Here is a 144,179-nt window from a genome sequence, read left to right as displayed (position 1 = left end):
CCCACATTCACCCACGTATGAATACACAGTGTTGGAAGTGATAATCTGGATGCCTTGGCATTAGTAATGCATAAATCTGATGTCTGCAGTGGTGAACATGTGGCACGTGGTGCCATTTTAATCTATATGTACACACATGTGCATCTTTTCTCCACCTGTCTAGTTACAAACATGCCAGTATATAGGTGTACTTAACACCACTATGTTCTTAAATGGGGGTGTGAATGAATTGGGTGAGCACAGGGCACTGGTTATCAAGGCCAGAGGAAAGTTCAGCAGAACCATCTAAAAATCATGTGCCTGTTTGTATTGGACTGAATGAGAATGAATCCAACGCACGCATCAGTGTCCTGATGATCCTGATGTAACTATCAAGAGAAGAATGAGATGTCCTTGTATGACTAAAGAGGAAAAGTTCCTGGTTGACCCTGGGAGCACTAAAACACTTCCTCCACTGATAGACTGAATTGAGCTGCAGGTAAAATGTGGAGGTGTGGCACCTGGGAGAAAAACTTTCTGTGCTGGTGACCACACACAGCACGTGATAAACTACCCTTTGATCTGTCCCAGCTTTATAGATATAGGGGAAATGTCTTTAGGGTAAGTGGGTTGGATACATTGACCATGGTGATTAGATAAGGGTGTTTAGTGAGAAGCTTCATTTCCTGCCTAAAATGGTCATGATGATCTGTGATGTGATGACAGGGGTGCTAGAGGTCATGGAATGGGCCCCAGAGGAAAGGTTTTTTCAATGAATTCAAGGGTGTAAAAGGGAGGGGATTTCTCAGCTAATCTGAGTGTTTTATGGAGCTGGGATTTAATCCAGAAGGGATAATAAGGTGATTCTTCATTGTCCTGGTGAGAATTTGAACTGCTAATTCAGAGAAGCCTTAAAGGCTACATGGAGATTCTTGTTCTGGCCCCAGTCTGGCTGCCCCTATACTCACAGGTGATTAGGGACATGTTTTATCCTTATCAGTGACAATCTACTTTTATAGTGTATATGACAGCCATTTGCTAAGAAGACCTGACTTTACTGAGCTGTCCCACTGCAGCACCTGCAACATGCTTCAGTGCCCACATTGTAGTATAACTTCAAGAGAAGGGTGGGTGATGTCCAGGTCCTGGTGAAAGCAGGAGGTGTGATGCCCAGTTTAGATGCAGGTGACAAATTGTCCATGAGCTCTTGACTCCATGGACCTGACAGGAGCTGGGCTCAGGCAGGAGATCTTCTCTGCTCTCTGTGTTTTTAAGATGGGTAGAAGGCACGACTCAGTCACACCAGAAAGTGGTTCAGTATGACACATGCTCCACCTGAAGTCATCCTTCCTTTGCTCATTGCTGTGGGTGCCTGTAAATGTGCTTTTCTTCCAGTGGCCTACCTACCCACCAGAGGAACAGATCAGAGGAATTTGGATATTCCAGCTAAGAAACCTTTGTGGTCCCAGAGCAAAGCTACCACAGGGTAACAACCCTCCCCCAGCCATACCATGTGTATATCACCTGTTCCATAGCAGGCCAAAGGAGTACCTTCCTCTACTTTTTTTTCCTGAAACAGTCAGAAGAGCAGACAGGGAAGCCTAGGAGTTCAAGGGAGTTTTTTCAGTCAGATGTGCAAAGTTCTATTTCAGATATGGCATGTTCTATTAGATAAGAGGAAGTATGATGGCTCCTGACCTCACAAGCTGTCTCAGGTTCCCAGCAGTCCCCTGGTAACAGTGGCAGACAGTGGCTTGGAGCTGACTTGCAGCACTTCTATAATTAGAGACACCTCTGAAGCTATAAATGTAATTGCATCTCAAGAGATTGTTGAGATTAGAGGAAGAAGGCCCTCAGCTGCTTTGTGACCACGCTGAACCTCCAAATACAGCAGGAGTGAATTCTGTTGAGAAGGCTTCATACGTGGCTGCTGTCTAGAAACAGGGCTCCTCTGTGGTCCATGGCTGGCTGCCATACTCCCAGACCCTCTAACCATCAGTTAGAACCTCTAACCATCATCTACACTGTGTGACCCCGTTTTGGTAACAGTTTGTCTGAATTTAACCTGAGTCAACTCCTGCTCTGTACTGAACACAAAGTGGCCCAAATTTCAGTGACGGGGTCTCCCTGTGTTCCTCTGTCGTGTTTTCACTGCAGAAGGGGAAGAGAGGAGGAGATGGCTTTTTGGAAGGCCCTACAAGGTGGGTATGGGTTGACCAAGGCTTCTCGGTAGGCTTCAAGGTCTTCAGCGCCATCTACTGCCACGCTAAGTCTTGGCTCCCTTGTCATTCCTCCAGGAAATGGGTTTAGTGGATCCTTTCAGGCTCATAGGATGGGAGTATCAGTAGCTACATATATTGCCCTTCTGTTCCTGTGGGCTGAGTACAATTTAAAAAACACGACAGTGTCTGGATACAAAAACCTGGTGCTATTTACCTTACAAATTCATACAGAAGGCCAGAAAAAGCAAATACTTGAGGACTGCCATCTGACAAGAGAAAAAGCCAGGCAGAAGATAATAACTAGAATCTATGGTGCTGTTCTTCCTGATCGTCTTCTGCCTGTAGGATGTTCTCCACTGTAGGCATAAAATTGCCAAGTGAAGGCTGAGTAGACCATTCAGTGAAAGTCAGAGGGAAACATAGAGCTGATTATCACTTAAATTTAATTGGCTTGTCTGTGATTGGTTACAAAACATCCGTCACATCAAGCAGCAAAGAAAGGTTAGATGAACATGTGATAGCAAAGGTGTGCCTGAAGTAATGTATCTGTCTCTATGTCATGTTCTAATATCAAACAATTTGAAGGAAATCAGGTGAAAGTGAAGCTGCACTGAATTTACAGCCCCTGTTCTGAGCACAGAGATCGGTTCTTGGTGCTCTTCCCAGGCAGAACAACACAGAGGTTCAACAGCTCTGTCAGGCCTAGGAGAAGTCTGACTGAAGGAGCAGGACAGCAAGTCATCCCTAATGTGTCTCAGGATTTCATCCATGTGAGAAAAGCTTTGACAGCAGCTGCAAAAAAAAAAAAAAAAAAAAGATTTCTTCAGCCACTTGGGAGCTGGTGTCATTCTAAGGCATTTTGTTGGGCATGTTCCCCTCCTCCACTCAGGTGGCAGCAGTGGTTGGAAGTACACGTGCTCCTCTCTACCTGCCTGAAAGCCTGGTTATTCATTTTATAAAGTGAAGACCCAAAATCGAGTCTGTTCAACTTTGCTTCTTCTGTAGATGAAGCCAAAAGCCATGCAGGAGCTGCAGCACCTACCAGTCCTCCATGCTCCAGGCAAGGGGGAAGATGAAACATGACATGTAAGTTTTTTACATCACCTGTAAAGTGCTCCTAGGGCATTATAAGGATTTAAAGATAATGGAAATGAGCAAGGCTTGGGCAACTTCTGGATGGCCTCTGGTGTGAGTAAAGGTGTCTGGGACTCCAGAAAAATAATCTTTTAAAAGAATTTGCCCTTATTTAGGGAGTACAAAGCTTTGCAGATACATAAATGACTGATCCCAGCTCAGCAACATTTTTGCTCCTGTGTTTGCCAATGGCCAAGAAGCTAATGTATATTTTTTTACATTTGATTACTCTGGGTAGTGAAACCATTATTAGGAACTGGGAACAGTCTGAGCTAATGAAAGGGGCTGTGGGATGGCTCCAAGGCATAATTTTTGACAACATGCACATTCAACTTTAAATGTCTCTCCTGTGATCCTAGACCAGGGCAGTGAATCCTACTTGGATTTCATTTAACATCTTGGCAGAGATGTATGATCTCTCAGTTGGCCTCAGCATGCTCTCACACCAAACACTTTTCCTTCCCCAGGGTCTGATATGCTGTCAGACACCCTGGGACCTGGAAAAATAGAAGGGAACAGCTTTTGAAGAACTTGTAACCCAAAAGCAGGGGAGATTTTGGAGGAGACTGAAAAAGTGGAGATTCAGCTCTCTAAAAACAGTTTGCTTAGTGTCACCAACAGTCATCTAGGAGTGTTTGTGATCTACAAGTTAAATACAACCTCAGGACCTCTTCCATGCTCTTCTGTAAGGAACTGATGTGCCTGACTCAGTCTTGTTGAAAGGAAAGCAACTGATAACAGAAACAATTGGGAGGTTCCCGTTAAGGAAGGTTCAGAACAGAGCCTGGCATGATTGCAGTCTAAATGCTTCTGCTAAGCTCCAGCTGGTATTGATTCATCACCAGCCTTCTGCTGCAGATGGTTGGGTAAATAAGGAATCCTCTGTATAGCAACCTGTAGGGTTTTTCCAAGAAAAACAAACAAAAAATCTCAGTGTGGTTTCTGCAGGAATGAAAGTCCAGTTGAAACATTGGCTTTGCCCCTCTTTGCTGAAGAGCTGTCCCATTGACTGCTCCTACCAAGGGCACGAGTAAAAAAGACTTCTCTCAACCAGAGACAGCCTCCTGAAACACTATGATTTTCACCAAATTCATAGCAGCATTTCTTCTAGCTGACATGTTTGTGTTGCTCCTCCTGGCATGCTTGAATGGTAGGAGAAGGGCAGGTTTGTGCAAACACACCCAGATTCCTAGTGAGCATAGCCCAGGTCTCCAGCTGGGGAATTTGACATGCAAAAGGTGACCCTGATCACCTGCTGAATGCTCCAGGGATGACGTGTTACTATCAGCCTTCCTGGGACAGCTAGTAGGCACGTGATAAGACCAACACGTGTTCTCACTCACCTTTGGTGTCCTGCTGTTGCCAAACACTACGTCTCTCTTTGACAGTCCTGCACCTTGGCATGCAGGGAGCTGGGTTTCAGGAGCTCATGGTGACCTTACAGAGCCCCTCTGATCCTGGACATACCCATGTCTAGAAAGGACAGGCCTGGGGTTGAATGACTTCACTTTCCAGTGCTTCAGTTTACCTAGATGCAAAATAGTGATAAGGACTTCTTGGAAATCTTTGCAAACTGCATCATGTCATGCTTATCTAGGAGTTAATTTTCTAATTATTATATCCTTTTTGCTGCCAGTGATTTAGCACAAAGGAATCTGCCTGAGATTGTGGGACAAGAAATATTTTATGGTGCTCAGGATTTGGAGAGGAGACATCTGAGCTCTGTTCCTGAATCTGTGACTGTAACTCCTTCAAGACCTTGGCCAGGACATTGAAGCATCGCTGTGGCTCACATAACTTATATCTAAAACTGTGAGAATAATACTGTGCACTCTGCAGAGAGGTTGAATTCCTTACTTTCTGTAAGATGACTAGAGAAAACTTGAGTGCCAGGGAATGCAAAGATGCTTAGAAATTTCCTCCTCACGGCTTCAGTTTGTGGTCTCAGCATCCCTGCTTGACTCTGGAGGGTCCTGTGATAGAAAGTTTGCATTTGGCTAATGACAACCAACATGAGCAAAAGAGATACGTGCCTCTGGTAGAACATAAAGATAGGGAAAAGTTAAAACAAAGAAACAAAAAAACAAAACCCCACAAAAGCTTGGAGCACTCTGCCCTTTTCTAAACAGCATGGTAATGGAGATTTTTAAACATACATATATTAATAGGCACTAACTTGCTGAACTAACTTGCTCTTTCTTCATGAATAGTCATGACAAGCAAGTTCAGCTGACGTGGTCTCCAGGTCTCAGCTATGAGTGCCTGTCATTTTGACTCTACCCACTGGTCATTTCCAGGGGGTATTTCTCCACATAGAAGTTCCTTCTGTATTACTCTAAACATGGCTTGAATTAGTCAGACTGCAGCTTCTGACCATCTTCCCAGAGACAATGCCATTTTCAGGCATCTGGAGATAAACATTTCCAAGCAATGAGTTAAGAGCAGCTAAAATTTCCCCTGTGAGGCAAAAGGGACATGTTTAATTCATTCTCATCCACCACCTCTTACACCTGCCCTTCATCTTTGGCTGCCAGTAGTGCTTTGGCAATGATATATATTTTTTCTTTCCCTTTTTAAAATTTCATTTTTCTTTTGTTCAGGTTCTTGTCCACTCTTAGTTGTGTGGAAGAACTGTAAAAGTAACAAAAGAGCCTGACAGACAGGACTTTAACTCAGTTTGCCAAGTGTCTTTCACCCTGTCTTCAACAAAGCATCGAGGCAGAATTGCCTTTTCAGGGGGTCCTACACATGGGTCCTACAAAGACATGGTCATTTGCTGCTTTGTGAGGAAACACATCCAAATCACAAGAAATAAAAAGGAGTCACATGCATGGCACAAAGTCATCCAGAACATAGAATTTCCATTTTCCTCACCCATCACTGGTTTTTAGAGAGTGCTAATGTGATGCTTGAAACAATAGAGCATAAAAACGATTCAGGGAGAGGTGTGATGTTTAACTTGGCCAGGGTTTGTAAAGCACATAAAGATTCTTGGATGAAAGACAGATTGTAAGGGCAATAATTTCATTATTATCAGTTTAAATTCTTCCTTCCAGCCACATGAAGTAGCAAGATCCCAAGGTCAGGGCAAAAGAGAGACACACCCCACAGGCAGAGGTGGAATTTGATCCTCACTGCAGGGTGAGCTGCTAATGAGAGGGGGAACTTTGTTCTCCCTCTGTCAACGTTTCCTGTCACAAGTTGCTTACAATAATTTAAAATGGGGTTTCAAACCAAGCCTGGGATGAGAACCTTGAGATTTAATTTCAATAAGTTCTTGAAGACACAAGGCAGATTTAAAAAACCTGATCTCTTGGTGTGGGAGCTGGCCTGGATTGAGGCAACTTCTGGAATATTACACATTCTTATTCTCACCTTTCAGGCATTAATATCAAAATACTGTGGTTTTATCGATAATTTTTGTGTGTGTGTTTGTATTTTTTTGTTTTTACTTTCTTTTCCTTCCATGCTGGAAATGTAAAGAAATAAGACCAGAAGTAAAAAGGCATTTGAGAAATGATTAGCTAAATGTGCTCAGTCGTGACTCATGGTCATGAAGGAAGGGTTCTCTCTGAGCTGCATGTGAGAGCTCACTGCATGGGCTCAAGGATTCCTGGATCACTGATTTCGGGATGTACTTAAGACTCTCAGTAAGAGATATCAAGTTAGGCAGAAATGTTGATCTGCCTGAGGGTGGGAAGGATCTGCAGAGGGACCTGGACAGGCTGTATTGATGGGCCAAGGGCCAATTATATGAGGTACTATGAGGCCAAGTGTCAGGTCCTGCTCCTGGGTCACAACAACCCCAGGCAATGCTGCAGGCTTGGGGCAGAGTGGCTGGAAAGCTGCCCAGAGGAAAAGGACCTGGGGTGCTGGTTGACAGCAGCTGAATATGAGCCAGCGTGTGCCCAGGTGGCCAAGCAGGCCAACAGCACCTTGGCTTGTATCTCAGCCAGTGTGGCCAGCAGGAGTAGGGCAGGGATCATCCCCCTGTGCTTGGCACTGGTGAGGCCACACCTTGAACTCTGTGTTCAGTTCTGGGCCCCTCAATGCAAGAAGGACATTGAGGGGCTGGAGAGAGTCCAGAGAAGGGCAACAGAGCTGGTGAAGTGTCTGGAGCACAAGTCTTAGGAGGAGCAGCTGAGTGAACCAGGGTTGTTCAGTCTGGAGAACAGGAGGCTGAAGGGAGACCTTATTGCTCTACAGCTGCCTGAAAGGAGGTTGTAGTGAGGGGAGCATCTGTCTCTTCTCCCGAGTAACAAGTGTTAGAACAAGAGGAAATGGCCTCAGGTAGCACCAAGGGAGGTTTAAACTGGATATTAAGAAAAATGTCTTAGTCAAAAGAGTTGTCAGGAACTGGAACAGGCTACCATGGAGTCACCATCCCTGGAGGTATTTAAAAGCTGTGTAGATGTGGTGCTGAGGGACATGGCTTGGCAGTGCTGGGCTAACAGTTAGACCTATTGATCTTTAAGGTCTTTTCCAACCAAACCAATTCTATGAAGTGCTCCAGTTCCACACTGCAGCTTCCTTTGTCTGCAGCATCAAGTAATAAAAGAGAAAAAAGCTGCCTTATTCTGGCAAGGAGTATCACAGAGTCCTTCCCAGCAGGTGTGCAAATGTCTGAAATTCACCAGCCCAGAATTTCCTCATGTGTGTTCACCTGCTAAGTGAGGTCCAGGGTTCCCAGGTGCTGGTCACTGCCCCAGACCAGTTCTGCACACGGAGCACCGTGGAGAGCACTGGGAGGAGCTGGTGTGAGTGGTTATTGCAAAATGCTGTGTCTTGTGGTAAAATGGTCAGTGTGACATGCCCAGGAGACACAGAAAGGGAAAGAGGAAAGGCAGCTCCTGCTTACAGAAGGACTTGATTGAACCCTTGATCACAAGACTCGTCAGACTCACTGACTAGAAATGCTCGACCTGCAGTGGGAGTGGTGATGTGAAACGAAACGTCAGTTTGCCTCTGTCACTTCTCTTCAAGCACCAGACCCTACAGGTCATAATCAGTTTGTTTGGTCCCAGGCTCCTCTGTGGTGAATGTGCCGTCAACATGAGCTGCAAAATGAACATTTGCAAAGCCCAAACATCTTTTTTCTTCTGTGTTGTCCCTCATCGGTGCTCTGGAGTTGGTCCAGCTCTTCAGTCTCTGTGAAATCTCCTGGGGCTAAAGTTCAAGGTGGCAGTCAGAGACAGCTCCTCCCCTGGAGATAACCAACATGTAGAAGGATGATGCCTTTGCCTGGACCTTGCGTACCTTGTGTCTGCTACAGGAAGCCTTCTGTGAACTCCTGAGAGATAAAATCCCAGTGTGACTGTACAGCAAGATGCTCCTCCTATGGGCCTGCCGTTCCCTTGTTCCCAGCAGAGCTCAAGAAGGCAGCTTTACCAAAAGTTGCCTTCACCTTGATGAGATCAACACTGGGAGCAGAGCAGAACATGCTCTTGTTAAACCACTCAGCGAGTCCCCCATAGGAGCCCCACCAGGCAGGCACATTGATGGGTGACACCCATGTTCCTTCTGAGGAGGAGCAAACCTGCCATCTAGAACAGTTCAGTTCTAGTAGGAGACCTCTTCAAGGGTCAAGCATGCTGGGTCACTGGGACTTCCAGCCCTGCAAAGTAGGGGGAAGACTGGAGAAGGCAGGTGAGACATGTACCTGATGGTCTTAAGTGGCTGTTTTCATCCAAGGACAGTTGCCACTAAGCAGCTGAAAAGGAAACAGGATGCAAGGACAACCAATGATATAATTTTATCATATAATTCTATGTGTTTCCACCCAACAGGAGGGGAAGATGATAACATTACTTGCTCTAGTTTCCAGCCTTAATGGGGCCTGGAAGGAGGAGCTGATAATTAGGCTCATGATTCCTGCCTTGGGTGTGAGTTTCTGTTCGAATGCTCTGCCAATTAGTGCACACTTCCTGATCAGTAGCAGGGTAATTATGAGATTAGGGTCAATAGGCCAGACTCACTGAGGTGTTCTTATTCTGTGTTAATGTCAGATTAACTGATTTCCGCTGTCCTTAGTTTTACCTTTCCAGGTAAAAGCTTTTCTCTTTCCTTTTTGGCTACAAACAAAGGGCAGAAATGGCTTGTAATTATCGCTGTGAGAGGAGTGTCTGAGTTCCCATCAGCTGAGATCTAACCAATGGAGCCAATGGTGTCCACAGAGAGATTCATCCTGCCCTGAAGGGGAGAGCTGGGGTGGGATTCATTTGCCTAAAAAACAGCTGCCAGGTGCAAGGGTTGCCCTGGACATCACAGAATCATAGAATATTAGGGGTTGGAAGGGACCTCCGAAGATCATGGAGTCCAACTTCCCTGCCAGAGCAGGACCAAACAGGGTACCAAGCAGAAACATCGTCCAACTGATGATGCCAATCCCTGCTCCCCTGGAGAGAAGCACCTCCCAATGCCAGGAAAGAAGCTTCTCAGTATTTACAAGCCAGTTTTGCTGGCTCCAGAAAGAGGGAAGCAGCCACAGGGACAATGATGAACCTCCAGGGACAGAGACACTGCCAAGACAATTTTACTTTCATGGCTTTGCCTTGGCCTAAACTTTTAGCCTACTAAGATCTTCCAAGTGACTCTTTTCTGACAGTCATCAAATCCTTTGCATCTCTGCCACATGGCAGGAGAAAAGTGGTTCTTCTGCAGAATTGTCCCAGTGAGGTGAAGGGATCTATTTTGCTGCAGCAAGCTCTGTCCAAGTAGCAGCTTGGCTGAGAACAAGCTATTTATTACACAGGTTTGCAGTGCTCATGTTTCCCTTGCAGAAGGACCTAAACCAAATCTTGACATTGCTGTTCAGACAGTGCCCTGACAGTTTCAGTCATTTAAAGATATTTTTTCCTGCAGTTTTTAAGGTTTAAAGAAGGGTTATTTGATCATGTTACGTTATGCATGTTCTTTTTTCACATTTCCTCATTAATTTTTTCAGCCCTTTAAATTCCAGCAGGATTCAGTTTTCTTTAAAGGCTCAGACTTTTTTTCCAAGAGACACAGCTGTGTTGCAGCCTTTCTCCTGGGATATTTACAGGCAAATACTAAAATAAACAACACACCTAGCAGTAAAATCTAACATCTGTCCATGAGGAGATACAACACAGATGTGACTCCTTTTGGGGATACAAAGAGTTTCTTTTCCAGCACATCAAACAGCTGGATTCATCTTACACTGCTCATGCTTCAGTACAACAGGACTGGCTTTAACAGAGTTACTCCAGATAGCAAAGCTCAGGCAAAATCCTATTTATTTGGCAGTGGTGGTCTCATTAGTCATCGTGAAATAACCCAAATTTGACCACAGAAAAGGTAGTTTTAACATCCAAGGCTTTCCTGTGTCCTCCTATTTCCGTGGACCTTCACCCTTGCCCTTGGAGAGTGTTGCTGCTGGGGGTGCAGCAACTTTGACTCTTAAAGCTCAGGGGAGGAAGAGCAAAGCTGTGCATACCCACAGTTATTCTCCATTGCCAGGGACATTTTTTCCATCACCTAATATGCCACGGACAGAGTCATGTTGCTTTCAGGGTTTTGAAAGTTATTTGGATAAATCCACTGGGAGAGCATTCAGGAAATATGTGGCTGTGTGTTTACCTTGTCATGTTTTCCCTTAGGTCATTGCTGTCAACCACAATACTGGACTAGGTGGCCAATAGTGTTATAATTTTTACCTTGTTCTGTACAAATCAATCCAACATTTTTGTTTGCACTCGCTGGTTCCAGCCTAGAGTGCACAAGGTGAACACAAGAGTGGGATGAGGAAGGGTTAGTCCAATGACATAGCTGAAATTATGGGAGACAGAATCATAGAATCATAAAATTGTTTTGGTTGGAAAAGACTTTGAAGATCATTGAGTCCAACTATTTGCCCAGCACTGCCAAGCCCACCACTAAACCATGTCCCTCAGCACCACATCTACACAGCTTTTAAATACCTCCAGGGATGGTGACTCCCACCACTGCCCTGGGCAGCCCGTGCCAGGACCTGACAACCCTTTCAGTGAATAATTTTTTCCTAAGATCCAATCTAAACCTTCCCTGGCACAACTTGAGGCCATTTCCTCTCATAACATCACTTTCTATTTGGGAGAAGAGACCAATCCCCACCTCACTACAACCTCCTTTCAGGCAGCTGTAGAGCAATAAGGTCTCCCTTCAGCCTCCTGTTCTCCAGACTGAACAACCCTGGTTCACTCAGCTGCTCCTCCTAAGACTTGTGCTCCAGACACTTCACCAGCTCTGTTGCCCTTCTCTGGATTCTCTCCAGCCCCTCAATGTCCTTCTTGTATTGAGGGGCCCAGAACTGAACACAGAGTTCAAGGTGTGGCCTCACCAGTGCCAAGCACAGGGGGATGATCCCTGCCCTACTCCTGCTGGCCACACTGGCTGAGATACAAGCCAAGGTGCTGTTGGCCTGCTTGGCCACCTGGGCACACGCTGGCTCATATTCAGCTGCTGTCAACCAGCACCCCAGGTCCTTTTCCTCTGGGCAGCTTTCCAGCCACTCTGCCCCAAGCCTGCAGCATTGCCTGGGGTTGTTGTGACCCAGGAGCAGGACCTGACACTTGGCCTCATTGAATCTCATATAATTGGCCTTGGCCCATCCATACAGCCTGTCCAGGTCCCTCTGCAGATCCTTCCTACCCTCAGGCAGATCAACATTCCTGCCCAACTTGGTGTCACCTGCAAACCTATGGAGGGTGCCCTCCATCCCCTCACCCAGATAATTGATGAAGATATTAAAGAGATATGAAGATGTTAAAGATGCGTAAGAACATGATGAGCATGAAAGTAGATTTACAGGATTAGACCTACAGTCCACATAGATCATTGTCACTAGTGACTGTCCAGAATGTGGGAACCTTCTCCCAGGATACCTTTCCAGTGATCTGTGGCTCTGAGTTTGGTTGTCATAGACAAGCATTGCCAATGACATGATCAGTGAGAGTCCACTCTGGGTCCTGGTATTTGCTAGCTCATGCTGAAGTCTGCTTGGAACATCCTTGTTGTGTTATCATGCAAACTAGGTAAGTCCAGAGCCTTGGATACCTCAGTTGCTGTTTCAGCCTCCACTCTTCACAATGGAGATAGAGGTGGTGACACCAAGACACACAAACACACAGAGTAAGGGCTGAGGTTGGTGGGAAAGTGGGTTTTTCCTTGCATGCTTCTTGGTCTTGTTCTGAGGTGCTTGGAAAGTGGGGTTGGAACAGTCCTTGATGTTGCTGTTGGCTGTTTGGAATAAATTTGATAAATAAATAAAGATAAATTGGGAGAACCAAGAGGACTCAGGTCTGAGGGCAGGTTTACCTTTGTATGCACTGAAGAGGTGCTTTTATCACCCTCAAGTCCAGGCCCAGAAATGTGAGGAGCATCAGGGAGAAGTTCTCCAACCTAAATCCAGGAGCAGAACATCATCACCTTAGCAGGGACAGAAGGGCAGCAAGTGCCACCAGCCCATGGCCAGACCTGGCTGAGAAACCTGCCCCAAGCAGCACAAGCCCTGGAGGAAAAGCCACCAAACTCCCTGCCCTGAAAGTTCAACATCAGCAAAGTCTCTCCTCCAAACACTGGGCAAGATCTCCCCACCTGGGCCTGACTGCTTTGATCTCACAATCCCAAAGCCTCCTTTATTAAAAGAATATTTAATATTTTAGAAGTGCCACTTTGCTTTTGCATAAGAACAATATTTCTGCCTTTCATGAGCAGGGTGACAGTTTTCACACAGGAGTAGCCTTGGACAGGGTTATTAAAAGATTAAAAAAAACACCTCCCAAAAAAAATTTGAAATCCAGGCTGAAAAAACAAATGCCCTTACCAGAACTCAGGGGTGTTTCTCATAACATCTTGCTTATGTTATGAAATCTGATTTTATTATATTTTGGTTTTTATTTTTTTAAAGGATGAGGTAGACTACTTTGCTGACATTCATATGACCTGCTGATAAACCAGATTAAAATCTGCCATGGTCTGGTACAGTGCTGCAAGAATCCCTCCTGCTCTATAATCCTAAAGGTTTCTGTACTGATGGGAATGGCATGGCTTGGTTTTTTGGACAGGCTGAAGCATTATTCTTGTGACAGCTCATAATTCACCTTCCATGTGGGTGTGAGCACTGCAGGTCCCCAGGGCTTGTGAGTCCTGGCCATGGCCCTGGGTAGCACTTGCAATATGGGGGTGATCACCTGGTCCTGGAAAGAAAAGGTGATGTGGTTCCAACTGGCTCTATTGAAATCAGATCCAAGAATGGAGATTTCTGGACAGTGAACCCAAAAACCATGGGAATAAAAAAATGTTAGAATAAAATAATCTTAAAGACTATAGAAAAGATCTTTAAAACTGTATTTAAAAAGTCTTAAAAATTATAGCAAGAATCCTAAAACTTCTAGAAAAAAAATCTTTAAAACTATAGAAAAAAAATCTTAAAGACTTTAAAAAGGCTGTGATTTCAAGTCAATCTCAGGGGAGACTGAAAGTCTGTGAAAGGATTGAAGGGTTTTAGGTGGCTTGTGTTTATGCTGGTGCAAAATTTGCTGGGTTGAGATGCGCCAGGAACAGCTTGGGTGGCAACACTCTGCATCGTGTGGCTTCACTTGGCTTGTGTAGGATGAAAGAAATGCTTCTTTTTAAAGGAAAAAGTGAATGTACAACACCAGGCAGGGCAAACAGGTGTATTTATAAAGTTACTAATGTTTGCTTGAACTGGCAAATACTAAGCATGGCTCAAGTACCTTCAGTGTTTCTTTTTTCTTCCTTCTTTTTTTTTTGTTTTTCAAGTCACTGAGTCTCATGGAGATGAAGTCACTCTCAGAGGTGACTTCAGGACACACGAATCACCTCAAAGCTGCCCTGGACTTTTGCCTTATGTCTATACCAGGTGTTTCACAGCACAGTTTGCTTTAGACATACTTCTTGTCTCTTTAATAGCAGGGACAAAAATAAAGCCGAGTGTTTCACTTTCTCTCCTTCTGTCATTAAAGTCATGTAGATTCCTTATACCAGGCGTGCTGTAGCTTGGGTCCAAATATGGATTTAGAGGAAACTCAACGTCCTTGCTCTAAAAAAAGCCAAACAACACTTCCCACCTCCCCCATAATTACAGTTTGACAGAATGAGTGAGTGGTGTTTATTAATTTCAGCTCTCGGAGCTGATGTCACAGCAGAGTCGTGGTTTGGGAAATCTCTGAGTCATGGGGGAGATGCAGAGCCAGGAAATACCAGCAGAAGATAAAGAAGTAAATATTGAGGTGAGAGAGCTGGTGGCAACTTCCTGAAAGAAGCCCTGAGAAGCTGGTGGGTGCACAGAGCGGAGCGTGGCCTTGGGTTAAACGTCAGTGCTCAGTTTGGTTAACAAATGAAGGCAGAAAGGCTCAATTGCCTGACAAGGGAAAGTAGGAGGGAGGAAACATGCTCCAATATGACCCAGGGTCCTGGAATGTAAACTGTCCTTTCTCTTCTGCTAATTGAAAAAGCAATCAGTGCCTCCATGGGGGGATGGAAGGGAGTGCGACCCCTTTCCATCTCGGCTAATTTTCCTACCAGATCAAATATTGCAATTTATGGATTAGGAATGGATGATGCTTTGGTCTCCCAGTGACTTCAGGGATTTAGGACTTGGGCTGAGAAGGTGCTCTTGGTATAAAGCACATCTATGGATGGGTAGAAGCTCCCTGTGGATCCTGCCTGAACTCAGCAAATGATTGCAGATAAAAAAAAAACATTTGGAAACAGATTTTTTTTACCAGCTAGGATTCAGGCATCTTTTAGTAGTCACTGCCTGCTAGAATTCCTGCAGTTTTAATTTGTATTCCTTGTTTTTACCCACTTTATTGCTGGGAGGTTTTTTGTCACCGGGTAAGTAAAATAAAGGGGAAAACCTTGGGCAGAGAAGAGAAACCAAGGATGCATGAGGCCTTGCTGCTCTGCACTGACTATAAGTTCAGGCTGAGCTGCTGGTGTTCCAGGTGGCTTGGTGGGGTGTCTGAAACTGCATGGGGATAAGGCAGACCATGACTTCTGAAGAAGTAGAAAACAAACCCCCAAAACTAAACACACAACAAAACCCTAAGGATGATTTCTTTTTTCTTTTTCTTTTTTTTAATTGTATATTTTGTTCTGTTTTAAATTGCAGGTTTTCCTCATGAGATCATCTTAGTTACAGTGATGCAGGGCTTTGTATAGACAAGCAGAAGACCAGAGAGAAGATTTCTCCTCTCCTGTGTCAGTGAAGGGAACATGTCTGCCTGATGACTTCAAGTGAAGCTGGTGTGGCTTTGCCTGATCTGCTGAAGACATTGAAGTTTCACTTCACTGTGGGAACTTCGCCTGTGGCCCCAGTTTGCTGTCACTTGCAACATCACATAGCTTTGATACAAAGCTTTCCCTTGCCTCTGCTGAAGCATAACTACATTTAATTTGTTTTTTTTCTTCTGCAATTACAGCCCTGGCTGGGGAAATGGAAGGCATGAGCACTGGGGGAGTGCAGGGCCCTGATTTCAACACTGGATGTGCCTGGTTGTGGAACAGAAAGGACACATTTTCACTTTTCTCTCTCAACTCCTTGTATGTGGTGGCACCTTTGCAGCCTGCAGCAAGGAGGAAGCTGCTGGTTTATGTTTCCTTTCAGGTGTGTCCTCTTGCAGCATGACTCATTTTGTGTTCATCTTTGCCAAGTGATTTTTTTTTTCCCCTTAACTTCTCTTCAGTCTGAAATAAAAAACTCTTCAGCCTTGGAGAACAACTTTAGCCTCTGAGGGATGTCTTGGTGAAACAAAAAGAGAGATGGTGGAGAAGTGTGTGAACAAATTTAAGAGGAATGTCCCAATGAGATGGTCCTTTGCCTTTTCTAATCATGCACCTTTTCTCCAATTGCCCACAAGTATTGAAATAAGCTTTTAATCATCTTCAGCCTCTCAGAAATTCCAAACTTGATGTTGTGGTTTGGTGCAAATCTTGGTTACATTCCTTCTGAACTGAACTTTCTAGTGGGTAGAGTACAGCTTTATTGAGATGCTTGATGAGGAACATTTTTCCTATTGCAAGTATTAGTGTTATTTTACAGAGCCCAAAGGGAAGCAGTTCATTCCAAAGACTGGGATGGCCCTGAGATAGATGAGGTGCCAATGCCAAAGATGCAGAGACCACGTCCATGGGTGCATCTAGACCCTGGTGGTGCTCTGGGCACATGCTCCTCTCTCAAGGAAGCCAGCAAAGAGGTCATGCTGAGAACAGTGCTCCATCCTCTCTTGCTCTTGGCTTCAGACCCCCCCAGCACTTCATGAAATTAGGTGTTTATGTTGTTCCTTGAGTGAAGCTGCCAAACATTCTTTGCCTTCCAGAAACAGAGGCGCCCTGAGTGATTTGGTTGTTGGTTTTTTTAGCAGTTCAGGGCTTGGAGAAATGAGAGATCTTCAGCTTGAGGGCTACAGATTTACCTCTACCCTCTCCTCCCCTGTCTCATTGAAGAAAGCATATCCAGTGGACTCAGGCTGTGGGATCCTCTCTGACCTTCTTAGTGAAGCTGTGGGACCTGTTGTAAATTGGAAAACCTGCCCAAGAAGCTGAAGAAATGCTGGGTTAATGTGCTGTGAACTCCACAGAGCCACAGCTGCCCTGAGCCAGGGGTGCCTGAGCCATGCATTCAGTCCTTATCTCCAATTACTATGGTCATGCCTAAGCTGTATGTCACCTGGACTGAAGGCCTGATGGATGCTGCAGATGCCAGACAGAGTCACTGAAAGATCTGGCAATGAATTACAGGATTACAGAATGCAGACAGTGGGGTTTTGGTGCATCCATAGCATGGTACCTTCTGTGTCCACTGGTAGTCACAGGACTGGGAACCTCGTGGCACTGGGACCACTTCACTGCTTAACAACCACTGGGCGGATGAAGAACAAACCTTCATCCCAGAGCATTCACAGTCCCAAGGTCAAGAGGTAAAGATGCTCCCAAAGATGTAGAGGGGCCCGGAAGCCTGATGTAAATGGATTTAGGCAGCCAGGAACTGCAGTCACTAGTTATAAAACCATGCTGTTCTCTCTTCTCCTCCTGCCCTGCCTCTTCTGATGTGTGGTTTCTTCTGTTGACTCCTACAGCTGCACTGTCTAGACAACCTGCCCTTCCACAAGTCCAAAGTGAGCAGATACAGCTGCATCTCACATGTGCTGCATCTCATGTGCCTTCCTGTTCAGTCTCACACATTTGCATTTTGCTATCGTAAGTCCTTCTTGCCTCTTGTCCTGGTTTTGCTCTTTTGAACTCTTTCTGACCTCTTATGAGGCTTATCTCTGCCTCCTGCCAACTTCTGATGTGCCCTGGGAAGTCTGTTTCTGTAGTGACTGATGCTGGATTATGCAGTGAAGATTGGTTTAATATCTTTTGAACATGTGTGGAAATCAAAACTTTGAATAAAATCAGGGTAATTCAGGTGTTTGTCGTTTCCTTTTTTTGACTAACTCTAAAGAAATCTTTGGCCTGTTTTGAACCACTGTGAAAATAAGGGGAAGTGCTGCTTCTCTTAGATTCATCCAATCTGATATATTGAAAGTGATTTTAAGATCACTCCCTAAGGGCTTTGCTCCCCAAAGGCTGGGATCAAAGCCTTTTGCAGAAAAATTCCTTCAAGGCTCAGATTAAAGCCATTTACAAGATGGTTAATGATTAAAGGGCAAGTTTAGCATTAAGCTCACTATTTCATTAATGCCACATGACTTCAGATTGCTCCAATAGCTTGGCCAGCCTGCAGTCTCAGTCTTATTTTTTCATGACTGTAGCCCAAATGAAAGAAAAAAGAGAAAAAGAAAAGCCATGGGAGAGAGCAGCAGCATTTCTGATGGGTCTCTCAGAGCCAAAACACGTGGCCTACCATGTTTTGCTGCATAGATCAAAGCTGGTCATCTGCCCTTCTAAAAAGACCAGTCACTCACAAGGGGCTTTGGAGAGTTTTTATTTAGCCCAGAGAAGGTGTCTAACTCTCACCATGTGATCTTTAGAGTAAAATCAGCACCCAAAATTTGTGCTCTGTGCAAAAGTAGGGAAAAAAGCACTGATGGCTGGACACTTCTCCAGCTCCACCAGGTCTTCAGGTCTTCAAGTGACTGTACATTATGCCCTGAGCTTCTGCACTGATCCAAATTTAATTTCTGTTGAGCTTTTCCCCCATGTTTCCTTCCATTATGGGATGTGTCAGCTACCCCCTTCCAGTGTCTGTTTTAAGGAGGTGTTTGAGTGAAGACATGCCAGGCAAGGGACAAGGTGTCCTGAGGGAGGAACCAGGATGAGGATGGAGGTATGTAGTAGCTTTATTCTTGAAGCAAAAGCTCTGTGGATGGGAAAAGGTAAGAAACGAAAACAGATGTGTAATCCTGCCATGGCTGGAAGGGAAGGATGAGAAATGTGAAATTGATGCAGAAGCTTAGGGGTGGATCTGCTGGAAAGCGGTTTGGAGGAGAAGGATCTTGGAGTCCTGATAGACAGTAAAAGATCCATGAGCCAGCAATGTGCCCTTGCTGCCAAGAAGGCCAATGGAATCCTGGGTTGCACAAAGAGGAGTGTGACCAGTAGGTTGAGGGAGGTCATTCTTCCTCTCTACTATGCCCTGGTGAGGCCACAGCTGGAGAGCTGCATCCAGTTCTGGGCTCCCCGGTTCAAGAGAGACAGGGAACTGCTGGAGAGAGTCCAGTGGAGAGTGATGAAGATGACTGGGGGATTGGAGCATCTCCCTTATGAGGAAAGGCTGAGAGACCTGGGACTCTTTAGCCTGGAAATGAGAAGGCTGAGGGGAGACTTTATTAATGCCTTCAAGTATCTAAAGGGTGGGTGTCAGGAGGATGGAGACAGGCTCTTCTGAGTAGCTCCTGGTGTTAGAAGGAGGGGCAATGGGTACAAGTTGGTACAGAGGAAGTTCCATTTAAATATGAGGAAAAACTTCTTTACAGTGAGGGTGACAGAGCCCTGGGACAGGCTGCCCAGGGAGGGTGTGTAGTCTCCATCTCTGGAGTTATTTAAGACCCACCTGGATGCAGCCCTGAGTAATGTGCTCTGGGTGATCCTACTTCAGTGGGAGATTGGATTTGATGATTTCTAGAGGTCCCTTCCAACTCCAGCAATTTTGTGATTCTGTGATTCTGTAAGTGGGAGCCAAAGAGTCAGAAGAAAATCTACACTATCTGCTGTGTTTTGTGTGGAGAAGTATAGAGGGACAAGCAGGAAGGGTGGTGGTGGCTCACACCATTTTTGTTAAGATGTCTAGAACTTATGTGTCTGCTATAGATCTATTTATATATTTTAGGGTATGATTCTGTACTTTCATAGATATTTGTTCCACAGTGGGCTGAATTATCTCCTGAAAGAGCCCTTCTTCTCTGCATTTCAAAGGGTTGTAGGCAGCATCTCAGGTATGCACGTTTACACCCTGTGGTGTTATTCTGCTCTAGAGTCAGACACTTCCCTTTGCATACAGTGTTGGTGTCTTACTTTTGCACCTACCAACTCCAGGTGAATTGCCCAAAGATGTTTGGGGTTGGAGGTGGTGACCATCTCACTCCACTTCAGGACCTTTATTCATGTGCTCAAACTTGCCCCAGGTACAAGACATCTAGGTGGAACTGGTAGATAGGACCCAAGATCTACTGCCTTTAGGATTGGCAGCTGAAGGCCAGACAGGTCGTGTTAATTGACACTGGTTACCCCCTTCTTCAAGGGATTTCCATACCCTAGGGGCAGTAGAGTGGAAGTCTAAAGGCTGGATCCACAGAGATAAGAGTTGTGGGACCTCCATTAGAACTCAGCCACCCACAGGTCTTTAAGGAGGCTTTATCTGACTCATCTTCATCCAGAGAGAAGTGACTGCTCCAGCAAAAGCTGAGAGACTTCATCAGAAAACGATTATGAACCTACCCTGTAAATGCCTGGGAACTGTAGCAGATTAAAAAAGGTGTGAAAAGGCAACTTCTGCTCTGAATTGCTGTGCATGGGGCTTGAAAAGCAGCTTTGAAGATTGAGGATCCTGACCTCCCTCTCGAGTAATCCATGAATTTTAAAAAGAGAAAGAAACCCACAGCTGGAATTTAATAAAATAAAGCTTCTCTTCCACCTCCTCCCTTTTCCTCCCCCCCCCTCCCCCCCTCCTAGCTATCTTGATTTCCTAACTTTCCCCCAGATTTTCAGTGGAGCAGCTGAGAGTAACGTTTATATTGACCTGTTTCCACTGGCAGTATCTTGCTTCCAGTAAAATCCCAGCACGTTCCCTTTGTTTTCAGACTCATGGACAATCACATTTATCTGTTGACTGCCCTTCAATAGCAGGCAGCTTCTAATGGATTTCTGTAGGAGGACCATACCCCCTACCCACTAATTGAAATGCAGTGCACAAAGTCACATCAGTGCAGTGTGGTGGTGGAGAATATCAATGCACCAAGCCAGGAGGGGGAAAGGGGAGAGAGAAGGTTCAGATTTTCAGATCCCTGCAGCCAATGTGTCTGGGATGTCCTTGAGCATTAAAGCAGTGTAATGTAGTCACAGAATCACAGAATGGTTTGGGATGGAAGGGACCTTAAAGATCATCCAGTTCCAACCTTCCTGCATGGACATCTTCCACTAGATCAAGTTGCTCCAAGCCCCATCCAACCTGGTCTTGAACACATGGATGTGGGATATCCACCATTTCTTTGAGCAGCCTGTGCCAGTGTCTCACTACTCTCACAGTCAGAAATCTTTTCCTGATATCCAATCCAAATCTCCCCTCTTTCAGCTTGAAATTGTTCCTCATCATCCTATCACTCCATGCCCTTGTAAAAAGTCCCTCTCCAGCTTTCCTGGAGTCCCCTTTCAGGTACTGGAAGGTGCTCTAAGCTTTCCTCAGAGCCTTCTCTGCTCCAGGCTGAACACCCCAGCTCTCTCAGCCTGTCTTCATAGCAGAGCTGCTCCAGCCCTCTGATCAGCTTTGTGACCTGCTCTGGACTTGCTCCAACATGTGGTCTGACAGTCCCAAAATGTTAATGAGATAGACATCACATCTGCCCTCCAATAGGTTCAAGGGTAGGCTGAGAGGCTTAGAAACATGGGATGCTGGATGTGTCAGTATTTTCAACCCATGGCTGTGGGATAAAGGGCAGCCTTCAGCCACCAGCTGGACTCCATTAGCTCCTGTGCTGGATCTGAGGACCAGAGGCTGGGATGCAGCTTCACCTCCTGGTTAGAGGCCTGGATTGATGGTCAAGAGGCTTGGGCTTTGTTCCCAGATATGCCTTCTGGCTGACCACAGGCATCTTCAACTCACCTCTCTGTGCCACGCTTTCCTCATCCATGAAATAACTCATTTTCCTTTGAAAAGTCACTTGGGATGCTGCTGAAAAACAGTCACAAGAGCAAATGAGCTCATTTTTTATTATGTGTTTTTTTTTTAATAGCAAGGCCCAATATAAGAAAGAACATGAAATATTTTTAAGGCCCAACAAGGAAGAGTACACTGAATGGTTGGGATTTAGCTGAGAGGTTATAGGCATGACTCAGGTTCCCCACAGAGGTGGCCAGTGCCATACTTGAAGCTCTACAGTACCTCCCAGCTTCCAGCTGCCATTGCAGAAGGGAGTAAGTTTCCTGAAGACCTTATATCTATTTATGCTGCTTAGATGTTTCAGGAAATCTCTAGGCACCTTCAAGTGGGCACGTTGACAGAGCCTTAGGTCTCCATTGACTGTAACAGGAAGTCAAATGTCCACCTCACAGGGAGACATGTGCACATGGAGACCTAGGGCTGTTTAGTCTAGAGAAGACTGAGAGGGCATCTTATTAATGTACACAAATATCTAAAAGGTGGGTGTCAAGGAGGAGGGGCCAGTCTCTTTTCAGTCATGCCCTGTGATAGGACAAGGGGCAACGGATGCAAACTAGAACACAGGAAGTTCCACCTCAACATGAGGAAAAACTTCTTTATTGTCAGGGTGACAGAGCACTGGAACTGGCTGCCCAGAGAAGTTGTGGAGTTTCCTTCTCTGGAGACTTTCCAGACCTGTCTGGATGCATTTCTGTATGTCCTGCTCTAGGTGGTCGTGCTCTGGCAGGGGAGTTGGACTGAATGCTCTCCAGAGGTCTCTTCCAACCCCTAACATTCTATGATTCTGTGATGGTAAGGATCTGTTGCTTAAACAGAGGTGTCTATTATCACTTGAGATGTTCCCACATGGGGCAGGCAGATATGACAGAGGTCTGTGAGAGATCCATGCACTTGGGGAGCAGCAGCTGGAGATGTGCTGGAAAACCGAGTTGAAAAAAAAAGACACATGATGCTTATATTTAGTCAACTGAGTTCAGTCTCTGTCAGGGTGTCCCTAGTACTCTGGTGTCCTAGAAAACAGGTGCCTATTTTAAAATCCCCTCTGATAGCATAAATTTGTATGAAGTTTAGGGGCTGTGGTTGGCGTGGACTCACGACCCTACTGTGCTATGGGCATCCCTTAGGAGACCAGGCCAACCTTAGTGGGTCTTGCCTTGAAAGCTTGATTTTAAGAGATGGGGTTCTTTTAGTTCAGGTGGCTCAGGCTTCTGTAATCAAACCCCCCTGTCACTAAACTCCAGTATAGAAGAAACTGGGCTTCTGCTGTTTTGAATTCAGAAGGCTGAGCTTAGGACACATTGTAGATTTGGGGGCAAGTTTCTTCATCTCATTGTGCTTGTGAAGGGGATGGATCTCTTCACTCTTTCCATCTCTTGTCTACTAGGACATAAAACTCCTTGACAAGAGGAGCTGTCTCAGATAGATGTCTGGGCTGCACTTAGTACAGCTTTCTTGCATACCCTGAGGTCAACTCTGCTTGTACACACCAGGCAACCTTGCTGCTACTAAAAAGGAATATTTTTTAACAACGTTGTTTATTTTTGCCCTGAGAGAAGGGAGTGTCTCTTCCAGTATTTGCAGACAGCCCTTGCTAAAAAGAGATCTGATCTCAGGCATGATCTCCAACCAGAACTTTAATTCCAGTGGTGATAACAATAATAAACATGGCAATAACCATGCCCAAATATAGCACTTGGCACTGGTTTTCCTGTTCAAATATCAGTTCCTGTGACTGTCATTCTTTGCACGCTTCCAAATGCTGGCATTTGGAAATGGCAGTTGCTTCCAACAACGCCTTTTGTCCAGAAGAGATTATTTCCAGTAGACTGCACTGCAAACTGTGATGCTGCACTTCATCCCTCCAAGGTAGAGATGGGGACAGCATGTGGCTCATGACTCTCATATGATCCTGGAAAGAGATCATGTCATTGGTGCAGGCTTCAGCTCTGCACACTGATCTCACCTTAACCTTTCCCCTTTGCTACAAAAAGAGAAATCCACTCTCCTGATTTCTTCTTTTGCCTTTAGAAGCTCTTCAGAGATCTTCTTTCCCCATTTTTCTTAAAGTCCTTTCCTCAAATGGCTTCTTTGCTCCATCTCTTGCACCTACCAGGATAGGAGCCAGCCTCCAAAAAGCCTGGGCATGGGGGAAATGCACTTCCCATGAAAGATGTGGCTTGCTCAGTTCCCAGAAGGTGTTGAGACTTCTGGATGTGGGTCTGCATTGCAGCTACTTGAAGCAAGAAATGTGGGCCCAGAGGAATGCCATTGCTTCTTCACAAACAAGTCTAAACCAGACTGAAATATTAGCATTTTCCAGAATAGCTGTCCATCTCCTAGAGCATGCCTCTTTAAAGACATGATTTGGGTGTTTCTAATCCAAAAGAAATATTTTTAAATTCCTGAATTTAAGACATTTTCTGGTTGCTGTTTTGTTTGGGTTTTATTTTTTGGTGTGTGTTTGTTTTGGGGTTTGTTGTTTGCTTATTTTTGTTTGGTTTTTTTTGTTTGTTTGTTTTTTGATATGTTTTGTTTTATTTTTTATTTGTTTTGTTTTGGGGTTTTGAGGTTGTTTGAGGAGGTGGTGGGGTCATTGCTTAAGAGTGAACCTGAATCTTCTTAAGCTGTCACCATGTATGTTCTGGTTAATTGTATCAGTCTTCTCTCTCCCTGGCCATCATGGGCATGATGGGAATCAAGGTCCAGGGTATACTATGGAAAATGTTGTCCATACTGGGAGGTTGTCTCACAGCTGAAGAAAAAGGTCCAAGAAGCTGGAAAGCACTTTTATGAAGTCCCTGTGTAACGAAAATAGGCAGAGCATGAGGTCAGCATGACCCAAGCAAAATGCTTTCTTTCTGCTTAACAAAACAAATGGATTCGAGTGAGTTTAAGCAGAAATGAAGTTGTTTGCTTTCATTTTGCCCAAAGGAAAAAAGTACAACTATGTGTATGTGTGACCTCTTCAATTCACAACAAAATTATATAAAACTTTGGTTACACTGAAACTGCATTTTCCATGAACCTGATGCACAGGAGTGGGTACACAATCCTCAAGCCAGTGGAGTGATGGGATTGCTCAGATGTGTTTGGCTTCATGATCATTCAAGAGAAGTTCATGAAAATTACAGAGAAAATTCAGGAAAAGCCTCTGAATCCAGCAAGAAAAGCAGATTCTCAGCTTCTCTTGCAACCTGGAAGTCAACAGGGAAAAATAAAACAGCATCAACAGCCTCTTAGATGGACAGGAACATGGTGGGCTGAGAACAGCAGTGAAAAGGGAGAAGAGAGTCTAAGAGATTGAAGGAAGAAATGGGAGAAGATGAACACAAATGCAACACTTCTCTACCTGAATTGGTTACACTACAATTTACTGGAAAGATAAGGGAGAGTAGAGACTACTAAGGTTGCTTTAATTCCTTCCCCTTCACGCCATGGCTGTCTCATGCTGACAGCATGGTGTGGTCACACAAACCTTGGAGACAAACTTGCACAGCCCTCTGATAAACCTGCCAGGCCTTCCTAAAATGTGCAGCAACAACCTTCTTCAGCCCCGTGTCAACTGCTCGCCAGCACCATCCAGCCCTGGTGCCTGAAGTTTCTCACCTGCCCAGATGTCCTCAGCAGCTGTTTGCTGGGATTTATGCCTGGACATGCTGCCATGGAGAGAATCCTACATCTCAGACTAGACCCATAAATCCCATACCTAAGACAGACTCAAGACAGGAGCTGCCTTAGCCAGACTCAAAGAAGTACCCAGAAGAAGTTGTGCCTGGAAAAGCCCTCCCACAGCCTGGAGCCACCTACTCTGGGATGGGTTGAGGTGACTTGTGTCCTCCCAGGAGTCACAGCCATGAATTCCCCTTGGTTTTATGGCACTGGGCTGCCTTGGCCTTGCTGTGAGGCAAAAGGAAAGATCAGTGCTTTCTCAGCCACATTCAATACACTTGTGACTGCCAGGAGACTGCTCTGTCAGGGGGATTGGACTAGGTGATCTTCCAAGGTCCCTTCCAACCCCTAAGATTCTGTGAGTTATAGCTTCCATTATCAATCTGACAATTCCCCAGTGCTTGAAAACAAGGGACAGATTCTGGGCACAATGTTGTGATTACAATCACCTTGTTTAGGGAAAGGCAGGGATTTATTCTTTTTTTATTATGCCTGATATCCTGGATGACAGGTAGATTGTATCAGGCTTGGACATTTCTTTGCACATCAGCAGTGAGACAGACCAGTCAATTAACAGGTGAGAGTGGAAGGTGTGGGCTTACTGGTCCCCTTTGGAGTGTTGTTTTTTAAATAATCACCAACAGCTTTGCAGGCCAGAGAGGAGCATCATGATAATCTAATCTGACCTTCATGCCTATCAGAAGTCAAGTGATTTCACCCTGTGTTTTCAGTACATCAAGGTCTTTGGGTCAGCTCTCCCTGGAGCTGCAGCTGAACCTATGCCCTAGAAGAGGAAAACTTTCTTCCCAACCATGGAGCAATCAGGGAAGAGATTTGGAGATATATCCTTGCTCCTAACCTGGTATGTTCCCCTTCCCAGGAGGCAAAAAGTCATTCTGGACTACAACCACTGCTTTGAAAAAAGAAGTAAAGGGACAGAGATTTGCTTTTACTTCTCTAGTAGTCCCACTGCCTCCAAGCTGTTCACATCCCTACCCAAGAGAAGGGATCTCCACTGAAAAGACTGTGCTGACCTCATCTGCTCTGTTGGTTGGATTGTTGGTTTCCCTACATGCTGTCCTTGGGGAGGAAGGCCAAGGGAGGTGGGGGGGTGGGGGGGCTGTCTGGAGGCAAGGACAAAGTTGGACCTGATTTCTGAAATGCAAAGAGCTGTGGGAATCCACCAGGACAGTGCAGGAAACCCAGCAGTCCAGCTCTCAGCCTGTTTCCTTCCAGCAGCCCAGTGTTCCCAGTGAACACTTGGCCCTCCTAAAACCCCCAGGGAACCACATAATTTTGGGAAATGATGTGTGACACTGGGGGGACAACATTTAGGTGCTTTCTCTTCCTTAGATGTCAGTGTTCAGGCAGTTAAATTACGTTCTTGGTGTTTAGTGTTCAGACATCACCTCCAAGTTAACCACTGACATTTCCCCTCTTAATCCCTGGAAAATGTCAGGCACTAGAAAGTGTGATTAATTTGCCCCATTTAGGTTAAATAACCCACAGTCAGGACAGGTTGTTTCTCTGCATTGACAATGAAAACAACTAGCTCAAATGCTGATAAGAGGCATCTGTGTTTGATCTGCTGAGTCCCATCCCCACCCCTTAAATCAAACGGGATGTTTTCCTACAAAGTGGTCCAGCTCAATCAGGACAGCAAGGCTGAGTCACTCCCAAGCTGATGAGAAGGTCATGATGACCCCCTTGGGCTCCAACCTTTGCATCTGTGAATAATAACCACAGAGTGGCAAACCCATGGTCTCGATGAGCTTCAGGGAGGTTTGCTTGTCCCAGATCCCAAAGGCCAGCTGTCATCATGTGTTACATCCATCCTGAGTTGAAGTTACACTTGGTAGTGTCTAAGCTGAGTGATACACAGCAGCAGCTGCAAGATCTCCTCCTTATTTGTACCTGCCAGTTCAAAGAGTAACTGCAGAGGAAGGAGGGAAACCTCAAATTCCAAGATTTTTACCTCTTTTCTGTATGTGTTTGTATATGTGGTTACTTTATTCCTGATGTAAACTTGTCTACAAAAGGAAAATCCTTCAAAAAGTCTCTTCCTCTCATCTTGTAGGTTCTGAGGGGTGTTTGATGATGCTGTGTCCAGCATCATGATCCAGGCTCCAACAAAGGCTGCTGGATTTATCTGCCCCTTTCAATACCTGAAGGACCCTATAAGAAGGCTGGAGAAGAGCTGTTCACTGGTGCATGTAACAGTAGGACAAGGGGTAATGTTTTCAAGACAGAGAAGGGTAGATTTAGGTTGGTCATTAGGGAAAAAGTTCTTTAATATGAAGGTGGTGGATCACTGGAACAGGTTGCCTAGAGAAGTGGTGGAGGCCCCATCCCTGGAGACATCCAAGTTCAAGCTTGATGGGGCTCTGAGCAGTCTGTTCTAGTTGGAGATGCCCTTGCTTATTGTAGGGGGGTTGGACTAGGTGATCTTTAGTGGTCCCTTCCAGCCCAATACATTCAATGATTCTATGATTCTATGATATCCTGGATCTGACAGCACCTGTAAGACCACATCTGGAGTGTTTTGTCCAGTTCTGGGCTCCCCAGTTCAAGAGTGATAAGGATACGCTAGAAAGAATCCAATGGAGAGCTACAAGGAACATCTGTCATACGAGGAAAGACTAAGAGACCTGAGGCTCTTTAGCCTTGAGAAGAGAAGACCAAGAGGAGACCTTATTGAAGTCTAAATATCTGAAGGGTGGATGTCAAGATGGGCCAGTCTCTTTTCAGTGGTGCCCTGTGGTAGGACAAGGGGAAACAGCACCAAGGTACAACACAGGAAATTCCACTTCAACATGAGGAGAAACCTCTTTACTGTGAGGGTGACGGGGCCCTGGAGCTGGTTGTGGAGTCTCCTTCTCTGGAGACCTTCAAGACCCATCTGGACACATTCCTATGTGATCTGCCCTGGGTGTTCCTGCTGCAGCAGGGGGGTTGGACTTGATGATCTTCAGAGGTACCTTCCAAGCTCTAAGATTCTATGATTCCATGTTATACACTTTAGTTTAAGATAAAACAAAACCCTGTCACCTCCTTTCCCCACTTATCCCCTTCTGCCCTCTTCTCCTGACCCCTCTGGATATGTTCAGGTCCCATGTTCTGCCATGGGTGGGACTCTGTGCAAGCAAATAAACTGTGTTGCCTTTCATTCCCAGTAAAATAAAAGAATTTAAATTATCTCACCTCCAAACTTGTTTATCACCACTGCAGGGATGTTTCCAGTTCCCACAGGCTACAATTCCCACACATTTTGTGTTTGTTTTTTTTTTGGTTGGTTGGTTGGTTTGGTTTTTTGCTTGTTTGGTTTCTTTTAAAATTTATTTTTTAATTATCATTCTTATTTTTTTCACAACAGCCTTATGAGGTGGGAACAGTTATTTGTCTGCACAAGAAGCCAGTGTCAGGAGAAGCAAAATCTGAAAGCTCAAGAGGTATCCAGGTGAATTGCTTTCCTGGATTTTAGTGAAGAAAACCAAAAGATCATCCTGGTAGCTTGAAGCACTGGATGACTGGTTTGCTGAGACTCAAGAAAAATCTCTGTTAAAGCAAGAGCTGTTAAAATGACAGGAGGGAAGAGAATGACAGAAAAAAATTATATTTGAAGAGACATAAAAGAGAAGCAAAGTGTGTTTGTTGTTTGTTTTTTTTTTTTCTTTTCCCTCGTGATTTTATTTTTAAGACTGCTAAAACTCCACTTTAAATTAAGTTTAGCCTTTGCTTGGAGAGGCAGCTGAGGAAATACATTTTCAGTTGAAAAACAGGCAGCTGCTCTCTGAGACAGACTTCCCCTTTGGGGCTGCCAAATCTCAATGCAGCTCTCAGCACTGTCCTCACTTAACCTCTCCTGGAGCCAACAAATATCCAAATAACTGGCTGCTTGATGCACTGGCCATTGACTTGGCTAACACTGAACAGGCAAATTAATTCCAGTGAATTTCAATGAAACCCTCCTGTGGCTTTCAGACAGCTGGTCAAGTCTTCCAGATTACTGGAAAGAAAGTGAGGAAGGTAAATAAGTCAAAGCAAAAGCCCTCTCTAAGGGGGTGCAGCTTTCCTGGTAGTCCTTCACAGTGTGGAGGTCTCACCAGCAGAAGGGACCTTGTTGCCCTTGAGGAATACAACTCAGCAGTGTGTTCCTATCACTCTAAACTTACAGATGTCCCAGGAAACATCTGGACTTCTGTGCTATGCCCAAGAGCTGTCTTCTGAGTGCTGTAGCCACGCGTTGAATTAGCACAGTGAGGAAGGGTTTTTTTCTCTTCATGACATCAAGGATGGTGAGGAAAGGAGCTATAGATTTACACCTGATGTAAAGTGGCTCCTTCTTGGGAAAAGAAGGGCTGGCTTATCCATGATGTTTTAACAGGACTGCAAAATACCTCTTGGGACACAGGACCTTATGGAACAAATATACCAACTGCCAGTTGACAGGGCAAGGGTCTGTCTTACAGTGGGGAGACTTGGTTTCTGGTGATTCATTGTCTTTGGAGATAAAGCATGAAAGGGAGGCAGCTTGGCTGCTTGTCCCCACACTGAGACCCCAGAATCAGGCAGAAATATGTTGGCTCCCTGATTTCAGGTACACTGATTGCAGATTCAGACTAGATATAAGAAAGAATTTTTTAGAACGAGGATGGTGAAACACTGGCACAGGTTGCCCAGAGAGGTGGTAGGAGCCCCATCCCTGGAAACATTCAACATCTAGTTGGGCAGGGCTCTGAGCAACATGTTCTAGATGACAATGTCCCTGCTCACTGCAGGGAGCTGGACTAGATGACCTTTAATGGTCCCTTCCAACTCAAACTATTCTATGATTTTATGATTCTGCTAAAAACACATAGAGATACATGGACTCATCTATTATATAGATATGAAAGTATATGGGTAAATATGGTAATATATTCAACTTTTATTCTATCTCCAAACTCTGACTCATCTTCTAAGCCCTAATGCAATAGATTTAGCTTCAGTACACTGGATTCCTAATGAAGTTCACAGTTTTTGTAAGTGCCTCCTGCAGACTGAGATGTTTCCAGGCAGCATCCAGCACACACACCTCATTGAGGAAGAGGCATTGCACTGAGACTTCAAATGAGGACCTGCTGCAGAGAAGCATTGGTTCTACAGTTTCAGCAGATGCTGCAACATTGACAGCTTCCTCAGTAGAAGGTGGACAATGAGTGCAGGATGGCATCACTGTGCCCTTAGTGGTCCCAAGGAAGAAAGATCTATTCTAGACATATTCAAATGGAGAAGGTATGGTGGGACAACACTCCCAGGCTTTTGGCACTGCTGCAGCAAAAAATCAATGGGCAGCTTGGGTTTGGAATCCTTCACAAATACTGCAACTATCACCACATCTGAGGACAACAGGCACTGGTGTCACCAAAGAGCATGGATATGGTGGTGGTCCAGCTCCTCCAACACCTCACCTCAGGCTGCAATTGTAATGGTCAGCTCCACCACACTATGCCCTTGGTTTTGCTCAGTTTGCTGTGTGCTCAGAGGTGACCACCTGCACCTACTGCAGAAGGCCTGGGAGGGTTGTACAAGTTGCAACACCAATCCAACATCCCTTATTGTAATGAAGCTGTGAGATGGTGTGGTGCCATCTGCAACAGATGGGCACAAACATGTTATTGCTCCTTATGCAGCCCCAGCTCCCTCCCAGAGATGCACTGTGGGGGTGTCAAGCTTTGTTTGAGATGTCACCTTCTGTCCGTCCATCTCCTGGTCTAACATTGCATTACCCCAGTTCAGAGAAAAATATGTTGTGTTTTTTCCTTTTGGGAGCAAATATTTTCACCCACAGCACTGTGATAGGAGTTAAAGCTCCAAGGAGATGGTCTTCAAGCCTAAAGGTAGCTCTGCTTCTTCCCTCAGTTTTGCTCTGATTTAATTTCCTGCTGTTTTCTCCAGTCCCTCTGGCTCGTTGATGGCATCACCTACAATTGGACCCACCCTGGCTCACAGTTTCTGGAGCTACCACGGCTTGAAGAAGCAACACTGGATCTTTTTCTCCATATTCTCCAAGTTGCTGTGTGCCCTGGTTAAGCCATAAGATTTTAGGGCAAAGGACATGTCCCAGTCATCAGAGCTGGGAAGTTTGGGACAGCTTCTCAGCAAGCTTGAGGAGTGGCAAATTGTCCCCTGTCCAGCCCAGCTTTTAAAATGAAGATATATAAACCCAAGGTGGGGATCAGGTTATGGGGTGACTGTGGAATGGGCCCAGGAAGTCCTTTCTACCCCCTGTTCCTGCAGATGTTGAATTTAGGGATTTAATCAAGTGAAGGAGGGAGCTGTAAAAAGGGAAACCTGGTTGTTTGGGAACACTGGGCCGAAACTGTAGCTTGAACGAGTTAAATTTGTCCAGCAGGAACTGGCAGTTACTGGATGTCTTTGCTTCTCTTTCCCAGCTGCTTTCATAAAAGGTTTGTTGCTGTCTGAGTCTGCCTCAGCCCGACTGTCTGCAGCAAAGTCAACAATCCTGAGTGGGCTCCAGCCCCAGCATCTCTGCCTAGAGGAGTGAGAGGCTCTTCAATACCTGCCCTGGGCAAGACAGGATTAAATCCTCTTTTGCCCTCACACTGTGACTCTGGACTCAGACACGTAACCCACAGTGCCTGTCACTTAGTTGTGCCAAGGCCCACTGACAGGGTCAGGCTGTGATGATACATTTTTTAATGCATGAGGGTGCTTTGAGTGGTGTCACCGTGTTTTGTTAATTTTATTCTGCTGCTCACAAGTTAATAACACACACAAAAAAAAAGGGGTGAATTGTGTATTGTTGCCTAATTCTATATAAAACCACTGCAAATTTCACAAGATGCCCCTAACGTAATCAGACTCAGGAGTCCGGCAGATTTCTGGCAGATGCCTGAAGCCAAAGGCAGATCAACATTTTAACAGGGTCTAATTTATGGCGTGGCATGACAGATATTCATATGGGTGTGAAAAAGCTCCTGAAGATGTGCCACAGAGCATTGCAACCCCTGTCGTCTTCCTCACTGCTTGCTCTCTCTCAAATTAGATTTGGTATTTCAACTGATTTCAGCTTCAGGCTGATTTTTCTTGCCTCAGTTACATCTCAGGTTTCAAGCTGAAGATGTTTCACGCATGGCAGACTGGCACCTGTTATCTAAAGGTCCAGCAATACAGAGTGTGGACCAAACTAGACTCTAAAACAAATCCGTGTGATTAATTGAAGGGATTGTTGCTGAGCTGTTTTACGCCAGACCAGTTTTACCCCCAGCAGGATCAATAACATGCAATTTTCTAATGAGCCCATAAAGTTCAGCCTTGGTGTAATGTGAGATCTTTGCCCTTTGCTTCCTTTAAATCTGCAGTACATTTCTGTGGCTCCAAATGCCAGGGGTGACAGGAGACAATCTCACTTGCCTGTTATGCAGGGAGAAGCCTGGATGCTGAGCACAGGCCACCAAGGACAGGGGCAGAGGACAAGGCAGAGGAAATGTGTGGATATATAGTGATGTGGAAGAAAGGGATGCAAAGACAAACGTTTCATGCACACACAAGGCATCTTTGCTGCAGCAGTTAATATCCAAAAGGACGTCAATAATTTCTGAGTATTTCCTGGGGTGTTTTTATTTTGCTTGAAACAATGAGCACTGCACGATTTCATTACGTTTTGAAACAAATATGGAACAAGGCAGAGTTCACAGTGTCCCCTGCAGTCATAATTCTCCTGTGTTTCTCTAACAGCAGCAATAATTTGGTAGCTGAACATGTTTGCCTTAGAGAAACACATGAAACTCGAGTAGCAGGTGGAGATAAAAGACCAAGGAAAACTCTTGTCTGACAGCTTCTTTTCCTTGTATGCTTAACACCATATCTGTGCATAGACCATTTTCCTACAGAGATGGGGAATGACTTGAAGCCAAATGTTGTCTTTGCGAGACCCAGTTCCCTTGTTTGTGTAGGTAAATAACGAAGTTGCCAAGGTTTTATACAGAGTTTTCAGCCTTTGATCTTTACAAAGCAAAGGGAGGCCAGGGTAAGGAGCCAGATCCTCATTTTATAGATGGAGAAACAGGCATATAGAAGTAAAACATCTTCAGAAGTTCACCCTGAAGGTCCCCTGCAGGTGATGAAACCTCAGCCTTGCTCCCTTGCTACCTGCTCTGTCTGTGTTGCTTCCAGCAAAGACTTGGGCACTGGGCAAAGACTTCAAGCACTGGAACAGGCTGCTCAGGGAAGTGGTGGAGTCACCTTCCCTAGAGGTGGTCAAAAAATGTGTAGACATGGCACTTCTGGGCATGGTTTGGTTGGCATGGTGGTGTTGGTTTGACAGTTGTACTTGATGATCTTAGAGGTCTTTTTCAACCTTAATGATTCTATTTTGTCAAAGCACCTGAAGAGAGAGAGTTATCTAAATCCTTCTGACCTGTTTGAACTCCTGATGATTTGAATCTTCCCAGGGAGGTGGCTGAGTCACCATCCCTGGATGTGTTGAAGGGTGATTTGGATGTGGTGTTGGTGGGTGTGGTTTAGGGGAGAACTTCGTAGAGTAGGGATGATGGTTGGACTCAGTGATCCTAAGGGGCTTTTCCAACCTGAATGGTTCTATGATTCTATGAATCTCACTTCCAGCCTAAATATCTGAGTTTGTTTAGAGGAGAAGAAATATTATGCCTGCTCTAGACAGGTGTGCCTGAAGGAGAACTGACTCAATGAAAGCTGCATTTGAAAGTTTCATCTTAAAGCCAGTTAGTGACAAACACATTTTTCCAGAAATGTCTAATGAAGATTTTCAGATGGCCAATTGCCATGAGCTTGTGACAGCTCCCACAAAGTTGTTTTTGGAAACTGATACAAGCAACAAGCCAAGACAGACTGTCTGCAAGAAAGAGGGCCAAGAGTGGGTCACTGGGACACCGGGTGCTAGAGCTGGAGCAATAAATGGATTGATGAATGGCATCTCAAAGCTTGCAGGAGGACCATGTGGATACAGCCACTCTCTCTCACTGCACTCCATGTCCTACAGGGAAGACCAAGAGAAAATGAAAAAAAAGTAGCCTCTGAGCATAAGAAAACTTCAGAGAAGCCATTGCCACCTATTTTTGGCTCTGTTTCATTGCATTTTGACATGGCCTGCATTTCCTGAGAAGTACTAGCTTTGTTTGAGTTTGTTTGCAGGCAGAACTTCCAATCTTCTTTGTAGTTTGGGATAGGAAGTGTTTAAAAGGGACAAAGTAAAATCACTGTGGAGCATCCACTAGCTTTGGAAATCTGGCTTTCTCAAATGCACCTGTTGGGTGCAACAAGGAAATCAGGAAGAAAAAGAGAAATAAAGAGCAGAAGTGCAGCCAGCACATGCATTGTGCATTTCCCCCTGTTGGTTTTTTTACTCCCATGCCTGCTGAATCAGCTTCCCTCCCCCTGCCCTGCCTCTGTATAAAGAAGCAACTAAAGAGGCTGGTGAGATTGGTCAAATAAGCTCATTCCACTCTCTTCTGTGGCTGCTGACCTGGAACTCTTTGGATCAAGTAGAAAGTCTCTGTTGATCTTACAGCACAAAGCCCAGACAGTTGTCCTGGAGAGCCTGGCTCTCGGTAAAATACTTTCCAGGCATCCAGAGCTAAACCCTCTAAGCCCCTTAAGAAGGGGAGCTGAGCCAGAGTTTCAACAGAAGCTGCCATCCTCAGCTGTCCTGACCATCATGGCAGTAAAGGTTGTACCTCAAGACAAAAAGAGAGAAGATGAAAGAGAAAAGGGCGTTTCTAGGCAAGAGGAGGTCTCAGAGGAAAAAATGCTTCTAACTTCACCCTCAAATAAAATGTACCAGCTTGCACAAATGAGACTTCTTGGTCCTCTGCCAGCGAGGGCTGGAAACAACTTGTTTTATCTGAATTCAGATGCTAAGTAGACCTGGACCTGCTCGATGCTTGCACATGAAGACTCCACAAGTATAACTGAAGAAGCCAGAAGTGGGCATGAGACTGCAGAAAAAGCTGAGCTGAATAAACAAAACCCACCCAAAACCAGCAACAACAACATCTTTTCAGCAGCTTTGGGCTGGCAGAGGGGAAATGAGGAGAACTTTGCCGTGCTGACTCACGGGTCACAGGCTGAGTGTTGTTGAATTTACTCTCTGCTTGCAGGGATTTCCCTTCTATCAGAGGAGGAGCAGCTGAGCCTTAACAAAAAGGAGAAACAGATATTTCTGTCACATGCTGGTGGCAAAGACAGGCTTCACAATGAGCTACTTTCTTCTTGCACTGAACAAGGAGCTTCAGTCACAAAGAGAAATCCATTTTGTCTGAAGAACTCTCTGTTTCATCGGCCATCAGAGGCTACCACGGGTCAGGCAGGCTGGGAAATGCTTGGACAGAGTTATTTGCAACTCCAAAGTCCCAGATCAAATAAATGCTGCCAGACTGTGGTGACCACGAGATGCCAGAGGATGGAAAGGGACGTGGATTTATTATAACCTCCCTGTGACATATAGTGTTGCCATATACCACTAAATTCCCAGAGGTTTTCAAAGTGCATGGCATCGATTCATGAGGCTCAGGGCAGAGGGAAAACAGGCTGGAATGCTGGTGCTCATCAGGCACACAAGCAATGGTGGGGAGCTTTCTATTTCAGGGGTGAGAAAAGTGATTTCAGGAGACCGGTTGGCTGTGTGAGCTCCCCTCCAAAGGCTCCTGGGAAAGCTGACTTTGTGCAGAACATAAGAGGAGCTTTGGGCACACATGGAGGGAAGCTGCTCTCTGCCCTTGTGGGGCCTGTCTTGGCCCCCACAATGAAGTCAGGGAACCAAGTGGCCCCAAACATAGTTTTAGTGGCTCCTTTGTACCCCTCAGGATAGGTATGAAGGAGCTTTTCCATGGATATGTCATCAGGAATGTGCAAATTGTTTGCTTGTAAAACTTTTGCTTCTGTGTAACTGGCAACATGTTGTTAGCTGAACCTGTTTGACCTTTTTATGTTTCTGCAAGACCAGTGACACTAAACAGGGCTTAGCATTCCCAGTAAGAGATCAATTCCCCTCCTTCCCTGGTTCCTTTAGGAGCAGGGAATATATCTGTGCATGTCTAGAATGCAGCTTGACAGATTCGCAGAGCTGATTCAGCCCATTGCTCAGGCTTCAGGGCTGATGTGTTTGGCAGCCTCTTGAACTTGCTGCCTCCCCTGGAGAGCACATAGGATGTGTCAAGGTCAGGGGGAGCTTTCACAAGCTCTGGTCCCTTTGGGCTCCATGGAAGCAGCACTGTGTTCAGTCAGAGCCAATCTGGGAGACCCCTAGTCAAGAGGAAGCGAGCAGAGAGCACTCCAAAGGCTGTTTCCAGTGATAGTTTTGAAGAACTGAGTTCTCAAGAGAACTGGGCAGACACATTTTTATCCTCTGAGATATAATTGCCTGTCTGGAAGTATTGAGCAGATCAGGCTTTTGGAGCAGATATCAATAGCAAAGTTCTGTGGCTCAGTAATGATCTCAAGACATAACCATGTGGGGTCTCCTACTGATGTTCATGGACCAGCCTAAGCCCCACCCAAAACCATAACACAGTCAAGCCTTATCCCAGTGGAGAGATTTTGAGTGCCCTGTATCTTAGTTATGGATTCATGCATGGCTGAGCTCTGATGAACTTGACAGATGGTTGGCAAACCCATTCCCCTGGGGAGGCCTGGGCAATGCCAAGGGGCAGAGTAGGCTGGTGAGGTGTCACCTCCTGCTGTTCATGCTCCTGGGGTCCAGTTGGGGCCCTATGAACATGTGTTCTCTTGCCCCCACCTAGTGGCTGTCCCCAGGTCTGCAACAGGTCCCCTCTTCCTCAGCTGCCGTTCATAGAATGGTTTCCGTTGGGAAAGACCTTTAAGATCATCAATTCCAACCATTAACCCAGAACTGCCATGTCTGCCACTAAATCATGTCCCTGTGCACCACATTTACACAGCTTTTAAATCCCTCCAGGGATGGTGACTCCACCACTGCCCTGGGCAGCTTTTTCCAGGGCCTGACAACCTTTTCACTGAAGACATTTCTCCTAATATCCAATCTAAACCTCCCTTGGCACAACTTGAGGCCATTTTCTCTCATCCCATCACTTGTTCCTTGGGAGAAGAGACCAACCCCCACCTCGTTCCAGCTTCCTTTCAGGTGGTTGTAGAGAGTGATAAAGTCTCCCCTCAGCCTCCTTTTCTCCACGCTAAACAACCCCAGTTCCCTCAGCTGCTCCTCATAAGACTTGTTCTCAGTCAGCTCAGTGGGGCGTACTTTGTGCTGCTGATGGTCTTGGGGTGCTGCTCTGCTTGGGACTGTGCCCTTTTGGGCTTTGTGGTACATTCCCCCATGGTAAATTAGTCATAGACAGAATTCTTGGAGGGCAGACAATCAAAGCAGTCATGCAAGGGTGACAGGACTAGGTCTCTTACTCCTGTCTAAGTTGCCAGCACATCATCTGGCACTGTGGGATGTGTCCTTGCATGGATCCCATCACCTGAGCTAAAGCTGCAAAGAGGGGGAAGAACATTTTGGTGATGATAAATCAGATTTTCCTTCAACCTTATGCTCACGGCTTGCTTTTGTGCAAGCAAAATCTGGTTTGCAATGTGATTAAAAGAAAAAAAAGTCCCCTAAACCCACCAACTGCAACAAAAAAGAGATGATGGGTTCAGATTTTAGCTGCTTCCCCAGGCCCAAGATGAGTTTTCAGGCAGAGAGGACCTTGTCTGAAGTGAAACTGGAAGCTGTGGGTAAACATTGTGTTGCTCTGTCAGGGGCTGGGAAACATGAGGACATGATTTTGGTGCCTCATGTAACTGGAAAACCCTCGTGAACCTGAGACACTCCAACAGCCTTTTACACACACATGCATCACTCATCAACTCCAGTGGTGGGATAAAAGACACTTTATTTTCTGTAGGTATTTTTGCAGCTCCTGTTACAGCATTATCTTGACTCTTTGCAACCTTTATTGTATCTCCCCCACAACTCTTCAGGCAAGATACTGGAGTTATTCCTGTTAGACTACCGGGAAAATTGTAGGGCACAGAGAGAGGTACTGAAGATCCCAGAGGAATAACCAGCAAAGTAAGTAGGAAACTGAACTTAGATCTCTGCTTGCCACTGAGGTGCCTTGTCTCAGATAAATCCTAAACAAAAGCCACAGTATCTCTTCAATTCAGTAAAACACAAATGTCACCACGGGACTCAAGGAACCATCCCCAGCACTGCTCACATGCTTCCTTGCTGTTGAAGGTAACTGTGAGAGCAAAGCATTGCCACTGGTGCTCCACTCACTTGGCACTTCAAAGATGTCCATTGCACTGGCTGGAAGTCACCTCCCCAAAAGATGGTGGCAGCCACTAGGAAGGGGAAGCAAAAAGTCCCCTTTGAACATTACCCAAACCGAGCTGCTCCAGGCAGGTTTCCTCAAACAATTACAGAAATTACAAAGACATAAACGAAAGGGAAAACCTTAGTCTGCTCTCTGCCCTTTTCTCCTTTGCTTGCCATCCCAATCTGGTTGAGCTGGACTTCCAAGCAAGATGCTAAATATTGCCTAGTTAATAGATGCCTATTAGGTGTCCCTTGGGCTTTCTGGTAGTTTTTACATGGCGAGCCTTGGCTACTCTTGCAGGCATAGAATGGTTTTCAACAGAAGAGTCATTGTTTTTCTGCTGTAGGCCTGGTTGTGTTAATGGTTGGACTTGATGATCTGAAAGGTGTTTTCCAACAAAAAATATTCCATGATTCTATGATTCTAAACATAATCAGTATACTCTGATGTGAGAATGACAGCTTTCTCAGTCAAATATGCAATCCTGGCCAAGGCTCAGGAGCTGAAGGTAGGGTTCATGTTACCCCTGAATTTTGATCTAACAGCTGAGGGTAAAACAAATTATCAATGAACAGTGATCATCTGTGTTTCCCCAAAGCATTGATTTTAGCTCCTTGGTGTATTCTTTCAGGATGGTTTGAGGAAACCTGCTGGGCTCTCCAGGAATTTCTCCTACAACTCCTCTGATTGCTCTCTGTAGAAGGCAGTGGTCTTCTGCATCCAGATTTCTCCAAGAAATGCCTAGAACACACCCCAGCATAGTAAAGATTGGTTGTGCTATGGAGGGCCAAAAGTGCCTCATCCTTTATCCATGCAATTAATTTCTATTCATGTCTTTCAGGCCACTCATGATCTTCTAGACAACTCCTTTACTCCACTTGCAACATTTTGTTTATAGATAAAATGCCTAATTTCTTGTTGTGCTGGGTCAGACCCATATCTCAGCCCTCCCTGCTGCTCTTCTTTGTACCTCTTCCAGTTTTGCTAGTCTTTCTTTGAGTACAAGAACTGTGCTTCATATTGAAGATGTGGAGAATGACTTGGATGTCTGTGTTACTGTTACCTCACACAGTCAGTATGGGACAGATTTCTGTGATCTAGCTCATATATATGGAAATTTGATCTCAAAACCTGAATCTCCCTTCACAGTCATTTAGGGAAAACAATCCTCTCTGGAGGTGATTAATCTCAGGTCTAGTTAGAGGTTCTAGATAGAACAGACAAATCAGTCTCTGGAGCAGTGTATTTTTCTCCTCAGATTGTCAGCTTCAGCCTAGATGAGGTTTAAACATTCTGGTCATAGATGCCTTTTGCTGTCAAATTATAACCTGCTGAAGAAAGTCTACCTGAAATGAATTTTCCCTTTCTTTTTGACACTTTCTGATACTTTCCAGCGTAGAAGGATGGGTTTCAAACAATCTCCATCATCCTACAACCCTCCTTCAACCACCTGACCAGCCTCTCATCTCAGCTCTTGTTGGCAGACTCCACTTTTGTATTTCAGCAGTTTCAGAGATAGATTTTCCTCCCAGATCAGCTCTTTTTCCCTTTTTTGTTGCTCCTTCTTTCCCAGAATTTCCCACAAATCTGCCTTTCTTTCCTGTTCTGATATCCTTCTTCACCCCTCACCTTGTTTTCTCTCCAGGGTCTCACAAGGAGAAAAGGAGAGATGGACAGTTTCTGGTATAGACCCTTCTCAGGTCTTTTTCTCCCAGAAAAAGCAACAACACTGAGTAAAGTCTTCCTGAGTTAAATAGAATCAGAGAGCCACAGAATCATAAAATGGTTTGGGTTGGAAGGGACTTTTGAAGGTCATCTAGTCCAATGCCCTTGCAGTGAGCAATGATATTTTCAACTAGATCAGGTTGCTCAGAGCTCCATCCAACCTGACCTGGACTGTTTCCAGGGATGGGTCATCTATCACCTCCCTGGGCAACCTGTGCCAGTGTCTCATGGCAAAATACTTCTTATATCTCATCTGAATCAACCCTCTTTTAGTTTAAGAAAGTAAAATTTGGTAAATCATCCAGTCAACACCTTTCTGGGAGCATGGTGTAGAGCAGGATGACTCTGAAAAGGACAGTTCTTGCCAAGACAGCTTCCCAGTCAGTGACCTTCCGTGAAGAGGATGATGAAACAGATTCACAAAGACCAACAAACAAGTTCTCTTTGGATGCAGGCTGGTTTACAGTTGGGCTGGAAGAGAGAAGAAGAAAGATTGCTTTCCAAGCCCTGCAGAGATCTCAGATTTGATAAACCCACTTTTTTCCTTTCCTCTCCTTCCCTCACCTCCCAGGGGTACAGCTCAAGTATTTATGAATGCAAATGCTTCTTGGGTCAAAAGCAGGTCATAAAATGCTGTGCAGGCAGGATAACACAGCCTCTGTTCTACCAGGGCACATACTGCAATGCAAAAAAATGCTGCCCAAGCCCGTTAAGTGCTCTGTTCTCACCCTTTCTCCTCCTCCAGCTTCAACCCCATCTTGGCCTGTGGAGAGTTTGGCTTTGTGAAGTCACGAAATCTGCTGAGCAGACCTGGGTCTGTGTTTCTAAAAACAGATGGGGTCATACAGGGTGTTTTGGGGGGGAAGTAAAGGATGAAAAAACACCATTGAAAGCTAAGGCTGTGCTCACTGGCTGTGGCTGGCAGCAAAGGCAGAGAGATTTCTCAGGAAATGCACAAACTTGAGTCCTTTATGATGACATACACTTGGTGTCAATGGGTTTTGGGAGAGAAAATGTGTTCCTCGGTTTCCCAAGTCACAGTACCTCATGCTGACTCTGGGCCAGGATAAGACCCTGCTTTGGTTGTTCCTTCATCTGTCTAAAAGCCTTTTGAAGTCAGTGGGAATAATTTTGACCCTTATTCCTTGCCTCTCTTAACTGTGTGCAGAGAGCCAAGGTCTGCCCGTCCTGGGCGAGGAGCAGCCTGATCTTCCCCTTTCCATCTCTTTTGGTGGTCACAGCAGTCTCAGTGATTTAATGAGGTCCCTTTGCATTGTGAATGGTGCCGTGGGCTCTGGAGGACACTGGCATGGCTTTCACTGAAATGTGAAGCTAGAGAAAGTCCTCCAGACCCATGCCAGCACCCCTGCCTTCACAGCACAGCCCAAGCACATCCCTGCATCATTCCGTGTCCCTGCCTGCCTGGGGGATGACAGTATCTTATTAACTAATCTGTCCTCATGACAGTCTTGTGCTTCGTCTGTTCCAGGTCAAGGCGAGGGAAAAGCTGATTTCCATCATGGCCTGGGGAGTCAGTGGCAAGCGGGGAGCATAGAACCATCCTCCTCAGCTGGCAGGCAGGCAGCCCTCTCCTGTCTGCCCACGGTGCCCTCAGAGATCCCTTGATGCTCACAACAAGGTTGTTTCTGAATGCTCTGCACAGATTCTCCAGGAAATACCAGCGGGTGGTGAGCACGGTTGTTGTATATTTATACATCAGTAATTCTTTTAACCGTGGTCCTAATCTGCTAGTACTGCTCCTATTTATATACTGGCTGTCGTGCTGAGCAGTGCTGTACTGACCCAGCTGCCCTCCTTACTGGAGATAATGATGAGATAATATAACTTATCTTCTTGCTTCCTGCTTTTAAGATTCCGAAACCTATTTAAACACCGGCAGCTGGAAGGGCAGGGTTAGTTGTCACCCCCACTGCTGCTTTAAGGCTTGATTGTAGGTAACCCAAGAAATCAAAATTCTTCCTTCCCTGTTAGCTTTCTGCTGAGCAATAGCTGACACATGTCATGCTGGTTTGTGAACAAAGGAGGCTTCACTCAGTGGTGAAGAGAGATGACTCCTGAGATTGTAAAGTCACCTCTGGACCAGTTTCAACTCTTGATGTCAGTGGAAAAACATTTCAATCCTGGACTGCACATGACACAGCCCTGCACTGAAATGACCAATGTATGAATGAGCCTGGAATTGCACTGGTTGCTTAGAAAAAGGTGGCATGTAAATAATAAGGAAAACCTGATGGAACTTTTCAAAATTATCCTCTTCAGAGGTGAGACTAGCAGGGGAAAGTCACTTTCCACAGCAAGTAGTTGCTCCTATAACTGTTGCTTCTTTCATGGTTCTGCTGTCTTCCCCAGCAAAACATTGACCCTTATTTGAAGAGTTGCTCACCCTTTGCATGGAGAATGAAGATGTTTCAGGATAAGAGAATCTGCAGATCTAGTCCTGGTGTGTGAGGAGGCCAAGTTGCAGTTCCCCCAAACATCAGTCATCTGTCGGCTTCCAACACTTTATCATCACAACCTGAAAATTCACTTATCCCATGAAAAACAGAAGCATGGATTAACTGTACTTAGAGCACTCATGGCCTTTATACAGAAAATGAGAGCTAAATGCAATTTAGTGGATGTATTTCTGTTAAAACTCCCATGCCTGCAGTTGTCTGGGTTAGAACGTGCACAGGCTGACTGTAATTCCACTCCAAATTAAGTAATTTGAAATGGAACAACAAACATTACTAGTGCTGTTGCATCATGCTGGGCTGTCAGATCAATCCCAGGGCTTTAATACAACACTATATATATATATATTTATATATTTGTACAGTTGCATATTGTTCTTTAATTAGGAGATGCAAATGTTAGTCAAAGACAAAGCAGAAAATGCCAACAAAGGCAGATCATGCTTCTGTTCACATCAAGGCATTCACTGCTGTATCAGCTCTTTCTTTTGGGGTTGTATTTGGCTCTGTTAACTCCTGTTGATTAACAGCAAAATGTCTCGAGTGATGTCATTTTGCAGGAGAGGCAGAGGGGTAAGGTTGGAGGCTTGAGGCTGTACCTACCTGCTGGCTCTGTGGGGGGCTCTACTCCAGGCATGGACTGGAAAATCTCATTATATTAGACAGAGGTTTGGGAAAGCTGCCTGGCATGGGACAAGCTGGAGGTGGCTGTCCCTGCTTGCTCTGAGTTAAAAATTCCTGATCCTGCAGCTACTGGGAGATGAGGGCATGAGGGAGATGAATGGAGTGTCCTTTCCAAAACAGCATGGATGTGAGAGATGGGGCTGCAATAAATAGTTTGGATGAAATGTGCTTCAGAGCAGGTGACCCCAATCTCCCTACCTTCTCCTGACTGGGTATGCACAGTCATCTGCAGCACTTAGTGGTGGAAAGTGTCCAAGACTGGGATAGGGAAAGGTTAGTATTTTTTCTGCTTGCTGTCAAAAGGGAAAAGAGTGGAAAAACTGAACTGCAACACCTTGGCAGGACACCCAGACACCAACCTGTAGGCAGGCTCAACCCTGATCATGATGTTGAGCATCTCTGAACTTGAAGACAATTTGGAGCCACCATAGCTCTCCTGGCAAAATCCCTGGTGCAGAAGCAATTAGGTTAGCAGTGCTTATGTTGGCCTCACTTATATCATTGTAAAGAGGAGGCAGAATTACCTCAGCAGCTAAAAAGCCTGGGTCAGCACACTCTGCCTCTACAGGTCTGGTTTCCTGGGTGGGTGGGAGGTGAAGGGGGGTTGATGAGTGGGCAGCAACCCTTGCTCCTGTTCCTCCACTGCAGAGTGGCCATCTGGGTCCCTCTCTGTGCCCCTTGCTGTGTCTCAGACCACCACACATCATGGCCCTGGCCACAGCAGGTTGTGTCTGTCCCAGTGGTGTCATCTGATGTAGAGGGAACCTGCAGGTGCAGTGCTCGGATGTTCAACAGTGGCTTGATGGACAAGATGGAAGTTGATGTAAGATGACCTGATTAATTTTTATGACATTTCCAGTGCTCCCTTTTACTATAGCTTTCCCCAGAAAACTGCCCTCATGCCGTTAGGAGCAGAGTGGCAGAGGGCAGGGATTGATTGCAAGGCTCTGTACATGATTCAGACCATGGAAGTACACTGCAGGGAAAAAAAAAACCAATAACATGGAAGCATCCTGAAAGCTCAGCTGAGTCTAGTTGCAAGGTGAACAACAAATAAAACCATTGCCTCCTCATTAGGCTCAGAAGTAGGATCTGGAGTGAGACCTTCACTATTAAAAATACCATCCCTCCACCTCTTGGCCTAGAAAGTTAACCTATCCCACAGGTAGTATGGTCATTTTCTTCTGTATGGCACAGTTCAAAACCAAAAGACTAAATAGTCATCCTCCTACTTTCTCAGGGCAGTGTCTTCATGGTAGTTAAAATTAAAGTTACTGATTAGCTACAGAAGTGTTTCTTCTACCAAAGCTAAAGTGCAAAGTGTGGCAGCAGAAGAATGATGTTTTAACCAGAAGTCTAGTGTAGACAAGCCCTTGGTGTGGAGGCTTAAACTAAGATTCAACCTTGGTTGAAATTCCAGCCAGGCTGAGATTTTTCACTCCTTTATTTTTCTTGTCAAATGTATAAACCCTGAAGTTTATGAAGTTGCTTCTCCAGTCTCAGAGAGCTTGATGTTATTCTCTTGAAATACAATCAGATTCTGTAGTGTTCAATTGAACAAAATCTCCAGTGAGTTTTGCTTTGAAGCAAGTGCAGGGATAACATTTGGTAGCCATGAGGAGATGAGGAGAAGAGACATTCTTCTGCCAAACTTAAAGTTTATCAGAATTAGCATGATATGGATTTAGAAAGGAACAAAACTTTAGCAAGATTTTGTTATACTTAGTTTTGGCAAACCAGCCTGTTTTGAGCTGCCTCCTCTTCCCCAGAGAATCCCTGAAGTAAAAGAGAAAATTGTTTCCAAATAAGAATAATTATAGCTTGCATAACACAGCCTTGCATTCAGTTACAAAGTCAAAGAAACTAATCAGGGCATCTCACTTGTACAAACAATGTCTTAAATTGCAGGGAGGAATGTTTCATGATACCCTGAGTTTCACAAAAATATCCGGCTTCGTTTTGTTCTGAGTTTGAAAGTTCAGAAGATTCACAAAACCGAGACATTCAGCATACTTTTCCCCACACCCTCTTGCCAAGGATCTACCCTGAAACTGGATTCTGGAAGTTTTGGTTAGAGAGAATACAGGTAAAAATATTACAGTTTTGTCCTTGCATTTATCTGTGCTTGCTCCAAAGTCTTTAATAGGTAAATAATCATGCACCTTTTCTGCAGTTGTTCTCTCCTCTCTTTATTTAGCTCATTTTTTTCCCCTTATTTTTGGCTGCACATGCTTTTTGGGCCACGGATGCCCATGTTTCAAGCTTTTTTTATTTTCCCTGAATAGCATCTAAAGAGATGGGGATCTCCAACTCTCTTTGTGCAACTGCAATACCCTCGATGAACGAATAATAACCAATTCAGTGGTGTTTAGTTTAGGGCAGGACACCATAATAGAGCCCATCCTAAATAACTCTGTCTAGACATGTTTTGGGATTAGGGCCCAATATGATAATTCTGGGGCATTTTCTTTCTCAAAGCAAAGGCTTGGGGAGCAATGCCCTCCTACACCCGAGCCTATCTGCCAACACTCCGGGATGCTGTGCTGTGGTGGCAGTTGTTGAAAAGACAGAATAGACTTGCAGTAGTGCCAGCAAATTCCATCCCATTGAGAAGGAAGGGTGGCAGTCTTGCTAAGAGCTGGATCCAGATAAGCAGAATGACTGCTTTTCAATAGCTGGCGCCCATGGACTGGGGCTGTTACGCTACCGCTTGCACATATTAATACTCAGCTGCCTGCAAAGGTTTTTCTTTCTAATGATGGAGGTGGCTGAAGGTTGCCTGGAGTTTTGCAGCCAGACAGGCCAGGACCCTGGGGCAGTGGGTGAAGTTAGGGGTGAAATGCACTGTAGGTTCTTCTTCTTCAGACCCAAGTGTGTAAGTAAGTAAGAGGAGCGTCTCCAGCAGATCAAGGGAGGTTCTCCTCCCCCTCTACTCTGCCCTGGTGAGACCTCACTTGGAGTGTTGTGTCCAGTTCTGGGCTCCACAGTTGAAGAAGAACAGGGATCTACTTGAGAAAGTCCAATGGAGGCTACAAGGATGATGAAGGGACTGGAACTCTTGCCTTATGAGTAAAGGCTGAGATACCTGGGGCTGTTTAGGCTAGAGAGGAGAAGACTGCAGGGGGATCTAATTAATGTCTATAAATACATGAGGACAACAAGAAGGCAGGGACAAGCTCTTGTTGCTTGTGGCTTGTCTTAGGACAAGGGGCAGTGAATTCAAACTTGAGCACAGGAAGTTCCACCTCAACATGAGAAAGAACTTTCCTGTGAGGGTGATAGAGCCCTGGAACAGGCTGCGGAGAGAGGTTGTGGAGTCTCCTTCTCTGGAGACTTTCAAGACCCGTCTGGATGCCTTTCTGAGTGACCTGCCCTAGCTGTGTGTGGTTTTTTGGTCCTGCTCTGGCAGGGTGGTTGGACTCGATGTTCTTTGGAGGTCCCTTCCAACCCCTAATATTCTGTGATTCTGGTGTGATGTGAGGACAGATCTGAAGCCTGTTTCCCCAGTCTTCCACAATGTGGGATACCTGGAGGACCTGCCTTTTCCTCATTGCCTATTTAGAAACCAAGTCACCTTTTCTAAATAAATGAACAGTAGTTTCTAAATAAGTGAAACAGTAGTTTCACCTCTCCAGAATTCACCTCCACTTATTTTCAGGTAGGAAAATATCAAGCTATTTTCTCAGCTGCTGCCTTTCAAGGAAGGAGAAATTCTGGGGTTTTGCGTAGTCATGTTGGAATCCTTTAATACAACCTACCATAATGATAATCTAATCTGATTTAAAAACAATGTCTATTTTTGCAGTGGTGATGAACCCACACGTTGTATTCATGGAACAAGCACTGAGCAATCTGCAAATCCCAGGGCCATTTTCAAGGCAGGAGAAATTCCCATTTACCTTTCTTACTTCCTTTCTGTGAGTGCCAGAGAGTACATGGGTCAGAACCAAACTATTCCTTCTATCTTGGGAAGCCAACGTGGGGATCAGATTAATCTCACTGATACAGACACCTGGTGTCTAGATGTGTAGCAAACTGTGCTAGAAGTGTTTGCTTCCCTAGCTTTGGAGGAAATCTAACCCTGGTGTTTCTTATGCAGAAGACATCTACAGGTGGTTGGTTTGATGAGCTCCATCACTGTGAGAAAGGAGACAGCTCGGTCTCTATAGAACATGCAGTTTCTAATGCATTTCTTTGACAAATGTACAGAAGGCCAGCCAGTCAGATACTTGTCCCACTCTTCAGATTATGATAGCAAGAGGTTCTTCTTCATTCTGGGTTGCTCCCTGCCAGACCTGTGTTTCTATGTGTTTCGTAGATAATAAGCGATTAGTGCCTCCAGTTTTCTCACCTGGTCCCTCTTCCTCCAAATCCCAGGAAAAAATGGGTTGTGTGTATCCCCAGGGAATATTTTCAAGAGCCAAAATGAGTTTGAGCAAGGAACTCTTCCCTCACAGTGCTGTCATTTTCAGTCTTATGAATTCTTCTAGTTTGTGTTTATTTCTTGAGGAAGATGTTGAGGCAATGACCTATTTCAACATGAGCAAGACCCAGGTCCTGTAGACACAGAGGACACAGTACACTTCATGATTTGCCCTGGTCACTGCCAAGGTCCTTTTGCTGTCTGCTGGGAAATGGGGCTCCCATGTTTCCTGGCACCTTCAGTGTGACACCAAGAGCACGAGTCTGTGGCTTGGACAGCTGGAGGACCAGAACTGGGGAGCACACAGCCCATCCCTGCAGCAACAACACAGCCAGATCCTTCCCGACCTTCTCATGACCATCTTAAGCAACCCACAGTCCTTCCCAGCCAGAGGGAGCTCTGTGGGCAGAAGCTAAATAGTTGGGGAAACCCAAAAGGGAGACTGACTGCTTGGAAGGGAACGCCTTGCTGGCCCATCAGCCACATTTTTGGTTTTTATATTTACAGTCTGTCTTACAACTGAAGTCAAGCCAACAGTGTGAACCCTACAGAAACCCCTCCTAACAGGGAGTGTATTGGTGAAGACTACCTAAGGGTAGGAGAAAGCCTCAGCTGCAGCCAGGAGTACAAGTAAAGGAGAATGTGGGACAAGCCCTTCTCAATCATTTTCCATTAACTTTTTCTGCGTTGGAAGCATTTTACCCAGGAGGTTTCCTTAGTTGCAGCATGTTCTGCCTTGGGAGCTGAACACGGGAATTTATTTTGCTTTGGGGCCAAGGCTTAGCTGAAGAATTAATTACCTTTGAGTGGACACAGGAAGGGAGCAGGGTACATCATGTCCTCCTGAGTTATCCCTTGGGTTCCAGATCAGAGTTGGGCAAGAACAATAAACAAGACCAAGCCTAAATTCCCATGGCACGTGATGCTCTCACGTGGCTCCTACCTGAGACCAGAGAGCTTCGGAGTGAGTTAAAATAGCTTTAGTCAGTGCCTCCCTTCTGCCCTGTGCTGCTTGATCTTATCTGACTGCAAGAACAAGGATGGAAATTTTTTTTCTTGTGCAGGGGAAAACATCAGAGACATTATGAAATGCTTTCCTGGTGCTTCTGCTCCTCTGAGGTGGGTGGAATGATTTAAAAACGCAAGCGCTTTCTCTCTCTTACCTCCTCTCTTCATGAGGATCCTAAAACATGCTGAAGGGGGTTGAAAAGTCTCTGAGTTGGAAATGCCTGAGTGTCTGGAAGACTCGAGGCTCTTTCAGAATTGTCTCATTGCTTGGCCCTTGGCCCTACTCATCTGTCAACAGGGCAAAACACTTCTGCCAGCTTTTCCCATGAGCGCGGTGAAGCTCACTTCCCTCTGCCTGGCCCCAACTTGTTTCAGGTCAGATGAAAAGCTACACAAGCCAATGTTGCCTTTTTAATGCTTAGATGTGGGGTGATTATTAGGGAGCAATCACTTTGCCTCTCTTTTCTTGGCAAGGGGTAAGAAAAGAGAGGGAGGAAGACACTGGAGAGGGACAATCAGCTCTGTAAGCTTCTCTCTATCCATGAATTAGGAACATCTCAGACAGAAAGGGTGTATCAGAGACTAAGGCAACAATTGCAATCAATGTCATAGGAAATTTAAGATTTTCCTGGACTTTGTGAGGCTTGGGACAACGGCACATTCATGGGAGCAGCCTTGTTTTTGAAGCATGCCAAAATCCCAGTTCCATCCCTAGTTTCTGTCTGTCAGGATGCTGGACAGCTGAGGTGAGTCCTTCCATCCTGATAGCTTTGGGATGCTGCAGAAGGTTTAAACTGAACTTGGCAGAGGGGTAAAGCTGCAAAAATATTCATCCTGAAGAGTTTAATGAAGACAGGTAGCCAACATGAATACAGAGAACATAATAAAGTTCTCTCTGAGAGAAGGACTGTGCTGTGAACTCAATTCTTCCAAGGCACTAAAGAATTTAAATTAAAACCTGAGGTAGAGGAAAAGCCCCACTGGACCTCACAGACACTCAAAGTCCAACCACAAACTTCAACTCAACAAATCCAGGCAGGTTCTGTCATCCAGGAACACCTTGTTTAGCCCTGATTAGAATAAAATGGATTTAGAAATAATAAATAAACTTTCCCTCCTACCCCACCCAGCTTTGGATCTGACACAGGCTGAGATGGTCTTACATTTTCATAGATGCCTTTTGAATAATCTATGGGCTTCAGGCTGCAGCTGCTCAGTCTTGTGGAAACGTTGCTGGTGCATTTGTGATGGTAAACATGGTGTTATTAAAATAGCTTTCTGTGATTTGCCTGCCCTTGAACAGTGAGAAGGGGTTGTGTTTACACAATGATTCATTTTTAGACCACTTCAAGCAAGCAATATTCAAAATGATGCCTTTTGCCAGTGTGAGGAGATGAGTGAGTCTCTCTGTTCTTCTTTCGGAGCGAGTGGATGAAATCTTGCACTAGTTGCAGGACTGGGAGGGTATGCTGAAGGGATTTATGGGGACCTGAAGATGAAGTAAGATCGTACTCCAGAGAAAGGTTTAGCCCATATAAACTAAAAGCATCTGCAGGACTTCAACAGGTGCATGGGAAAGGAGAAGCTAAACAGCTCGGTGAACATGGCAGGAGGAAGGATGTTCTTCCAGACCTGGAGTCTGAAGCTGCAGGCTAGTGAAGTCATTTACCAGGCAATTATACAAGGAATGCCTGGAATTTAATGAAAAGCCTCGGCTCTTCTATTGAGCTGGAGAGAGTAAAACAACTCTTGGGGAAGAGTTGTGGTCTCAGAGCTGGATGCAGACATGTTACGGAGAGGTGCAAACATTTCCATGTGCAGCTACAAGTGCCCACGTTGTATCAGATGGTGTGAAAGGGGATTAGAGCTCCCTTAGTAAATGTCGGCTAAATAAAATCTTTGGAGAAGTGGGCAGTGCTTCCAGTCCTGGCATTTATTTCCTTCTTTCCACCCCTGCTTATTCATCTCCTTTGTCCACCAAGTCCCCTTCTGGATGAGGCTGCTGTGAGAAGTGACCAGCACAACCATCAAACGTCCTCTCTGCGTGTGCGTGTTTGGAAAGGGACATTGCTGAGGATGTAGCTCCATCTGCTGTCACCAAAAGAAATGTCAGTCCTTTATTAATACCTGTCTTGGGCCCTTTTTCTGATGTGTTATCAAATTGAACTCAGCATGTAATAAGGAGCCAATTTTAATTTCTGGACATTCAGAACTGCAGTGAAGTATTTCTAGGAAAGTAGAAAATAAAAATACACATTTTTTTGCCAGTAATTTGACTGAGTCAGGCTGCTCAGTTAAATAACATGTGAGAAGGAAAGAACATAGTACCCCAGTGTCTCAGATCTGCTGGGACATGTCCCAGGTACCATGATGCTGCCCTACAATCTTGGTCCAAAGTCTCCATCACTTGAAGTCCCCCAGGAAAGGACCAGCAGATATGGACAGGCTGCAGGACTTGCAGGGTAAACATCTTTGACATTGCTTTTGGTGGTGTTTGGTTTTTTTCTTTGACTTTTTTTTTTTTTTTTGCTTGTTTGTTTGTTTACTTGCTTTTTTGTGGTTGTTTTTTTGTTTGTTTCTTTTGTTTTATTATTGTTTTTTTCTTTCCCAGACCTGAGAATCATTCCAATCTTTATCAAGGACTATGTAATATCAGTGAAGTAATTAATAACACACAAAGCCAGCAAGAGCAGAGAAGTTTCCAACAGTCCAGGAGAAAAATCTTGCTCAAGGATGTAACTCAGAGGATTTTGCTTCTAATGTTAAAACAGGTTCTTGGCTGGTTTAAAAGTCTGTTTGCTTGACACCTCATTTCCTAGCTCTTTTTTTTGCACTAGAAATGGTGTTGCTATACCCCAACAGTGGTTTCACATCACACCTGGAGCAGCTCCCAGAAGACACAAAGGAAGCTTTCAAAAAAGTTTATGCTGGGAGTAGGACAAGGAGTGTATGATCCAGGTGTGGTTGCAAGAAAGTCCTTCTTCTGAGAGTAAAAGGCATCTAGAAAACATTAAAGACATGCTGGAATTCTAAGCCTTTAGATAATATGTAGAAAAAGGTGGCCACAGATTTCAGCATCACTGGGACTCCTGAGAGAGACACATTACAGACCCATTTGGGTTTAGCAGTGGTCACTGGTTATACTTGTATTGATGGTAACAAAAGCAGAAGCCAATCTAATTTTGCAGAATCCAGGGACAGTGCATTGGTCACCACAGACAATGACAGCCTTTCTATTGACTTGACTGGGCTCAGGGTACAGCTATGAAAGCTGGTCTTGTGTTGCACAGAAAGGGAAGGGCTTTGGGACTACATAACTCCAGGGATTAGTAACAAAGAGCCTTTAACTTCTAGGTCAGTGCTCCGAACCCCTGCCAAGCTTCTGGGGAATGAATGCTATTCCCATTTGTAGAGGCAGCTGATGAATGAGTTTGACAGTTCTCTGCATGGTCCTGGACAGAAAATGTTCCTATCATTGCAGAGTCAGTCTTCTGTGCCTTCCTTTAAGAATCAAAGGGACTTGTGAGATAGATCATTTTGCTGCTGGCAGGAAGCACAGCAGTGCTTGACCTTTGAGAAAAGATCCATCACCACATTCATCTGCCCATTGATGTGGCTGAAACAACAAATTCCTGCTTAGCACCTGGCCCAAAGGTTTTGACTTGTGATAAACTAGTTGAATTCAAGTAAGGGCCTGAATTTCTGACCAATCCATGGTGAGAGCTGTGTCTCCTCCTGGAAAATCCCTGCTGCTGGCTGTCTCCATCCCAACAGGTCTTGTTCAAGCTGAGCTGTACGTACAGTCTGCAGGGCTAGGTGAGTCCTGGCTCAGATGAGGATGCTAGGGAGCAGGCCAGCTTTGCAGCTGATGGTCTTTGAGCTGGTATTCACTTTTCCTTCCTCAGAGGCATTGCTAACTTCCATGCTTCATCTCTGTTTCATAGGAACATCAGATAATTCCTACAGGCCTGTTGCCCAATCATCCTTTTCACTGGGAAGGCCTGGACATAATGGTAGGACGCAAAGTGTGATAATGCTATCAAGAGGATTCACTGCCAGGCAATTGGCTTCATAGTGAACTATTTTTTGGCAACTGAAAGTCCAGATGTGTACTTGTGTCACCTCTTTTCCACTGGTTTGAATCCCATCCAGGATTTGCCTTTGCTGGTGTTATCTGATCTGTGGCACTAATAAGAAAATGAGATGGGGCACGTGTAGAAAGATGCTTGACTGTCCCAGGCTGGAGATCTGACATGCAGTGTCTTATCTGCATCACTCTATAGCTTGAGGATCTTACCCTTCAGCACCATTTTTCCTGTAATGCCAGGACCTCGCCCAAGATGCCACGATATGGGAGATTTCCAGGCATGTTATGATGATCCCCTCCACCTGTCCCTGGCAGGCCAAAGCCACCAGTAGGAAACCCAGAAAAGTAGCCATTTTCTCAGCCACCAGAAGATCTTAGACTTGGTGTGACCTGTATCCCAGCAGCTTTCCTTGGTCTAGTTTTTACTTTACAAAATCTGGTCACCTGCTTAACAATTTTTTAAAAAATCCAGAGCTTAGGACCAGTGAGCTGTGTAGGGCTGCCTGTGAAGGGCTTTTCTCACTACATGCCCACTCATGCTATATTTATTTTAAAAGTATAGGATATCAAGGAAATAAGGAGAAATAAGACAGAAAGGAGAATGCTTGAGTGACAGTGGAAAAGCATCAGGTAATTGCAAACAGCCTTTCAGGAGGGGCAGGTCTCTCCATGCAAATAACATGAAGACAAACCAGCACAAAAAAGTAGGTTGGCTATTGCAGGGACAAGGCAGCTAAGAAGAGATGTAAAGAAAGCTGAGGATTTGACCATAATATTCAAGGTCTACCCAACGAACTGGTGCATATCTGAGTCATACTGTAATTTTCTACAGCTTTTCCTTTTTTAGCTCCAACCACTCAGATATTAACTTGATAATCCTGATACCTTATTGGACTGCAATTCAGATGCTACCAGCAACACAATGCACTTCCAGTGCTCCACATGCACAGCTGTGTGAGGGGGGGAAACATTCAGGTTTTGGTGGAAAAAAAAGAAACATCTGAGAGAATGTCAGTCTCATGTCTGCAAACCACAGTCCCCAGTCCTGCCACAGCAAAGCCTCTGTAAGGGTGGGAAAGACACGTGGAAATTAGCTGCTCTGCACTTGGAAGCAAAGAAATTAGGAGTGGGAAAGGGCTAATCAAAGAATCATTTCAATTGGAAGGGACCTTAAAGACCATAGACCATCTAGTTCCAACCCCCCTGCATGGGCAGGGATACCTCCCACTAGACCAAGTTGCTCCAAGCCCCATCCAACCTGGCCTTGAACACTCTTTCAGTTTGAAACCATTTCCCCTTGTCCTGTTGCTACCATTCTTATAAAAAGTCCATCCCTAGCTTTCCTGGAGCCCCCTCAGGTTCTGGAAGGTGCTCTAAGGTCTCCCTGCAGCCTTCTCTTCTTCAGGCTGAGCAACCCCAACTCTCCCAGCCTGTCTTCATAGGAGACATGCTCCAGGTCTCTGATAATTTTTGTGGCCTTCCTCTGGATTCATTCCAACAGCTCCACATGCTTCTTATGATGAAGGAGGGCTGTACATTGTGAGCCTCAAAGTCCAAAATTACAAAGCAGCCCTCTCCCTCCTTATGAAATGGGTGTCTGCTATGCTTTTTAAGCTTGTGTCCCCAAAGAGGAGAGAAATCCCCCTTGAGCCTAATTTCCTTCAGAAAGAGACTTGCACAATGCTATACGTCCCACCAAGAACCATTGAACCAGTTGGCTGGTTTTCAATCACACTCAGCAGAGAGAGGGATGTCTCCCAGGAACATGCATTCCCATGGATTTTGCAAGCAAGTGGCTGGGTAGAAAGAAGAGTCTCTAAGGGCTCGTACGAGCCTCTAGTGAGGAGAAGGCAAATTCACTGGGCACAAAGAAGCCCCATGCAAACAGACATGGTAGTGGGGTTCATAAATGTTTCCATCACCTGCCCACGGGGTTTAGCCATGGAAGCCAGTTGAAGAAAGTTTTTTGAGTCTGTGTGGAACTGAGTCCCTACAATTCTCATTAAGATTTGTTAGCCTGGCACATATTTTTCCTAGTGAGTCTCATGGAATCACACAACTGTGGGAGCAGCAAATTGCTGTCCGCTCCATCTCCTTGGTAGGTCACATCTCTTTTCCTTGTGCTCTTTTTGATGTTGGCTCAACTTTATCCAGTCACTCAAGTCTCACCTACATCAGTCATTAGCTTTCCTTCAAGAGGGGCAAAGAGCAGGCCTGGGAATTTGCATTGTACCCACAGTGGATTGAGAAGTCTTTCCCAAACGCTGACTGCGGTGAGAACTCTGCAGACACAGCAGATCTGAATTTGGTTACAGTATAATCCTGGACAGTGCATTTTTTTGTTGCTAGTTTTTGCTCAGCTTGTATTGCATTTGCCATCTGGCACTTTCTGCCTGGACTAATGAGGATTTTGCTGGGCATCATGACATTAACCCAGCTCATCTAGGCATGGGCTGGTAGGTATAATCTCCTACAGAGACTCCTGTGGTCTCATCACAAGATAAGGAGCTGTTGTTCTCTGGGAAGTTTTTTCCCCTGGATGAGAGTTAAGCTGAGTCCTTGAGAGATATCACAGCATTTTTACTTGCAACTCTTGTGCAATATGGGTTTAACCCTGCTTGCTTGAGCCAGGCTACCAGAGAGATGTTTTAGCTTGTTCTTGGCACCCCAGAGACTTCTTGGCAAGCTGCATTGACTGAGGATCCAAAGAGGGGGTTGTTTTAAACACCCTGAGATGTAGAAGCAGTGCAGAGCTATATGCAAGGCTGGCTGTCACTGGATGGCAGCACCATCTTGTGTTCACTTCTGGAGAAGAGACAAGTGACTATTTTCATCACTGAGCAGGCTACAGGTTCTCGATCCTTTTGGCATCTCTCCTGAGAAAAATAGTAACTATTGCCAAAACCTGGATCAACACAAGGCAGAGACATAAATCTATGCTCCAAGCCTCCATTGCACCCAGGGTCTCCAGCCAGTGCTTTTCTTTTGCTTGCACATCAGAATTGATCAAAAGTGTGTGCCAGTCATAACCCTGGATGTGCTTCAGCTTCGTGGCCATTCCTGCCACATGTGGTCCAGCAGGTCACTAGATCCAGCCTTTAAAAGTCAGGTATCTGAGAATTTTTCCCACCCTGTAAAGTTTCAATGCACAGAAATTTTGCATTCTCCAATCTGATGGGTTACATCTGGACTTGATTATCACGTTATTAAATCCAGCCAGCAATTCCCTCCCAGAAAAAGGTCTCAGAGCAATTAAAGACAGTTTTGCATGTTTTAAAAGACACTTTGTACTCAAAAACTTTAACCCTAGGGTACTGGGGTACAACGAAGTTAATTAACAACTGCTATTATTTCACATTTGCATATTTGAACAGATCTCCCAAGTCTTCTGTCGCAAATAGCAGCCTTAGTTTTACTTTGCATTTGCAGAGATAATTTCAGGCTCTCTAACCTGTCTCACTCTTTGTCCAGAAATCTTCTCCTATGGGAAACCTGTGACAAACTGATCCATTTTCCTAATCAACCTTTTCTGGTGCAAACTGGCTTCACCACTAGATCTGCAGGCAGCTTTGCTCATTGCAACCAGGCAGAGTTTGTCCCTGCCTGCAGGCACCTTGTGCTGCAGGATGGTGATGGGAAACTGTGCTCAACTCTGCAGAGCTTGCCCAGCAAGCCATGAGGCAAAACCCCCCTCTGATGAGTAGGAAGGAGCTTTTGCACTGATCTTACAGCCCTGGTGCCCACCAGGCCGTGCCAGTCGGGGGGAGGGAAGGTAAGGCAACTGGAGGGTATTTGTAAAAGCTTCCCCTTTCACTTCCAGGGGCGTGATTTGGGCATTGCATTGGAATGACCCTCAATTATTCCTAATCTAGGGACAGGGTGGGTTGCAATAACACCTCTTTAAAGAAAAGTTAATCTCTCTAATGGTTTTGCTTCAGCTGAGTTGTTTAAACCAGGTTTGCTGAAGAGCTGTCACCAAATGTGTAGAATGATAGATTTGGGTTGGACGGAACCTTAAAGACCATCTAGTTCCAACTCCCCTGCCATGGGCAGGGACACCTCCTGCTAGATCAGGTTGCTCCAAACCCCATCCAACCTGCCCTTCAACACTGCCAGGGATGGGGCAGCCACAGCTTCCTTGGGCAGCCTGGGCCAGTGTCTCACCATGCTCACAGCGAAGCATTTCTTCCTGATATCTAACCTAAATCTACCTTCTTCCAGTTTAAAGCCTTTCACCCTCATAGTAGTGATGCAATTCCTTGTGAAAAGTCCTTCCTCAGCTTTTCTGTAGCCCCTTCATCCACTGAAGGCTGCTATAAGGTCTTTCTGGAGCCCAGGACAGAGTTAACAACTGTTACTGAATGGGTTTAGGTTTTATGAGGGAACTCAGGGGAGAGAGAGGAAGGCTCCAAACCCGTCATCAGCTTCATCGCACTTCTCTGGAAATGCTCCAGCACCTCAGCATCCTTGCAATGGCTCCCAAAGTGAGCACAGGATTTGAGGTGTAGAAGACAAGGATGCATCCAACCACCTCATGCTGATAGGAGCTGGGACCCCTCCTAGGGCAGCACAGCAAAACTTTAAGATTTTGCTTCCATCCTGCCCAGTATTCCTCATGGATCATGAGTCCTACCACTGGCATTTTACTTCTGCAGGGCAGAGACAACAGCCTTTTCCAGTGCTATGACCCCTGATGTCATGCTCACCTGTGATATTAGCAGGTAGGGAAGAGAAAGAGGCAGTGTTTTATTGTCTGGGAATATATGGTGTTACATATAAATAAAATGTAGTGAAATGGATGTATAGAACAGACTCAGACATCTTCAGTACTCAGGAATCATGGTTGCAGGTGTAAAACTACCCCTGATTTACCACATCATGGCAATTACTATCAAATAAGTACCATGAATATTCACTCTAATTTCAAGACACACTCACAATTGATTTTCTTTTGTGTTTACCTTCCATGTATATTCTAGCAAATGAGTTTGCTGACAAGAAAATTCCATTCAAATAGCTAATTAAAGAAACTAGTTAGGAAAGCAGGCTTCAAATTTGCAGACACAAAATACAACATGCTGGGAGTATGTTCTGAGTGTAGCAGACACCCAGGTGGGCACCATAAAAAATGCTGTGGCCTCCCTCAGTTGGGCTCACAGTCTCACAAAGATTGCCAGGCAGCAATCTCAGGCCAGCAGGGTTGGTCACCTGGAGGAACAAAATATCCTGTTATCTTCCTCGTTTTCTCACTAAAAAGCTTGGCTAAAAAGCTTTACTGGAAGGTCATGAAGTTAGAGGTATTTCCAACCAAATGGCATCAGACCACATTTATGACAGTGGAAAGTGTTGGCTGTAGAAGAACTAGAAATTATTTAAGGGAATGAGGCAGTAACTGACCAACAGCTGGATTCAGGCTTGAAGAAAAATCACCATCTGCTGCTTCCAAGAACACGGATAAATGGAAAGAAGCCATTGGAGAAGATCATTGGTCACATGTTCTCTGAGCAGCTAGTGCTGCCATCCATGTTAGAGCAGTTTGGTAAGGATCAGCTTCTTTCAGGAAAGCTCTCCTCCTCCCTCTACAGTGTTCTGTGAACCTTTGAGGCTCTTGTTGGCCAAAAGCAGAGATATGGAGTAACCTGGCAATACAAATGGACTCATTGACTTGCCAGCCCATATTTGTAAACCATCCAGTTGGTTTCTGCAAAGCAAAACCTGCAGCAGCTGAGCTCTTACTGCCTTTGTCACGAGTGGGCACATCTTGTCATGCTGTGTCCACACTAAGAAACTAAACAGGAAAAGACCTTTCTGGGAACCGGACTGCAATGATTCACTTGCTAGAATGATTTTTTAAAACATTTTTAAAACCCTTGCTGGCTGGCATTCTTACAAGTTGTCATCGTTCAAAGCTTGGCATGGGTCAATGGGCAATTCAAAAGTCAGTTTTGGTAAGATGTTTTTTGAGGGTTGAGCTTGATGGCCAGATTCTTGCATGAGACCTCAGGACTGTAGGAAGGGCCTTTACCATGGTGGCTTTTCTTGTAGGAGAATAACTTCAGGAGCAACAAAATCCATAGGCCAAAGGACATCTGTACCAAGTCTCAAGCCACTGTCCATCAGAACACTAGGGGGAAGCTGAGAGTTGACATGAATCTTGGATTTATTTTTACCTCTGTGCTCAGGTAGGGCTGTAAGTGAAACCAAGTTTTTAATATCTGAACACTGGGAATTCATAATATGGAGATATAGTACATAGTTATTCCTGTAAATGAAGTCTTCTCTTTAACCAGAACAGTTGTTAGTTCAAGTCGTTGGACAAATAGGGATGCCTAGAAGTGAAGTGTGTTATGGACTCAGAACTAGTGAATGAAGGGAAGATTTCCAGTGAGATCATCACCCAGCCAGGCTAATGAGATGCAAATGAAGACAGCTGTTGCAGAAGATTAGGCTGCAAAGACAAACAATGACCTGGCTGCACAAAGTACTCCTCAAATAACTGTGACTGACAAATGAGTTGATGACAATTAAAAGTCTGTGTGCAAACAATTCTGGAATAGAAGATGCTGTAGTTTTTTGGAGGGGTTGCTTGTTTTTTGTTTGTTTGGGTTTTATTGGTTTTTTTGGTGTTTTTGGTTTGTTTTGGTTGTGTTTTTTGGTGTTTTTGTTTGTTTGTTTGTTGTTGTTGTTGTTGTTGTTGTTGTTGCTTGTGGTTATTTTGTTTAGTTTTTCTGTTGGTTTGTTTGGTTTTGTTTTTCCTTCCCAGTATTTTGACATTTTAGCTGGCTCCAGAGGTCCAACAACCAGATGCTGGACATGCAGATTTGGAGCTTCTGTCCTTGCATGTATTACTTACCATGTGGAGAAAAGTAAAAAATAAGTATTTCTTAAGTCCAAATTGTGCCTAGAAAGTCCATGCAAGACTGTCCAAGTTTTGCTAGAAGGACAGATCTAGAGAGCCTAGATCTGTGCCAGAGGGCTTAAGGTGATCACATTTTGCCATATTATCTGAGGTGTATCTGTGTTTCCTGATTCTACTTAAAGGAAGGCAAGCATCCCAACATCCTGAAAAAGCAAGACACTGAGTTACAGTCTGGTACCTAAATTCTACCTCATTTCATGAAAGTAGTTTTTATTACAAGATATCATGTCTGAAGGCTTTGAAATACCTCTGGGAAACACTAGACACAGGCTTTGGGAGGACATTAGGCTCAATGTTGTTTGAGCGACTTCCATCCTGTTTTTTACTGGGGGCCTGGGTATCTAGAGGATTCAGTGATGAACTCTATGGGTCACAGGCTCTTTCATTGTCTAAGCACTGCTGGAAACACAACTGCAACAAGCCAACCATGCACGGGGAAGGCAAGAGACACACGAGAGGGGACACGGTTCACAGGAAGTCAGATGGCATTTTGAGCCTTCGTGCACATTTCCTCGGTTGGGTTAAATTCTGGCTGTGCTCTTTTATTCATCCCTAAGGTGTCTGTCTTGCTGCTTTTCCATTACTGCACGTTTGCTTTGCTAGTCTTTGATTTTCTCTGCATCTTCAGGATTTGTTCACAGACATCCACATTTAACGAGATTAAAAGAAAATACTGAATAATTCATTTGAACGAATAATTGAACTGCAGTGACCTTTATGTTAATAAAAGTGCCTCTTTCCTCTGTGCAAACACTTTAGCCTTTGCAAAGCAGGGAATTCACTGCATCTGTTGAATTCACAAGTGGCTTTTTTTTTGTTTCTGTTTGTTTTGTTTTAAAGAACTGCCTAATAGCTGGAACCAGCATTGTGTTTCTCCTGCTGACTCACTGGTTTCCAAAAGCTCTGAAATGAGTGTGACATCTTTAAACACCACAGAATATACTGTTTCCTTTCAACTGGACATAATCTGCAATGATTCAATTCACAGAAAAGGACCATGTGGGTAGAAGTATCCCAACTGGAAATGTCAGCCTCCATACCTCCAGCCTCTGTGTCTTGCACCTGATGGGCTATGCCATTCAAATACTATTTACTGTGGTAACCCAGAAAAAGTCTTTGCCTTTGTTTCAAAACCTGGAATTTGGCTGAGACAAAATAGTCCGTGCTTATTAAACTGAGTAACTCCAATTTTTGTCTCTATTATAACAAGAAGTGTATTGACACCAACTATAAAGTAGTTACATAGTAGTTACTGTACAAGGCAGCACTTTCCTTGGAGATATGAAGGAGTGTAAAGCCAAAAATTTGTTCATTATAGAGTCATAGAAATATTTTGGTTAGATCATCAAGATCATATTTAAGATCATCAAGTCCGAATGTTAGCCCAGCACGGCCAAGTGCACCACTAAAGCACGTCCTTCAGCACCACATCTACATGGCTTTTAAATACCCCCAGGGGATGGTGTCTCCAACACTGCCCTGGGCAGCCTGCTTCAGTGCCTGACAACCCTTTCAGTGAAGACATTTCTCTTAATATGCAATCTAAACCTCTCCTGGCACAACTTGAGGCCATTTGCCCCTGTCCTATCACTCGTTCCTCAGGAGAAGAGACCAGCACCTACCTCAGTACAACCTCTTTTCACGTAGTTGTAGAGAGCAGGAAGGTCTCTCCTCAGCATCCTTTTCTCCAGGCTAAACAACCCCAGTTCCCTCAGACACTTGTGTTCCAGGCCTTTTCACCAACCCTTCTCTGTCCTTCTTGTAGTGAGGGGCCCAAAACTGAACACAGGGTTTGAGGTGCAGCCTCACCAGTGCCAAGCACAGGGTGACAGTCACTTCCCTTGTCCTGCTGGCTGTGCTATTGCTGATACAAACCAGGATGTTTCTTGGCCACTTGGCCACACGCTGACTCATATTCAGCCACTGTTGACCAACACCCCCAGGTCCTTTTCCTCTGGGCAACTTTCTAGCTGCTCTTCCCTACACCTGATGTGGTGCATGGGGTCATTGTGACTGAAGTGCGTGACCCTGCCCTTGGTCTCGTTGAACCTGGAGTTCCTAAATCACTGTCTGTGTAAGTGTCTAGATCTGAACATTGTGCAGGAATGGGAATTCTGAGAGATCAGGGGTTAATTCTGTGATTCTGCCATTTGCTATGCAATTTAGGGCAACCCTCTCCATTGAGGACAATATTTCTCCTCTATAAAATGAGGACAGAATCACATCATTTTTTTTGGGCACTTCGACCAAGCTCTTCAAGAAGAAGGTTATTTTTCATCTGTGCATCTCAAGAGTTGAACACAAGAGGGCTTTTCTTCTCGTTAGATTTCCAGATAGTGCTGCAAAATAAATAATCTGTGAGCATTCATGTGTTTATGTGCAAAAACCTTTTTATTTGCTTTTTTTGAGACTATTTGAATGTTTGCTTGTAAGGATGTCTGTGGGAAGTTAAGTCGTCAGGAGAACTGGTGAGAATAAATATTCATGAGAATGCTAACACTTTTGTGGCCATCTGTAAAAGCTTTTTTATTATTCAAACAATGCTGAGCTTTTTGCAGATAATTTGCCAACAACAAAAAAATACAAAGGAAAGAGTTTTTTTCCTTTTTTTTTGACAGCTGATGCTCTAGTGGCACAATCATCATCACTAGTGTGTAGATCAATATCCCACAAGTGGCACAAATAGCCAGGAAGGACTAATGAGAACACTACTGCCCTGCTACCAGAGAGACAAAAATATGTTTACACCAACTATTTTGAATAAAGAACCAACTAGTAAAACCAACACCTCTTCGTGAATAATTAAGATAAACAAACAAAAAAGTCTCAATTTATCAAATAACTTGTTTCTAGCAGCAATTGCCTGTAATGTTGGTGTGATGCCTTGGTGTCGTTCCACAGCATCCTTCTGCTCAAGAGGGAAATTCTTCATTGTGGGAATTTCCTTCTTTTTTTTTTCTTTTAAGTGAATCAGGAATAACATGAATTGAACAACTTTTCCTTTGCTGGTCTTTTCAATGAATCAGAGTATCATAGAATACTAGAATAGTTTGGGTTGGAAGGGACCTTAAAGATCATCTAGTTCCAACCCCCCTGCATGGGCAGGGACAGCTCCCACCAGACCATGTTGCTCCAAATCCCATCCAGCCTGACCTCCAGAAAGGGGGCAGCCACAACCTCCCTGGCAACCTATTCCAGCATGCCACCACCCTCACAGGAAATAACTTTTTCCTAATGTCCAACCTGAATCTCCCCTCTTTAATCTTCAGCCCATTGCCTCTTGTCCTCTCACTACACACCTGTGTAAAAAGCCCTACCCCAGCTTTCTTGTAGGCCAATATCTTCAGATATTGGAAAGTTGCTATAAGGTCACCATGGAGCCTCCTCGTTTCTAGGCTGAACAACCCCAACTTCCTCAGCCTGTCTTCATAGGGAAGGTGCTCCAGCCTTCTGATCATCTTCACGGCTCTATGAATGTCTGTATTTTTCATCACCTGCCAGTGTGTTCTCACAGCCCAGAGAGCCAACCACATCCTGGGCTGCATCCAAAGAAGTGTGGCCCAAGAAGCAGGGCCAAGGAGGTGATTCTTCCCCTCTGCTCTGGTCTGGTCAGACCTCTCCTGGAATACTGTGAACAGTTCTGGTGCCCTCAGCACATGAAAGACATGGAGCTGTTGGAGAGGGTCCAGAGAGGGGCCACAAAGATGATCAAAGGAGCAGCTCTGCTGTGAAGACAGGCTGAAGTAGCTGGGGCTGTTCAGCCTGGAGAACAGAAGAATTCAGAGAGACCTTAAAGCAGCCTTCCAGTACATGAAGGGGCTACAGGAAAGCTGGGGAGGGGCTTCTCATCAGAGAGGGCAGTGATGGGACAAGGGGTAATGATTTTAAACTCGAAGAAGGTAGATTTAGGTTAGACATCAGGAAGAAATTCTTCACCATGAGGGTAGGAAGGCACTGGAGTAGGTTGCCCAGGGAGGTTGTGGAAGCCCCATTCCTGGAGGTGTTTAAGGCCAGGCTGGATGAGGCTTGTACAGCCTGGTCTGGTGGGAGGTGGCCCGTCTCATAACAGGGAGGTTGGAACCTGATGATCTTTAAGGTCCCTTCCAACCCTCACCATTCAATGATTCGATGATTCTATGATTAGCACAGAAACTTCGAAGTAGGATGTCTCTACATGTACCACACCTCCTTTTTCAAGAAGATTTGCCATCTCTTTTTTATAGGAATGGAAATGTGCAGAGGTAGTATTTGCCCTTTGCTAAGATCACCCTGGAAATCTCTGGCAAATCTGAGAAATGGAATTTTACCCAAATCCCTTCTGTATTGCCATTGTCACAAAAACTGTTGATTTCTCTATTCTATCTTTATTTTATGCTTTGGAGCTGAAAGGTGGGGGCATGTGAAACTGGGAGGATCACTCTCTTCTTAGACTTTTTTCCTGTCCAGGGACTTCTCACCGTGGCTGGAGAGATATTTGTGCACCACAAGGACTATCAGACTGACCCAGCTATGAGTTTCTCATTATTTTTTTCTTGTCCCACAAGAGTTTCATGAAATATGACTCAAACGTTCAGTTTGCTGTTCACCTCCTTACTGTTTTTCAACTGTAAGTTCCACCATTTATTTATTCATTGCATGCAAAGATATTTCAATTTTTTTCCTGCTTATAAGAGTGTACAGGAATGTTTTGCTTCACTGCATTGATCTGTATTCAAGCCTGTCCATGTCTCAGATTCCTAGGTTGTGGCTTCTGCTGAAAGTTCTGTGCCCAGATATTTACCTCTGCATTGGAAGGGTAAATCTGCTTAAAAAGAGTCCTTGGGATAACTTACTTTTCTTTAAATGGGGACTTTTCCAAAGTACCTTGATTCTGTAAGAATTTTCAACTGAAAACATCAAACAGAATCTGTTTATGGTGTTTCAGCTTCTCTAAAACCAGTTGTTGGACACTTTCAAAATGTGAAGGAAAGAGTCTCCTTCTAGTTCATTGTATCATGGTGCCCAACCCTATATCATGGAAAAAAATGAGGGTTCAGGACAAGCAGCTTAGGTCATTCAGATCATTGGGTAGATTATTGAATCCCTGCTCTGTTCAGGCAGTTGTCTCTGGGGAGGTGAAGGCTGTGTGATCCCAATGCAATTCCTTCTGCAGCAGCAGTACTTGAGGGAAGCAAAGTCCTTCTGGAGGAGGCATCTCCAGCATTTCAGGGGAAAGGACCACACCTGCCATCAGTGTGGGTGCGTGGGTGCATGTCCTTGTGCACCTGCTTGAGTGTCTATGGATGTGGCTGAGCTGCTGAAACATCTCTTGGCTGTTGGAGCTGAAATAGGTTAATGTGAAAACAACGGGGAACTGATCCAAGGAAAACTCTGTCTTCTCCCAGATGAATAGTTTGCAATGTCTCTTTTTAATAAAAATATCTTGCTTCCCACCTTGAGTGATCATCATATTTTGACCACTCCTCATGACTGACCCAGTTGAAGTCTCTGTTGAAGACTTTATCTTGATTCTGACTGATTGGCACAGACATAAATGAGGAAATCATTGCATTTACACCACTGGTGATAGTAGCCCAAGCTCAAAATAATGTTCCTTTCTCAAAATCTTCTCTTTGTTGCCTAATCTTAACACTTCAGTCTATCTTTCTACCTAACACAACCATTCAGAGTTATGACCATTTGGAGCAGCTGGGTACTCTATGGTTAATGGATGGGGGGACAGATGAGTTTTGAGCATTTTGAGCATACACATCAAAGTTGAACCAAAATCAATAAGGATACATTTCATCCATGGCTTTATTCCATGCCCTGCCTTAGACCCCAATTTGAATGTCACACACCACAGAGTGAGTTTGGGCCCAGACTCTGAATTTATGACAAAAAATAAATCTTCCTCTCCACTCTGAACAAAACTGGCTTGCACTCTGCAGCTCCTGTCCCCCTGCTTCTCTTCCTCATCAATTCCCTTTTCCCTTTCACACATCAGCTGAAGACATCTCATTTGGCTGGGATGTTGAAGGCAGGCTCATCTCTAGCAGTTCCAGACTGTTAATTCAATCAGATCTTCTATCAGCACTAACAGAAGTAAGTGAAAAAGGCTCTTGAATTTCAACACCTTGTTAAAAACTTGGATACATTTCCAGAAGGATGATCTGATTTGCTTCACTAGGTTTTATAAAGGTTTGTACACAACGTTTAAACTATTATTATTTACTTTTAACAAGCTATTTATGTCCTGCTTTCAACTGCATAATCAATACTGCTCTCCCATCTGTTCAGAAATCCTGACATCAGCAAATCTCAATTCTCTGCTGAGTAAAAAGGAAGGAATAATTTAAACACAGTGAGTGAATGAGAAAAACAGAGTGCAAGAGAGACAGATATGAACTAAATCTCCATGTCCCAAAGACAGCCAGGCATTCAGGAACTGTGGATCCAAGTCCTGAACTTGCTGAGGACATTGCTGAGGGCATTGAAGTAAGACACTATGCCTGGGAGTAGATTAAAGTGCCTCTTATCCCTGCCAGGAAGAATATTTTGTTAGCCATTAAAGCTGCTCGAATGAGTTTTCTTTTGAATTAGTTTACTGAGACTTCTGGAGGTTTCTTGACTTTGCCCTGGAGCAGACCAAGGGGCTTCACCTGGGCATTTCTTGCCCCTCCACTGCATGGCTGGCACAAAGTAACTTCTGAAATGGTCCTGGTCAGGTGAAATCACCCCTGTGTATGGTGAAAGGTGAGAGGGTGATAAACATCTGCATGTGAAGAGGGATGCAGAAGCACAGATGGATGATACAGAGGAAAGCGATCCCAGTCCATTGTCAACGCCTCAGGAGAGACCCAAAATGACAGGAACCAAATGATTCTGGCTTAATTTACAGTGGTGTAAATCTGGAATAAAAACAAAGAAATTTTTGGATGTGGTCACCTCAGGATGGGCTAATTTCTCATTATTCAGAGATTGCAGGCCTAGAAAGTGAGGGGTTGGGGTAATTTAGCCTGGGGTAATTTACCTCCCCTAAATTAGGGGGGACCTTCTCACTCTCTTCAAATACCTGAAGGGAGGATGCAGTCAGGTGGGGTCGGGCTCTTTTTCCAGGCAACCAGGAACAAGACAAGAGGGCCTGGCCTGAAGCTACTCCAGGGGAGGTTTGGGTTGGATATCAGGAAGCACTTCCTCGTGGAAAGGGTGATTAGACATTGGAAGGGACTGCCCAGGGAAGTGGTGGAGAGACCATCCCTGGATGTATTCAAGGAAAGGGTGGATGTGGCACTTAGTGCCCTGGTCTGGAGATGTGGTGGTGTCAGGTCATAGGCTGGACTTGATCTTAAAGGTCTTTTCCAGCCTTGGTGATTCAGTGATTCTGTGATCTTCAGCCTCTTGTCATCATCACCATATTGATGGTTGCTATCAGCTAGATCTGCTGTGGTCTTCTGTGGAGAGTATTTACTCCTTTCCTTCCAGTCCAACCAAAGAAAGAGAAGCTGTGTGATTTGGTGTGGAGATGGCCCAGTGCAAAGAAACAGCTAATATTTCTCTTCCCATCTGAATTCCAGCTCCTGCAGAACTACAATACATTATTAAGTTTTACCACCATCTTTTTTCAAGAAAGCTCACTTTGTGTCACTGCTGGTTCCTGCCTCACTATCTCAAAAATGCCACTGTGGTCTGGGATTTATTATCCTTATGATAAGACCATGTTCAGTTTTCCCCATTTTGTCTTTTATTTTTTTAATTTATTTTATTCTTTTCATTATACCAGCATGACCAGATCTGAGTTGATTTGCAGGGGGGATTATTGTTGCTTCTGAATGAGAGTTTCTATTTTGTCCCTTTTTCTCCACTATTTTGGCCCCATGACACTTTGGGGAGGATGGAGGGAGACAGTGCGAGGTTTTATCTTGAAGAATTTCACCCTGGTGGAAAATACCAATGTTTTAAAATAAATATACTCCCTGAGATATCACATTACCCTGCTGAGTTCGTGCATAGCAGAGATAAAATGGCTTTTTTAGAACTGATTTTGCTTTCCCCACCAGCTGAATGGAATACCAAAGTACACAATTTAAAGTAACTGTTAGAAAAAAGGTTATACACAATGTTATCAACAGAAAGGAGCTGAAAATTAAATTGAAATTATTACTGGAGAACTCATTTCCTTTGCTACAGGGAGGTTAACAACAATCATAAAAAATAATTTAGAAGTGAAAGCTGAGATTCTTCCTGTGATGTCTGAATATTGTCAGTTTATGTTCCTTTAAAATAAAGGGCCACATCATACATTAAATGTGATGCTTAATTTTTATTTTCTCTCCACTCAAACAGCATGTTTTCCTTTAGGTGGTTATTAAAATAATGATCAAGCTCTCCAGCTGCTGTATACTGGCAGGTTTTGGTTTAGGTAGTTGGAGCAGCATGGGTTGAGTGAGACCTGGGTCCCAGACAGACAAACAGAATCCAGTTGCTTCTTGGAACCAAGATTAAGGGTTTTTTTAATTTAACATGAGAAAATGTAGAATGAGAAAGAGGCTGTGCCCTTCAGCATTCATGCTGGTTTGTCTTAACTGAGCATCTCCTGTGATACTCAATTTGCTTAGCCAAGCTTTCAACCCACTTGAGCTTTGGATTCAACATCATTGGTTTGATAAGAAATCTCAGGCTAAGTGATTGACCCTACTCTGGGGTGCTACACATTGGTTACACTGGGGTCCTGCATGGTTTTAAGGACTAGTGCATCACCCACTACCCACAGTCACCCTTGGGTGCAGTTGCAAGTTGAGCTTCACTGAAGATGGAGAGCCCAAGTACCCTCCCCATGTTAGCAAGTGTGGGTAGCAAAGATCATGGTGGGGTGCAGGATGGAGCTTGGTCTTCCCTAGAATTACACAATCACATAATCATAGAATTACAGAATCACAGAATCATAGAATTGTAGAATCACAGAATCCTAGAATCATAGAATAGTAAGGATTGGAAGGGACCTCTTGAGGTCATCTAGGCAGCCATACCACTGGGCTACATGCAAGAAGCTGTGAGACCAACCAAGCTCCTCTGGAAGAGCCTTGGACATCTTTGCAGCAGAGCTGAAACCCAGACAGTCACTCACTCTGAATTGCACTCTTCCTGATGTGCTTATCAGCCTGAGGTTTGGTTTTGTGACTGCCAACAAGTAGGAATTTGTGCATCTGTCAAGTGAAGCAGCAAGACTAGGGAAGGAGCAGTTGGGTGCTGAGGACTCCGAAAACCTAGGCAAATGCAGGTGGTTCTGATGAGGTTCTGAGGTCAGACCCTGATGTTTGCAGGTGCCATGGTCTTTCAGCAGTGCTGGGATCTGATGGGGCTCCTGAACAGGACTGGGCCTTCAGTGAATGAAAAACCAAACCTGGCAAACCCCAGCTACTGTGCCATAAAATGAACATATACTGGAGGAGGGGAAATTAAAAAAAAAAAAAAAACAAACAAAAATGAGAGACGAGATGGGTATGGAGGTGCTGGGTTTGGCCAAAGCAAAGGTGTATCTCTGTGAGTACCTGGGCTTCTGCTCATTTCCGTGTGGGTGTTTGGCTTGCAGCCCTCAGCAGCTCCTCTCTCTGATGGCTGCCACCACAGGAGCAGTGAGCTTGTTGCTCACCACCTTGCTCTTCACACACCACAGGCACAGCTGGGACGGTTTGCAGGCTGTGGCACTATTGAGACACCCTGCATGCATCTTTGTGGTGGCTGGTACCTCCCCATCTCTCCCCAGCCTCAATGGGTTTATTTGGTTTTTAAGCTGAAGACGCCTTGCAGTGAGAAACAGACACTTCTTCCTGTGGTTTGCATCAAAAGCCCTGCAGTAAACCTGACACTGTGTCTGCTCTAGCAGACATGATCCTCTAAAGTCACTCATGTTTGGCTGCTTTAGCTACGCAGGACCACAGCTGGAGTGCAGAGCCCTGCTTATGGTCAGAGAACCCTGTTGTTCTCCAACCACAAGAGGTGATTCAGCACCCTCCTTCCTTAGTTTACATTCTTGGGGTGTCCCTGCACAAACCACTGTGCCTTGGCAAAGAAAAATAAAATCAGAGTCTGGTTTGGATTGGAAGGGACCTTAAAGATCATCTAGATCCAACTCCACTGCCACGGGCAGGGACACCTCCCGCTAGATCAGGTTGCTCCAAGCCCCATCCCTGGCCTTGAACACTTCCAGGGATGGGGCATCCATAGCTTCTCTGGGCAACCTGGGCCAGGGTCTCATCACGCTCATGCTAAATAATTTCTTTCTAATAACTAATCTCAATCTCCCCTCTTCCAATTTGAAACCCCTACCCCTTGTCATGCCCTTGTAAAAAGTCCTTCCACAGCTTTCCTGGAGCCCACAGGGAAAGACCACAACCCTAATAGTCATTTGGACTGGGATACTGACAATCTCCAAATGCTTAGAACTGTAATCTCTAGTCTGGATTGGGCCATCTAGACTACATCTGTAGCATGTGGACAAAGTCAAGACCCTGAGGACTTTGCTGATCCAGCCTCATTCAGGTGTCAAAGGAAAATGGCCTGAGTTATTCTCTAATAGCAATGACTTCTGCTCATCTGTCTCTGCAACCCCTTTGAGATACCAGACCACATTTACAGGTGTGTCACCATCTGGCAGTGAAAAGGAGTATTTTCCTCTCTTGGCTACCTCTGCACAGCTCCAAATCCTTGTTTTAGTTACTCATCTGTGGAGTAGATACAGTTGTTGAAATGCTTGCTGATCCTGTCTGTTTATGGGTTGAAACTCCCCTGAGGAACATCCCCCAGAAAGCACAGAGCCATTTTAATGGCTTTTCTACAGGCACCTCTGTTCTTTGTCCCTGTTTAATCACTTCAATGTCCATTTTTCCCATTGTACACAATATTTTATTAAACTGTACAAACAGCTCTGGCATTAAAAAAAATCACATTAACTCTTCTAGTTAAACATGATGACCAGCTGTACAAACTGTGAGCACAGATGCCTCTTGTGTTTCATACAGCACAAACAAGGATTTGGTGAGAGTCACTGGACTGAAACCTCTCTCAGGGCATTTTGCTCTTCTTGTCAACATTAAGTGCTTCTGCTCTTGGTCTGTCAGGATTTGGTGCTGGCAGTCACTGCCAGCAGGATCCCAGCACTGCCTGCAAGACTGCATTCATCCTGTTGGGAGGTCCAAGTTGACAGCCTGGTCCAGCAGAGCCAGAAAGGCACCTCTGAAAGGAATCTGATTTTGGGATGACTCACCCTCCAGAGCTTCCCTTCTCCGTGGATTGGAGAGGTTGCTACAGTGAAGCTCAACTAAATTAGAGCCTAACACCAACTTGGGTGACTGCCTAAGTCACAGAACCCACTCTTTGGGCTTTGACTTAATTTTTGATCATAGAATTACAGAGCACAAGGTTGGAAGGAACCTCAAGGTTCATCTGGTCCAACCGTTCTTTGCAAAAGCAATTTTGACCCAGTATTTAACTGGTGTTTCAGTGACAACAGTAACTAGGTGGTTCTTCATCTCTGCAACCTCAGAAAAGCGTGCATCATTGTTTAGAATCACAGAACGGTTTGGATTAGGAGGGAACTTAAAGATCATCTAGTTCCAACTCCCCTGCTATGGGCACGGACACCTCCCACTAGACCAGGTTGTTCAAAGCCCCATCCAACCTGGCCTTGAAAATTTCCAGGGAGGGGACATTTTTCCCCTAGAAGTTTAAAAGGATCCCATAATGAAAGGATGACAGAAAAGATGTTTTTATAACCCATCTACATTTCCACAGACTACAAAGGGATAGTACACACAGCAAAATGTCAGGAGGTAAAGGAGAATACCACCCTCACCTCATGTCCTGTCCTGCTCTGTGACCTCTGGAAACAGCTTGTTGACCTATGTCTGCCAAAGAGTTGGGACACCATCTACAGCAATACAAAGTATATCAGCCTTTGCAAAGACTGATTACTACCTTTTAAGTAATATATGCCAATGCTGTGACTGAAAGGCCAGTTTGACAATGCTTAAACAATGGTTTGAGGAAACCTCTTCCATCTTTCTCATGCAGAAAAACTCCAGAAAGCCCAGTCCAGATTTTGCTCTGAGTCGGGTGTGCAAGGACAGTTAAAGCTTTAGAACAGGGATTCTTAAGGTTTCTTCAGGACTGCAACTTCCCATCCTTCCTGGTCAGGTACTAAATGTAAACCACTGGTTTTCTTGACACTTGCCATGGCAACATTCCTCCTTCAGGGTTCAGTCCTTATCTCCAGGGTCTCAGGATTGAGGTGTACAGATGCTGGGATGGGCACCTGCAAAGCCTTTTTGTCCCAGTGGAGCAAAATTGAATCCAAACACCTGTGAACGTTATTTTTAATGTGTGTAGGGAGTGAAATTGCTTCTTTGAAACTCCTGTGCACACATTCACAACTCTGCACATGTACAAGTGGAGGTTATAACAGCACCCAGCCTGAAGTCTTCCCAGGCACCCTCAGGCCTTGAGAAAACAACTTGTCCACTTGAAGGAGGTGGGTCTAGGTGAGAGTTGCAGAAGTGGACACTGGCATCACCAGAAGCTCAAATACACTTCTTTTTTTCTTCTTCTTTTCTTTTTTCTTCTTACAGAGAAACCCCTTGTCTGTGTGCACAAGTAGTGGGGAACAGGTTTTGGCACCTCCTCATTTTTAGATGCTCTCAACTTCAAGAACATTGGGAAAAGAAAGAAGAGAGACCAAAGATAACATAAAGAAACTTCATCATCAAGAGTGGCTGGCACCTGCTACAGACCTGGACAAGGCAAAAAACTTTCACTGAGGTGTTTTTCTGGTGGGTTCTTGATAAAAATAAACATGCACAGTTGTCAGTTGACAAAGTGTTACTCAAACCATTACAGAGAGTTCCTTCAGGAAGGCAGATCTCAGGAAAATATTTTCTCCATTTTAGGGTTCACGAAAGAGAAGTTGCTGAACATATTTTGGTCCATGCTGTTAATCAGTGCTCTGTCTGCACAGGACAGTCTGGGTTTTTCATTTAGAAATTCCTTGTCGAAGTTGCTACAGTCACTCGGAGATTTCTTCAAGAAAAGGAAAAAGAAAAACAACAACTGATGTCAAACCACTGATACTCAGATCTTGATTACAGTGGTACTGGCCCTACCAAGGTGGTTCTTAGGGGCTTAGCTGAAATAGTTGGGAGAAAGCTCAGCTCAGCCAGAGAACCTGCACTGCGTTTGCTCTTGGCCTTTTGTACAATGATTAGTTACTCCAGCCCAAACAATGCACAATACCACATCAAACTGCAGTGAACTTCTGTCTGACCTCTTAATATCCAGCAGCCAGTGCTAATCACTTGCATATTACTACCCTCTTGAAGTAGCAATGGGAATAAACATTATGTAGGAGACACTGAGCCTGTGATCCAAGAATTTTACCAGGCAGGGATGTTACAGCCGTGTAACATGGAGGACTGGACCCATAATTAAATAAGACTTGTGAAAGGCTGTATCATGCAGGTGTCAAATTAAAATTATTAATTATAGGACTTTAATAGCTTAATAGGATAGCTGGGACTGTCCTAACTTAGTTGACCAGCTTTCTACCTGAACTGCTTTTCCTTCTTTGCCTTCTGCAGTGCAATGAAAGATGATCCCCACAGAATGGGCTGTACTTGTGTGACTAAGGGAAGGTGCTTTAAGTGGCATTCAGACCCCTGCTATGGTAACTGAGAAAGTGATAAGTTATTTATGGTTTCTCAGGTCTAGGCATGCTAAACTTGGGCTTATAGCCATTAGAAAGGAGTAGTCATGATGACCAAGCCAAGCAGCCCAGCCAACAGAGGTATATAGTTCATAATTATCCTTCCAACGACTGGACACTGTGGCAGATCCAAACTGTAGATGGTTTCAGCTGCTTGTGGCTGATGTACACAACATACCAGACAGCGTGTGAATAGTTTAATCTGTATTTGAACACTTAAATAAGAGCCAATACTTTACATTCTGACAGCCCAAGACCAAGATACTCCATCTGCTCTTAGACAGTGAGGCTGCATGTGCACAGCAACTCCAGAAGATAACCATGAAAGTTTGAGGGTATTTTGAAAGCCTTAACTTGATGCCTAAAAACATTAGTTCCAGTGTCTAGCAGACACTTATTCACCTTTAAAATGCTGTCTCCATTAATCTAAACAGACCTCAAGGTGTCTGACATTTAAGACCCATGTCTGAAGAATTTGGACAGAGCCCCTAAATAAATGGGTTTATAACACTACCGTGGGTCCTGGCTTTGGTTTATTGCTGGATTATGCCAGAGTGTTTAAATATTTGGGGAATGAATGGTTTGGGAAAGAAGGACATGAGACAGGTGGAAACGAAGGAAGATGCATCCTTACCACTCTGGGTTTGAATGGAGGTTCCATCCTTCTTTCTTCTAAAGCCTCCCAGTTTATTTCCTGGAAAAAGGCATGCTGGCGGATGTTCCCTCTTGCTCCCAGTCTCCTCTCAGGTTCTCTCACAAAAAGCTAGAGTGTTGAAGAAAGATAAATCCCACTTTTATCAATAACAATGTGTTTATTAGGAGAGTCCTACCAGATAGGCTCTCAGACTTCAAACTCAAGCACAGCTGGTGAGACTGTGTAGACTATTTTAACTCACTCAGTTTCTGCATGCAGAACAGACACTAAAACCATCTCCTGATCTTTTTTTTTTGTAGTGGAATGCTAATGCTGTCCTGTCACTTTTTTAATGTAAAAGCCAAGGTATGGACTGTAGCTCAAACATGACCAAATCTTGTGATGAACAAGTTGTCACACATCAGCTGAGCCATTATATCCCTCTGTCCATGTTCTCTCACCATCCTCCACTGCAAGGTAGGATGTATTAGCTGAAATCATGTCAGTCCAAAGTCTGACTGAGGGGTTGTAACTTGTTAGAGTAGTTGTGACTTCATTGCATTTTTACCTTTAGAATAATTTGCATCCCAAAACAGAAATGCAATGAGGAAATGCAAGGAGGCAGGAAAGAAAAAAAAAAAGAAAAAGGGCTATTACTGGAAGTGAACCTAAAAGATGAGGAGGATGCCCACTGCAGGGAAGCTCTAGAGAGTGTTCCACCCACAAAGGACACTATGCATTGCTATGTAGGAGATTAAAAGGGCCAGAATTCCAGATGGCATTGTGCTATTAGCTTCAGTGGGCTCTGCCACTTCAGGACACAGCTCAGGCTTCGTTAACCTGCTCTCTAGCTCAGTGTAAAGTTGTAAAATATTCTTTAATGAAAATCAAGCTGTACACCACAGCAATCTATCTCAGATGTCCTCATATTTCTGAGGCATAAGAACTGCTTCAGACCCATAATTTCTAAGCAAGTCACTGTAACCCTTGGTTTGAAGCCTGGCAGAATAGCTTTTCCAGGAGTTAAGATGGCTTGCATCTAAAGGATTGTTGTGTAAAGAAATGTCTGATCTCTGCTGGTGTCTGATACCCTGTGATGCTACTTACTGGATGTGGAGCCATCATCACAGCTCAGGTGGAAGAAGACACAAAGATGACCTTATTACTTAGGTCAGGTGTGCTTTGAGGTCCAAGAAAGTGACTGCTTCTGGTCCTAACACATTACAGCTCTTTCTCTGAACAACAGTTAGAGATGCACAAATCAAAGATGACGGTTCTGGCAAAGACTTTCATTCACTGAGTGGTCATTCTCACCTTCACCAAAATGTCCTTTGCATCCTTGTCAAGCCAGCGAGGGTAGAATGGGTTATCCATACGAATAGACTGGAAAAGCTCCTCTTCATCTTGGCCATGGAAAGGAGACTGGCCAATAAGCATCTCGTACAGGAGGACACCAAAGGACCACCAGTCAACAGAGGTGTTGTACTTCTGCCCCAGCAATATCTGCCCAAAGAGAGGAGTGAAAAAGAGGCAAAATGTCTGACATCATTATTTCAACTTCAGAAGGGTGACCAGACCTTGACCTTTCAACTGCCTCTTTACACTGTGTTGAGACAGCAAAGGTGCTTCCTCCTGCCTGCAGCACAAGCCAGAGCATCTGCCAGAGGTGCAGAGGCTGTGGTTGAGGAAGCTCCAAATTGCAGCTACACCTGGGTGTCAAAACAGTCCTTCACACTACAGACAGCAGGTCGTAAGTTTCTCTGGTTACTCTTAAGTTACTTGAACAAATCCTTGGCTACCAGGGAGACCTAAAGCACAAAAAGTGAAGCAAGTCATTTTTTGACTTTTCTCTGAATTATCCCAAGCTTTGAAACTTGGTTTGTGAACTCCAAGAAGACAACTGGTTAGGAACTAGCTTTTTGGGACTGATCTAACTCACACAAGTTGCACTTTAAAATTACAAGCTTGACAGTGTAAGGGTACTTTAGGACTATCAGTCAGTGGAAATAGTGTGAACCTATCCCAGAAAAATCTGCTCCAGAAAAAGCATGATGAAGTGGTTGCTGCTCTGTCCCTCTTGAGGCCAACAGAATTATAGGTAGAGGAATGTGAGTTTGTCCTCAACCCAGTACATTGGTTTGTGCCTTTCTGTGTCAGCTATTAAGTGAAGGCTACGTCCAGTGTGTGGGGGACAGGGAGGGTTGGATGGAGAGATGAACCCCCCTAAGAAGGGATGTGGCATTTTCCTTCCTTACACACTTGGCCAGACACCACCAAGTTCTCAAACTTCCCCTTTGGGGAAGCAAAATTACACTTGCCTGCCTTTAGATATGTGTTCTGGAGATACCTAGAGCTGAACCAGTTACTATGAGTTTCTTTTAAAGTCAAGGAAGAGAATTAGTCCAATTTAGACATCCAGAAAAGTATCTACTTGTTGCAAACAACTCCCTATTTGTCTCCTTTGGTTATCAAGGAGCCTAGACAACTTGCTCATATATAGATATTTACACCACAGATGTCTAAAGCTACATGTGATGAATGTGATGTGTAGGGTCCTTCTCAGGATTTTCAACTTGAAGATGGGAACAGTTAATTTTAAGGCTCAATCTTTACTCTTGAGCCCACAGCTTGGATGCAATGTGAGCCCCCACACTATAGCTGAAGTGTAGACATCAATAACAAACCCTGGAGATGGCTTAATACTGGTGAAAACATCTACCCAGATCAGTACACATGAAACTGCTGATAGTGGAAAAATTACAATTTAGAGAGGTGATCTTTACTGCTGTACTCTGAGACACTTTGGAAGTGAGTAATTTCTTGACTGTTTTCACACCTTGTCTTCCTTGCTTGTAAATTGCTACTTGGGCCCAGATCCATCCTATATTCTAAAAGCTATGTGTCTTATTAATTTAATTATCCAGAGTCTCTCTATATTGGAGGGAAAACAGTGATTTAGCTGACTTACACACCTAAGATAGGAAGGGATGACTTGTCTTCTGGAATGCTTGTCCTTCCACAATACTATTAAGTAACATCTCATGCTTCATTTTCAGATGATTTTGTCTCACATTAGGTGAGAAGTATCTATCTCTGATGTCCATGTGGCATCTAGCAAAGCATGACCTTAATATCAGAAGTCTAAATTCATGCTGATGTAATGTGGTCATGATTGAAACATCTGTCTCCAAAAATGGCAAAAATGGAGATTCAAAAATGGCAAAAAGGCTGTTTGAATATAAACCACAATATATACAATGTGTTCCACTCAGAGCCAAAGAAAAAGAATCAGCAAGACTCCCTAATCTATTTCTTCTGGTTCACTTTTAAATAAATTCATCCCAACCTTTCCTTCTGAAAAGACACATTATTTTTATAAAGCTTTACCTTTTAAAGTATAAAGTATCTGGAAACTGAAATTAAATGTTTCATGGTGGCAAAAGAAAAGATTTATTAGCTTTGCAGTTCTCTCGAAAAAATAAATGAAGTCAGCAATTTCATTTCAGGGTAACTTGTTGATTTTTTTATTAATTTTTTTGTGTGTCAAATATTTTTTGAAATTAAAAAATTGCCTGTCTACTGACCCAGAGCCCCCTTATTTCCACAGCTGTGGCCAAGGTGCTGGGTCTGTAACAAATTACAGTGCCAGCAGCTGCACTGAAATACTGACAGAAGGTCCAGTGCTCCTGCCTCTGACAGAAGAGATGATCCATAAACTCAAGCAGTGCTTTCAATTTAGAGGTAAAATGTTTCATATGCACCCACTGAATCTCTAAAATAGATGAAGGAGCTGAAGTAAAACTCTGAGCTATTTTAGTCTTTCTTTTTTCTAAGAAGTAAAACCAGATAATGGATCATCACAGAATCATAGTATCATTAAGGTTGGAAGGGACCTTGAAGATCAAGTTCCAACCCCCCTGCCATGAGCAGGGAACCACTAGATCAGGTTGCACAAAACCTCATCCAACCTGGCCTTAAAAACCTCCAGGGGTGGGGCATCAACAACCTCCCTGGGCAACCCATTCCATTTCCTCACCACCCTTAGAGTGAAGAATTTCTTCCTAATATCTAACCTAAATCTCCCCTGTCTCAGTTTAAAACCATTACCCCTTGTCCTATCACTATCTTCTCTGATGAAAAACCCCTCCCCAGCTTTCCTGTAGGACCCTTTCAAGTACTGGAAGGTATAAACTGTCCTCAGAGCCTTCTCTTCTCTAGGCTGAACAGCCCCAATTTTCTTAGCCTTGGCTCTCTTATTTTTATTTTTAATTTAGGATCAGAAAACAGCTTTCTTTTTTTTTTTTTTTAAAAAAAAAAACATATTGAAGTGGAATAAAAGACAATTGCAGCTTGATTGCAGGACACATTTACACCTGCTCTTAGGCAATACAAATCCAATTGATTTGAAGAGCCCAGCCCTTGTGTCAGCAGTGCTGTGACCCAAGTCAGAATTGAGCCCTTCGTGCACTGTAAAAGATCAATGAGTTACAGTAGAGGGCAAAAAAATAACACACAACAAAAAACAAAGCACCAACAGCTTGAAAAGCTATTTGGAGAGTCCCAATATCCATCATGAAAACACTTAAATCAGGAAATGGGATCTTGAAAGGCAAATAAATGGATGTCAGAACGATGTTGGACACGATGCGTGGATGACTTGTGGGTTTTTCTCTGAGCTGAAAAATGTTTTCTTTGGCCCCAATTTGCCACCTAATTAGTCAAAGCCTCTTCATAGTAAGATCTATCATTGTGTGAAGTCACCAGTTCAAGGGAGCTTTCTCTTTTCTGTAGGGATCTAGTCCAAAGTATCTACATTTACTAGGAGGGGGGAAAAAAGTTTCTGTCTGGGCAAAGAAATGAAAAGGAATAAGGGGGAGAGCAAAGGTTCTCCCTATGAGCAGGCTGGAGTTTTGTGTCTGTGACCACCCAATTTTTTGAGTGGGCAAATTGAGGCCAGGTTCAGCTTTTCCCTACAGAGTATCAGCACACATCAGCTGCAGAAGGAGAAAAGGAACTGTTGGTATGTTTTAGCATGGAGCATAGAGACTCTCCATGCAAGTCCCAGCCTTCCTGAGCCAAGGGGACAGAGAAGGACCTTAACACATGCTGTAAGCTCTGTCTTGCTATTGTTAGCTCAAGTACAGTCTGTCCCTGAATCAACTCCTTCATCTCCTTCATCAGGAGACAACTGGTGGAGGCATGTCCTCCAGGAATGGGTTCATGCAGTGACATGAGGTGCTCTGGCACCATGCACTGCCAAAGCAGAGAAGCAGATAGTCCAGAGCCCAGAGTTAGCAGGTTGTGTCCAAGCTGTCCTCTGGACAGCAACACCTCTCCTCCAACTGCTGGCATTTTGAGAGGAAAAATCAGAGCATACGACCACTGTCATGTTTATTTCTCCAAGCATCTCCACCTCTTTTACAAGCAACTCTTGGTTGCATTTTATGCCTTTCCAGAGCATATAGTGTCTTATTCAGCTCTGGCAGGACACTCGTGATGCAAGCTGTGATTGCAGCCAGCTAAGAACCTGTCTAAGAGAGAAGTCCAAGCTTATGGGTGCCATCCTTACTCAAGAATCAGAGCATATCCCAGAGGGAAGGTGAACTCCAGTCTCTGCTGTATCGTGGTCTCAGCCTCTCTTCTCTGTCTAAAAGATGGTTAATCAAAGAGGAGGGAGAATCAGCTCCAGGTGGGTATTTTGTCCATGACTCCCCACCAGCTATCAAGGAGCCTGTACAGCTATGGGACCTTACTATCAGCTAACTAGGGAACATGCTTCCTTGTACTATTTCTGTCCCTGAATTATGACATCTACACCTTGGAGCTTCTTCTACCATGTCCCAGACTGGATTTCCACTAGCCATTCTGTTTCCTGGCTAACAAACCAAGCACCACTTGCTTCCCAGGCACAGCTGCACAAAAAAATGGATTAGCCACAAAAATAGGCAATGCCAGACAGCAAAGCAGACTCTGAGCCAAACTGAAATGGAGTTTCTAGCCAGGAACTGCTTAAAGGCAGGTCATCACTCTTTGCACCCTCCACCACTGACAGACAGTCGTATCTGAAGATACATTCTCTGTCCCACATCACCTTGCTCACCTCCTTGGACCCTACACCTACCTCAGGAGCAATATAGTCAGGAGTTCCACAGAAAGTACTTGTCTTTGCATCACCAAACATGTTCTCCTTGCACATCCCAAAGTCAGCAATTTTGATGTGCCCCTCGTTGTCCAAGAGTACGTTGTCTAGCTTCAAGTCTCTGTGGAGGAAGAGAAGGAAACCTCTCTTTTAAGGTGTTACAGAGCCACTCAAGTAATTATAGCAGGTTACACTTATTAACTTGCTATTTGCCTCTATGTAGTGTCTCATGTTGTACTAACAAAGGAAGTCCGAGGGCTGAAGGAAGAGCTGCTCTCTTGGACTTCAATTTCCCTTTTTCTCCTTCCTCCTGTCCCAGCACTAATTTATTTGCTGGAGAAGACTTCACACAAGACTCCTTCTAAAAGCTGCCTCCTTTGAGGATGCAGAACAGTGAAGGTAAAAGGGGCTTTGTACCATCCAGAACTTCTGTGCTAACAACCTGGAGAAGGTGAGCAAGAAGGGAACAGCTAATGCTCACTTTCTGTTTCCCTGGAATTTTCAGTACTGTCTCCAAAGCTGCTGCCAGCTCTCCCTCCCTGTGCAGGATCTACAAATGTTGGAAGAGGTAAGGACTCCCAAGCCCTGCACAGCTTGCAGAGGGTCGAAATAATCCCAGACATCAGCAGGACACCCACCACCTTCTCACTGCTGGGCTGCACTATCTGAGCCCTGGGGATTTACAGATCCCTTCACACTCAGCTGCCAAGCTGCTGTCAGAGGTTTCAGGCTCTGAGCTACTGTGGGAAGCAAAGAGCCCAGAGGGAGGAAAAAAAGAAATGCACAAAGAAAGAAATAAAAACAAGTGAGATGGTGAATTGCTGCTATTGACAGAAAACAAAGAGGCCCTCACGTGGGAACAACCTCTGAAAAGAGAGAAAAGCATCTAAAGAAAGGGGGAAAGGCAGAAAGAAAGGAAGGCTGTCATGGCTTTTACAATAGATTTTTTATTTCTTACCTAAAAGTTTTGCTTTTCATTGAAATAATGACTCAGGGAGATGTTCAGATCAGTGATGCTGCACTTCACCAGGGATGTAGGAAGAATTTGGGTTACCTGGTGTCAGAGCACCCATGTTCCTGCACCGCCTATCCTGTGCCATCCCTGCTCCTTCCCAGGGCTCCCAAAGCACCCAGACACAGCATTTGCTTGTGCCACAGCCAAGGACACAATTAGTCTTTTCCAGCCTCTGCTGATTCACAGCCTACACACATTTTCCACATCTTAGGCAAGAGTATTAACCACAAGGCTGCTGTATAGCTTCTCTCCCGGTGACAACTGTTTCACTGTGTGCTTTTTTTATCAAAAATGGCTTTGACTCTCTCAAATAAGGTAATTTCTAATGCATGATGCGCCTGAAATGATCACAGTTGCAGGAATAACGGCTGTTCAGCCTCCCTCTGTGCACAGCTCCTCATCTTCCTTTGGCCAGGCCCCAGTCAGGGTAGAGGAACCTGGTAGTGTCTACACACTAAATTCTTGTCATGGGGCAATTGTTTGTTGCTGCTAGAATATGGCTCACGTGGGAGTCATCAATCAAAAAGAAATATAGAGACAACCAAGACATTTGTCTTCCAAGAGGCAGACACTCATGTTGTCACAATTTCCAGCTAGAATGACTTATTTTAGTTACACCACTGAGATCAATCTCTGGCTGCCAGCACTGCTTTTATTTGTCTGGTAGATCGAAGCAACACAAAAAACCCATCACCTTCAGTTTGCTTTCATTATTTTGATGAGTCTCAAACTCATTGGCTCCAGGGATTGGAGTTGCTGCCAAAAATGCCTCGGCTCATTCATTAAAATTTAAGCCAACATTTCCAAACGTGGGTGCATGAAACAGAACAGCTGGATCCATTATTCTTACTACATCACAAGTGATGTAGTTTTAAAAATTATTTCTATTCACTTTCCTAAGTGCTTAGTTAGCTCTGAGATGCTGGTGGCTGTGTGTTCTCAGCTGGCCTCATTGTCATTGTCTTCCATTTAAAAAAAAAAAAGGAAAAAGTAGTAGGACTGGTTAAATCATTTCCCTCCAAGCTTGATACTAAAAGCAATGCCTCACATCTCTTGGCCATGAGCTATTTCTTCCTATCACCATGTCTAGCTATCCCCAATTTTCCCACATTTCCCAAGGCTCCAGGCTCTAAATATCTCTCTCCTCTCATAAAGAAATGGGTCCCAAACCCTGACACACCACTGGTGTAGCAATTCCAAACAAAAATGGGAATTATAAACCAAGTGTCAGCATTAGCAGTCTGGCCAGAAACTCACAACATCCTCTTGCCTTGATGAGCTTTCTCATGTACTTCTGACAAGCTATTTGCTTCCTGCTTTTACAGAAGGCTGCAATGTAAAAACTAACTTTGGCCATGAAGATGAGCTGGTCTAGACTTCCCCCAGAATTCAAGTCCTCCTTTGGGCCATGGGAAGGCAAACTGTGGCCTGATTTCTGCAGCCCTTCTTGCTCCCATCTTGTCTGTGTCCTTTCGTCTAGGTCTGAAGCACAACACTTGTACTTCAGATCAAGACATCTGTGCATGATGTTGAAGCTCCCAGGGAAGTCAAGCAGAATCTGGAATGGGTGATTTTGTGATTGTGATTTTTGTAGAGGACTTCTCCTCCTCAGGATTTGATAGATGGATGCAATGTGGACTAAGTTCATACCAGTAACTTTGGAAGAGGACACTTCTGCCTGAGTGCAGCTGTCTGCAGTGTCCCATCTAGTCCCCATCATCTCCCTGCAGGGCCCACTGTTAGAAATGAGCCCTTCTCAGACACCAACCCTGGAGGTATTCAAAACACATGTAGATGTGACACTCAGGGACATGGTTTAGTGGTGGACTTGGCCGTGTTGGGCTAACAGTTGGACTGGATGATCTTAAAGGTCTTTCCCTACCAAAATTATTCCATGATCCTAAAAAAAGTTTGATGCACCTGAAAAACCCCACTCCTCTCTGCTTACTCCAAGAAGAGCTTGAGTGACTGGCTCAGATTCATGACGGTAGGTGAGATGAATCCCATCTCCCCATGGAACTGTGCACAGCAGACATGTGAATAACCACCAAATTAAGGTATGTATCATTGCCTCCCCTCTGTGACTTGAGCTGAACTTGTCACCACTGTCCCAGGGTAACCAGCACAGCAGATAAAGCAAATTTCTCATGGCTGTCTTGACCTTATACACCTTCATAGATGGAAAGTTTAAAGCATGTCCCTGTGCTATATGAATAACTCAGTATAAAGCCATCAAAGTGCTTGTTTTAATGTCACATGAAAAAGGATTAGATTCTCAAAAAGAGCTCAAAACTGTCTATCCTATAGTATCTCTTAAAAAAACCAACCAGCCAGACCCAGTAAAAAGGAAATCTGCATAGAGATGCAATACCAGTAAGTACATCCAAGCAACAGTCTCTCAGTTACCACTAGAGCCAGCAGGAAAAGCAGAAAAGTTCTCACTTATTAGGCACTAAAGAGTAAAATTACCTGTATATTATGCCCTTGGAATGGAGGAACTGGAGCCCACATATGATTTCAGCAGCATAAAACCTGAGTGACAGAAGGCACAAGTTAGAATGGGTGCTTCCCCAGAAGATGGAAACACTGTCTCCACAGTACCTGAAAGTTTCTTGGGTTCCCAGAAGCCTTGGAGAGTCTCCCGAATGTTTGGGGTAACTTGGTTTTACAGGTAACTGGTGAATGATGTAAGATTCCCAAGAAAATGCCACATGGTTAGCAGCCCAGCTTCCACTGAAACCACTTTGTGAAATGTTAGGGATTTGGAGTCTACTCATCCTCAGGGATTTGGAAGCCACACTGCATGGCTAGCTGCATTTTTTTGTAAATGTAACTCTGTGGACATATCCTGTAGTGCCCAAGGCTGTCTCCAGATCAGCTATGGAGCAAAAAAACACCACCAAGCTCCTACTGCCTACCCTGTCTCACCTCATAGATGGTCCCTATCAGAAGGAAAGCGTAGAATGGTTTGGGATGAATGGGGCCTTTCAAGGTCTAGACCAACCCCCTGCAATGAGCAGGGACACCTTCAACTGGATCAGGTTGCTCTGAGCCCCACCAATCTGACCTTGAACGTTTCCAGGGATGTGACTTCTACCACCTCTCTGGGCAACCTGGGCCACTGTTTCACCACCCTAATGATAAAAAACTTCTTCCTTCTATCTAGTCTAAATCTCCCCTTTTAGTTTTAAACCAACATCCCTTGTCCTGTCACAACAGGCCAGGTGGTGTCTCTGCCTTTCCTTTATTTACATATTAAAAGTAAATCAGTGACTTACAGTGATGGATCAGCCTGCAAACTGCACATTACAGTTACTGTCTCAGACCTTGAAAGAGCAGCTATCATCTGCCATGCTCAGTAGCTGCTGCACAGTGGAGTGGTCCTGGCAAGGGGAAAGGCAGGCAAGCATCTGGGTGCGGGCACCACAGTCTCCTTGGCTTGACAAGCAGAGCTTTTCTTTGTTTAGATTTCTCATAGAATCACAGACTGGTTTGGAAGGGACCTTAAAGGTCACGTAGTTCCAACACCCCTTCATGGGCAGGGACACCTCCCACTAGACCAGGTAGCTCCAAGCCCCATCCATCCTGGTCTTGAACACTTCCAGGGATGGGGCAGCCACAGCTTCCCTGGGCAACCTGGGCCAGTGTCTCACCACTACAAGCCCCTGTAAAAAATTCCTCCCCTGCTTCCTGTAACAATTTCAGGCACTGGAAGGTGCTCTAGGGTGTCCCTGGAGCCTTCTCCAGAATGCACAACCCCAACTCTCTCAGCCTGTCTCCAGAGCAGAGCTTCTCCAGCCCTCTGATCATCTTTGTGGCATCCTCTGGACTTGCTCCAGGAGCTTCATGTCCTTCCTGTGTTGGGGACTCCAACCATCACTGACTTGCTTTTGAATTTTTACCTAAGACACAAACTAGCGAGCAGCTCAGTGGCTTTTCACTGGAGTCTTTTAGAGTTTGAGATCTTTGTTTTCAACACAGTTCTGCCTAAAGGGCAACACCTCATCCTGCTGCAAAGAGGCAGCCAAAGGCAGAAGCACCATTGCACACTGGAAGTGCTCTTCCAGAAGGGAATGTAACCCCAGGATCATATGCTCCTCCAGGATTTTACAGCTCTGCTCCCTACATCTTCAATGCATTGGCCTTTAGTTCTGAATATTCAAATACTTTGGAAAAACAATCAGTTAAACAATGATTTAAATAAGAGTTTGGGTTTTTAAATTATTAAATAAAAATTAATTCCTATAATGGTTTCAATATTGACTTTTATAATACCTTTTCCTTGCAGAAGGATTAAAAGAACCTTTCATTTATTCTAATATTTCTATTTACTTTAATCCAAGTGAATTTTTTTCAACTGCCTGTTGGTGTATTAATTCTTTATTTACCTTTTGTACTTCTGATAGGTTTTATCTCTTTCCTCACACCCCTCATGAACCTTAAAGGGAAAAATGGAAAATCCCATTACTTCTAACAAACATCAGCTTTACCTCTGCTCACTGGACTGGGAACATCAGCTTAAGCAGGTCCTGCAGCTTGGCTATAGACCACCCAGTGTTGTAAAGAACAAGACATTGGGCTCCAGAGATGGTTGAAAATGCATCTGTGGGATTTCTGTGATGGTGATAAATCTGGGGTGGAGGTTGGGTCCATGATATCATTACTAGGGCCTCCTATTATGGGCTGAGCAAGGACTCAAGGAGTACAATAAAGAGCAAGCCCAGAGCTGCTGTAATTGACAGCAGACACCTGTAGATTGCTTTAAAATGACCCTCATCCATGGGCCATGTAAATTAGGTCTTAGGCATGTTGGGGGCTGTTTATAGACAGTGGAGGCACTTCCAGAGGTAAGATCTCAGGTGAACTGAATGATCCCTCTGGATCCCCTCACTGACTGAGGCACTGCAATCCTGGGAAGGAGGCTGATCCAGCAAGGAGGGCAACTTAAAGGTCAGCTTCTATCCAGCTCAGCTGTTGGCTCTGAACTAATGTTTGTGGGACTATGCTGAGGTTAGTGAAAAAGGCTGGAAAAGGTCACAGGCTGGAAGGAAGTCCCTGGTTTGCAGGCCGAAGGATAATGCTGCAGGCAGCTGCAATGCTGAGGAGGGTGCAGCAGCATCTCTAACTCTTCCAGACAGAAATAGCTTCCCTGGTTGACCAAGAATGCAAAGTGAGGTCACAACTGACTGAAATCAGCTGTATGGATGGGCTCTAAAAAGCTTTCTGTGGGAGGGGGAAGAGGATAAGGAGAGGAAATGACTTGCTCCAAGTCCATTGTTGAGTCAGAGTGATGACCTGCATGTCTGTTTTATTTAGTTTGGAGAGAGCTGGGGTAGAGAGTGATTCTGCTTCCAGCACAAGCATTATCCCCACTTTGCAGCTGGGTGAGGTGCAGAGGGGTCAAACGATGTGCCCAAGGATTCCTCTACAGGACAGCAGCAGAACTGGGACTAAAATCAAGATCCCTGGTGTCTGCAGCTGTTGCCTTTGCTCCTACCACGTGTGTGACTTGCAAGTCAAAAGATAATCATCTCTTACGTTGCTCTGGGAAGGTCGAACTTATGACAGCTCTGGATATGGAACATGAGGTCTCCTCCATTGAGGTACTCCATCACAAAAAAGAGGTTTTCCTGGAGAATGAGACAAAATGACAATAAAGGGCAGGGAAGGGCCCTTTATTGAGATGAAAGTAAAACAAAACAAACCAAAACACAACAAAAAAACCACCCAGAAAGCACTTGAAAAGAAGAAGGAAGAGGTTATAGTGAGGGTTTTGGAAAGAAAGCAGTTTCTTTTTCAGATTCCTCATTTCTCCTCTTTGTTCTCCAAACCTGTACTCAGCCTCTCTGCTCTGATTTGTACAAACAGCATTAGCAAACATCACAAATCTCCTTAATAACCAGCTGGTGCCATTCATTTTTACCAGCAGACCTCAAGGCTCACTAGGAGGGGATGAGTAACTCTGCAGTGCCTGTGGAACAGAAGGACAAGCATCCTGGGGGACCGGTGGAAGAGGCAGAAGTAAATGGCAGGTCTCCTCCAGTTCCCAGCCCAGTGCATAACCCATCCAGCAGAGTGATCTCAAGCTGGAGTTACCAGCATTCCTGCACATCTCTTTTGGAGGCACACAGGTCTGACTTTTCCAAGTTATCAGAGACACTGTTCAGATGCAACCATCTGTTTTAAGCACGTGCTTGATTTTAATCCTGAAAGATGCTCTGCCGTACAAGGCAAGATGCAACTTGCTGGTGGGAAGATTTATAAATTAATCATATTTCTGGATGCCCACTGAGTGTCTGCATGTCAGGGAACCCTGGAAAAAGACACAGTCCTTGTCCCTGAGCAGAGTTCAACCAGAACAGTGGAAAACTCTCCTCCTGGCACACAGGAAGAATAAGGGGGATCTCTCTATTGAGTAAAGAGCAGAACCAACCCCTGAGGTTCCCTTTTCAATCCTTGATGTACCCCACACTGATCCCCTTGTTGCTCCATGAGCTGTAACTTCACCACCACACCCCACAGAAGCTCTGGAGGCTGATTCATACCAATCCCTTCCACACTCAATTGCACCTACAAAGCAGTAGGAGTGCCTTCTTCTGGAAGAAGGGTATCTGTGCCATAAATAATGATACCAGTTTATACTTCTGGTTTGGGAATCTCAGCTCTTGTGCAAAAATGCATTGTTTTTGTTCTCAAAATCCTCTCTGTTCTGTACACATCTGAAGTTTGTCATCTCTGTGCTATGCTAAAGTTTATGAATATCTCCCCTTTGTTGCATATTGCCCATCACAATTTTTTGGGGGAGGTGAACAGTGTTCTTTTCACTTCTATTGTTAACAGTTAAAGGAAGATTTTTATCCATAAGGTCTAATGTAAGCATCCCTGGCAGCAAGCCAAGAGCTGGCTATTTATAAAAAAAAATATTTTTCCTTTCAAATAACAGCTGTCTGCTCTAATTTGTGCAGTTTCTTTAGCCAGATCGTTTTAATTACAGTATTTAAATGGATATCTGGCTGGAAACCTCACCTGTCATCCAACAACCACAAGGCCAGATCTGGCCTCTTGGGAAACTAATACAAATTTTGCCAATAAAGCAAATGGGTGCAGGCCTTCAGTCTGAAGGTCTTGCATCTGCAGAGGTCTGTGCACATAAGTCAGTTCAAGCAAGTAAGGAGGCCAAATGGAGATGGGCAATTTAGTACAGAAATGCATAAATCTTGGAAGCAACGTGAGCTCTGGTGCCTGTTCAGGGAAACACTTGAACAGATGCTCTTGGTGAAGGTAAAAATGGAGATCATGAGGTTGAGCCAACAGACCAGCAGCCACATGTATCACACTGGGACAGGAGGAACTTCATGGGTCTTCAAATGGGCCAAATTCAGCTTCAGTGGACTGGGAAAGTGCACCTTATCACACATATTTAAGCGTAATTTGAAGTCCATGTTTATTCAGTGGAACAAGCAGTCGTGCTCTGCTGACTTAAGGGTTTGAGCAACCATCTGATGCACCTATTTAACTGAACTGGGGGCTCTAACTTGAAACAAGGAACTGTGACAGCATCCTTCTGCCACCTGAGGAAAGAAAAGGTGGACAACCTCTCAGATTAATTGGCTTCCAAAGATCATTATATGAACTCAGTTGCCCAACTATCTAAAGCTATGAAGCTGAAGACTACAAACTTGACTTAGACATGATTAACACCAAAGTTCAAGATCTACCAGGTGGTAGATAAACACTACTGAAAAGAAAGATGGTATCACTTTGACTTTTCTACTCTGACACTTGGAAGCTCCCCTTGGTTCTTACAAAGGTCAGTTGTCTGGGATGGCCCATGGAGAAAAATTGGTTGAGATCAGCTCTAAGTACATCATTATGAGTAGCAAGATGTAATCAAGCAGTGCAAGCTGAAACATTACTGGAGATAGCTTCCTAAGCCTGAGATCTGTGGAGTCACAGAACATGTTAAAAAGGTGAAGTGGTAACACCCATGCTTGTAACCACTGAAAATTCAACAGTGTGCTAGAGGTTAAAGGGTTAGAAGGGCATGGAGCTTGTGGACAGGGTCCAACCTACACTTCCTCTTGTCCTGGGAAAGTTACCTAATGGTTTCTGTTGGCTGCTGCCAGGCTCTGAAGTCTGTGAGCACCTGGAGCAGCTGAGAATGGGATTAGGGGTTATTTCTCAAGACACAGCAGGTGGGATGGCATAACTTTATCATGCCCTTATCCCCTGTGGTGGTCCTAGCTCAGGGATGTTAAGCAAACAAAAACAGGAACTCTGTTCCTCAGTGCTGAGACCTACACAGCTATGGAGGAGGCTTGGGAAGAGCCCCTCACAGGATCACAGAGTGGCAGGGGTTGGAAGGGACCTCTGGAGATCATCAAGTCCAACTTCTCTGCTAGAACAGGATCACCTACAGTAGATTACACAGGAACATGTCCAGGAGGGTTTGGAATGTCTCCAGGGATGGAGACTCTACAGCCTCCCTGGGCAGCATGTTAACAGTGCTCTGTTACCCTCAGAGTAAAGAATTATTTTCTTATATTTAGGTTAAACCTCCTGTTTATCAGTTTGTGACCATTGCTCCTTGTGCTGTCACTGGACAGCACTGAGAAGAGTCTGGCCCCACTTTCAGAGTCTCTCAGTTCATCCTACCTGTCTACCTTGCAGACAGATAACAGATGACTTGCTGACCACCTATGAGAGAATCCTCGGGTAGCAAAAGCTCAAGTAAAACTTCTGGTCATGGTTCCAGACTCGCACAACAGAACAAGTCTGGTCTTAGAGCAGAGGCTGGGGCCACCTTTTACAAAGACAAAGCTCAAGGACTGTAAAGACATTCCTTGCACTCAGCAATGGACACTGTCCCAGGATACTTGGCACAAGTTATCTTGAGGACACCCATATTCCCTAGTTCTAGATGATCTTCCAGAGGCCTTCTCCACTCTAACAGAGGGAGTCTGATAAACCCTTCTGCAGAAGGACAAAATAATGCTCCTACAGCAGACAGAACTGTGCTACTTGATGTTATGCAGCACCCAATTAGACACATATGGGTGTACATCCTGCACACAAAGCAACATGTTTCCCTAGTCATAGAATCATAGAATGGTTTGAGTTGGAAGGGACCTTAAAAATCATCTAGTTCCAACCCTACTGCCATGGGCAGGGACACCTCCCACTGGACCAGGACTCAATCCAATCAGGTGCTGAAAGACATGATTACTACAAGAACTCAGCTTCTTGAGTCCCTCAGAGCCTGTGCTGAGCTGTGCTCCTCCCTGCAGGATGACCTGCTGTCCTGCTACACCTGCACTCTCTGCCTCTCCAGAACATGGCAGGGATGGAGTTAAACCAACCTGCTTCTGTTCTGCATGCAACGGCTGTCAGACTGACTAGTCACTATCAGAGATGCTTTCAACTTTATAAACAAAGGGTATAAAGCAGGCAGCATTTAAATTGGATCTTTTGAAGGTACATCCAATAACAGGCTCTTAAAATCCTGAAATGAGCTGGAAGTCCTCCAGAGCACTTTTCTGCTGAGTTTTTCAGATTTTGTTTTCTTTGCATTTGAAAGCACTTGCATACATACACAATTTAACACCATCTACTGAAGAGCAAAAATTCTGCTTCCCAGGGCTTCTAGGAGGATGAATATTGGAATAATTAATGCTGAAAGGACAATGTGGCTTTTGCTTTATTTAGATCAGCTATCCTAGCAAATGACTCCATGTGGAGAAGACTCCTCAATGCATATGAAGTGACCTAACCCCACTGGATGCCCATAGAATCATGTTGGCCCGTGCCAAGAGAAAGGTTCCACACCACACAATTCCTGCAGCTGATTCTTCCCAGTCTGGGTGCTCATCTGTGCTTTGCATCTGTTTTATTTCATGTTCCAGTTGGGAGTCAAAGACCTCTCAGCCCTTCTCCACCAACACGAGTGAGTGTTGCAGTCCCATCATGGCATCTCATCCAGTGGGAAAGCAAGCAGTGCACATGCCCCTCACTGGGCCTGCTCTCATGAGAACAGCTAATGCAAGGTCACTGCTTGCTAACAGGTGACCAAGGTGACCACAGGAGGTATTAACATTGCTATTTGCACCATCTGGGGATGAGCAAAGCCAATTTGTTACAGATTAAAGCAACTGCAGGTTTAATTTTGTTCTCTAGTCTAAACACTTCTTTTTCTCTCTCTCTCTTTTGTAATATCAGCCTGTCTGCTGGAGATGGCAGCATTTCTCACAGCTGTCAAATCATCCAGTCCAGTCCCTGAACTCATGATTAATTTTTGTTCTAATCTTTGCACTGTCACCATTTTTGACTGCATGTTAAACTACACATTTGGGATGCTCAGCTTTATGTGTCCAGCTCCTTAGTCCAAAGCATATGAAGATATTTATACACCTATATAAAAATACACATGTATACATAAAGGTGCAGAGAGGGCTGGGAATAGCAACTTTTACTTGAGTTCTGGTATCCCAGGACCCTTCCTCACAGCTCAGAGCAGGCAGTGTACACCATTTTGGTGACCTGAGTTACTGTCAGCCTTGTTCTTGCCAGAGAAATTGGCTTTCCTTGTTGGAATTGGGTGGGATCTTGGAAAGACACTCATTTTCTTAAGGCCACAAAAAAACTCACAACAAAAACACAACAAAAAGCTGTTAAAATTTGAGGATGAAAAGAAATCAGTAGACCAAAAAATTAACCAAAAAGAATTTATGAAACATATATATATATAACCATATATTTATATGGTATATAAATATATATATTTACAAATATATATATTTACCATTTACCAGCTGAAAAATAGGGGGAAAAAAGAAATGTTTTTATTTTAAGAAGTTGACTTCAGGGCAAAGAGCAGCCACACTGCAGACTTTTAGCCATCTCAGGCAAAGCTGAATGCATTTTGGGCTGGTTTTCCTCAGAGCTGGGTAGCAGGAAGGCAATTAGAATATGTGTATTTAATAAATGGATCATCTATCACTTAAAAAAACCCTACACTTGTGAGCTGGCCCCTTCCTTTCCTCGCCAATACACTCTGCCTGTTCACACCACATGGGCTGACACCACCCAGAAGTGTCTTGTAAAGACTTCATGGTTTTGATGTTATAATTACAGCTGCTCACACCTGTTCTGGCAGAATCTTGTTGGAATCCCAAAGCTCTGCTGAGATGCTACTATTTCTGCTGAGCCATGTTGAAATTTTGGCCTGGATTGACTCAGACCTTGCCAATTTTCCTGCCTGCTGGTTGCAAGAAGTATAATCCCCAAAGCCTCCTTAAAATTGCCAGTTCTTCCCCACCTTTCTCATCAGCTGGATCAAATTTGGCCAACTAGCCTTGAACCAGATGTTTCCAAGCTGACTTATCTCACAGAAAATACTAGAAGGCTGGACACCTAGAAACCTTGGAGCTTGAAGATCACTGAAGCTGGTGAAGGGTCTCGAGCACAAGTCTTACTAGGAGCAGCTGAGGGAGCTGGGGTTGTTTAGTCTGGAGAAAAGGAGGCTGAGGGGAGACCTTCTCACTCTCTACAACTGCCTGAAAGGAGGTTGTAGTGATGGGGGCATCAGGCTCTACTCCCAAGTAACAAGTGATAGAACAAGAGATAACGGCCTCAAGTTGTGCCAGGGGAGGTTGAGATTGTATAATAAGAACAATTTTGTCACTGAAAGGGTTGTCAGGCCCTAGCACGGGCTGCCCAGGGCAGTGGTGGAGTCACCATCCCTGGAGGTATTTAAAGCTGTGTAGATGTGGTGCTGAGGGACACGGTTTAGTGGTGGGCTTGGCAGTGCTGGGTTAATGATTTGATAATATTAACAGTCTTTTTCAAAGCAATTCTATGATTCTCTATCTCTCAAATGGCTGAACACAAAGGTATGGGATTTGTGCAAGGGAAAAATCACCATGTTGCCCTGTTTTCTCTTCCTTACTCTTCCCTCGTGGTCCATGCCAAAAACTGAAACCTGGCTAGAATGATATCTGTTCTGACCTCATAGGACACCTCATCCTGTGACTGAGATTTTTTGTTGTGCTTTTAGTTTAGTCTGTCCAATATTTGTTGTGCTTTAGTGGTTCGGCAGGGCTGGAAGTCAAGGCTTGTCACATCACCTCCCTGCAGGATGACTTCTGCAATGCATCAGCATCCTGGATCCATGCTGTGGTCAGAGAGGATCCTTCATTGCCTGGGAAGGGCATGTAGGCCTGATCCAGGGCTGCTCAGAAGGCTCGTGGCACAGCCAGGCAATGGGGCTGAAAACTGAATGGGTGTGAAACACACATGTGTCAGCCCACCTGCTCTGATTCAGGTCAAATAATTCAGCCCCATCCCTTTAACTGCAAGACAAAGACAGAAGAAAACTGAAACTGCCCTTGGAAAATTTTGCAGAAACTACAGTTTCCTCCAAGGAGATATTTAATGAAAAATGTCCTGGAAATATGAATGGAAAACACTTCAGACCGTGAGAATCCTTAAATTAGGATCTCACTCCTTATTGACAATCCTTTTCTCCTTGCTGCCAATGCAAGAGGTTTTAAAGTCAGTATTAAGCACATTAAAACAACAGAGCATGTGCAAATGGCTCACCACCAGGACTTTGAGAAGATGTAAAGCAGAAAAGAAATGTTCATCTAACATTTCCCTTTTAAATTGCAATAAAGGTTACTTCACTTTTGGGTTGAGATAGTCTTCTATGTTGCTATTTTGTCCTGCAAGCCCAAATGCCTAAGGACTTAATTTGCATGTAGGTAAAAGGTGTGAATAAAACCTTGGTCAATGAAGTAAAGAAATAGTTGGAAACAAAAGTGACTTTCTCAAGGGAAAGCCTATTTTTATCATAGAAGATCAGTGAAATGTAAAAAAAAGAAGAATAAAGCATAAGTGCTGGGATGCAGCCACTGTTTTGGCATTACTAATTTTGGGATTTCAGAGAATTGTAAACATGTTTTTCCTCTTCTTTAGCACAACAGCATCCCTTTAAATCTAACACAACAGAATAGCTCTCTGAGCTTGTTGTTAAGATTCAAACCATATAATTATGTCAGCTCAATATCTGGATGCAAAGATTGCTGCAGTAAAATGAAACAGTCAAGTTCAAAACCAAATGGGGAAAAAAAAAAAAACCTTCGTGTGTTTGGATTGATTCTCATGTAGCAAAACATTAAAAGTATTCTGAGTTTTGAGAGCACTTTTCATTCAGCCTCCACAGGAATAAAAAGAAGCATTAGGTGTCTGGTGCCCACACAAACCTGTCTGAAGGGCTGTCAAGCTTTATATATTTCAGCACTCCCTGATTACCTGGGTTGAGGCCAGGGAGAAACTCAGTCCCAGAGGTCAGAGAACTGTCGACAGATTATATGATTTTTATTTTTTCCTTCTGAAGATGTGGGAACTACTGAGGTTCTTGCTTTAGTTCTGGAATATGCCTGTTTTTACTGTCCTTTGCAGTGACACTTAGTGCCTGAAGCAGCTCAGAAACCTCTCAAGTCAAAACATTAGAGATGCAGAACAGCATCGACACAGGCACTTCAGTTTGAAACTACTTGTGTATCCAGTGAAACCTTAAAAAAAAACCCACGTTTCAATTTTTCAATTGAAAAGTCAGGTTTTCTAACATTAAAGTCCGGAGAGGGACTTCACAGCACTGCTCTGGCTTCTGAAATGATTGCTCTGAAAGATATTATGACTGAACCATGCTGTCCTTTGAGCCATGAAAGATGGTCCATGGCTTGTCACAGCTCTCCTGCTCTGAATGACTTTCAAATGTTGAGTGATTGCTGCTTGGCTTGCAAAGGTCAGAGGAGAAAAAACAGAAGCTAGAAATCAATCACAGCCCAGATGGGCTTTGGCCTGGGCAGCCACATTCCAGCTTCTGCATCTGTGCTCTTGAGGACAAAATGGGGAGAGATCAAATAACTTTGATGTGGCATTGCTGACTTGGGGTGAGATGGATGGAGATGTTGCTATATGTCAAGAGGACAATACTGTGATGCTGTCTGTAAGACAGTGGTAGGAAAAGATGACTTGGGTTTTTTTGAGCCTGGAAGCCATGAATTATTGCAGAACTCATTGCTTTTCCATCCTGCAAGTTTCCCTTGCCTCAGCCACAGCCAGAAGCATAGCCCTGCCCAAAGTGGTCAGTAAATTCTGTCTGGCTACTGGCATGACTCCCTGTGGTCTCTCATCTCTTTGTTGAGATTTCATGAGAGAAATAGATGCATGGCCTGAAACCAGACCTGCAAGATACCACTGGTGTATCCATTCCAAACCTGCCCTCCTGTCTCCAGGACCACAGCCTGATGTAGATTTAGATTAAATATTAGGAAGAAATTCTTCACTGTGAGGCTGGTAAGACACAGGTGTAAGTTGCTCAGAGAAGCTGTGGATGCCTCATCCCTGGAAGTGTTCAAGGCCAGGTTGGATAGGGCTTGGAGCAACCTGGTCTAGTGGGAGGTGTCCCTGCCCATGGCAGGAGGGTTGGAACTAGATGACCCTTCCAAACCAAACCATTCAATGGTTATATGATTCTAAGACAGTTTCTCTGCTGCCTGCAAGTCAACCACTGGCATTGGTCAACATCCCCTTGGGCACCTGGAGTTACAGGCAGCACAAGCAGCTCTCCCTGGAGTATAACCTCCCTTGTAGGGCTGTGACTGTTGTGAATATTTTGCCTTTTGAATTAAGTCTTTATTTTCTTTGGTTTTGGAGTTGGGTCATTTATACTTCCCTCTGAAATCTAGCCCTAAAAATAAAAGGGAATTAATTCCTTTCCGCTCCAGGCAAGGAACCATTCCCAGGACATGCTGTCCTCACTGACAGTCCCAAAGGGGTTAAACATGAATGCCTGGGCTTAGTGTCACTTTGCCTGTGGCAGTTCCCAGGCTTTCCCTGTTATGGATTTAATCTGTCTTTAAACAGGTGCTGCACCCCATGGGTGATGGGGATATATTGCAGAGGTTATATCTGTTTCTCCTGACCCTACAGAAGCAGCAAGTCTCTTGCTGAGCAGGTCCTAACCTCACACCAAGCAACATTTTGTACCACTAAATCCTAGGATTGAGAGGGGAGTGGGAGCATCCTAATAAAAACCCAAACAAAGCAGCCTTGAAAGACTGAAGTTCCTCTGAATTTGAGATTTGGGATAGCAAACATCTCTCAGGAGTGGTTTGGGTAGGTTGGACAGACCAGACAGTATCTTAAATTTCCTTTTATGTTAAAATGATTGGCTGAAGCTATAGAAAAGGCTCTGGGAAGCTCATCAGTTGGTGGTTTGTTGCTATGTAGGGCCATGGATATACATATATATTACTTAAATGTCGCTTCCATTTTGGTTTGGAGTCCTAAGAGATATTTCAAGTGAAGATGTTTTGTGCCTGCTCCTCTGAATCTCAACCTTCACCACCAGTGGTCCTGCATAAATTGGGAAGAGTCTGATGCAATTTTACTGTAACTGGAGGAAGAGAAGATCCCTAAAGTGAATGACAGCATGTTTATTCTCCATAACCAGAGTTTCTGGAGTTAGCTCTGATCCAGGCTAGTCACTGCAGCATAAAGGTACTGCTTCATGGTCCAACAGGTTCACCAGTGTGGGCACATCTGCACTCTGGCTGTGGATGTGGCCTTTGCACATCCTCAGCCCAGGGTACCAGGACTCAGATTTTTATAGTGGGTCTCTGCACAGCACCTCAATCAGTCTTGGTGCCACCATCCTCAAATGCACAGACACATCCCCCCACTGTTTAATGTGGGGAAGGTAGATGAAATATCTGGAGCTAATTCCCAAGTGGTTAACCTGAAGATTCCCTCCCTTAGCACCACCTCATGTCCAAGCTATTCCCTAACATCTAGCAAATTTAAGCACTTCACCAAGTATCTGTATCTCAACAAAGCATTCTCAGCCCGTGGAGGAAGGTGGCAGATCCTTGTCTTACCTTGGTCTGGAACGTACAGAAGACATGAGTCAGGAATGGGTGCTCCCAAGCTAAGGAGAGGACTCTTTTCTCAACCATTGTGCATTCAACATCATCATCCATCAGCACCACATCCTTCTTCAGGGCTTTCACAGCAAAATACTGGTCTGTGCTCTTCAGCTCAGCAAGGAACACCTAGGGTGGAAAGAGCTACTCAGAAAATAATACATAAAAGAGCAGGGGTCTTCTCTCAGAATAGGCAAGATGACCTTCAAGGATGGAAGCTGAGCTATGGGAAATTCACTAGGGTAGATCTTATAAAACCTGATGTTTAGGGCCCAATTCTGCCGTTAAGACTTTGTAGACTTTGAGTTTGTTCCCCACATCCAGAATAGTTGTATGAAGCTGAACCCCTGGGGAAGGATGAGAAGGTCTTGGCCATTACAAGAGCAATAGCTACATGCCTGTGTGGACAAGACACGTCAGGGAGCCAAACACTTCTGATAACAGAAACCATCTTCATGCAAATTCTCGTGAGATACATTTCCTGTTTTCTGACTTTAAATAACAAAACATAAAATATTGCTTTGTCAACACATGAAATGCAAATGCCCTGCACCAGCTCCTCAGCAGGTGTAAACTGATGTCTACCAGTAGTAAGACTGATATACATAGAGGGTGACTTTCTCCCCTTCCTCCCAGTTAGCAGGAGGCCTGAGCAGAGAGGCTGGGTCCTCTGTGCTTCCACAGGACTTATTCTCTGGGAAGAGCAAAACACATCCCAGATGAATTGGGATCTCTGTCTATTTTGATGGGCAGGAAAACTGAGACACAGAGCAACAGAGAAGGGTTTTCTAGAGACCACAAAGCAAAGAAGTCCCAGCTGGAAGGCTGTGCCAGTCTTGGTCTCTACACTAACAACCTGTCATCACAGTTTCCCATAGCCTGAATAAATATGTAAGATTCATCAAAGAGCTCTTTGAAGTTCTCTAGCAGACACCATTTACTGAGTAAGCTCAGACGTGTTTTAGTCCTGACAAAAGTTTTATTTACCCTTTTGGCTACTGCTGCATTTCACTTTGTAGCACTAGACAGAGAGTAGAGCCTAGAGCCTCCCTCTGTCTCTGCAGTGAATGACCAGAAATGCTAACACTGCTGATGCTGTAGGCACCCTTTTTACCCTACTTTTTGTGCAGGGCACTGCTCTCGTGGGGGAACTGGGGAATGCAGAATATTTGTGACCTGTGTTGTGACTTCCAAGGTGCAGGTAGGCAATGCCAGACCTCATGCAGAGGGGGCTTCCTCATGGGTCTGGCCCTCAACCTCCCTGGTCCATGCAGAGCTGGAGAGACCCCTGAGGCACTGAGATGTGCACACCCTATCCCTGCTATGAGGAAGTGAATCTCACTCCAAGCAAATGAGGGCACCAGGAGCAACACCTACACAGGAAACTTGTGGGTGACACTTGCTGCAGAGGGGCATGAAATAGCCCAACCTCCCCACACCCACATGGTGCACTGCAGAGATGTGCAGATGTTTGCAAGCTTGGAAAGTCCATGTTAACCCAGGGGGCTGAGCAAAGTGTAGAGTCTGCTTCCATAGAGGGATTAAAGACTTGACCAGACAAGACCCTGAGCAACCTCATCTGTTTTGAGCAGCAGGTTGGATTAGATGACCTAAAGAGGTCCCTTCCTTCCAATGTAAATGTTTCTATGATACCTATACCCTTGAGTCTCGGTAATGGAGTGGAGTCTGGGGTATTTTGGCTTAGCTCTAGCTCAGATATCTCAGCTCTGCTTCCCAAGTAAAACGTAGACATGCCAAGTGTTTTCACGTATGGAAAGACAAGCAAGTATTTCACCAGTTTAAGAATTGGCTGCAGCAATTCCTCCAGCTCACTTAGCAGGCAAAAAGCAGCTCTTCTTTAAGGCACAGTTTCCACCTTGGAAAGGTTTGGGAGCTGAGGAATGTGACACATAATGGTAGTCATTCTCCTTATTGGCTGTGAAAACACAATGGTGAGCTCCTCTGAAATTGCTTCATGCAACTGTTCTTTGGCACGGAGTAGCAAGAATCCCCTACCAGGGGACAGTGCAAGAAGGATGAATGATCCACAATTAATTAAGTTTCATGAACCCACTGAAAACAGGTGGTTCTTGTTTCAAAAGCACAAATTCTTGGCTGCTACAAAGTTTGCTTTACGCTCCAGCACAGATTGGAGCTGGGAAAGAGCAGTTAGCATTCCCAGCTGGGGGCCTGATGCTCTGGAGAGGAGAGGTGATTCACACTCAACTTCTCAGCCAGTGCTTCCACTCCCAGCTGGCTCAGCTGAGTTGGCAGGAATAGCTGCATGAAGGGGGACAACACAGAGACCTGTCCCACCAGCTCTCTGTGGATGCCCAGGCCCTGCCAACCCCTACAGAAGGGGAAGGTGCACCTTTACCAAGGTATTTTCCTCTCCTGTTATGGATATTCATGACATAGATATGCTAGAGCAAGGGTTCTTGGAAGGCCTGGAAATGTTCTTTCCTAAGTGGCCTTCAAACCACATGCTATTTTGTGCCATGACAAGCACCATGCAGACCTGTGCAGTGGTGTCTCAGTTCCTTGATGCTTACCTTGCCAAAACTGCCCTTCCCCAGCATCTTGTGCAGGACAAAATCTTCAATGGTTAGTTTTAGTTGCACTTGGTGCTCTTGCTGCTCCTGGGGCTGCTCTCCTCCCAAGTCTGTCTCTATTAGAGACTCTCCCTTGACCGTGGTGCCCTCCACTGGGGTCTCCCAGGAGATGCCCTGTGGCTCTGCAACACACATCAAAGCATTCAAAGAAACCTCTGGACCTGAGCAGAAAATCCCCAGAATACTTACAGGTATCGCATTTAGAATTTCTGAAGGGTATTTCAAATAAATGGAAATGTGGTGGCCAAAGCTACAAAGTAGATTGGCTCTGCTCCCACATTGCTTTCTCTCTTGAGGACATTTTACTCTAGTGTAAGCCCACCTCCTTCAGTGGTAATTCTCCCACTTTACAAACTCCTTCATGTGTATTTCTGTTTTATGGCACCAAAACATGACCAAATCCTTTATTTCTGGCTGCCTGTGTTCATTTTTTTCTTGCTGGTTGTTGCTATGATGTGGTCTCATTTTTCCCAAGGCCTTTCCAAGACTCTTAGCAAAGCTAGCATGTGAAACAGATGGGACAGCATTTTCATATTGGGTCCCTACTCTGAATATGAAGCTCTGATCAAGTACTCCTGCTGTCCTGGAAAGGAACTACTCAGAGTTTCTTCTCTTGGGTGTACAAGAACTTCTAAGGGACCCTGTCCCTTACTGGATTTATCCTGTGGCCTCAAGTGCACATTTGCTGTACAGTCCTAAATTGCTGAACAGCAAGAGCACTACTCAGCAGACAAACAGACCCACATGTAAACCAGATGTGAAACCATTTGGAGTTACACTGATTTACATCACCAGAGCCCATTCTGCTTGTAGAAAAGAAACAAAATAAGCACAGACGGGGACATTATTTATTTCCCCTTGGGGGTTAAAGGGCACTGTCCTCTTAGCTTAGATGGTACCAAAACCAACCTCTGAGACTTGGTAGCCTGGTGCTGCACAGTATCAAACTCAGAGCACTGGTAAAATGTGGCTCTGCCAAGCTTTAACCAGTGCCTTTTGACATCTTGCTCTAGTTTCAGTTTCTAGGATTTTATCTCTACACAGGGCAGCAGAAACTTTCATTGAGAAAGCAGATGATGGTGGGGCCTGGGCTTTTAGCTTGATCCTTGGTTAGGGTTGGAAAACTGTCCCACTCCTTGCCAGGTTTAAGTATCCATTCACCTGTACTCTACTTTTTTCCCCTCCCCTTTCTGGTAGATGCATTTTACTGTGGGAAGCAGATAAATATTGTACCAGTGCCATCTTAGGTTTGCTGCAGTTACAGCACAGTTCTTGGAGGGGCACCATGAACCATGAAGCTGGAGAGGTCTTGAAATGACCTTTCATACGGGTCATGTGAGTCTAATGAAAAATAATGACCTTTTTGCTCCTTATATTGAGTTGTCTGACCCAAGCAAAAAGCAGACAAAAAAGGATCTCCCAAGGATATTGCAAATTTCATTTCAGTCCCCTGAGCCCCCAGTAGCTTTGTACAAGGTCTTGCAGCACAGAAGGCTGTGACACCTAGATCAGCTCCTGGGTGATCATTGGGGATCTCCCAATGATTTCCAAAGTTACTGGTTGTCAAGGCCTAGGCAAAAATCTGAAATCAGAAAAAGAACTGGTCATGGTGATCAGGAGGACTCCCACCCTCCTGTTTGGAGATTGGGTTCAAGTTCCTAGATATTACAGTCTGCAAGTCCCAGGAGGAGAAAAAACACATCCTTGTCAGTTGTGCTGAAGAATCAAGTTAGAAAGAGTTGAGGGGTTAGCTGAATGAGTGGGGGTTGGTGTCTCATGACACCCAACATTGGGATGCCATGGGGGAGCTGCAGGTTTACAGAGGAGTAAGGAACCAGGTTGGGATTGAGGGTGATGTAGCTGGGAAAAGTTGGTGATATCCTGGGATAAGAGAGGATTTGTCTTGCTCTAGAGTGGAAAGATGCATGAAAGATTCACTGGCTAATAAAGTCCCCACCCTTATCACCTCCACCTAACCATGTACAAAACAAAACAATTATCAAAGCCTGTGCTTCCACATCACTAGGGAAACTACCTTTTTTTCCTGTTGTAGATGCTGGCAGTGCCTGAAGTGGTGTTACCTCCTTCACAGGAACTGGGAAGCCAATTTCAAGAGGTCCATCCCTGGAGATCTGCTCAGAGTCACGCTGACAGCGAGCCTGGATTGCAGAAAGCAGCAAATGATTTTGAGCCAAAATGTTCTGAGCTTCTGGACACCGCTGTTTTTTTTTTTTTATTGAGTCTGCCACAAAAGCCACAATCTAGAAGAGATCTTTGCTTAGGAGAAGAGCTTAGGGGGTTGGTAACCCAGAGGAACCCGCAGCCTTCTGCAAGATGTGTGTGGGTGTTAACAGGTGTTTGTGCTGCCAATATAGAGATCCCCTGTTTTGCACAGGGGCTGAGTCCCTGCCTGTCCACACAAAGGGCATTTTAATTAACAACATCCCTCCCAGTAGTCCTCTTGGAAGAGAAATGTGGAGAAGTCCCAGGGGCTGGAACATGCTGCAGCCTCACCCCTGTACAGTTTCTGGATGTCACTCTGAAGAAATTCTTGTATCAGGGTGTTGCAGAAGGTAAGAGCTTGTCTGGATTTAAGGGTCATGAGACACTCTTGAATCACAACGACCCCAGGCAACACTACTGGCCTGGGCAAGAGTGGCTGGAAAGCTGCCCAGAGGAGAAGGATCTGGGGGTGTTGGTTGACAGCAGCTGAGTATGAGCCAGTGTGTGTCCAAGTGGTCAAGGCAGACAACAGCACCTTGGCTTGTATCACAGCCAGTGTGGCCAGCAGGAGCAGGGAACTGCTTGTCTCCCTGTGCTCGACCTTGGTGAGGCCACATCTCAAATCCTGTGTTCATTTCTGTGCCCCTCACTACACAAAGGACATTTAGGAGCTTGAGAGAGTTCAGAGAAGGGCAATGGATCTGAAGTGTCTGGAGAACAAGTCCTGTGAGAAGCAGCTGAGGGAACTGGTGTTATTTAACCTGGAGAAAAGGAGGTTGAGGGGAGACCTTATCACTCTCTGAAACTACCTGAGAGGAGGTTGGAACAAGGTGGGGTCAGTCTCTTCCAAGTAACGAACAATAGGACGAGAGGAAATAGCCTCAAGTAGTGTCAGGAATGGTTTATATGGTGATTAGGAAAAATGTCTTCACTGAACAGGCTGCCCAGAGAAGTGGTGGAGTGACCATTCCTGGAGGGGTTTAAAGGATATGTAGATGTGGTGCTGAGTGACTTGTTTTAGGGGTGGACTTGGCAGTGTTAGGTTAACGATTGGACTCAATGATCTTAGAGATCATAGAATCATAGAATGCCAGTTTGGAAGGGATCTCAGGGATCATCTAGTCCAATCTTTCTAGGTAGGAACACCGTTCGGATGAGATGGTCCAGCACCCTCTCAAGCTGAGTCTTAAATGTGTGCAGTGCTGGGGAATCTACCACTTCCTTGGGGAGACTATTCCAGTGTCCAACTGATCTGATCTTTTCTGATCTTCTCTGTGAGACAAAAGCACGACGGATAAGTTGTCTAAGGGCTACTAAACACTCAAGACTCCATCTAAATCTCAGGAAATCCACAAAGCCCGAAATTCTGGAGATTAGAAGAGTATTTTGGGGAAAATATCTAATGCTTGCACTCTTCACTTCTCAATGGTGACTCAAAGTATGCACTGTAAGGAGCACAGAGAGACAGCAGGTAAGAAATGACAAAGCAAAAGCAGAAGAAAACATGCTCTTTGGAGATTTGGCAGCACAATCAGAGAAAGCTCAACAATATGTAGAGCTAAATCTACTAGATATCCCCTCAGGAAGGTATAAATGGAAAATCACCTGCTGTGTGGACTGTGATTTTGCCTTGGGATATTTGAGGAACCTAAATATGGAGGACTGGGTACCTACAGATTTTTTAGGTTACTGCTCTGGGCAGTTTCATTCCAAATAGATCAGAGAGTCACAGGAAAAATTGTTAAGGGACAACCACAGAGCAAGGCAGTGACAACAAAACGACCAAACCAAGTTCCTCTCACTCTCCTTGGACTCTGTTACACAACCTCTGTTATGCACAGAATGTAACCACAACTGTACTGAGTCAGAGCGACAGTCCATCCAGGTCCTGTCTTGTCTGCAAAGGAGGTCAAGTAGACACCAGGTAAAGATAGAACAGTGCAGGCATACAAAGTCATCTGGTCAGAGTATTATCCTTATCTCCAGAACTATGTGACTCAGACATTTCCTGATTCAAAGGAAATTCTTTTCTATTAACGGAATTAATTATTCTATTAATCTTGAATCTCTTCCATGAACGAACACTGGAGATTGTCACTTGAACTCATGAAAACTTTTGGCTCCAGAAATTTCTGATAAATTTAACTACCTATTCCATGGAACTACCTATTCCATTTCCTATGCTTTGCTTTGAACTCGTGACCCACAGTGCTCCACTCATTGCTCTTCTTTCTTACACTTAAACAAACACTGAATAATTGATCTCTCTTTCTCCAGGTCACTTACAGCTTAAAAGTATTTACCTGCTGGGTGCTCTCTATCATTGCCAGAGCTTCAGCCATTAGTTTCTGGTTAACTCCACAAAGGTTTGCTACTTTCATCTGGCACTTGTGGTGGACGTTCATGCCACATGCTGAAAGAAAGAACAAGAGGTGTGAGGACAACAGAGGGTAGCTAGGCTGTAAAGGCTTTGACATTATGTTGGTCAGGAACATGTTCTGTTGTTGGTCAAGGGTGGAGATCAGCCACACAAACAGCTGAAACCGTGGGCACCATTTTTGTCTCATAAGATGGCACTCAGGTCAGTTTTTTGTCCTCTATGGAGACAACATTTTTTTAATATCTTCTTCTGGGCACAAAACAGTATTTCCACATCCATCAGCCTTTGCAGGTAGAAGCTACCAAATCTCCACAGTCTATCAGTTCATAGATAAACCATAATCACAGAACAGGGCCTCCCCATTCATGTTAAGATTATGAAGATGGTGAAGTGCCTTGGGTCTGTCTGATAGTGGAAACAGAACATCCAAGTCAATCTTAGAAGTGATTTTGGAAGCTCAAAGGTGGGCACTGAGATGTTCTTTGCCTCTCTAAGAAGTGACTCTTCAGTCTCCTGGACTTCCTATATGCTGGCAGTGGTCCTTGTCCTCGGAAGAATGATCTACTTGAAAATCAGTCCCCTTGACCACTCCTTCACCCCTCTGGATGCCGTCTCATTGACATGTGATAAATGAGGTTCATCTCTTTATATTGCAACTTTCTAAATTCAACACCCCTCCCCTGTGCTCAGCTCATGGCCCACCCACCAGGAACTCACCATCACACTTCAATCCTTGCCGTGCAAGGCCCCAGAGGAGTGTGCCACAGTGCTCACAGAAAGTTGGGCTCTTGTAGTTGTAGACTTTGAAGCGGTGAGGCATGTCGATCTTGAACCGCTCTTTGTGGAACTGCAACAGAAGAGCCACGTTGGCAAATCACTCCTCTCCACCTCAGCTCTGCATGGAGAAGCAACAGCCCCTAGGCTTGTACCACAGAAGGTGGGATGTCACCTGGTCTTTTATCCTTGGATATGATCATCAAGGAGAAACCATGGATAACAATCATTCAAATATACAAAGGCAACTGTACATAATAACTGTGCAATTCAGTGGGAACTGGGTAGTTTAATCCCTGGGCTTGATTTATCTGACCAGATAGCTGCTTGCATCTCAGCTACACATCCCTTCCTCTTCAGTGGGAAAACAGGAGTACTTCTAAAAATTATTCATCTGATCCTGAAACAGATGTAAACATTTGTTGTCATGAATCTCTCTTTGGAAAAACTTCTTTTTCTTATTCTAGTATATAGGAAGTCAGAGATGGTGACAACATTGGAAACATCTACCCCGCAGATGGCAGAAGACAGGTGAGATGAATCTCATCTCTAAAGGCTGTAAAAGAAGGAGCCAGGATGGGACTGGAAGCAAACAGAAGCTGTGGGATACAGTTAAGAAAAAGGGAATGGTCCTATCAAGAGTTAAGGGTTTTTTTCCACCTAAAAAGGAGCTTTATTATAAACTGATATGAGAAAAATTATAGTGGAAGGCTAGATCTTCCACCGACTGGAAATCTCAGCTAACACAGAGTGGGATGTTAAAGTTGTGCTCTGGAAGTTCAGTGTGATGTCCTGTCTAACACTGGATAGTGAAGAATTTCCTCCAGTAGATCTCCACCTCATGTCCATGACTTTCTCTGAGCTATAATTCATACGTTAGAAAAATGTCCCTCCTTATTCAGCAACTTTTCATTCAGTGGCTGCTTTTGAGTAAATGAGAAGTAGGAGGCAATGAAACCACTGGGAACATAAAAAAAAAACAAAGGGCACAGATCAGTTCACACAGCTTTTGGTACAGCAGCACCTTTTGCCTCATCAGAAGCTGTTTTATGGTGACGTAGAAGAAGAATGGGAAGAACCCCATGTAGCAGTACAGGTTGGGGGTTGACCTGCTGGAGAGCAGTGTAGGAGAAAGGGACCTGGGGGTCCTGGTGGACAGGAGGATGACCATGAGCCAGCAATGTGCCCTTGTGGCCAAGAAGGCCAATGGCATCCTGGGGTGTATTAGAAAGGGTGTGGTTAGTAGGTCAAAGGAGGTTCTCCTCCCCCTCTATTGTGCCTTGGTGAGGCCACATCTGGAATATTGTGTCCAGTTCTGGGCCCCTCAGCTCCAGAAGGACAGGGAACTGCTTGAAAGAGTCCAGGGCAGAGCCACAAAGATGATGAAGGGAGTGGAACATCTCCCTGATGAGGAAAGGTTGAGGGAGCTGGGTCTCTTGAGCTTGGAGAAGAGGAGACTGGGGGGCAACCTCATCAGTGTTTACAAATATGTTAAGGGCGAGTGTCAGGAGGACAGAGCCAGGCTTTGTTCAGTGATGTCCAGTGACAGGACAAGGGGCAGTGGATGCAAACTGGAACACAGGAGGTTCCACGTAAACATCAGAAAAATCTTCTTTCCTGTGAGAGTGACAGAGCCCTGGAACAGGCTGTCCAGAGAGGTTGTGGAGTCTCCTTCACTGGAGACATTCAAAACCCGCCTGGACATGTTCCTGTGTGATGTGCTCTGGGTGACCCTGCTCTGGCAGGCGGGTTGGACTGGATGATCTTTTGAGGTCCCTTCCAAACCCTAGGATTCTGTGATTTTGTAGGAGAGACCTGAATGATGCCCCAGCTTTTTTAAAGCAGCCAAATAATACCAGTACTACACACCATTGTTTCTCTGCTGTTGATTGCTGATCCTGTGCACTTGGCTATTACTTTATCAATGCACTTCTTATGAATGGCAGCGTTGCATTCTGAAAGAGCAAGAGGGTCACAGGGTGAGTAAAAAAATGTCTTAAGAGAAGATAGAGAAAAATTATGATTAAAAAAAGTTCCTTACGTCTGCACTGATAGCCTTGTTTATTCAGACCCCTGAAATAAACCAAGAAATGGTTAATTCTGAATTTTCTGAAGGCCTCCACAGAAGAAAGGAGAGCAGCGTTTATGAAAGAAACATAATAAAACAGCTTTGCTTTTTGTCAGACTTTACAGAGCTTCTCTAAATATCTTCATTCAGTCTAACTGTGGAGTTGTTCTTTGTGGCTTTCATAGACTTTTCAGCATTCATTCACATTCTGAATTTCACAATATCCAAATAGCAAACTGGGCTGATGAGAAATGTCTGAGCCAAAGACAAAAGTATTTACAAAATATGAAGGGAATTTTCACAGTTGGAATTACGACTGTCAACCACATCCTTGAAGTGATGCAATAACTCTACATGTAAGATGCCAAAGGTCCAGGCCTGCAGCCTTTACTGACAGCAGGAGCACAGATATTTACTGGAGAAGCAGAGCTGGTTCCCAGAGTTAAAAGAGGAAAATGCACAGATCTGCTTTCATTTACCATACAAACTCATGACAGACAGAGCAGAAGGTGGGTTGTGGGAAGAAGGTGGCTGTGAACTCGTGACACTTGACATTATGGATTTTGGCCTGTTTGATGGCTCCTCTGCGCTGGTGCAAGGAGAAAAAGCCTTCGGTCTCACAGTCAGCCAGGTCCTTTGCATCTGGGAGAAAAGGAAACAGGAGATTTATTAGGGTATCCTCTACTGATCAGGCATGTTGAGAAAATGCAGCTGCCAAAACAGCAAGTGACTGAAGATGACGATTCACTTATGGGAATGAATATTTTTAAGAAATACCATTTTCTGAAACCCACACAAGGCTTGTGTGGGTGGGGTTTTATCTATCATTCCTACAGGGACATGAAAATGACCTTAAACTTGGGATTCTGAATTCCCTTGAATAGTTATAATGCTGCTTTTTAAACCTAGTCCAGAAGTCTCCCAAGGAGAGATAACGTGCAGTTTTACATAAAATTAGAACTTTGTGTAGAACCATGCCCTAAAAAAGATGAAATTAAGATTAAAAACGTCTGTATCTGCATACAAACATGCACAAGTATATATGTACATATGTATGTGAATATTTAACTGAATCTTTTATGAGTGCATGTACATGTGTATGAGTAAGCACATATATATGTTCCCAGGATATTCTGTTTCTTGTTACTTTGCCATCCCAACAATTGCTTTGCTGTCTTCTGTGTCCATGCCATTATGCACAGTTCACATTTAAACTTTTTAAAAGAGCAAACAAACCAATTCTGACTACACGTGCCCTTATACATATGCTTGTGTCTACAAATGTAGATATGCACACAATATCCCACCCTCAATCTCTGTTTTCTTTTACTCGCCACGAGTTACATGGGTATTCCATGGAAACTGGTCCCCTGTGTGATCTCATGCTGATCTTGCTGTTTTAAACACAAACAAAGCTTGCATTTCTATGCTTTGGCCTCTCTGATATCTTACAACATGCAAGGAGACAACAGCATTCTATTCTATATTAAAGTTAGGAATGGATGAAGAAAATACTAGCAGGTATTAGCTGCTTTCAGTACTTCTGTACTTCCATACATGGAAGGTCTTTCTAGATATCTACACCTTACAGCTTCACCCAACATCTGAGGGTGCAAGAATTTTGGCATCAAACATCAGAGAATAAGACTTAGCATTTGGACTGCAACCCATTTTCTTCAGCAAAGGAAAATGTACTTCACATGGACCTCGAACGCTGCAGGTGGGATTCGGTTGCCAGTGGAGACACATAAATGACAATGTGTCCCTGGCCCACGGTGATTAAGGTGCTGCCAGGTGTCTGGAGGTCTTTCCTAGCTGGAGCACGCAATGGAACAACTGAACTCACCTTGCAGGATAAACCTGCATTTGATCAGCTGGATCACTCTCTAGGATCTTTCTTGTTTTGTCAAGATTGTTCTTGATCTCAAAATCCCAACTAACAAGTAAGCTCAGGTGTTGTCAGTCCCAATTTGTAACCCCAGTTTTACATCTGCACCATAACACACACCATGGCACATGTTCAACACATACGTACAAGTAGAAGGAATTTGGAGGGACCTGGCTATTCTCTCTTGCTTGGTGTAATGAAAAAAGTGACCATTTTAGTGGTAAAACGGCCAAAAATCTGCTTTGCAAATCACAGAGGAACAGTCAATCTTCATCCACACCATGCAGTAAAAATTGCTTTTCTGGAGTGCTCATTTCAAACTGTTATGATAGTTCCCACGAATAAATCAGCATTAACATAGACTTTGCTTCCAGTGAAGACACCACGTCTGTCCCACATAATCAGAAATTACATCTATCAATTAACAAACAAAATCACTTGCCACTTATTTCCAGGAAGTATCTTGCATTCATCAGCATTCGCCCTTGAGGCTTCAGTTCTAGCTGGGTGAGATAAGTGAAAAATAAGGAAGAAAACAAGAAGAGTGCAGTCATTAAGCAGTCATTCAAAGAAGCAACACTCATTTCAGATTACTCAAGCTATCTCCTTTTCCCAGTGGGAACTGATGGATGCCAATGAAGGCTAATTTTTGGATTGCTCATACCAGTATGGGGCAACAAGGCAGGGTAGGAGGCTGGATCACCTCTCATCAAATATTTGAGGAGATAAATGTAACTAAACCACAGAAGCTGTAGGCAGGTTTTTAAACACCAGCTCAGGATCAGCACTATCTATAGAGAAAACATGTTGCTCCCAGTGCAAGGTGGAAGGACAAGAAGGACAGGGAACCACTGGAGAGGGTACAGCAAAGGGTTATGAAGACAATTAGGGGACTAGAACATCTCTCTTATGAGGAAAGGCTGAGGGACTTGGGCATTTTTAGTCTGGAGAAGAGAAGACCGAGGGGGAACTTTCTCAATGCTCTTGAATACTTAAAGGCTGGTTTTCAGGAGGATGGGGCCAGTTTTATTTCAGCGATGCCCAGTGGCAGGACAAGAGGTAACCAGCACAAACGTGAACATAGGAAGTCCCATATAAACATGAGTAAGAGCTTCTTTACTTTGACGGTGGCAGAGCACTGGAACAGGCTGCCCAGAGAGGTTGTGGAGTCTCTGTCTCTGGAGAAGTCTGAAACCTGCCTGGATGCCATCCTGTGCAACCTGCTCTAGGTGAACCTGCTCGGGCAGGGGGGCTGGTCTGGATGATCTCCAGACGTCCCTTCCAACCCCTACCATTCTGTGATTCTGCAGAGCAACTCAAAAAAACCCAGCCAACTTCAGATGGATACTTAAAAGTCTCTGAAATCTTCTAGAGACTTGGTTCTGCAAGTCTGACTTCCGTTACACCCCATGTCAGTGCTGCTACAAGTTTTCTCGGGCATTTTTTTGGGGCCTTTCAACTGAACCTGGAAATTCCCACCTGTCCAAACCTCTGTCCATAAGTGCCTTCGTAAATCTGGATCCACTGGCCTAGGAATAAGAAGACCTACATTCAAGGATTTCTTCACCCTGAGAACCACAACAGTGCCTTCCCCACCCACCTCCAGAACAGCCAGAGCAAGGTTCCCTCTCTACCTTTCAGGTGAATCAGTGTCCTTGCCTAATCTCTCTCCTCATGACCTTTGCAAGATGAGATATCATGGATCTCCCTCCCCAGGTTGTAACTTGTATCAGGGAGTGAGTAGAGAGATGTCAGGAGCTGCTACCAGGCTAGGACAGAACAGGACCAGGGACTCCCCAACGCTGCTTGACCTCAGGTCTGTTACCTTTGCTGCAAGCAGGAGACTCCCCAAACTGTGTGTCCCCTCTCCTCCTCACCAGGCTACTGCCTCCCATGGCTGTGAAGCCTAGGGATGGAGTCATTTTGGTTTTCAATTCCATCTAGAAGTATCTCAATTCCTTCCAAGTTATGTGTTAAATGCACAAATCTACCAAATCTTGTTCTTAGGTCTGTTACATCACCAAGGCCTTTTTGAATTTCTACTCTCTGTTTAACTTTAGTATCTTAGCCTGAGGACTGGTATGAGAAATAAAACACACACAAAATATCCTGATTCCAGAAAATCAGTTTCTCTCCAAATGTCTTTCCACTTTATTGTTATTCATGGCACATGATTACTACATGTAAGAGACTATGATCAGGAACTTTCTTGTTTGGCCTACCAGGGAACACAATGTTCTATTTAGAATCCTTACGAAGATTTATACTTCAGATTTACTCCACTGTAACTCCTGTGGCTTTAAAGGAGTTCCTCTGGCATACGACTGAAGTCAGGCAGCTGTGAATCAGTTACGTGACATTAGATTACATTTTTGAAGCTGTTTCCCCAGAGCACAGAAAACAATTCACATTTAGCCAGTATTCACCATTTGTCCCCAGTGTGTTTCCCAAGCTGAGAACAATATGAGGGCACAGCTCACCTGACCCAGAATCCTGGCTAACACAGGACATGTGTTTCAACTTAACAGCAGAAAGTAATATGAAGGTGCCATGCTTTTCTCTTTTTTTTATTTTTTCTGAGATGCATGTAAGTCTTTCCTTCATGTAGCTTTTCCTCCAAGTGGCCTCAAATCATTATTCCTTGGATGGCAGCCAGTTCCTGCTGTCCTGCTGGTTACACTCACAGCCTGGCATTCCCCTACCCCACAGCAGCTCCCCATCACATTCTGCAAGAGGAGATAACGATGCTCACCCATATCTCTGTCTTCCCATTGCTCTTTTTGCACCTCTCTGCCAGCACCTTGAGCTCCACCGTGGTCTCTGAAACCATTTCAGCACTTTTGTCCTTGACGACGATGTGCATGACCCTGCCGTTGTTGATGTGGGCGTCGAAGGTGCTGTTCCAGGGTGGGTACATGGTGGGCTTCTTCTGCACATACACTTGGCCATTTTCTGTCAACAAGAATTGGTTTGTATTGACTTGACTTTCTTCTCATCTGCACTAAAGCCACCACTCTACAGTTCCTGAGACAGATTTGTGATATTTACCCACTTTAAGGCCTCTCACTGGGCAGGGTGTGTAATGGATCATGTTCTTGTCTTATAAGGTTACTGTGTGAAGTGACACCTAGGAAAGGATTTACCTCACCTAACTTTAGGTGTCCAATGTGTGTGCTCATATCTGAGATGTGAACATTGGGTCCATTCAGAACCAGTTAAGAGAATATAATCAATAAAAATAGAGTTAGAGAGTGTTCCTTTGACCAAATGTAGACATCTAGTGTAGGAAAGAGAACTTCCACCCTGGGCTCTATTAACTCAGCTGAGTAGTCCTCAAATGTAGATTCCAACATCATTGATACCCACTTCTAATCAGGCGAGTCTCATCACAGATAACCAGCCACATGTACCAGTTGTCCCACAGCAATGCAAAATGAAACAGCTTTGCATCAACCCCCCCCAAAAAACCAACGCGGGATGCACTTCATGATTAAGGTTCAGCTGGAGCTCCTGTCCAGTCAGTTGCTTCATCTTACTTAATTCAGGGATCTTAATATAGCAACACTCTTGCAGACCTGCAACCACATGCACAGCAGTGAAGTTTTCAACCAAACTTTTCCTGCACCTCTTCCTCATGCATTAATTCCCCTTCCTTCACATGTTAAGATGGTGCGGGGTACCTCTGAGGCAAAGAATTAGCTTGCAGAGAGTTTTCTCTAGTTAATTGGTTCTGAAAAGGGTCTCAGCCAGCTTTATTATTTCATACAGCCAATTTAATTTCATATAGGCCTGTAACAGGCTCGGTCACTTACTCAACTTAATTCTGTTCCACAGTTACCCTCTGCAAAGTTTCAACCCATCAAATGCCAAAGTTGATGGAAAGAAAAAGAGAATAAAAAGCAGTTATTTTCAAGCAGCAGACCTGCAACTCCTGCCTCTTACAGACCCTGCTCCTAATAATTCTAGCCTTTCCCTTATCCCATCCAGCTGGAAAAGCACATGCAGCTGAAAATCTGGAACGTGGCATGGTCTGGAGAAAATCTTTCCCTGGATGGGAAGACTAATTGCTCTGCTCAGCTTTCACTGACACACCTTCAAGATGGATTAAAACTGGTAAACAAGCTCCAGAGTTATTGGAGGCAGGAGAGAAGGAGTAAAAAGGAAACACTGATTCCTGATTGTCAGAGAGGAGAGAACAAATATCAGGGCTGTGAGACTGTAACAAAAATCTCCCTTCAACACCCCACGCACTGGTTCCCTGCAAAAGGAGAAACAACTGCCAGAGCCAGCAGGTAGATCTAGGTTGAGAGGAGACATGCAGGATCCTGCAGCGAATACTGACTTGCTGAAATTTCACTCCATAACCCAACATCTGGCTTGAACAAAGAGGTTTTGCACATGGTTTGATCACACAAGCTTGATTGGAGCTGCAGTCCACTCCGACCCTCTGCACTGGTCTGCATGGCCAAACTGAGCAGAGATCATTCCTGCAGCGTAAAGTCACTTCTCACGCTTGTCCTGCCTGGTATGACAAGTGGTCATCTAGCTAAATCTTAGGTTTAAATTCAGATTCCCCAAAGTTTAGAGCACTTCAGTCTCAGGTGGATCTGTTTCTGTCAGTTAAACAAGGCTGACTCTTCACATATGCAGGTTTAGGCAATCTTAAACTGAACTCATTGTCTGCAGCCTTAATTCACTCCCCTCAAGCTTGCAAATATATACTCAATGCACTCTTTCAACAAAAGCAGACAAAAAGGGGTCATAAAAATGAGCCATAAACTTCCCAGCATTGCTGAGAGCAGAAAGCTCGGTAAGGACCACCAGAAACTCCAGAGATGTAAAAGACAGCACTTGCAAAACAAGTGCTTTCCTTTGCATTGCACTCCAAAACACAAGGCTTAAATAAACCAGCCCTGGAATGTGAACGAACTGGCCAATATAGATGGGATCAGACAGTCACCTCCAGCACATCCCCGCTGATGTTTGTGGAATTCTGCCAGGGATTAGTCTAACCCTGGGTTCTGAAAAATAAAATAGCATCTGTCGTTCCCAAGCAGCAGCTTCCACTGTAGCTGGGAGCACTTTTCCTGGAGGTTTGCTGAGTTCAAACACGGAGCAGGATCTTTCACACAGCAAATGTCACCAAGACAGGTGGTGAAATGGCACTGGGCCCAGTGGCTTGTGATGGCAGAAGTTATCTTTAAAGGGCAGATTTTTTTATACCTCAGAGGTGCCTATGATCTCTCAAATGGTTTGTCTTCAGTAACAAATTGCTATAACTTTTCTAACTGCATGGAGGCAGTTTTGTCGCTTGTTTGATTTGGTTTTATTTAAGGACTACACAGTAAAATACCAGGACCCCTTTTACAAAATGGACAAGTTGGGAAAAAAAAAAAGGCTGCCCAATATCTTTCCTGAGCTTCTGAAATTTCTTAGGGTGCCCTCCTTGTGACATCCTGGTGCCCACAGATAATCTGCATTACTCCCAGGCTGTTGGGATCTTCTGTCCCAGTGACTTACTCATCATGTGGACAAGGGACAGCCTTTGGCATGAACCCAAAGGCAGACTCAAGCTCCCTTTTAGTGGAGAACCAAGCATCTACCAATGCTCTGTTTACAAAAAGCAACCTGCCTTCCCTGCTCCCCTCCCCGAAAAAAAATTCCAGCCTCCTCAACCTTTGCTAAAGCTACACAGGGCATATATCTGATTCATAATAGGACATGGCAAAAGTCAGAGCAGTTTCATCCGTCAAACTGGTTCCAGCACAGACATGACAGGGGTTTGGGGCTGGATTCAGCTCTGGGTTTAGGCACATCCTGCCCTGCATATATATTGTATAGCAATTCACTTGCCCTGAAGAAATCTGCATGGCCATGTGTCAGAGCACAAGGCTGGTAGTCAGGGTTGCTTATGCCTCTTCCCAGCTTTGCAGCTGATTCATTCCTGCTCCTTGGACATGCTACTTCAGCCAGAATTTGCATATCAGGGCATCAATATAGTTTTGGGTTTTGGAATCCCATTACCAATGAGTAGCAAGAAGAGCTGGAGAGCAAAGTATGATAAAAAAAATTCAAAAAAGCAGGGATGTGGCTATTTTACAGGTACTCAGTTAATGTTTGCCCTGAGGCCTTCATTGCCTTTTGTCTTCTCTAAGCCTGTTTGAGCATGACAGCTCTTGGATGGTCATGTTGAGAATATTTTTGGCATTTAGAGTCAAGTTCATCTCACGGAACATCAGACATTTACTTCTGAGTGGGCTGTCTAAACTGCCCTCAGAGTCAGTGGAGAGCACTGGGCTTTTCCAGGATGTGATAAATCAAACCCACTCTGGATCTATTCCTCAAGATGAGATGAATACCACCCCAAAAATTCCTGTTTGTTCCCCTGGGCTACAATGCAAAGTAGCCGACCCAGATATCAATATCCTTGCAGAAAACTGGAATTAGAAGGGAGATGGAACCCATCATGGCTTTGTCATCCACACATTTAGATGCCATCCATCAGCAGCAAATTAACCTCTCCCGAGGGTGGTTCAAACCACTCTAAGAGTGGAGTCTGAGGTGAATTTATATTGAGAGTTCCCTGCTGCTAACACTGACATGACAAGGAGTCCCTCTGGCTACCCCACTATGCCCCAAGCAGCAGCTACATGAGTGCAATTACACCCCAGCAAACAGAAATCCTCTAACAGAAAGACACCCTTTTCCCTACATATTCAGTCTTCACTAATGGAGAAAATTTTCCCCAAACACATTTTTGTAATTGTTGGTAGTGGTATTACCATTATTATTAATATTATCATCATCATCATCATCTCTCAGGAGCACAAAAACTACATCCCTTAGTTAATTCTCATTTGTTAGATGACAGAGAACATTTCCATCTCTGTAAGACAAATTAATACAGGTCTGTGCTGAACAAATTGATTTTATTCACTTTTGAACTGACAAGACACTTCCATTTGAGTTCTGGCTTTCAAAGGCCCCTCATTAAAGCAAACAGGCAAGCCTTGCATTGAGCTGAAATAGGACATCTTTTCAGTAAAAAGGGAGATCTTAGGGATATCTTGTCATGCAGTATTTTCTTTTCGTTTGAATGTACCAGTCACCACATCTTCCAGAGTAATTTGAAGTATCGTTGAAACCAAGACAAAGTTCAATGTGATAAATGATGACTTTTCAAATCAAACAAAAAAAACCTCAAGCACCAGAAACCAGGCAAACAAAAAGTGAAATTACTGCTTTAAAATTCTAAAATTTCCTTTTTAAAAAACTATTTTAACAACCTCTAGAGGTTAGAGCAATGGGGTTTCTCAAGGTATAAAAAGGGATTTTTGAGTTGACCTAATTTTTAGAAGAATCACAACAGTCAAGCCAAGAATTTATCAAAGATTTAAGATAAATCCAATCCAAGGTAAGTCAATATGAGGAAACTGCTAACACTGAAGGTCTTGATCTTCCTGATTCTTGAAAAGCAGAACTGAAGAACTTTTTATCCTCTCACTAATGCAGAAGACAGATAAGAAATGTTTTCCCAATGAGGACCCATCAGTGTTTTCAATCAGGAAAAGTGTGCAACATTCCCTGTATCTCAACACAGAAATCAGCTTAGCAGGTGGTTTCACTTTCAAACATTTTGCAGAATACAGCAATTACACAGAGAAATTAACTCTCACTGCAAAGACTGGGGCTGTTTGAGAGATGTTTTTTTTTTAATAGTGGGAGCTGGTAGACCTGCCAGCTTCTCCAAAAAAAACATGACAAACAACAACAGGCCTCCCAGGATATTTCTGGAACACTCAGACTTCATTTGTCTGGAGTCCCAGTGACAAACCAACAACTGCTCATCTAAAAGTGAAACTGAATACAGCTGATCTGCTCTGTCACATGCTGGGACCTGAAATTCAGTTGCAATTAAACTCAAATCGAAAACATAGACTTGTTAGGCATCATCTTTAAATCAGACTGTCTTGCAGGTCATGCCAAACCCAAACTTGCAAAGTGCTGAGACACAAAAAGCCCTTCACAAACCTTTATAAAGAGTTACCAGTGTGCTTCCTCCACAACAGAAATGACACACTAAGGTACACACACATCTTATAAAAGCTCATATATGTATTTAACACCTCCCCACTTACCTGACTCCACGGCTTCTTTAACCATCACAGCACAGTAAGGGTTAATCACCTCCCCCTGGGATGGCAGGTAAGGGCCACTGTCATAGTTGGATAAACCAATACGTAGAAAGGGAGACATGACAAGTCCTGTGTCAAACAAAAGACAAGACAATATTTGGGAAGAGTCTAAAAATTCCCTTGGTTTTAACCAGGCTGTTATCTCTGCCAGGCAGCAGCACGCCGGCTGTTAGCTATCCATCCAACTGGAGACTCTCCCACTTCCTTCACTGTCTAGCAAGACGACAGACTGCCCCAGCACTGCTTAATGTGTGTAAGGTAGGAAAACTCAGCTGTCAGCTTAACCATGTGGCTGAACTCATGGAAGGGCTGGAAAGACCCACAAGAGCCGTTCTGAGTACTGGTGACTTGACACCAGCCGTCAGGAGCGAGAACGACAATGCACGTTAACCAAATCAGGACCTTCTTGGCTGGGATCACCTCTGCTGTTATTTATATTGAGTCATGCGTTCAAGATCCTGAATGCTATGAGAACAGAAAGAGTTTCAGGAATATGAGGCTGTTGGAAGCCTGCAAGCTGAACATGAAACTGTGAAATAACTGCGTGCTATTTATGTACAGCATGGAGATGATCTCGGGCATTCGACTGCCTGGGTGCTGCCCCATATTCCTAAGTGAAGCTATAAAGAGAAAATTCAGCTCGTATGAACCTCACTGTGTAGACACTGTAGTGAAAAAAGAAAAAGGATCTCATTTTGAAATGATATTTTTAAGCAGCTGAAAACAGAAACACATAATATCAAGATGCCAGGAAACACAACAAAGCCTTTAAGTTGGTCTTCTCTGTAGGGTCTTTCAAGGCTTCCAGAGAGAAGATTTAGTAAAACCAGAAATGATCAACTGCTGTGCTGGAGCCCATCATTGTGTCATCTGAGCCCAAGGACTGGGATTTACCAACCAACTTTTGAGTCGACTTCTGAGCTTGTTATTCCTGGCTCCCAATGTAGTCGATGGGGAGCAAGAGGCACTTTGAACTCAGCTGCAGATATCTATGTCTTGGATCACCAAAGTTAAAGGACATGAATCTTATCACCAGCTGTTACCTATCAAATATATTGACAACAATATATTGCTCAACCACACCAGCAAAATGTTGAATGACTTGTTTTATGGGATGCAGCTCAAAGCTCTCCTCCTTTTTGCACATGTAAGGCTTTATTCCAGGGGCAGCTTCTCTAGTCTCAGGCAGAAGATCCTGATTCTTTGACGGGAATGTCATTTTCTTACCTGTAAATGTTATTTTCCTGACAGACAAGTTCAGTCTCTGGCAAGAGGGGCTTCTCTTTTCATCACAGTTGTGGACAACATGGAAAGAATTTTCTCAGCTGAAAGAATGGGGGTAACTGCTCCTGTGGCTGGGCTGACTTTAAAACTCGGACTCTCTGTTCGAGGAGACAGGAGGCAAGACCATCAAGGAGAGAGGAAAGCTTGAGAAATCAAGATGTAGATCTTTGCTTGAGTGTCTTCTCTCTTACCCAACAGTGTGGAGTGGTGAGTTTCCATCAGCTCCCTGTGCAAAAGTCGAGGGCTACCATGAAACTCAGAACAACTTTCTGTTAGTGTGTGGTCAGGTTGCAGCAGGTTCTTGGTTTGATTGTGTCTGCATATGGTGAGATCTTCTTCTTCCTGTTTTAGAGAAGGAAGACGAACAGCTACAGTTAACACTGGAACTGAAACACCAACTATTCTGGCCCAAATACACACAAGTACTGAGCACTCACCCCGCAACACTTTGATACTCTGGCACACACAGTTGGCCCATGCAGCCAACTGCAGCTATTCTCTCATAGGGATTTTGTCAGGGGAGGCATCCAAGGAGATTTCCCTAAGTTTATTACCTTACATAGGGCCAATCTATACAATGGACAGCACAGGAAGCCTCTCCTTCCTGTTCAAGCTTCTGGGTAGGTTAGCGAACAAGCAGGCTGAGTTTTCAGGAAAACAGCAAAGACTCATAAACCCTCTTGGACACTGTGCTGAAAAGAGAAGAAAGCCAAGAGGTTTCTGGAGAAGACAGGATAGGACAGAAAGTGAAAAAAAATTCCTTTGATTCATGTCTGTGGTGTATCTTAGGAATTCACAGATCATGGGCCACGAGCAGCCATCAGACCTCCTTTGAAGACTGTCCAAGGACGTTAAAGTGGTATTGCTAGGACAAGGGGAATGGTTTCAAACTGAAAGAGAGGAGATTTAAATTAGATATTAGGAAGAAATTTTTTCCTGTGAGGGTGGTGAGACACTGGCACAGGTTGCCTGGAGAAGTTGTGGATAGATGCCTCATCCCTGGAAGTATTCAAGGCCAGGTTGGATGGGGCTTGGAGCAGCCTGGTCTACTGGGAGCTGTCCCTGCTCATGGCAGGAGGGTGGGAATCTTTAAGGTCCCTCCCTACCCAAACCATTCCAAGATTCTATTATTCTATGACCTCTGCATGTGGCATTGCCCCCAGCTGGGAAAACATCAGTGCTTTTCATTTTTTACAGAAGCTTGTGGGAAAGTCAAAGCACCACCTGGAGCTGGATGCAGGAGATTAGGATGATCCAGTTCTACTCTGGATGAAGGCAGCATCTCTCTGAAGGATGTTTCAGAAACACCTTAGCCAAGTGCCTGATGAACTTGCTCTGGAAAGCCACTTGCATTTAGATATTGAAGCACAAATAGCTCTGCAAGGAGGGGCATTTGTGGCACTGCACAATAATGAATGGTTTGTGAGTGGTCCATGGCACAAAAAGGCTAAAATTTCTGCCTGGACTGACAGAAGTAGAGAAATATGATCAAATTAAGTAGGAAAAAAAAATAAAAATCTCTTTAACTGGAAGAAATATATCAATATGCATTTCTCCCCTCTGTTTGATGCAATTATCTAGCCATTTCCTTTGTTTAAAAAAAATAAAAAGCCTACTTAGCCTAAAGACAAAAGGAAAAACAATCCAAAGGGTCTCTGGCAGCAGAAGAAAAATCCAAGTAGTTGCATGTTCTGTCTGTGCAATGTAGTGTGGAAAGATAAAAAGAGCCAAAGGTTCAGGCAGTCAAAACATCTGCATTGTGCCTCTTTGTGTGATCACAGATGTGTTCTCTTTGCCTCTACCATCCTCCCCTACCTTTTCTGGTGACTGCTGGGCAAAAGAATATTATGTATGCTCCTCCAAATTCCCAATTCCCACACTGTAAGAACCTGTTGCTCCACAGACAGGGGCAGGAAGAAGTGCAGTGAGGGCTGTAAGCACTCCTTGAGCAGGACTTTCAAAACTCACATTTAAAAACTCAGAGTGCCAACTAGAATTACTAGTGAACACACTGTGAATTTAAAAACATGAGTGTTGCTAAAGGAAGTCAAAGGTTTGTTGATGACTCTTCAGTCCTAAAATGTAGTAACACTGTTGGCTCAAGCAGTAAAGAAACAAAATTAAGGCTAAAAGTTCGAGTACGGCCTTCATCACATTTCAATTGAATCAGTGTAGTTACAATGTGGTTAAAATTGTTAAAGCATCTTGTCCTGCTAAATATTGACATCACTGCTCCAAAAAATAACTAGTTGGATGTGCTGCAAGATATCTGTTCAGATCTGTGGATCTGCTCCCTAAATAGTGACATTTAAAACTTTTTAGTCTTAAATGCTGGATGCTCCCTCCTGTCCAGTGCAATACTTCATTTTGGCTCTGTGCAATCAAGCACTTGATGGCTTCCCAGAGAGGTTGTAAAGTCTCTGTCCTTGAAGATATTAAAAAACTGTTTGGACATGGCCCTGCTCAATTAGCTCCAGGTGGCCCTGCTTGAGCAGGAGAAGTGGCAAGATGACCTCCAGAGGTCGCTTCCAAGCTCAACCAGCCTGTGATTCTGTGAAAACATGGATCAGACAGATCTAGTCCTAGATCTAGCATCTACATCTCCAGGTGATGCAGTTACCTGGGCTCCTGAGAGAGGAAAAGAGAGAAACTGGCACCCTCAGATCATGAGCTGGACCTATTTTGACCCCTCCGTTAGCACATGACGAACTAGTTTCTCTCCTTTGACAGCAAACAGCATGCCTGGGGATAACCTGTTCACACAAGCTTTGAACAGATTCCTCAAGTCATTACATTTAAAAAAATCCCTTGCATTGTGTCACATTTAAAAGACTTATGCTGGGATTTCACATAAACCAGTTTATTGCATGAGATGTTCTGCAGCCACCAGCAAACGGGTGAGAATTTTCTACCCAGCTGCAAAGCACGTAGATTTGGCACACGTGGTGTTAGCACTAACAAAGCAACAGCTGCCCACATAAGCCTTGCAAAGGCTGGCTAAAAGCTAAATAAAATCAGAATTTACTGTTGTACCAACCTCGTGTGAGCACCCTGCCCCAGGGTGAATTTCTTCACCCCATCCAATAAACCAGCCAGATAACTGGTTTCCTGCCTCTCTCTCACTGTCTTTCCTGAAACCACCTTGGCTTTGGCCCAAACATCTCTTTTCCAGGTGAGATCTCCAGTGTTTGCCATCTCCAACATTTGCTACTTGGCTGGCATCCACAGCCATAAACAACTAAGGAGCAGCACAACTCAGCTCCAGCAATAGCTCACTGCAACAGCAACCCTTTCATTTTATACTGGAAGCAGCTGCAATGGATATGGAGAACATCTGCTTCATTTCCCAGCAGAAAGGATACTACAAGGTATCTGAAAAGTAAGGATGAGATGCATCTTTCTCTAAAGGGCCACCTGTCCTCTAATAAAATGCTTTAGTACAGGGTAACTGGGGTTCAGCAATACTGTACCCTGCTTTGCTGCCATATGGGAGCTTTGCCCATGCCACAGAATAATGCAACACATGGAAATAATTCCCAGATGATATTAGGAAGTAATAAACTCCTTAATATCCTTAATGAATTGTGGCTAAGCAGAGAGGAAGAAATGTGCTCCTGTTCTTAGTCAGTGGAAGAACTGTTGAGGACATCTGCTTTTAGTGGGATTTATGCTTTTGTGTTTCATTGAATGAAAATAGATGCATGCATGATGCAATAAAGATGGCAATTCATTGAATGAGGGTCAGCTGAGAGGGGAGGGGAAGTATTTCTGGATTTGAGATGCTGCTTTCCCAATGTCATCAAACCCTCATCTTCTAGAGGCCAGAGAGAATATTTCCAGCTCTTTCCCCTGTTTTTTCAGGCAAAACTGTGCATGCAACATAAGTTCATAATCTGAGGATCAGCATCAACAAGAGGGAAAGAAACCAGGAGTTACAGCTGAAGGGTATGAACTTTCTTTCACCCCCTGAAAGGCAACTTCCAGCCAAAAAGGCAGGTCCTGACCTCGCAAAATCTGTTTATATAGCTGGTGGAGACATGCACACCAGCATAGTTCAACACACCTCAGGGTCTTCCTGCAGATCTCAAGAGCAATGCTGAACACTAACAGTGATGACTGGAGTCCCTATCTCTGCCCTCAGACTCCTCATATTCCCCAGCAAATACAATAAGGAAGAGGGGTCTAAATAACTCTTAAGTGACTTTCACTTTGGATGCCCGTATTACCTCTTACTTCAATGGAGAACAAACCAGCCTGTTCATAAAGGAGGAAGTTCAGAACCCCTCTGGGTGCCACCACACATTTCTCACATTTTCCTTCTACAAAGAAGTGGCTCAAAGGAGGAGGAGGAAAAGGAGGGGGATTTATATAGCTGTTTAATTTTCCCTTTTGCCATAGTCAACCTGCAGCATTTTGCAGAGGCAGTAGAGGGAGAATGTGAGGAAACACAGGGCCAACAGTCTCTGATGGGATAGCTACAACACCAGGCTCCATTCAACTACGGAGACTCCCAAAACTTCATGGAACAACTTGATTTCAAAACGTAGATGATGGTCTCCACACAAACCCTTCCCCAGCAGTTGCAGACACGGAAGACCCAGGAAAGCACTTCTGCCATCTGAAAAAGGGGCTTGTGGACGTTTCTGGGGCCAATGGCAGGCACAGGAAGGAGCATTTCCCTTTAAAAGTCTCAGAGACATCTTGTGATGCTGTGTTTAGAGCAAGTTGCATGTATCCCTAACAGGACCTGGTTTCCTATTTATAGCCTACAGACACGGCTGTTTGGACTCTGCTGAGTTCATGTGGTTTCTTCCTGTTGCATTTTTTGTGCACAAGGCAGGACCAGAGCCCCAGGGCTGTGTTCAGATCATATATGTGATTTAGCTGCAGTGTAGTTAAGGCAGGTGAACGGATTTACAGCTGTGGAAGGGTTGTTGTTCAGCCCACTGGGAGAATTGCAGAAAATTGCTGGTGGGAATACCAGTGGTCATTGCATACAACCACGGACTCTAGGATGGGATCTACAACCATTAGGGCCATGAAGATGACCGGAGAGCTGGAACATCTCTCTTGTGAAGACAGGCTGAGAAAGCTGGGGTTGTTCAGCCTGGAGCAGCAAAGGCTCCAGGGAGACTTTAGAGCACATTCCAACACCTGGAGGGGATACAGGAAAGTATCCCACAGGAGTGGGACTTTTTGCAAGGGCATGGAGTGACGGGATGAGGGGGAATGGGTTTAAACTGGAAAAGGATAGATCCAGGTTAGACATTAGGAATAAATTTTTCAGTGTGAGGGTGGTGAGACACTGGCCCAGGTTGCCCAGGGAAGCTGTGGCTGCCCCATCCCTGGCAGTGTTGAAGGGCAGGTTGGATGGGGCTTGGAGCAACCTGGTCTGGTGGGAGGTGTCCCTGCCCATGCAGGGGGTTGGATCTAGATGATCTTCAAGGTCCCTTCCAACCCAAACCATTCTCTGATTCTATGACTCTAGCAGATCCATGTATAGCTGAGACATAAAAATTGAAACTGTGCTTTGCTGTCCTTAGGTCTCCACATGCAATTGTTTTAACCTGATCTAAATGCAGGCTATGCCCAAAGACATGGTTCAGCTCTCCATCCCATTTTAAAATACAGGTTCCCAACCTCCTCCAGCACATCCTGATGTCTGTGTAGGGTTTGGGAGCAGGGAACAGATTTCTCTCAAAGCAACCCTCCCTCTTTCCTTTACTTGACAAGAGAGATTGCAGCTGCATCCATTCCCTGATTCGACTGACCTGGCTTGGATGCAGGGGCCTGCACTAAGCAGGAGTGATGGCATGGGGGGTGGCATGCAGCAACTGCTTTTTGGTTGGGATAAAGGAACTGAGAAATGATGGTCTCTCTGTCGGGGAAGAGATTAAAGGGGGATTCACATGAATATACACAGACAACTGCAGCACACATGTGAGCTATCACCTCAGCTCCTGTCGTACACAGTAAATAAATACAACTACTTGTAGGGGTGCATCATCCCATTTTTAAATACACATTTTAAATAGGTTAAGCCAAACCCATCCTGGAATTTCACTTTCTCCACTATGATTAGGCTGGAGTTGATGACTTTAAAGGTCTTTTCCAGCCTTGGTGATTCAGTGATTCTGTGATTATGTCTACCCTGAAGATGCCCAAAATTCAATGTTCTGATGATGTTCAGTGAAAAGGACCCAGATTGTTGAGACTAACGTGGGAGCAGATACATTCCTGTCTAATAGTTACAACAGCTTGGAAAGATGGTGAAATGCAGCTGAGTGGGGATCTCACATGTCCTGCCTGTCCAGCTCTGAAAGTTGCTCTAGAAATGGAAAGAGGGTCCCAGGGACACTCCTTGACACTTCTTAATTTGCTCATATAGAAAGAGCCAAGGCCTCCCACTAAAAGGAGAATCCTTTTGTTTTCCAGTAGACTATGTGAATATCTCTCCCTCTGGAGATGTACTATTTTTCAAGCTAAACCCTTGTTATTTCTGCAAACTGGAAAGAGAAGCAGAGCAGACCCATCAAATCTCTATTGGGAATAAACACCTCCAGGTCCTGTTCCTGAAGCTGGATCACAACCCTTTTTTCCTCACATTTAATAAACATTTGTCATGTGTGGTCCTGAAACAAAATAAACTTGCATCTCAAAACATGCACAACTATTAAGTTTACTCTTCCCCTTATAAATCTTCTCTTTTTTGTGCATGTTTATTTTCCCCTTCGGGTTCAGACTATTAAAAGCAACTTGCTGTTTTTGCTTTCTTGTTTTCCTGGAGAGCTTCTGGTTAATTTAATTTCCTGTATCACTCAATTTCCACAACACTTGGGCCACACAGACTCAAGAGGAATGTTTTAAAAATAATTATCCCCATTGTATTTATGATTTTTAATACTGACTTCTCCTTCCAGGTTTTAGTTGCCCTCTAACAAACACAGGCCAAACTTAAAGCAACAACACTAAGCTTTTCAAACACTGCACACAAAATGTTTTCAAAGAGCTTTTCAATGTAATGAGGGAAATAAAAATATCTTGAACAGAGATGCAACTACATATCTCCTTTCCTTTGACTTCTTGTTCATTAGCCTACCAGTTCCTGTATGCATGTAAGATTTTGACATTGGCTCCCAGACATCTTTTTATATTTATTTTTTGGTTTGTTTGGTGGTTTAGGGTTTTTTTAATGACACAGGCACAGTTTGCCTGAAATTCTTTACCATCCTGTACCAGGATGGTGATCAATGCTCTGAGCTCCCTGCCAATGTCAGCATCTGCATCTATTTTTTTACTTTCCTTCCCTTAAAAAATGGAAGAAGCCCCCTGGAGGGGGATAGGACCACAATGGGACATATTAACATCCTTCTACAGGCACAGTTTCAAGCCTATGGTTAACTTTGCTCAGCAATAGAGGTATTTCATGTCTTTATTTAATCTGGAAATCTGCTAAAGGTATTTGGTCCCTGAATCATGGAACTGTTGGGCTGGAAAAGGGAGTTTTTTCTCATCCCTCTGCCTCCTGGCAGACTGTATCTAGATCACCCTTGACGTATCTGAGTAGCCGTCTGTCAGGAATGAAGCTTCTTGTGTGCTTGGTGTTAACACATACTCCTCAAAACCGTGGGCAAGTTTGTCACAGAGGAGCCTTGGATTGTAACTGGAGTCAACACTGGACATCCACACCTCACTTCTGTGTGACACAAAGGACTTTGGAGATGTATTTCAGGAGACTAATTTCAATCTAGGGTTATTCTATGTTTCTCCAGAGAGACAATTAGCGTTTTCTCCTCACTCCTTTGCAGCAACAAATATTTCCTATCAGACACAGCAGATAAGAACTGCAAAAAGTTTTCTGACTGCCAGATACCTCCGTTTCAGACACACCAACAGCACAAGCCCAGCTCCAGTCCACCACCCTCAGTTGCCTCCTCCTTCCCTTGCAGTTCTCCAAGTAAGTCTGCAGGAATGTCCAGCCTCCCTGGGCACCTGGCCCAGAGAACACTTTACAGTGAACACCACCACAGATATTTCAGATAATTCAGCCTTCTCCACACCCTTGCAGTTTCATGTTTATTCCTGAACATCTTAAAAGCATAAATGCTTCTTTTACATGGCAGAAGCTGGCAGACCTGCATCTTCTGCCTTCATTCTCTGCTCCATTAGTTTCGGCTTCACCAAAATGACCCTCAATTAAGGGATTCTTTTTTTCTATCAGTCTCAGGGCTCTCTTTTGCAGATGCCAGACCCGTGGCCTCTCTTGTCAACACCAGCACAACACCAACCTCTGTGTCTTTCCCTCTTCCAATGCCTCTAGACTCCAGCCACCTCCTTATGTAAACTCTGGCCTATCATTCCCTCTTTCTCAGCCAGATCAGAGCTCAGTTTAAAACCAAATCCTATTTAAATAAGGAACCTCTGGGTCCAGCTATGCTGAAAGCCCTCTTTCTACTCACAGTTTGCTGTCCTATTGTCAGCATCAGAGCTTCAGGTGGATTCCTGAGAGACCATCAATCTCTGTCTCATCATATCTTTTTACCCCTCTTACCTCACACCAACTCTTGGAGAGGTCATTTGTCCACCAGTTCCTCTGTGGGCTTCTGCCTTTAGTTATCTCCCTTTCTGGATCACACAGTGGAATAATGTAGTACAAAACATGCTCAAAATTAATTTTAGGCCAAAATTTGGGGTTTGCTCTTTTTTTTTTTTTTTTTTTTTTTTTTTTTTTTTTTTTTTTTTTTTTTTTATAATATCACCTCCTGGCTGCTTAAGCAAACCTTCACATGTTCATCTTCACACTAACCAGCCCTGGCTCATCCTGTCCCCTGAGCTCAGGAGGTAGCAGGAGGTATTTCTGTGGCTCCGAATCCCCAGGAATGACACAGGGTTCACCTCAGCATCACTCTCCTAACTCAGACAAGCAATGCAGAGGACAAGGAAAATGCCTGTCCCTCCTGCATGCACCACTGGCCAGAGAACAGCTCAGTTCCACACTGGGATATCCAGGTGCAAGAGCACAGGTAGTCGTGGTGTACTCACAAAATCTCAAGGAGGGTCTAGCTCAAAAGCTGTGCCACCTCTGTACAACACTGAGTTACAGCCAACAGCAGCATTTGTGAAGGTGCAATGGATGATTGTTTCTTTTAGATAAATGAGTTCCCTTTTACTATGATCAGAAAAGGAAGGATTGACCAAAGAAATCAAGACAACGCTTTGCTTTTCAGATCACTAAGGTTTTAATCTGTTACCACCTCTTCCTCACTACTCCCGAAAGGAAGAAAGTCCCTTTTTCTGAGGTGACAGCGTAGCTGTTGTCTCACATAGAACTTCAGAGTAAGAGGGGCTGTGCAAGTGGGAGCTGTAACATGAAGAGGCAGATTGGTGGGTACTGGGACTTCAGCAAGCGTGTATGGCATTCCCTGAAAAGTTGAATTCAGAGGCTCACATCTGTACCCTGGTCCAAAGCTCATTCAATTACACCACGTCCTCCTGCACCACACTACTGTCCTCTGCTCACTCCTCATCCACCAACACAGCCTGTCTCTCTGTGATCAACAAGAGAGGACCCTGAGCACATGGGGCTGTAGCTGGTGATGCTTCAATTGTCAGGGTCTACTGCCCAGAAGAGAACAAAGTCCCCAAGAACCACCCTATGGCAACTTATTTCACAGAGATATGGGTCCATTTATGGATCCTGACACACTGGAGGTCCCCTGCCCTCCCCTCTTTGCTCAAACAAGCCAACATATGGCTGGGATTCATGACACTGAATTTTAGAATTTCACTCTACTACCTACCTCATGTATGTCTGCATATGGACTATTCAACCCAGAGTCACTTCATAAATGACAAAAAGAATGAGACCTAATGAGTTTTCAATTTCCATTATCTCCATGTAGCTGACTAAAATGGGTCAATTGCCTGGTGATCTCAAATACCTCTTTCTCCCACAGCCAATAGAGACCAGACAGCTAGTTCAGGTGGAGATGTCTGTCTGGCCTGTAGGCTTCTGACACAAGAGGGGAGGGCTCCCAGCCATGATGCCTCACCTGCCAGCAGTTGAGCAAATTCAGACATCAGCTCATGTAGGTCTTTGCATTGAGACCCAAATGAACCAACACATGTATTGCAGGGAGAGATGAACAAGCTGAGGACACAAAGATGATCTTCAGCTTTGGCTGAGTACAACAAACTGAACCAAAACTCACTGAAACCTGTATTTTACTTTTGAAAAGTAAAATAAAGGGGTTTGATTCTGGTGTATAAATAAGGCAGAAGGACAGTGCTAATACCTAAGAACTGGAAAAACTGACAGAAGTCACATAACTGACACAAGCCATGAGATCTGGTAAAAGCACCACCCTTTCCAATGTCACTAAAAAATACATCGCCGAGAACCACTTTGCTTTGATGGGGAGGGGACAGGGAGAAACAGCATTGTTTTCAAGAGACCTTCTCTACCTTATTTGCTCAAATGTTTTAGTAAGAATGTCTGTAGTTACCCTGACAAACACCCACCCTTGGTATGAGGGGGAGGAGGGGATGGGGAGCTGAAAACGGAAGCTGGAGGATGCACGTTCTTTACTATTTCACCAGTGGTATTAATCAAAACATAAATAGCAAGGTGTTACTTCAAGGGTGGGAGGGGAAAATCTGGGTGAATTCAGCTCTCAACATGCACACAGTCCTTCAAGACAAATAAGAGTGACTCCCACATCAGCATTTGTCTCTCTGGTTTCTGTGGAAAAGGAAGGTACGACCGTGTCTAAATCCCATTCACGAGCCAGAACAAATCTCTGTAAGCCTCAGCTGCTCTTTCTGCTCTCAACATATCAGAGCCAAAAATGCCTCCTCTTGCACTCAAACTGATTTTTTTCCCCCCACTGCAGCTACTTCTGACTTGTACTGCTGATTTACAGCAGAAGAGGAGCAGTCTCATCAGCACGTAGAAACTCTACAGGAAAATCAAATGACCACATCAAAAAACCTGCCTAGAAGAAAAGGTTTGGATCCAAGTGAAAAAGTAATCACGTGCAAGTTTAGTTTTGAAACAAAATAGAAGTTAAGCTTCTACTCCCAAGACACTCACAAAAGTCTGCAGAAAGGTTTATGGGGATTTATGGTGCTAGATGGCCCCAAAGATTGGCCTCTTCATTAATGTGACAACCATCCTGTTGCTAACTGGGGTGTCCCTGAGTATCTCTGTAGATTGGTATTTGCTATTTACAAAATCAAGCTGAATTAGGACTTCACTTGAGCCAAGGAAAAGCTGTTGCACGTGCTCCTGCATGTTTCAGGAGAGATATCCCAGCCTCACATGTGTGATTGCTTTTTAAAACTTTTTTAATTGGTTTGGTTTAATTACAAAATAAAATTAGTGCCCCATATCTGGGCAATTTATTCAGTTTACTGAGACATTTAGCTCACTGTGAAGCTACTGCTGCTATGTGTTAGGTCCCAAAGACAGAACTGGGTCCAAAGTGTTGAGTTACCACATCAGTGAGGACAGAGAAGGACAAAATATACACTTACCAAACTCAAGAAAACCCTTACTGTCAGTCCAAAGCTGTGAGTACATTTGTTGGAGGGGTTCTACTCCCACGAAACCCTCAAACAAACAGAATAACATCACAAAACAATGAGTCAGCCAAAGCCCTACAGCCAGTCTGCTTTGAGATCACATCCCTTTTCACCTTGAATCCCCGTGTTCCCGAGACTGAGAGAGCTGGGACTCTCTAGCCTGGAGAAGAGAAGGCTGAGGGGAGACCTTATTCATGCCTATAAGTACTAAAAAATGGGTGCAAGGAGGGTGGAAACAGGCTCTTTTCAGTAGTTCCCAGTGACAGGATGAGGGGCAACAGGCACAAGCTGGAACATGGGAAGTTCCATTTAAATATGAGGAAAAACTTCTTTACAGTGAGGGAGACAGAGCCCTGGGACAGGCTGCCCAGGGAGGCTGTGGAGCCCCTTTCTCTGGAGATATTCAAGACCCACCTGGATGCAGTCCTGGGTAATGTGCTCCAGGTGATCCTGCTTCAGCGGGGGAGTTGGACTAGATGATCTCTAGAGATCCCTTCCAACTCTGACAATTCTGTGACTCTGGAATTCCATGAGACGAGCTCCATGAAATCCCCACTCTCAGCAAACACGTGTGTTTACAGTGATGTGAACAGTCCTGCTGCTTAGTGGGATGGACTGGGTTTATTTGCTTTTCCAGTAAACAGGTGGTGCAATGACATACGACAGAGGAATTACAATTCCTGGCCTGGTGGCTGTTCTGCAATGAAATATCCAGATGTGATGAGAGACAAGGAATCTCTGTTTGACTTAGAACTGTTGTTTAGGTTATAAGTTGTCTGCTGTACTGTTACTGGGTCTTTCAAATGCCTCAAACTTAGCAAGGTGAGAAGTCCAGAGGAGTCTATGTCCTCATAGCCTTGAAACAGGCTGGCCAGGGAAGTCTTGGAGTCACCATTCCTGAAGGTATTTAAAAGCTGTGCAGATGTGGTGCTGAGGGACATGGTTCAGTAATGGCCTTGGCAGTGCCAGGTGAATGGTTGGACTTGATCTTAAAGCTTTTTTCCAACAACAGCAACAACAAAAATCTATGATTCCGTGATAGATTACTTTTTAGGACTGTAATTTAGTCCACAACATTTGGTCCAGACATAATAGTGAGGAACAGGTCCACTCTGGTGACCAGGGAGAGCTATTTCTTTTCACCTGCCCTGCTGAGGTCCAAAACTTGCTACGTATAGCACACAAGGATAATTAATTAAGTTCTTTACCCTTTGCTGCCTACATCCCCTCCTAAGTGCAATGACATATTTTCTTTCTGTCCTGTGACAGTCACAAAGATCCCACAAAACCCAAACTAGACAGTTCAGTCTTGGGAAGTGAAGCCAATACTGTTGGGATCAGCAGTGCACAGACACACGTGTCCCACACTGAGTGGACCACGGTATTTCTCTGGTCTGAGAGCAAAAGTACATCCATCACTTCAGTATAACTCCTTTCCTTGAAAGATCCTCATCCATCCTATCTACAGGGAACAGTCCCTATCATGCACCATCACTCAGAGTGTGCCTGCCAGAGCACTGCTCAGACAGGCCACAGCCAGACCTGGGACTGTGCTGAGACTTAAATGGTCTTGCTGACTGCAGCACAGTGCTCAGTCCTGCTGTTTTATTAGCACACCAGTAACTCCAAACACACCATAAACAAGGGGATGTGCTTGCTCTCAGGAGCACAGGAAGGGGCTCACACCAGCTGCCTGGTAGAAATGTGCATCCTGCCCAGCAGGAAAGAGTGGGCAGCAGGTTCCAATCCTTTGCTTACCACCAAAGATGGTCCAGCAAGGAAAAGAAATATCACTTGGGAAACATGACCAGGCATCATTGCTTTAGTTTGGACTGGGACTTGGTTTGTCCTACTTAAGAGGAACATTTGGGTTCACTAAGTTCACATGGATAGCTAGACACCTCATCTTCTACCCTGAAAGTAAACAGTGATTCTATATTACCCATAAGGTGTGTTAGTACTGAACATGGGTGAATGCCTAGCTTAAACCTTCACCCTCTGCAGTAGGGAGGGATGTACTATCCCCAGCCCCACACCCACCCCTCACCATATACCTACTTGTCTTCTACCCACCCTAATGTAACCAACACCTTCTTTTCAGGCTGTCTGTCTACTCAGGGTTTTCCCTGCCCCAGATTGCAGGATGTGTCTGAGGTCTATGCTACCTCCTCCACTCAGCGATCCACTTCTTCAGGCACGCTCACATCTTCTCCCATGTTACCACCAGCCCCTGGAATGACCTTTTCAAACAACACTTTCCTGCCTTTCTAAATGATAAAACTCCCCGTGAGCAGCAGGTGGTGAGCTGAAGATTCTGAAGATGAGTTGTATTTTGCCCTAGGAAACTGAGCTGCAAAGTCTGAAATGTTTTGATTCAGCCAACCTATCATAATGCCTCAGGGTAACTATAGAGAAGGCTCCCTCATGTTCTTTCTGTCAACCAGGTTCATCCACAGGGCTAGATCTTCCATGAACACTATTGTCAGGGTCACTGGGGATGGAGCCAACACCCTTCTGCACCACATAATGAGGTCATGGTGCGTCTTGGAAGCTCCAGGAAATCAAATGTATGGAAAGACACGTACCATCTCTAACTACATTCCTATGACACACAAGAGCAGCATTAAGAATCAAAACGTATTTGTTATGGACCAAAATATTTCCACCAAAGAACTGAAAACTCAGAACGTTTCCTGTGTTTTGAAAATAAAAACATCTTTACTACTCTTGTCTTCTAAACCCAAATGAATCTGTAACCCTGAAGTTTCCAGCTGAGACCCTGCTTTTCTAACATCTCAGCTGGGAGCGTGTCACTATGCCCAAGAGATGTGACCTTGCAACACTCAAGACTGTAAGATTTCCTCCTGAATTCCATCTTCTTTCACCATTTCTGCTTCCATATGTACCATGCTTTTGCTACCTTTGCTATAACTCCTTTTTATATATGTTTTAAACTCCTTAGGATCAACTTTCTAATGAGTTCATGCACTTCAGCTCCTGTTTCAGGCAGTCATAATTATGGGAACAGTCCCCTTACTGTCATGTTTACTCCTAGTTATAATGTGCTATGTCCAGAAAGGTTTTTATTGCCACCTTTGCATATCAAAGAAGATGTTCCAACCATCTACTATAAGCACCTCTCTTTGATGTCACATCAAATTATTTTCTTGAACTGTTCATGGTCTGCTAAACCTGGATGAAAATTACCTGAATTCTTCATAATTTTAGGTACTTTATCTATGCTAGTAGATGATTTTAATGCAACAATACTTCGGTAAACAAATATATATTTCTCATGGGAAAAAAAATAAATAAATTAAAAAATAGTTGATTTTTCTGTTTTTCCACTTTGTATTTGGGGGGGGGATGAGAGGCAGGACTTTTTTCTTTTTCTAAACTTGGGTATTCATCAGGTATTACTGAAGAAATGCAAATGAAAAAATTGTGCCATGAAAGAGACAGTTTCTCCATAAAGAGACTCCTCTGCTCCTGGAGAAAAGGCATCATCTCCTGATGCAAGGGCAAGAGGGGTCTTGGGTGACAGAACAGGACAGAACGAGACAGAATGGGGTGGAATGATCTTTTCTGCTCTGTTTCATTTGAAGTCTACAGGCAGCCCCAGCAACACTACTCAGTGAAGTTCCTGGGCTGGTTTATGGGTATCTGGAGGTTTATCACACTGTTCTGCTGGCTGAGATGCCCCTTTGTGTCTGCAAGCAGCTCCCAGGCATCTTTCAGCAAAGCGTGGAGGGTTTACCTCTGTTTTGTAGCCAAGTCCTGGCTGACACGCAGGTGAGGTCCTCAACAGCTTAGTGACAGAGTTTCAATCTAACACATGTAGGTTAAAACCCTCGGCCATTGCAGAGGGCACAGCACAAAGTGATCACCTGTACACACCAACCTTTCTCTCCCTGCTGAGCTGGCAGGGTGAGGATGCCCCAGAAAGGTCTCAGCATTAAGACTCTCTCCCCCAATGAAATGCCAAGTTCAGTAGATGTAACAGGAGTCAGAGGAGCAAGAGAATCAGACTGAGTATGATACACAGGTGAACACAGGGTTCAAAATGTCCCTGTTCTCACTCCTTTATCAACTGGATTTTTTTTATTATTATTTTTTTTTTTTTGTCTTCTAGGGTTGGCATTTCCTATGAATACACTCTGAGTATATTGTTGTATCTCTTGGACATAAGGGAAACATTTGTCCTTGACAATGATAAGGAAAAGGGGATACACTCTTTTGAATGAATACCAAGCAAATTAAAAGACATAATAATCAAGGCACCTTATTACTGAGAAGCCCAAAACAGGTCAAATGTGATGTGGAGATGCCCATTCACAAAAACTACAAAGATGTTATGTAGAGCTTGTAATTGTAAACTTTAGGGCTCTTTATAGCTCAGATAAATGTCAAGTAATTCACCTGAGAGGTAACTGAACCTACATCCACACCACACACATGGCACCGTGGTGAGAGAAACAAGATTGTGTGCACCATATTCTTTACATCCCACCCTGGGTACATCCTACACCATGGTAGGTTTCTTCCAATCAATCTTACTTTCTGCCAAAAAGGCATCCATCACTTGGATGGAAATTAAAAAATGTCCCAAAATGGGATGGCACAGGTCTGCCCCAGCAAGCTGCTACCTCTACAAGGTACAACACAAACCAGGAATTAACTGTTGCTGAAGCAGCTGTGTATAACTTGAAAAGGAATCTGGGTTTGTTCCACACACATCATCAAAGTTAATAAACGTTATCTCCACCGTTGGAGATGATCTGTTTGGTGGTGACAAATAAAAAATATCCAACAAGCCTGCTGAATCACAAAGTTAGCACAAACAAGCAACGGATACACAAAGCACTTTGCAATTGGCTACAGAGAAGGTTTTGCAGTTTATGTTGCCTTTGCCAGTGTTTTCCTTCCAGCCAGGCCTGCAAGCAGGAATCAGATGCTCTGGTTATGATGCAGGCAAACAGAGAACAACACCCTGGAATGGAAAGAAACTGTCACGGTGAACTTGCAGGCTCCCAGACTGCTTTCTGACTTCAATCACAAACATGATCTGGAGAATATTTCTGTATGAGAACAGGGAGGTAGCACATGAGTAACCCTGTGAAGGAACTGTGCAGGCACACTAAGCAGTAGGTAACTGTGGTTGCAGGATCAAGGCTCTGCTTAGTGCCACACATACAGGGTTTGGATGTTCAGACTATGGTACTGACTTTCTCTTCCGTTCATACTTTGAAAATCACTTTTTCAGAGCTTAGGCAAAAAACAACACTCTGGTGACACAAATCCTGGCTTCAGCACAAGGGGAAGCAACAGGAGAATTTGTAGCCAAGTGTTTCAATTTAGATCCACACTTACGTAAAAAGCCAAGAGCAGATCCTATAGAGGGTCCTATAGACCCTCCTGACAAAGCCCTGGAAGGTGGTTACCCCTTCATAGAATCAGAGTCCTCCTTCCTAGGCTACTGCAGAGATCTTTGCCATTAAACCCAAACAATAAGAGAAGAAACCAAAAGTTGCCATCAGAAGTTATATTGGCCATAACACCTTCCTCAGAACAGAGTGGGAGGATTTACAGAGACTAACCTGGAAAAGATCCCAAGGAGGAAGAATATAAACTTGTCAGGCTGGGAAGCTAAGCTGCTGAGGCTCTCCTTCCCTCCATCTCACCTTCCTCACTCTCCCTCTAAGCCTTTCCTTTGAGGCCCTCCACCTCTGACGTGATGCTGAGGCACACACTGCATCTGTGGGAAGCTCTCAAAGTCAAATGAGAGACCTTCTTTGAAAGGAAACACATTTGAGGCAGAAAAAGAGAAACAGCCAGCTCCACCCTGGCAGTGTAATAACCCTCTGCTCGGAGCTCTCCTTGGAGTGAAACAAAAAAAGAGGAAAGTTTTTATCCAGTGTAGCAGTGTGATTACAAAAATAGCCCAGGCACAGGAGGGCTGCTGAGGTGCAGGATGGAGGTTTAGGAGAGAGATCTAAATCTTCGGTAAAGCTTTGGAAAAAAATCCCAAGGGACACACAGAGGTGAGGAGAAAGTTGGCTATGGCAGTGCAACTGTGGCATCAACTTAAAGCAAGGAGTCTTTCAACCCAGAAACCTCTGCACAGGCTGAGCATTACTGGGTTCATTCATCATGGGTCCTCACAGGGCTTGGCCAAAAAGGCTTGTGAGGAAAATGAGGGGTTCAGCATGGCTCAAGGAGCCAGTGAAGGCTGGTGGATGTCAAAGTCTCATGTCAGGCCTAGACACCAAAAGAGAGACAGAGATAACGACCCAGAGGTCACAATGGAATCCAGAGTCAACTCTGATGTCAAGTATTCAGCCAACAGCTGAATACAACAGCCAAGCAGCTCGGAGGGTCTGTGAGCTCCAGGAAAGCAGCTGTCTTAGGAGGCCACCTGATACCTCCAGCTGAATGTAGCCCAGCCCTGCTCCACCACAACAGAAGGGACAGGAACCTCCTTGGAGCAGGTGCTCCTTGCTGGTCCCTCAACTCAGCTCCTAAAGCACATTCCTCAGAAACTCAAAATATGCCTGGCGACCTCAACTGGGATGTGGAGCCCTTTCTTCAATAAAAAAGAAGGATAAAAACATAAATAGAAAAAAACAGGTCCAGGACCTCAAGGATTTGGCTGTTCAAGAATACAAAAGTCAGAACGTTGCCCTATTCACCACAAATAGTTTTGCTTTTCCCTCCCCCTTGCTTTTTTTTTTTTTTAATAGCAAGTTCAGTGAAACTTTATCTCTTCCTGCCCTAGTAACCCTACTAAATAATCTGCTTATTAGCATGACTCAATTGAGTGGCTTTCAGCAGCCAAAGTCATTTTCTCTGCTATTGTTGTTTCATTGGTGGAAACTAAAAAAAAGCACAAAAAAAAAAAAAAAGCTCGTAAAAAGCTTTTCTACCCCTGCAAAGTATCACTTTACTGGACACTAAAGTACAGCCAAGTAGGTAGTTGCATTGCAGTTACAATTTAAAGGGTTCGTTAAAAAAGGAGCCGAGCGCACCCAAGGGTTTAACTTCATTAACATTCAACGTGCGTGAAAGGGAACACGACCCAAGGCTCAGGACGGGGCAGCCAGGCTGGGTTTTCGAGTCCCCTCCTTCAAGAGGAAATGAAGCTCCCAGGGCTGCTCAGGGGAGGAGGGATGGAGGCAGCTCACGCCTTTTTACCACTCAAACCCGCTTTCAAACTGAGCGCAGAGTTAGTTTGTGGAGTATTTTACATTTGAGCAGAAAACCCTGCTCCTGAGATACAGCACCTCCTCTAAAAGCAGAGTGTTATCTGGCTGCTTCGTTCCATGCTGCTGTAACCAAGAAACACCTACAAAACATCCCAGAATCAAGCAGGGGAAAGTGTTGTCCCTCTGTATTTTCCCCAGTCGGTTCACTGTGTTGAATAACAGGTGGGTTATAGGCGGGTTTGAGCGGGGTTTGTTTGGGTTTGTAATTTTATTTTCCCCTCTTCTTTGTACTGCACGAAGGCACGTGGGGGAAAAGAACACATTTTGAAAGGCAGGAAAGTGTGATTATGAAACCACCAACACTCGCGAAAGATACCAGGTGTAGAACCCGAAAGTAATTTAAAGACTTAATTAAGGAGGAAAAAAAAAAATAGAAAAAAAAAAGAAAAAAGAAAAAGGAAAAGACAAAGAAAAAGGAAAAGACAAAGAAAAAGAAGGAAAAGACAAAGAAAAAGGAAAAGACAAAGAAAAAGAAGGAAAAGATAAAGAAAAAGGAAAAGAAGAAAAAAAAAGAAAGTAAGAAAATGAAAAACGGAAAAGAGTTTTCAAGTTGACAGGCGATTTTAATCCCTTAACGAAGGAGAACTAATAGCTGAAGCAGTGAACTAAGCGGAGCATCAGGGTAAAGAAAACTCCAACTGCAGCACCGGAGTAACCCCAAATCTCTCACCGTCGCTGCCCCTCTGGGCACCTCCTGCCCGCGCACAGCTTGCGCGCCCCGCGCTGCCCTCCCTGCGCGCCCCCTGCGCCCGGGGGTCTCACCCTCTCCCCACCGGCCCCCGAGGGGGATGCCCTGCCCGGCCCTTTCCTCAAAACCCCCCCCGCCCTCCGCTCCGCTCCGCAGGAGGTACCTGCTGCCCGCGCAGCGCCGCGCAACTTGGCGCGGCTGGGTTGGGTGTAGCCTGGTTCGGCTCGGCTCAGCCCGGTTGGGCTCAGTTCAGCTGGGCCCGGCACAGTCGGTTCAGTTCAGCTCGGCTCAGACACGGCTTGAGCCCCGTTCCGCCCTGCTCAGCGCCCCAGCCGCCCCCGCCCCGCCGGGGCTGCCCCCGCCGCCTCTTCCTCCTCCCCTTCGGCATCTCCTCCCCTTCTCCACCGCCTCCCCCTCCCCGCCCCTGGACACCCTGGCCTCCCTCCCGTGCTTGCTCTCCCCTCCCTCAAAAAAAAAGGGGGCCCGATCCCCGGGTTTGGGAGGTGAGCACCGTGTCCAGCCCTGCCAGGCACCCCCGGATTTGGGGCTGGCTGTGCAGAACCTCCTTCTGGGGGGTTCCACAGGGAAACTGTGGCTCCAAAGAAGTGCTCATCAAAAAGAGTGGAAGAATTATGACCAGGTGGATTTTTGCAGGCTGTAGTCTTGTGGTTAGCTGAGGAGTGCAGAGGGGAAGTCAACAAGGGAGTCTTTCCTCCTTCATCTGTCCCATCATGTTGTATTTTTGGCCGTGGGTGTTTGAAACATCTCTCCTTCAGGGAAGCCCAACCTCAGATCAGGTTGTTGTATGACAGAAGGTCAGGTGGTACCTGTTTGTTGGACCTTTTTTAGGGCTTGAGGGTGTTAGAGGTGGGTTTTGCTCAGGACATCTCCTTGGGAGACTATCTCAGATGTGCTGGTCCTGGTGCTTCCTTCTGAGCTGTAAGGATGACGTGGGATGCTGGGTATTGTGGACAGGTGGATCTGGAAGGACAAACTGACTTGGGGACCTGAGAGAGGAGCAACAAGAAGGAAGGGGCCTCTTTGTCTTTGGAGAAGATCACAGAGCATCCTCACATCCTGCAGAAGCACACCAGCCCTGTGAGACTAGTGGGCTTGGCTTCAGCTAACAATCAAACAAATAGGTTTACAGTTATAGCAAGGAGACCTGCAGATGTCCATCAGATCCCTGACGTACCCAGAGAAGACAGGAGGTAATGTTCAGACGCCTTCTGTAAGTCCTAAAGCTTTGGTGAATAACCCAAATGGTTTTTCCATAAAAGGTCAATCCACCATTAGAGGTGCAGAACCTGCCACCTGCCGGACCTGTAGAAGAGACATTTTCATTTGAGACCATCCAAATGAGGTGCTTATAAATTTTAGGAACCGTAAGTGTTCACTTTGAGCAGGCTGGGATGGTTCTTTGAATGCCATTGTGATTATTTTGCCCTTGCTGCTGATCCCTACAACGCAAAGTATACATTGATATAATAAATATATATAAATAAATAAAATATATATAAATATATATATAATATATAAAAATAAATAAAAGGGAGGCAGGGCAAGACAAAAGGGAAAGGCTGCTGGGATTTTGGAAATCAGAGGAAACAAATTGCTTTCACAGAGTGGTTCTCATATTTTCTGGACCAATCTGAGCTGAGTACAATACCTATTCCTGCTACCAGCAGGAGAGAAAAAGACATTTTGTGAGGCAGATGATTCTGTATGTTAATTGCTCACACACACTAACTTACATATCCATCCTTCCTGTCTGCATCAGAGTGCATAGTACAGGGAAGGCACCGGGTGTGATGCTGGCAGTTCAAGCAGGCAGAAGAGGTTCTTTCACTCCAAGGGGAGCTGTAGATAATGAAAATCCCATCTATTCCCATCCCAAGCTTAAGTTTTCAGCTCCACTGGTTGCTGATGCTGTTGCTACAAGAATGCGATGGCTGGAGGACCATTGTATCCACCTGCACTTGGACTGTATGAGTGCAAGCTTTGGGCATCACAGTGCCCAGCTGTGATGAAGCCCCATGGGCTCTCCCCCATTCCCTGACCCCACTGATATTGTCCTCACACCTACACCAGATCCTGCCTGGGAGGCAGAGCATGACACAACCGCTTACATGAGGATCACTCTGCCTATAGGAAATGTTGCAGATCTGCAGTTATTTAGGCACAGGATTAGTCTCTGTGTATCACACACAAAACAAAGCATGGGGTCACTCAGCTTCAACATATAGGCAGGCAAAAGCTTCAGCCTGTGTCCTCTCCCAGCAAAACATTTAGCTGTGTAACAGAGAAGTCCCAGAGCAGGAAAATCCTTAGGCAGGATATCTTCCTGCCCCAAGGAAAAATCCATAGAAGCCCTTTCTAAGGGGGCATTCACCCATCTTGTCTGTCCAGACCTCTGGTGACAACTCCACACCTGCCCACTGCAGCCGGTCCCCAAGCTGTCCTTCACTGCCAGAGAACATTCCCTTCGTGTACAACTTAAACCTTCCTTGCTGGGATTTAATCCCACTTCTCCTTATAGAATCACAGAATCGGAAGAAGAGTTTGGCTTGGAAAGGATCCTTAAAAGTCATCTGGTCCAAACCCCCTGCAAAGAGCAGGGACATCTTCAACTGGATCCTACCCGCCAGGGACATGGAGAACAGATTTTCTCCTTCTTTTCTACAGCAGTTTTTTGCATATTTAAAACCAAACAGCACTGTAGCCTGGGAGGCAGCTGCCATGTTCATTACCCAGCTGACACAGACCTTCCACTGAAACACACACCAACTGCTGCGTGTTATTATTGTCATTTAACTTGATTTGTACAACTAACCAGGCATTGCCTTCTACAACAGGCAGTGCCACTTCTGTGGGTGTAGGTATTCAGAAACCAAAAACCCTTAAAGCTGCATCTTTCTGGTGGAAAATATCACCACAAGCCGTCGTGTTTTCTTTCCTGTATTTGAAAACCACCCACATTTTCAGTAAGAAAAAAAAAATAATTAAATAATTAAAAAGAGTCAAACTGATTGAGTGTTTTGCATGGGCAATGGGCCTTTCTGAAGAATTTCATTCTCAAAATACTTGGTCTCTGTTTGTTTTTGAAGGGTTATTATGTGCAATTTTTTTGTTAATTTAAAGGAGGTGTGGGGGAAAAAAAAAAAAAGGAACAAATTTAATAACTGTTGTGAAAGAAAGTAAATTATTCCTGTTTGCCTTTACTTTGAATTAATTGAAACTCAGTTAATGAGTCAATATGCTTGAAAAATAAAGAAGAAAATATGAGAGGTTAGGTAATTTTCAATGTTAAAATAACACTAAAACTGGGCTTGCTTTTTTTTCCTCCCTAAAACTTGCCCTGTCAACTCTAAGTGTGTACTGTGTACATGAGGTTTACATTTCAGTCTCTTCCAGCAGTCATTTAAAAAGGGCTTGGGAAGGAGAAGAGAGGTCACTTCATCCCTTCTACTCTATGGCCTGTCCTGTGGTCCCCAAACCACCCCCTTTCCCAGGAAAGGTTTGTCTGCCTGGATGTTACACACTTCCACCTCGGGAGCTCCCCAGCCTCCCCAGAAGAGAACAGGAAATGCAGTGAGCAAATCAAACCACTTGCAAAACACTGTGTGACACTGCACATCTCCCAGAGCTCACCAGAACATCTTGAGTAATTATAGGACAATCTTTCTACAGAATCCAGTCTGATTTTACTTCCTTGGGAGCCTGGAGATACATGTTGCCCCTTTCAAGCTGTAAAGAGAAATAAACCAATTGTGATCCTGGTGTTGCAGTCCCCTCTGACAGTTGTTAAGTCTCATACCAAGGACCAACTGAACATACAAAGAAAAAAAAAGTATTGCTGATTGTTAAAGATTGCTCAGCTGTGATTTTGTAAAAGTTGAAAGCTTTTTCTCAGTCCCTATTCAGTTATTTTGGGGTCAATACCAGGGTTTGTATGAACTGGTGGCACTCAAAACGATCAGTTGAAGCAGATGTATAAAAAATGGGGTTTGGGGCACAGGTTGAAGGAGGCAAAACTGCTGCCTGCCCTTGGCTGCTGGTTCCCACACCCTGCCTCCCTCCTGCCTGTGTCCTGCCTTCCCACCCCAGGCTGGGGCTTCCTCAGTTTGATGACTCAACCAATTGTCTCATCATGCTCTCAGCCAGAGCAGCAAAATGATCTGGATTTAAGAAAACCCAGCAGAGCAAAACTGAAAAAAAAAAAAAAAGAAAAAAAAAAGAAAAAAGGAAAAAAAAAAAAAAGGAAACAAAAAAAAAGGGAAGGGTTGCCCTTTGTCTGTAGCAGCCATCATTTTCAGAGGGCATGGCCACATGAAGGGCTGAGTGAACACAACAGAGGTGGGGAAGAGGTGGAGTGGGTGATGGAGGGGTGGGACTGGGTGAAACCGTCCCTAGCCAGCCCCATAACCAAAGGGTTTGTGGTGTGGAACCAACCACACTACTAGATATCACAGGAGAGGTGTGGTGCTTTGAAACTGCTGGAAAAATATGAAGTTATTTGTGAGTAAAAGCTCTCCTCCTTTCCTGGAGAACAGTCCCCTGTTCATAGAATCACAGAATCACAAAATCAGAGAATCATAGAATGGTAAGGTTGGAAGAGACCTCTGGAGATCATGGAGTCCAACCCCCCTGCCAGAGTAGGATCACCTAGGGCAGGTGACACTGTTGCTTGTATGAAAGCAATAACTCTTCAATGTCATCTGCACAAAGACACCATCTCCAGTAAATCTCCCTGAAATTAGGATCATTAAAAGTTGACGACAAACTTGGTCTGTTCTTATGCCTCAGCATTAGCTATTGACCACCCTTGGAGACAAAGTGCCCAATCTGGGGGTTGCAGGACTTCTTGCACATATAGCTCCTTTGACAACATTAATTGCATGGGGAAATCTGAAGCAAAATTAACAGTATTCCTCTTTGAAATCACAGAGTCACGTTATGGCTGAGGTTAAAGATGATGCCTGGAGGTCATCCTGTCCAACCTCCCACATGGAGTTTGTTGCCCAGGACCATGTCCAGACAGCTGTTGAATATCTCCAAGGATGGAGACTCCACACCCAACTCTTTGAGCAACCCAATGACACTGGGTTCTTTCTGTAATGTCTTTATATACCTGCTGTATTTACTGTCTTCCCAGTTAAAATAATTTAGTTTCCATTCAGTTGGGAACAGAAGAAGTCATGGGGGTCACAGAGGTTAAGAGATCACCAACATTTCAAGTGTGCTCACAGTTATTTTTATAACTTGCATTGATGTTCAGCGCAGAGATTTGCAGCCCTCTAAAGACAAGATGACTGGGAGGTTGATCAATCTTCTGCTCCAACTGTGCTAACAATGCAGGGGACTTTGTTTTGAACATGAAACTTCTTTTTCAGTTTTAGATCTGGATGTCCAGGTTTCGAGCCTTGCTGCTAACAACTTGCACCAGGATGTCTGTACCAAGATTTAAGCTGCAGCATAACTGAAATCTGAAATAAGCATCATAGTTAGAAGATGCTTATGGTGCCTGCTGAGGTGGGGCAGATGTTCTCCTTGGAGTCATAGTCACCTCCTTCAAACTAATGGGGCTCCAGCTGCCCAGTTGGTAAGGGTTCCTGCTTTTGATTTAGTGGTCATGCACTCATAATGGATTTGAACTCTTCTCCCAGGAATCCAGAAATGCAGTTTCAGCAGACAGACAATCCCAGATTTCTACTTTTCAAA

At 44.5% G+C, this 144,179-nt stretch overlaps 1 protein-coding gene across 1 annotated transcript; it reads right to left on the bottom strand.

Moving 5' to 3' along the window:
• Positions 1-72,773: 72,773 nt before the first annotated feature.
• On the bottom strand, positions 72,774-138,784 carry PRKCQ (protein kinase C theta). Its single transcript, XM_051615657.1, has 20 exons — positions 138,622-138,784; positions 119,117-119,267; positions 118,869-119,023; positions 117,585-117,710; positions 112,199-112,398; positions 109,889-109,949; positions 108,038-108,200; positions 107,532-107,563; positions 107,360-107,445; positions 105,434-105,563; positions 104,640-104,749; positions 102,149-102,272; positions 100,054-100,235; positions 97,457-97,630; positions 87,054-87,145; positions 83,985-84,047; positions 80,483-80,621; positions 75,676-75,864; positions 74,362-74,490; positions 72,774-73,045 (listed from the first exon to the last, which is right to left on the bottom strand). The coding sequence occupies exons 4-20, from the start codon at positions 117,700-117,702 to the stop codon at positions 72,890-72,892; spliced, it is 2,148 nt and encodes a 715-aa protein (XP_051471617.1). The 5' UTR covers positions 117,703-117,710; positions 118,869-119,023; positions 119,117-119,267; positions 138,622-138,784; the 3' UTR covers positions 72,774-72,889.
• Between the last annotated feature and the right edge of the window lie 5,395 nt (positions 138,785-144,179).

This window comes from Apus apus, chromosome 1, assembly GCF_020740795.1.
Source record: "Apus apus isolate bApuApu2 chromosome 1, bApuApu2.pri.cur, whole genome shotgun sequence".
Lineage (NCBI taxonomy): Eukaryota > Metazoa > Chordata > Aves > Apodiformes > Apodidae > Apus > Apus apus.
The sequence above is the reverse complement of the archived record's forward strand: the minus strand, read 5'-3'. Positions and strand labels throughout refer to the sequence as shown.

Coding starts and splice junctions, on each gene's coding strand:
- PRKCQ (XM_051615657.1), bottom strand. CDS start 117,702: ATGTCTCCCTTTCTACGTATTGGTTTATCCAACTATGACAGTGGCCCT. Junction 107,446..107,531: donor ACAAGGCTATCAGTGCAGAC/GTAAGGAACTTT, acceptor TTGCTCTTTCAG/AATGCAACGCTGCCATTCAT. Junction 84,048..87,053: donor TTCGACCTTCCCAGAGCAAC/GTAAGAGATGAT, acceptor TCTGTCACTCAG/GTTTTATGCTGCTGAAATCA.